The 143,658-nt window shown below is 42.6% G+C and overlaps 5 protein-coding genes across 6 annotated transcripts in view; 2 read left to right on the top strand and 3 right to left on the bottom strand.

The window, feature by feature from the left end:
* MTURN (maturin, neural progenitor differentiation regulator homolog) overlaps positions 1-24,908 on the bottom strand; it is a 26,309-nt gene extending 1,401 nt beyond the window's left edge. The window contains exons 1-2 of the mRNA XM_048510968.1: positions 24,286-24,908; positions 1,401-1,523 (exon numbers count right to left, since the gene is read on the bottom strand). Coding sequence (XP_048366925.1) covers positions 1,401-1,523; positions 24,286-24,447 — 285 coding nt within the window. The 5' untranslated portion in view covers positions 24,448-24,908. The remainder of the gene's footprint in view (positions 1-1,400; positions 1,524-24,285) is intronic.
* Positions 24,909-30,270: 5,362 nt separating this feature from the next.
* EAF1 (ELL associated factor 1) lies at positions 30,271-43,752 on the bottom strand. The gene is made up of 6 exons (XM_048510661.1): positions 43,622-43,752; positions 42,048-42,142; positions 40,666-40,802; positions 39,335-39,501; positions 35,133-35,351; positions 30,271-34,064 (listed from the first exon to the last, which is right to left on the bottom strand). Exons 1-6 carry the CDS (start codon positions 43,722-43,724, stop codon positions 34,018-34,020), a joined length of 768 nt encoding a protein of 255 aa, XP_048366618.1. The 5' UTR covers positions 43,725-43,752; the 3' UTR covers positions 30,271-34,017.
* Positions 43,753-43,928: 176 nt separating this feature from the next.
* On the top strand, positions 43,929-53,263 carry METTL6 (methyltransferase 6, methylcytidine). Its single transcript, XM_048510660.1, has 6 exons — positions 43,929-44,229; positions 44,880-45,258; positions 47,408-47,539; positions 50,214-50,384; positions 51,659-51,800; positions 52,699-53,263. The coding sequence occupies exons 2-6, from the start codon at positions 44,968-44,970 to the stop codon at positions 52,845-52,847; spliced, it is 885 nt and encodes a 294-aa protein (XP_048366617.1). The 5' UTR covers positions 43,929-44,229; positions 44,880-44,967; the 3' UTR covers positions 52,848-53,263.
* A 22,242-nt stretch (positions 53,264-75,505) lies between these two features.
* On the top strand, positions 75,506-116,367 carry SH3BP5 (SH3 domain binding protein 5). The gene is made up of 9 exons (XM_048510725.1): positions 75,506-75,910; positions 78,107-78,169; positions 91,063-91,191; positions 104,638-104,802; positions 105,633-105,763; positions 108,028-108,070; positions 109,274-109,493; positions 110,617-110,874; positions 114,723-116,367. The coding sequence occupies exons 1-9, from the start codon at positions 75,824-75,826 to the stop codon at positions 114,902-114,904; spliced, it is 1,278 nt and encodes a 425-aa protein (XP_048366682.1). The 5' UTR covers positions 75,506-75,823; the 3' UTR covers positions 114,905-116,367.
* Positions 116,368-119,443: 3,076 nt separating this feature from the next.
* On the bottom strand, positions 119,444-142,121 carry CAPN7 (calpain 7). 2 transcript variants are annotated; one of them, XM_048511557.1, is made up of 21 exons: positions 141,930-142,121; positions 138,951-139,059; positions 137,692-137,849; positions 135,577-135,644; positions 133,233-133,427; positions 132,512-132,598; positions 131,577-131,703; positions 131,138-131,223; positions 129,954-130,047; positions 129,606-129,752; positions 128,274-128,380; positions 127,803-127,923; positions 127,175-127,319; positions 126,028-126,127; positions 125,424-125,559; positions 124,158-124,233; positions 123,476-123,621; positions 122,284-122,346; positions 120,758-120,888; positions 120,081-120,173; positions 119,444-119,994 (listed from the first exon to the last, which is right to left on the bottom strand). In XM_048511557.1, the coding sequence occupies exons 1-21, from the start codon at positions 142,029-142,031 to the stop codon at positions 119,850-119,852; spliced, it is 2,436 nt and encodes an 811-aa protein (XP_048367514.1). In that variant the 5' UTR covers positions 142,032-142,121; the 3' UTR covers positions 119,444-119,849. The 2 variants fall into 2 exon arrangements, with proteins under 2 accessions (XP_048367514.1, XP_048367515.1); XM_048511558.1 differs by lacking the exons at positions 138,951-139,059; positions 141,930-142,121 and having other exon boundaries at positions 137,651-137,763.
* Between the last annotated feature and the right edge of the window lie 1,537 nt (positions 142,122-143,658).

Below are 143,658 nucleotides of genomic sequence, written 5' to 3'. Positions count from 1 at the left end.
TATAGTCCACATGGACATTAGATTCACTATTTTCAATAGGACACCTCTGAGTAAGCGTAAGAAATGACAAGCAGTTCAAGACCATCTTCTTCAGCATCAACTTGCTCACCAGTTGAAGGTATTTTCTATTGAGTCCCAGGTCTGTGTTCCGCCACCTGAGGTTAGGTGGCCAGTCAAGAAGCATCGGCACTTTGAGACTCTGATGCCTCAACTGCATATCCATTTGCTTGACTCTGACTCTTCTGAGTTTTCAGTGTCGGGTCTTAAATCCAGGGAATTGTTGTAGTAATTACTGGCTTGCAGTGGCAGAGACCAAGCTACACATTACACGGTAGTTAACCTGGTCAATTACCCACCTACCTCCTCATATTTTATGAAAGTTATGCCTATGCATTTTGAAGGAGATTTTCCTGAGTATTTCAGTTTTGTGGTTTCTCTGTATTTTAACTGTACTGTGGTATGCCTTGAAGTCCCATAAGCTGCCTTGAGTATCAGGTATCCGTTGACAGCTATAACAGTAAACATAGGTAATAATAACTATTACCTATGCTAATAATTTAACCTATGGCAGTGATTCCTAAATTTTCCAGTGCTTAAGGTGGAAATGACAGGAGCTGCTTTATTTGCCACATGTTTCTCCTTTGGCTTGTAAGGCTCCCTTGTCCTCAGGGGTGATTTCCTGGAGTCAAGACATAACTGACACACGAGCGTTTGCAGCAGTTTCTTATGGAGCAGCGTGATTTTTGCTTCTTTGTACTTGCATGCCACATTGCTCTGACCAATCCTGGGAGCAACTTACTTGGGTGGAGGGATTGACAACATCCCTTGGCACAAGAAAACCAACAAAGAAAGTAACTGCACTGTCAGCACTCCTGTACAATCGGCCTGGTTTAACATGACCAGAACCATGCAAGAGGGACAATGGGAGTCATGCTATTCCAGCAACATTGAACCTATTATAGGCCTACATCTCAAGGGCTAGGAAAAAATAACCACTTCTGTTTCACGTTCCTTCCCTCCCAGTATACCTCATCTCACTACACAGTAATATGTGAAATTCCACAACAGCCGTGCCAGGAAGTAACTCCACCACAACAGCTCCTACAGAGCCAAACTTTCTGCAGCATAAAAAAATATATATCAGCCACCACATCATTCCTCCTAAGGGTGGAGAACCATTTTGGGTTTGTCTTCTGCCCCAGCTGGGAATCTCAGTTCGGAAAAAATACAGAAACTGGGGGAGGGCAAGAAAAGTAATTTCCAAGAACTAAGCCCTTTTTACACACTTTTAAAAGATAAAATAGCCTTTCTGAGAAAGTCATACTGAAAGAATTCTGGCTGTGTGGAAAGTCAGACCCAAACTGCTCACACAGTTAAGGCAAAAGCAAACAATCACTCACAGGTCTGAATGATTTGAAGACTTTTTCCAGTATTTCGTGGAGTGTCTTTTTACCACAGGAAGAGATATAGTCCTGAGCCAACTGCAGGAAAGGAAGGCAGTCCTCGCTTTCGCTCCACACATGCTAAAAGACAAAAACGAGTCAAGACAGACAAAACTGAGGCTAAACTTAGGCAAGAGTGCTTCCAGATTCATTTTTAAAAAGGGACAAGGGAGATGCTTGTAGAATCATCTAATGAATGATTCGGACTTGTAGAATTGTGTAACGGAGCCTAACAACACCTTTACGTTTTTACATGTGTGTCTGCCACAGAGGCTTTTAATGAAGCATCAACTGCAACGATCTTCCACTGTTGGAAAACATTGATTACTAAGTGTGCAGAGTCCTAACTGGGATTGGGACTGCAATGAGAAAAGGCGTCTGCCTTCCCCTCATGCCGTATGATGAGAAATAGCATGCAAAGTGTTCCCCGGATTGTTTTGGATCAGGAAAATGCACGCCATTTGACAAGGGACTCACAGCTGTCATCTGACTAAAAGTCCTTGTGGCAGGTAAATGTGAAACTTAATATGCAGTTAAACCCTCAGGAAAGCTCAGGGAGATGAGCAAGTTCCAACTCCCAGGTCTCTAAACTCCGATAGCAAACAGGAAGGCCTTCAGAATCCATGTTGCTCCTAATGTCCAGTGGATAGCTGTGGCTGTAACCCAAATCCCATCTCTGCTGCAGACACCCAAGTGTTTACATATTACAGCAAATTCTCCAAAACCATTTTATCATTTTTTGAAGTTTGTAATGCAAAAGGGAAATTCTAGAATAATTCTCCTCTCATTCAATGCCAAGATCAGCCTTGTTCATCATGTTTTAGTTCTGTTGCATGTCCTCAGTGTGTATATAAGGTATGGCATGTATAGCATGTGCCCGGGGCGCCACTTGAAGGTGGGGACCATTCCTGTCTGCCTGGCACAACCACTCTGCCTGCTATCCGCCACTCCTATTTTCCATCCGTAAATACGTACCTACGTATGTTCCCCTCAGCTGTGGAACACTAAGCATATAAGCCAGCTGCCTTTTAAAGAGAATCAGCACCATGGGTCCATCGGAGCATGACAGTAATGCTCTAATGAGACTTCTTGTGGCTCTCAGGATCTTAGTGTAAGAGTTTTTCCCCCTCATCATCTGTTTACCAGATGCTTCTCCCTGGAGACAACCAGGGATTGAACTGGGAACCTTCATGGCCACAGCCCCTTCCCAAGGTTTGTTTTGGTACACCACACTAAGTAAGGTGGGGCGAGAGAAAACAATATTGGGACAAAAACAAGTGGGATCAGCGGCAGCAAGCCCCCCTACCCAAACATCAGCTGGTTTCCAAAGTAGGAACAAATACCTTACTTGTATATAAACATTTCCAAAATATTTTTAAGGACACAACATATGGAAAAACCCACTTTTTTAGAGGCACCATGACATTTCTAGCCCTTCAGGATGTACGTGCTTGAAATGCAACTTAACTTGCTAAGTGTAATTACCATCGAGCCATTATGCCTTCTCTTTTATTCCAAACACTCTTCTATTTTGGATATATTTCACATCCAGCGTATCTAGGACAACACGCAGCTATAGTATTGATCCAGCTGTGCCCACAGTTTTTCAGAGCAAAGAAGCAGAACGTTCCTTAATGGAGATACTTAATTAGATTACAAATAACAAGGATCCAAGGTACAAGAAACCCCCACAGAGACAGGGCAGTGTATGAAAATAGATGTTCCTTTCGGAAGCCAAAGGACATAAAATTATGTCGGTGTCTCAAACAACAATTTGCACCTCATGCAACTCTTGGGATATGCAAAATTTGATCATCATCACGTAGGCAAAAGAAGAGATTACTTTTACAAGGAAGTCTGGTCAAGAGTCAAGTGAATTCATAGCTGATGATAGTTTGTAATGGTCATCGGCCTGTGGTGTTGTACTCCTTGAACAAAGTTCTAGAGGTTGCAAAAAATTACGAAAATAAGGGCAGATCCCTATTTTTTTTTTGAGGGGGGGGAGATGCATACTTTTCATCGCACCATGTTACAGATGCAAAAGAAAATGTAGTGTACAGCGACTGTTAGTGAGAACGATGCAAAAGGCGGAAAGTGAGAGCCAATCCTGAACGTATTCCAATATTCAGGATCCCCACACAAAATAATTCTACTCTATTTGCCCCATCCCCATCAGTTAACACTGAACAAGTTTCTATGCTTTTTCAAGTTTATTGTTTATAAATATACAGCATTTCTGAGTAACAGGCAATATTATATGGCCCCTGCATATTTTGCAGAGGCACTGACTCAAGATCTGCCATCCAATCCTCTGAAGACCCCCCTACTCCTGCCTCACCAGGCTCCATCACCAGTACCCACCTGGTCTCACAAATACCCTGTGAGAGAGTCACAATTTTTTCTTTTAGGTCCCAAGCTGTATTCTGAGAAGAACCACAGGTGTAGAGATTGTGTATTGTCTTGAAATCTGCTCATGAACAAATTTGTCTTTCTTTGTGATTTTTTTTAACCCTGTTCCTTGCCCCTGGTTCTAGGTCACCTCTATGTGCAAATCTGTTAATCCTCCTCCATTAATCTCAGTAGAAAGTTGCTTCCAAAATAAGTGACAGATGAAAAGATAAGAAATTTCAGACTATCTCAAGATTGAAATATTTGCATACAAAGTGATGGCAGCCCTTTTTGGGGGACTAGTATTGCCAACCCTGGGCTGGGAAATTCCTGGAGATCTGGAGGTGGTACTTGGGAAAGGCAGGGTATACTGCCCTAAACTCTACGCTTCAAAGCAGCATTTTTTTCCATTGGAACTGATCTGTCCGGCAAGGCATTTGGGGATGGCTGACCAAGGACCAAGAAATGGTAATTCCGCTCTCCCTCCCCCCTCCCCCCACTTACTTTAGTTTAAAAGCAGCCTGGTGGGAACTACCTTAGTTTAAAAGCAGCCTTTAAAAGCAGCCTGGTGGGAACTACACTTCCCAGGAGACCTTGCAAGACCCAACTCTTGCAGGGAATGGGGCTCGCAACGTCTCCTGGGAAGTGTAGTTCCCACCAGGCTGCTTTTAAACTAAGATAAGTTGGGGGGAGTGGGGAGGGGGCAATTTTCTGCCACCACTGGTGCACACCCTGGTGCATGACGCACCTCCCCCGTCCCCTTATAGCTACGCCACTGCTCTGCAGTCTGGAGATCAAATGTCATTCTGGGAGAACTGTTAGCAACTATACTAGGAAATTATTATAGCCTAATTCATCCAAGCAGCTGTAAAACTGTTCCTGGATTGCCCCCCTTGAGATTGCAATTGTGTGAGAATAGCATGATTGCATGTGTCATCATAAAAAAGGAAGTCCTGCATAGAGAAAAAACTAGATGTCAGGCCTAGGCCGTGTTTGTCCATAGTAGCACTGAGCAAAGGCAAAGCAAAGGCACTGTGCGATGATCAAATCAGGTTCTCTGGATTAATCCCACTGGAGTCCAAGGACATTTTTCGTGCAGAACAGCAAAAGTACACTTTGGCCTTCTGCAAGCTATTTATGAATGTGCTCAAAACTTGTTAATGTGATGCATAAAAAGAACCAGCCTCCCTTAAATCAAATGGACTGTTTTACACAGATTTAGTGGGACAATGAATGAAGCCTGTTTTGTGTCACATGTGAAAACTACTCATTTCATGAGATCTAGAGAGTTTGGTGCAGAAGTATGGGAGTCTAATGGTTAATTTATCATTTTTCCAGTTTCAGGTTTTTATTATTGTAACTCCTACATACATAATACTACCTAAAGGCAGTAAATGCAATGAAAAGAAAAAAAAATAAAAGGTGTTTACAGCAATTCATAAAAAGCAATGTCATGTATTTTTATTTGCACCTTCCATTACATTACATAATAAAAATTGCCTTGAGTCCACAGTGTCAGTACACTGAATTATTTCTTTGCATTCTTTGGTAGTATGTTTATTTGGTTAATAAAGCTCTATTAACCAATTCTTTTATAGATACAATTAACCAAATCGTTTATAGAAGGGGGTTCTGGGTTTTTTTGGCAAGACACCAGAATAATTATTTTAGTAGATGTAAACAGAGTTGAGTAACTTAAGGTCTGAAGGAGCTACAATTCCTTAATATCCTAATAAAACAAAAAGTGAGGGAGAGGCAGAAATCTCATTTTGCCCATATCCCCTCCCACACTATTTTCTTTTCCCCTCTCCCCATGGCCTCCCCCTTTTCCTACTTTCTTCTTTTCTTCCCACCCAACAGCCAAACTGTCTTTACCTGCCCCCCTTCCCCAAGTCTTGCGCCTTCTTATCAACCCTTCTGCTGATCAACCCTTCCCTTCTCCCTGGGAAAAGTCTGGTCAAGATGCAAAAGTCCCTGCCACCAGTCAGGTCACCTGAGTGGTATGGTGGCCACCACTGGAGGACCTAGTTCAGTTGAACACTTGCAGAGGTGTAGCGCCAACGGGGACATCCGGGGACATTTGACCCCAGCATGAACCTGTCAAGTCATGTGGGAGGTGCAAAATTGCCTCCCACACTTCTTCCATGCTGACTGCTGGGCATGTGTGGGCTTGCCTGGGCAGACGTGTGGCCTAAGCAAGGCTCTAGTCAGCAGGCCTGGTGGGCATGCTCACTCAGGCTTCTGATGGGCGGAGGGGTAGAGAGGGTGGGTGCAGTTTGCGCAGGCGCCCCCCACCTGGAGGCCAGAAAAGACCAGCAGCAGTGCAGGAGTGAGGAGCGAGCCGCGTTTTTGCACCCACCACCCTGAGTCTGAAGCCAGCCAGCGAGTGCTACAGGAGCCCAAAGCCTGCCCTGTACCCAGGGACAAACAACGGCCCAGATAAGCATGGGGAGGCAGGTGGCTGGCCAGGCTTCCCTGCTCCTGGCTGCTCCGCCAGTTTCTTGGCCTGAAGTGATATGGCGGATTTTCCTAGGATAACTTTAAAATTCAGTTCAGTTTCTTGAGATCAGCAGTAAGATGCTAAATATTTGCCAAGATTAGCTAAGGAAGTTGAAAGACACTGCCTTGACCACACACACCAGGGTTGCAAGTCCTCCATTTTAAAAAACCCACTGAAAATTTCCTTCAAATTAAGTAGATATAAAGAGGATTAATTTCAAAATCATTTCTGAAAGGCTTGTTATATAAGCACATGTGTAATGACATTCTTAATGATTAAACCATACAATTTATAGTTAAAAATAACCACTGCTTTTGCAGAGTAGATTCAATCTCTTTGACTTCCCAATGAGTTGCCAACGTCAACTCAGAGTCCAGACAATCAGTATTTAAAAAACAAGCAAACAAGCTTTTCCTGGAGATTACCATTTCAGGCTGTTTTATGGGATCTAATTGTTTGGAAATTCTCTCTACCAAGTAACTCCCCATCTGTAGAAAAACAGCAGATCATTAAGAAAGCTAGCTTATTTTTCTATTTGCATAGAAGTTTCTTTAAAAATAACCACAGCCAAATATGTATGCATATGTAAAAATGACTGGTCCAAGGAAAAGTTTACAACTTGTTGTTTGCATATACTGAAGCAAAATCTCAAAACCTTGATTCAAAAAAATTTGAGAAATTAAATGTTATGTATCAATATCATGAGATTCCAGCACCATACAGCAGAACCCATATACTCTGGGACAAAAGGCTGCTAGGACGGAATATGGAGAAACAGAATGGCTTTTAATTGGCAAAGCTGTCAGACAGGGATGTATTTTATCTTCTTCAACCTATATGCAGAACATATCATAAGGAAAGCTGGAACAGATTTAGATGAAGGAAAAGTGAAAAAGTGAAGGAACATCAACAGTTTGAGATATACAGATGACACCACACTACTGGCAGAAAACAATCGAGACTCTAAACAGCTATTGATGAAGGTTAAAACAGAAAGTGCCAAACAGGATGACAGTATCAAGAAGACAAAAATAATGACTGCTGAGGAATACACAGCATTAAAGTTGATAATGAAAAAATGGAAATTGTTAAAGATTTTCTATTCCTTGGCTCCATCATCAACCACAAGGGAGACTGCAACCAAGAAATCAGAGGAAGACTATGACTAGGAAAGGCAGCTATGAAGGAGCTAGAAAAGATCCTTAAGAGCAATGATGTGTTGCTGACGACCAAGATCAAATTAATTCATGCCACAGTAATCCCCATTAGCCACCCTGAGTTCAGCCCTAAATGGGGAAGGGTGGGATGGACATTGAAGAAATAAGTGTGAATATTGGGTAATGAAGAAAGCTGACAGGAAAAAGATCCCTTTGAAATTGATGTTGGAAGAAAGCTTTACAGATACCATGGACTACCAAAAAGACAAATAAGCGAGTTGTAGATCAAAACAGCTGTCCCTAGAAGCTAAAATGACTAAACTGAGGCTATCGTACTTTGATCACATTAGGAGAAGATAAGAGTCACTAGAAAAGATAATAACTCTAGGAAAAACTGAAGGCTGCAGGAAAACAGGAAGATCCAACATGAGACAGATTGATTCAGTCAAGGAAGCCCTAGTCTTCACTTTGAATACCTGAGTAAGGCTATTAACAATAGGATGTTTTGGAGGTCATTCATTCATAGAGCTGTTTTAAGTTGGAAGCAACTTGACAGCACTTAAGACACCGCTTCAGAGCAAAGATACTGGCTTTCAATATTTCAAAGCAGGACGAATCATGCTACCATCTCCTCTTGTAAGTTAGCAAGAAGATTTTACTGATGTGCAGATGAAAATGCTGAATTTTTATAGAAAAAAATGGGTGTCAAAATATGCTTTGAATGTTTTATTTTAATTTGGGGTGGAGGGGGAAACAGGACAAGCAAAGCAAGTTTTACTTCTTAAGCAGATTTCAACTAGCAAGGAACAATATTATGTAAGAACAATATCACAGATTTCAATGAAATCACAATAGCCCCCTTTTGCAAGACTGTGCAAAACCATATTCAGCACCATGTGTGTTTGCAAAAGCGCCATCAAGTTGCAGCCAACTTGTGAGAAGTGAATAGTAGGTTTGCCATTGCCTTCCTTGGTGGTCTCTGTACCGATCCTGCTTAGCTTCTAAGATTGGGCTACACTATATCTCCTTCCATCCCATTCAGCACTATACTCAAAGCAATTTATCAAGCCCATTCATTCAGAATACTGGAGGAATGAAAGTCATTAAGAACTAAGGTGGGCACAATGGTAGTCCATGGTATCTGTAAAACTTTCTTCCAACATCAAAGTCCTCCCAAATGTCCTATAGTTCGTCATCTTGCTCGGGTCTTGCAGGCTGAGGACTGTGGCTTCCTTTACAGAGTCAATCCATCTCAGGCTGGGTCTTCCTCTTTTCCTGCGGCTTTCAATGTTTCCTAGCATTACTGTACTTTCTAGTGGCTCTTGTCTTCTCATAATGTGACCACTTTACAATAGGCTGAGTAGTATGCACATTTAAATTAAATGTCATCGTTTTGCTAGAAATATTTACCCATCTGATTGTGAAGAAAGAAATGTGCAGATATCCAAGATCCTTTGAAGAAGAAATGCAACAGATAGGATATTTAAAGGACTTCCACTAGCTGACCATCCGAAATTGCTTGCAGTTTTGTGGCTTTCCAAACCCCAAACATTCTGATTTCCATCTAATTAATAATCAGGTGTTCTCTAGCAAAAGAAAAATGGATTTATTTCCAAAGACATCTCTAGCCTAATTAAGTGTATGACAGCAAAGCCCTGTCATTAGCATATAATCATGCAGAGAGTTTCTTTTTTGCACATAATTGAGAGAGAGAAATATTGATTGCCTTGCGGTTCAGAGGCCGTATATTGCCTCTTCATATAATCCCTGAGTCCCTGCCCTCCCAAACAGCAAGTAATGAGATGCTTTGGGACATGCATGGAAGAGCACTGGAGTCCATACGAATAATAATGAGTTTTTAACATGGCAGTATCTTTTCCTCCCAAAATGCATGAAGCGCTTCTCATACAGTGGGTGGCATCCTACCATTCTCCTCCACTGTCATGTTTCCCAGTTACAGGCATCAAGCATGAAAAGCTCCAAAAACTCCCAGTGGTCAGTCCAAGGGGAATCCGAAGCAGCACGTCCAAAGATCCAAGCCAAGGGCAACAAAGAGCAGTCATTTCAGAGCAGGAGCAGCAATGTCGATAGTAAACAGATGCATTGCTTCCACATGGCTACGCCCTTTCTGCTGCTTATAAACTTGAAGCTACTTAGAAGGCCTATAATGCCTTGTACCTGCCTGCTGCCTCAGACGTGGTCCTGTAAGCGCGCATCCTTGCTGTCCATGTTGGGCCTGTGTGGGGCTGCCAGGTGTGCACTTTCCCTTCTGGCCGGTAGGACTCTGCATGTTCACCTTCTACACCATTCCTTAGGCTCTGGTGACAAGAAAGGTGAGAAGACTGGCAAGTGGCTTTCCACAGCTGGCTCAGAGCTGAATGCCTGAAGGGTCACTGCACTGGTCTGACCCCACAGAAGCTGATTCATCCCATGACCCTTCTGGCTGTGGATAAGAGCCAGGGCCACTGGCTGACTCTTTCCTGGAGGAGTCTTTGGCAACTACTGCACCTGGCCCATCCATGACATCCACCCCTGCAGCTTTCTCTGACTTATGGAGAACTCACTTCTGGCATCACAGGATGCACACAGAAGAACTGCAGGAAGGAGCCACAAGGGGGTGACCTTGTCCTCTCTTCTCAGTGCTGTTGAGAGTGCAGAACAGGAAGGATGAGCGATCTGAGCTCCTTGTTGCTCATCACTGTCCCCCTTTCCATGGGGCTCTTCTTCCACATGGATCTCGTGATTCTGAGACGGATCCTTCCAGGGTTTAGAAGGAACAACGGAGAGGAACACATGAGAACATCACCTCCCACTTACAGAGCGGTAGGATACTGCCCGTTGTCTCAGTATTGCTCTGGCATGTCCTGGGCCCTGCCTGAGCAATCCTGAAACCAGATTAGGTCTGCCAGATCCAGTATCATGCAAGGGTTCACAAAAGCCTTCAGTAGCTGCACAAAAATCAGAGCTCCAGAAGGCACTGGAGCTGCTCTTTCTGCTGCTGTGCTAGCTGGGAAAGTTGGGCTCCAGGGCTCTTCGCCTATGCAGAAGTTCAAAAAGCAGAATCCTTTTCCCTTCTAAGGAGGAATAGGTAGGAAACAAAGTTTACCTGCTAAGTGTTGCGCGTTATGCAGCTGCTAAGGGCACAGGGGCTCACTTGTGTTGGCAGCCTCGTTAATAAGAGATGCTCCACTTGCTGTGGTTTCCTCTTGGAGGCAAATATTAAAGACCAGGAACCCAGTTATACATCAAACTGGCTGATTCTTGGTGCATCCTGAAGCATTTTCCAGTCTCCCTGCTGTGCCATGCAGAGAAACTCTTCTCACTGTGACTGCCTCTGAGGATGCCAGTCATAGATACAGGCAAAACATTAGGAGCAAAAACTACCAAACCACAACCACACAGCCAGGAACTCACAACAACCAGTTCTCCCCCCCAAACCTCTCAAATAAGATTATGCATCTGAATCTCTGACTCAATTATTTACAAAGGGATGCAAGCAACAGATTTGGGTTCCACTCCCAGTAAAAACACAAAGATTATTACAGAGCCAGCTTCCCCCTGTGAAGTACTAGGGAGGTCATTTTGCTAAGGAACTCACTGAACCCAAGTAAAATTGCAAGAGGAAAGTCATCTGCCAGCAGACAGAAAGAAAATAGATGTGATAGGGCAGTAAGAAAAATAAAACTCTTAATACTTTGGAGCAGTATCATTTTCCTGCCTAAACCAAGCCAGCTCTGTTTACCCTGTAAGGTCACACTGTTCCATCTTTAACTTCAGACGACCTAAGGTAGAATTTGAAATAGTCAGTGATGCATGCTAGTATTCAGCTGGAAAACCTTTCTGAGAACAAGACCAAGACAATTTTCTGGTTACTGAAAGGCCCTTTTCTTTGCTGGTTCAGTGCCTGTGGCAGCGGATAGCTCCTTCCCATTAAATCTACCTGCCCAATATGTCGACACAGGCTGACATAATTGCTCTTACGTTGTCTGTGTTTATGGTAGTGGATTCTGCAGCTATAGTCAACAAACAAAATGCTATAATCGGGTTTATAAAACTGGGCATTTGAATGATTGTTCAGCATGAATGCTTTAATTCAAGCCTTCTAAATACCATTCAAAGTACTTCCTGCCTATGAAATACATCTCTCCACAAACTCAGTTGGATCCAGCCAATTTTGTCTTGAACCCATGCAATTACCCTCCCAGTCAAAACATCCTTCCCCCGTGACCCCCAGCACAGCCCTCCTTAGTGGTCATAAAGGATTGTCCCTGCCTTTTTCTCTAGAAAGAAGCTGGCTGGAGCTAACCCATAAAATCCAGGATTTTTTAATTTGTAAGACAGCATCTCTAATTCTACATAATAATTAATTTTTTTTTAAAGGAGAGACATAAGACTGTCAAGGGAGCGAGAAAAACTGATAGTGGAGGGAGATATTTTACTCAGTTTTGCCACCACTGTGTACTAAATAACATTCAGCTCTCAAGCTAGCTTGCTTAAGAACTTAGTGGGACTCCATGTATCCTATGCATAACCACTATTATTTGGATGCAGGAATGGAGATCATCAGAATAGCTGTTTCACAAGGTCCAATATATAGTGGAATAAAGACTGGCTTCTGCTTGCCACCTGTAACTTCCCATTGACTGAGCTGCTGGAAAGACAAGGAATATTCACAAATATTTAAGGGAAAGTTGTCAAAAAGGTGACAAATACTGCTGCTCCCGTGATACAAGTTTTACTGGGGGAAAACCTTGAACAGCACAGACAGCCAAAACAATGAGTTTGGCGAATGGGAACTAACAGGTAAAGGAGAAATTTGGAAGCTTGGACCTGTGGGCTGGGGATATAGAATATACAGGCTGGAAGCTCCATTAAGCTATCAAGTTCACTTGGTAGTTCTGGGCAAATCTGTATCCCTCAGCCTAAGATTTATTTACTTACTTCATTTATACCCCCCTTTTCTTAGTGGGCTGATAAAAAAAGTAGCTTATAGCATCCTCCCTTTCTTCATTTTAATGTTACCAACAGCCCTGTGGGATAGGTCCCTCTGAGCTTGTGTAACTGACCCCAGGTCACCCAGGACACTTGCATGGCCGAATGGGGATTTGAACAAGGGTCTCTGAGACCATGGTCTGACACTCCAGCCACTATACCATGCTGGCTCTCAGGGATAAAATCCTTCATAATGCTGCCCTGAAGTCTCTGGAGAAAATGCAGAGACTGGAGGGATGGAAGACGGGTTTAAGATCTGGCACACATATATGAATATGTAAAGTTTCCTTATATAGCACTGTCAGGCCACAGGTCCATCACTCAATATTATCTGACTGGCAGTGATTTTCCAAGGTCTCCAAGGACTCGTGACTTCCCCAATACCTGCTACTGGAGACCCTTTTATATAAAGGGGAAAGAACTTGTGACCATCTAAATATAATGAATGCGCTTTTGATCCCTCTCTATTTCACCAGTTTACAGATTAACCCATGAGCGCCACAGCATTTGGTTACACCTATTAAACAGTCATTGAGTCGATGACCTCAGATAAAAAGAAAGATGTCAGAGTGGAAGACTCTCTAAAATGGGAGCACAAGGCAATGCCAAATTTCACAACCATTCAAGTGCTGATTCGGAAGAAGCCTTAGCAGGGACCTACTAGTTTCAAACCGACTCATACTTAAGTAAGTTTCAAACCGACTCATACTTAAGTAAGATTAGAAAGGGAGAGTCAGCTAACAACCATATGGATGATGAATATGACCAGGTGAAAGAACAGACAATACAATAAATTAGTGGTCAGCACTGAGGAAAGGACATAAGAGTGGATTTCAGTGGCTCCGTTATATATAGACTCGAGTATATTTGCCTATAAGGACTCAATACTTTTTAATGGATAATTTTCAGGTGGACTAGGTGGATGATTGTGTTGTTTTGGTCTTCACTCCTACATTTCAAATCTGGTTATGTCTCCTTTGCTGTGAGGGAACTGTTTCATCCATATACACACTGAGGAGAGTCTACATATATCAAAAGGCAAGAAAATGGGGAGAAACAGTTGATTACTCTACTTGTACATCATGCCATTTTATCTCTGGGAGACTAGAAAGCTTTATTTCATCTGAATATTACATTTCAAGGAAGACTACTTTGCAACTACTCTGCAGCTATGTTCAAATAACTGTAGATCTTGAAACATAATGGGCTCCTGTTGTGAGGGGTTCTTTCTTCAGAAAGGACACATCCACATGGAAGGAATGGGATGTGAAAACAGACCTGGAACAAGCTGGTGAGCCTAAACCTGTTTTCAACATCACCATGACCTGACCCTACAGCACAGAGAAACCACACCTATCTCAGCTTGCTACTGGCTGCCAGTGCTCCGCCAGGGTGGCAGCCCGTCAGGAACTTTCCTAGTAAGTTAAAAAGACAGTCAGCCTTTGTGTACCAATGATGGTTTGCAACTATATTTTAATTAGCTGAACTTCCCTCAGATTCTTTACCTTGGTTACTTTCATCTGAGAGAAGGGAATGGGGAAGGCAGAGACTGGGGACAGTGACTATTCCAACACATGCAAAGCCTCTGAAAGGGGAAGAAAACAATTCTGCTCACTTGAAACATTTTTAAAAAGTGATTGTGTCAACTGGCTCTGAGACATGGGTATCAGAATTAATATTCCTAATAAATACTGCAGGAAGCAGTCTACAGATTCAAATCATTAACCAGGAGCATGAAGCTACATTTCAGATTGACCAACTAAAGTGTTAGGCAAAACAAGGGACTGCCATAATTTTCTAAAAGTTCACGGGGTTTTACATTAATTTAATAGTAGCACTACAGAGCCAAGAGACAATAACCAAAAGAACAAACCAAGACACAATAGAGCGACGATGCTAAGCTCAGCTACAATTAAATACAAACATTATCAAACAGACCTGTGATGCATCACAGCTTTATAAACCTGTGATGAGGCCTCCTACACTTCCCAGGTACCACTTTCCACATAACAGGAGTTACCACTGAGGAAACCTCACTGCCAGCATCTCAAACTGGCAGGCAGATGGCACTCCTCACATGCTCTGTTGCATGGGTAGGTGGACCCAAGCAGTTAAAGTGAAAAGATTAGTTTGCAACGGATGTCCTGGATGTGCTGCCTTGCTAGACCAGTTAACAGCCGATAGAGCAGTGATAGCGAACCTTTTCAAGACAGAGTGCCCAAACTGCAACCCAAAACCAACTTATTTATCGCATAGTGCCAACATGGCAATTTAACCTGAATACTGAGGTTTTAGTTTAGAAAAAACGGTTGGCTCCAAGACATGCATTACTCGGGAGTAAGCTTGGTGGTAGTTGGTGGCTTTGCTTTGAAGCAACCATGCAACTCTTCGAATGGCTGAATCACGACCCTAGGAGGGTTTACTCAGAAGCAAACCCCATTGCCAGCAACAGAGCTTACTCCCAGGTAAAGGATCGCGCTTTAGTTCTTCGCATGAAAATCAGTGGGGTTTAACAGCTTAAAAGGGTTACCTACACTGCTTCCCCAAAACTAGGTCTTAGGTTTAATGCTAATAATTGAGCCCAGCAGCCCAGGCCAGCCTAGATGTGTGTGTGTTTTTTTTGGGGGGGGGGGGTATTTCCCCCCACATGACGACCTCTGTTTGTGCGTGCCCACAGAGAAGGCTCTGAGTGCCACCTCTGGCACCCGTGCCATAGGTTCGCCACCACTGCGCTAGAGTCTACCTCCACAATGACTTTATCTGAACGTGATCTGAGCCCTGCTTCGGACTCCAAAGGGTTATGGCCAAATACCCTCCAACGCCCCAGAATTTTTTATTTCAGCAACTGGCAACCTCAGGTGACTGTGAAGTCAGCTCTTTTACAAATCAAATGAAGTTTGAGTTTCATTAACTAGAGCTATACTTTCAACTGCCCATTACGAAACACAACCCGTTAGAGACAACCACATTGTAATAGCATTATCAGCACAGTTAACATTTCTACCTGCTCTTGACTATTATCCTGTGAGAGCCGTGGCAAACTGCCTAGTATAATTGAAAATACTGCCCCAGGGCTTTTTAAATACAGCTATTATACTCTTTTCTATGGAAAGATTAAAGTGCAGTCTGTTGTGGTGCAGCCGGAAGAGAAAGTAGCATGGTTCCGCAGTAGAAAATAGTCCCAAAAAACTATGAGCATTATATCTCATTTATAAGCCTTTGTCAAAACCAATATTCTGTGCAGTATTACACTTTGTACTTTGATAAAAGAGCATTTATAGTGCATTGAACGACTACCAGAAAAACTTGCCTTTTTAAAATGAAGTCATGTTTTCTTTGCAAAATGGCTGATGGAGTACACATCTCTCCCCCCCCCCCTTTTATTTTAAATTAGATATCTTCAAAACTTCAGAGTTGATGTGAGAATTGCAACTGTTCAGAGGGCTGGTCTACCTCCCATCAACAGGTGATGAATCAACTTGGTCTCCACAGAGGTCTACTTATTACTTTCAATCACACATAGACCTGCTGTCTGGAACAGTTGATCTCTCCACAATTGAAAGTAATGGATAGACCTGGCCTCTGCAGAGGCCACATCTACCCAGTTTTCTTAATGAGGAACAGACCAGCCTTCTAAATGGATATGATTCTCAGATCAACTCTGTGACGTTTTAAGGATATCTCATTTTTAAAATTTTTAAAGGAAAAAATGACACGCATGCAGGATTGCCAAGAACACTACATTTTATTCATCTGCTTTTTATAGCGAAAAGGCTATTGGATGAGATGCAAGCTGAGGAGACTTCTGGGTACATTTTGCAGATGGCAGCTGCAGCATGGAGGCTCCAAAGCTAGCCACAAATAGTGGGCACTATAGAAAAAGGAAAGTAAGAGCTCTAAGGTGGAGGGGAAAGGCAGGAAAAACAAAACGTAACTTTGTGTGCCCCTCCCTAGGCTAATCTTCAGTCACTTACAAAGTCATAAGGGCTTTTTTAAATGCATTTGAACAAAGGGGGGTGGGGGTGGACAGAACGAGGTGGACACTAGGACCCAGGGAGAACATTCTACAACAAAGAAGGTCCAGCATGTGGCAGATGAATATTCGATTCTACTTTAATTTTTCTGTAGAAAACAGTGTATCTAATTCCATTTATGCGTAACTTCTTTTTGGGGGAATTATAACAAGCTTTATGAAGTAGGTTGGGATAATTAGTAAGATCTAAAATTATACTAAAATGAAGGGGAAGATGTGGAGAATCCTTGGTCATTTCTTCCTGCATTGCAGGAGATTGGACTTGATGGCCCTTGGGGTCTCTTCTGATTCTATGATTCTATGATTTCCAGCAGACATAATGATAAGAACTGCCATACTGTCTATGTATAGCATGCATTCCCTTCTGTGTTTAATGTATTATTTATCTCATGACAACATGGAAGAAGACTGATGGGCTGAGAGAATGATCCACCGGATATTCACTGTGAAGAGTCCTTCTCCACTGAAGACAGGAGGACATCTTGAAGGTGGGTGATTCCCAACCCTTCCAATAAAGAGACAGGAAAGAATGTTCCTAGAACTTCCAATTCCTGTTAGAAATTACCCCCCTCTTCAGTTCAATAAGTGAACTGTGATGCCTAGTGGAATAGTCAGATTTTGGGCTTTGTAGGTCTCCATGATGCAAGACTTTAAGGATGAACTAATCGTAGCCCTAGACATTGGTTTGCCCCTGTTGGGAGGGCTTAAGGAAATAAAAAGTGACTGCGACCTTCTGATGACTTCAGTTCTACACAGGAATACATTGACTGCTCTCCTAACATGCAAGGTTTTTCACTAGGATATTTGGGGTTAGGGCAGAGGGATAGTAAGGATATTTTCTGTGAGACATGGAACCTACTCGTTGCTTTGGGTTGAAATGTGGGGTCAATGTGTAGTATGATCTTGCCCTTGTGGATAATTCACATCTCTGAAGAGATCGACAGTGCTCCCAGTTTGAATACCCCACATGCCGAAGTTATAGCAACAAGGAACAGGGTTTTCACATGCAACCGTTTGAGGGAAATGTCCCTGACTGGTTCAAAGGAGCCCTTAGTTACAATTGTAAGGATAGTATATAGGTTCCATGTGGGAAATCTGTGAACTATGAGCAGGGGACACAATATGCCACTCCCTTGAGGAATCTCTGAATGTGAGGATGGAGAGGGAGAAATGTTCTTAAAGTGTGGGAGGACTGTTGAGTATCTCAAACCCACTGATTTTTTCCTTTCAATTTCCAAACGGTTACACGGAAACATTGTGGCCACAGGTGCAGAAACAGGTGCAGAAATGTGGCCACAGGTGTTGAACCATTGTGGCCACAGGTACAGAAATGCTCTCAGAGATCTTGGTCCTCTGGGAGAAGTACTAGCATGGCAAATGACATCACCTTCAGGGAGGAACCACGGTCTATGTGACCAATATGGGGCTTTCACAATAACCATTGCTCCCGATTCTTGAATGCATCTCACCACTCCCACTGGAAGCAGTGGGACTGCATACATGAAGCCCAGATACCAGGGAGTCAACAGCACATTTGTTCCTTCTGCTTTTGGATGGAAAAACCTGGAGTAAAATCTGCTCACCTGGCTGTCCTTGTGAGTAGCAAACTCCTTGGTTACTATTAGGAATAGTCTTCTTCAGAGACCATTCCAACTCCAACAGACACTGGCTGCTTAGTCAGCCCGCCTTATGTTGAATGTTCAGCCTGAATCAAGGCCAGATTGGCTTCTGCCCATCTCAATATATGACCGCTTGTGAGTGTAGTCTTGCCAATCTGCAGCCCCCCTGATGATTGATATATATTTTGGCAGAGACACTGATGGTTCTAATGAGTACATGCTTGTGTCTTATCTGGTTCTGATAGTGTTTATGAGCAGAAAGATGGCCCTGTTCTCTAAAAGCCTGATCAGTAATTGTGTCTTTGCCTGGGACCATGTTCCTTGAACCAGACAATACTCTAGGGCTGCCCCCCCCAACCTGTGAGGCTTGCATCTGTAAATATATGGATTTGGTCCCAAATATAGAAGGGTTTCTATTGTTGAAGGTTCTTGGTAATGTCCACCATTGGAGTGCCACTTTCACATCTGATGGAACTGTGATAGGCTTGTCACTGCTGTTCACGATGTCCACTTGGAACGCTCGTAGAAGTCGTTGTAAGGGCCAAAAGTGGAGCCAACCCACTGAATGGCAACCAAGGTAGAGACCAACGTACCCATGAGTTTTGGCCAGATTCATCAGTGAAGAACATTGCTCCTAATGATTAGGGTTGTTTGCTTCCATATCTTCCAAACCTTGTTCTTTGGGAGGAATACGCGTTGCGTCGATAATGAGTCCCAAGCGGTTGAGGCTCTGAGAAGGTATGAGAGAGCTCTTGGGAAGATTAACTAGGGATCCATGCTCTTGCAGGTACTGAATAGTCAGTTGGGTGTTGGCTATCACCTGCTCCCTGGATCTCGATTTCAATAGCAAGCCATCCAGGTAAGGGTATATGATGGGCTGAAGTATCTTCAAGAAGACACTTGGGACAGTGCAAAGCCCGAAGGGTAGGACTCGAAACTGGAAATGGTTTTCCTCTGTCGTGAACCTTAAGAAGCAGCAGTAAGCTTGAAGGATGAGAACATGAAGGTGTGCTTCCTGTAGATCTGGAGAAGTGAGGAAGTCCCCTGTCTGGATGGCTCTATAATGAACTGTCCAGAAATGGGGCTGCCTCCCAGTGCCCTGCAGCCTATTCCACCCACCCCCTTTCACAAAAGCCTACCCAGGGATCCTGGAGCACTCCACAACTGGCAGCTGTGCCCTTGGACTTACCAACAGAAGCAGGGGCCGCCAGGAAGCCAGAAGCTGGGATGAATTACAGAGAAAAGCCTACCCAGGGATCCTGGAGCACTCCACAACTGGCAGCTGTGCCCTTGGACTTACCAACAGAAGCAGGGGCCGCCAGGAAGCCAGAAGCTGGGATGAATTACAGAGAAAAGCCTACCCAGGGATCCTGGAGCACTCCACAACTGGCAGCTGTGCCCTTGGACTTACCAACAGAAGCAGGGGCCGCCAGGAAGCCAGAAGCTGGGATGAATTACAGAGAAATGGCAAGAGAGCCTGAGCAGCAAGAGCAAGCCACAGCAGTTCCAGGGAAAAGGGTAGAGGCAGCACAGCCCTAGCCAAGCTGCAATCAGCAGCTTAGGGAGTGGGGTGTGGCCAGCATAGCCCCAGCCAGGCTGCAATCAAAGAGGAGGGCCAGGAAAGCTGAGGAGCCAGTCCCAGGCTGGCAGGGTTCAACAGACAGCTTGCCAACCACTGGCAGGCTGGAGCAAGGAGTTCCCGGCGGGAGGGAACCTCCTGAGAAGGATAAACGGAAGGCAAGGAAAGAGGGAGTAGGTTGGTGTGGTGCATAGGTTCAAGATTGCAGGACTAGCCTGCTGCACTCTACCTGTCTACCTGACAGAAGAGCTTATGAGCAATAGTCAAGAGTCACATCTTGTTTGATCCAGAAAGGTAGCCGAGTGCCCTACTGGGCCAAGCTGGCCTACCTTGCAGGGGGGTCGGTAGAGGAGCACTCACAACAAGGATGTAAGTAAGGGGGTTTTCTCGGGTTCAACCCCCCCATTCATGTCCGAAGCTCCGCCCTCCCGTTTGTGGGTTTTAAAAACATTTTTAGTGTTTTTCCAGTTTTTGGCCTGCAGGGGGCGCATTGTTTAGGCTAGCAGCACCAAACTTTCAGGGATTGTTTGGGGGATGCTCCTAATGATACTGCCCAGGTTTGGTGAGGTTTGATTCAGGGGGTCCAAAGTTATGGACTCCCAAAGGGGGTGCCCCCATCCCATTGTTTCCAATGAGAGCTAATAGAAGATCAGGGCTACACCTTTGAGGGTCCATAACTTTGGACCCCCTGAAGCAAACTTCACCAAGCCTAGGTGGTATCATTAGAAGAGTCTCCTAAAGATACCCTGAAAGTTTGGTGCTTCTAGCTGAACAATTGCACCCCTGACAGCAGGCACCCCCCAAATTTTCCCAGATTCTCCTTTTAAATCCACCCCCCTTCGGCATGGATTTAAAGGGAGAATCTGAGGTCCTAAGTTCAGAAGAAGAAGAGTTTGGATTTATATCCCCCCTTTCTCTCCTGTAGGAGACTCAAAGGAGCTTACAATCTCCTTGCCCTTCCCCCCTCACAACAAACACCCTGTGAGGTAGGTGGGGCTGAGAGAGCTCCGAGAAGCTGTGACTAGCACAAGGTCACCCAGCTGGCGTGTGTGGGAGTGCACAGGCTAGTCTGAATTCCCCAGATAAGCCCCCACAGCTCAAGTGGCAGAGCAGGGAATCAAACCCGGTTCCTCCAGATTAGAATGCACCTGCTCTTAACCACTACGCCACATTGAAAGTTATGCTGTTTCAGGGTGGGGGATAATCCACCCCAAAACAGCATCACTTTCAATGTTGTTTAACTGGGGATCCCAGATTCTCCCTTTAAGGTGGATTTAAAAGGATAATTTGGGCTCTCTAGTTTAAACACCATTGAAAGTGATGCTGTTTGGGGGTGGATTCCAGCATCACAGCGGCTGCCGGGGAGTGGGGCTCAGATTTTTCACCGGGCTCCATTTTCCCTCTATGCCAAGGGACTGCCGGCTGCTGCCTGGGAGCCCAACTGGTGGGGGGCAGGGGAGGGCAGAGGAGTCTGCCATCCCCGGCCTCGGAGAGCTGCTTTTATAAGCGCTAGGCCGGGGGCGCAGCTTGGAGAGGAGTGGTCATGCCCTAGGGATGGGTGGGGGTTTGGCCCCACCCTTGAAAACCCCTCCCATAAAAATCTATACCTATGTCCCTGACTCACAAGGACCTCAACATTTCCATCCTGGATTTCCTGAGCTTGGTGAAGTCCAGTATTGCTCTCTAGTCCCCATTTTTTTTGGCCTTGTAAGAATATAGAGTAGATGCCTTGGTAACATTCCATGTTGGGGACTGGTTCTACCATTCTGTTGCAGTGGTGACCTTGTCCTCTGAATCTTTTCTGGATTCTTAGGTACTGGGGAAGATAGAAATTGATGACGAGGAATCTGGCATTTCCAGGGAGTAGCCTTGTCCACTATCTCCAGTCATCCTTGTGTTTCCCCATCCTTGTGTCCAGAAAGTGACTCACCTGCCCCCCTACTGTAATTGCTGCATAATCAGGGTTTGGAATTGTTGCCGTGATTATCCTTGCTGCTTTTATCCCCCTTTGGGTTAAACTTTGTTTTGTTGGAATTGACAAAAGAACTGATTAAACTGAGACCAGTGCGATCTCTATGCATCTCTGCAGAAGCGGGGCAAGGACTTTGAGATCAAAAAGTGAACCCGGAAGATGGTCTTCTGTCAGGTTTGCCATTGGATTTGGCATAGCTTTTTTCTTGTTATGTGACCTTCTCCAGGGCAGCTCCGAATAGGGTATGCAGCCACTACTGTCTTGGAATGAAGGTCAGCCAGCCAGGCCTTCAGCCAAAGATTCCTTCTCACCCCAGTCGAACATGCTAAAGATATGGAGGTCCCCTTTGACCACCCACTTATATGCTGGAGACCACAAGGGGTGCAGGGACAAAAGACATGGGAAGCAAGGCATGAAGTAAGCAGGACAGTTAGGCAAGATTGGGTAGAAAAGCTGGCTGGATTCACACATACAAGTGCAAGGCTTTTTGCAGTGAAACAGATAAAAGTCTAATCAAGAACAGTTCATTGTTTAAAGCTAATCATTAACCTGATATTTGCTTCTTCTCATTGGATTTAAAACTGAATGTTCTGTTCTTACAACCTCCAAAGGAAAAGGATGGATCCTAAATCTCAGCCATTTCCCCTCCTTGCTATATTTCCCATCCCATGTGGCTTTTGTACTAGCAGGCCCCGCAATTCCCAACTTAATGTTTTGTTTAGTTTTTAATAGTTGTCAAAGAGGACTCATCCTTTCTTTTTCAACAGCTGTCAAGTCTTTCTAACAACCCCCTCCCCATGAGTACTAGTTTCCACAGCAATATTCAGGTGCCCAACTTTTAAACTGTGTATGACAAATCAGATTTGTAAAAGCTCATTCTTATATTATTTCCAAGTTTCTAATTATCACCAAGCTGTTCAATCCGGAAAAGAGGGTATTCACTTGTTAGTAGCATTTCTGCTGTTATGATCAAACAGGAGGAGAAAATCTTTTTACTTTAGCAGACCAGCATGTACTGGCTGTTTCTGCTGCTAGTAAAAAAACTAAGAAACTTCCACTGTATCCAAATGGCAAAGAAGAGGTTGTTTCCCTCCTCCCCAAATAGCTTTGAAATATAATTTTCTCCTTAGTTCAAGCCCTGAACTTGTGAAAGCTGAATCGTGAAAGCTGAATGTGGATACAGGGAAGGAAACTGTTGGGGATGGGGGGGGGGGGATTATCCTTTTGACTCCATTTTATTCATACACATTCTCCATTTGCTGGGATAGAATAGAAGCCCACCTTCTATTCAGGAAAAGGGTGGGTAAGGCATAGGACACACAAGCTATTAGCTAAACTAACTGACAGGGAAGGAGCATCACCCTCGTCTTTAGTACCTGCATTTAGAAAAGCTAAAGTTGACCCCTGGAAAAGGATGAATAATAGCCTTCCCCTATCTATGGGTTTTCCTGAAGGGACAGCTCTTGATCTCAAATCATGGCATCATGAAGAACTCAGTCTGTTCCCCCCCCCCCCCCCACCCCACACACACTTCTTTACAGGCTGGTCTACCAGTGACCACAGACAAGAGACTCCATTTTGCTGATTTGGAGATATGCTAGGAACAAACGATTGCTCCCACCAATGGAGGCAGTGAGGAAAGTATTCGTTGTCCCTCCCATTCAACTGCCTCATAAAACGTCCCCTAACACATCTCTCTCACTGCTTGGCTGAAGGTAGCAGTCCTTTTCCCTCCAGCCTGCTCCAAGACCCCTTATCCTTTGGCCCTGGATGGGAATAGGAAGCCAGTGAACAATCTGGACAGACCAGTCCACCCCTCCTGCCCTGGAAAAAACCCAGGTAGTCATGACTGCCTGTGCATCAGGTCAGCCGCAGGAAAGCGTACAAAACAAGTCCCAGTGTGGGCAGGGTGGCTTCCAGCTCAACCTTTCCAAAAGGGTACAGAAGCTTCCTGTGGAGCCCTGGGGTTTGGAAGGATGGGCATGTCCAACCTACCCACTGGCCTGTACAACTTGTCCACCAAAGGCTCCTGCCTGCCTTGACCAAAGGGGGGGGGGGGGGTTGACTGCATTGAACTTGGGGGCTTCCAAGCAGCAGGTTGAAAGTTATCCATAGTATGTCCCATAATGCCTGAAATGTGAGGTGTATACCCTCCCTATTAATCAAGAGCGCTGAGGGGGTGCACTCTGCACATGCTCAGAGGCATGCTGCTTTCATTATTACTCCACAAGCCCCATTACCCCCGAGGCTGACCCCTGATACCCTGAGGAGGTATGCACCTTAAGACAGCAAACAAGCAGGATAGTGGAGGTGGGGGAAGAGAGGGAGGGAGGCTAACAAGGAACCAGCCCTGCCCTGGCAAGGGGCCATTGTGAACCTCTCCCCCAGGCCCCGGTGATGCCCAGGGCCGGAAAAGGCAGCCGGCCTCCACAAACGGCTCGGGGGCGGCTCTGCAATCCTGGAGAGAAGGGCGGCCGGGCCCTCCCGAGGGGAGAAGCGGGGCGGGGGGAGAGCCCCCCCCCCTCCGCCCCACACAATGATCCGTTTCTAGAAAGAAATCGAAAGCCGCTCTCCGCCCAGGAGGCTCCCCCAGCCCCACTTACAAAATGGTCCCCGCAGCCGTTGTCAGGACACAGGACGTAAAAGGAGACGCCCGGGTCGGCGTAGAAATCCATCCTGCGCTCGCTCTCCTCGGTGGCGATGAGCTCGAAGGGGGTGCTGGAGCACCATTTCTCCGCAGCGTCGGCCAGCTGCTGGAAAGCCATCCTCGCCGCCGCCGCCTCCTCCTCCTCCTCCTCCTCCTCCTGCTGCTGCTGCTGCTGCCCGGGCTGCCTTCAGCCTCCGCCCGCCGCCGCCGCCTCCTCCTCCTGCTGCTGCTGCTGCTCGCCCGGGCGGCTGACTGGATCCGATCCCGCTCGCTTCTCCCTCGAGGAAGCCGACGGGCACTCGGCCCTTCTGGGCAGGGGGAGGTCAGCGAGGGGCTGCTGCTCCGGGCGCCCCGCCGTCACTGGGGGGTTGCTGCTGCTGCTGCTGCTGCCTGCCTCAGCATTGCTTGCCAACTTCCATGTATTGTTTACATGCTGGGCGGCCGAGGCGGCTCTTCAGCGGCGCGACGCTGCTTCAACGCGGCTGCGTTGGCTTCTGTTGTGGGTCACTCGGCGGGTGTGGGTAAAAGCTGGATCTCGCCGGATCCTGCTGGCTTGGAGGAGATCCACCCACTTCTCCCCACAGCTCTCCCCCTGAGGCGCGGGAGCTTCATCCACCTGCTGGGAAGGGGTCCCTCCTCTCTGCAAAGGCCAAGAACGAAATCCATGCATAGAAAGCCCCCCCCCCCCCCGCGCCCCTTATTTTTTTGTGTCTGTTTTTCTCATTCGAGCATCCAATGTTTGTGTGGAAGTGCCTTTCCACCTAGATCAAATCGGGCCATTCACTAGAGGCCAAGTTGGGCCTCTCCTGCTTCACCAAACATACACATTCTGAATGTACATTCTCAATCCTGCCCAATCCAACCATTTTGGATGACGACTGGTCTCCCCAATTTCACTGTGTTAGAAGATGCATCTGAAAACTCCAGATGCAGGCATGCTCCATTGCAACACTGCAAAATACTAGGCCCAGACTGTGTTTTCTTACAACTATTGGTAGCATAAAAGTTTTTTTAAAATGCAGCCATTTTATGCATATTTATGAAATAGGAAACTCCTCTGAGTTGAAAGGGATTTATTCCCAGGCAAATGTCCCCAGAATTGCCACCCAGATTCACAAATTGTGAGAGCACAAAAACATCACAAGGGATATGGTTATGAGTGATTCATGGTAAGGGATCTTACAAAGTAAGCCGGCCCTTGGCAAAATAGTATGTACTGAATCGGTTGGGGTAGATGAACATGTGTAGAAAACCTACACAATCTACAATTGTTCCTTCAGCATTGCTGATTTTAGTGCGGCACCCCCTGTGATCTGGAAAACCCGAGTGGGGGGAGGTCAGGTTTTTCTGGGGTCCTGTGGGCAGCAACAGCTGTTCAGCTTGTCTGGATCTGCTCCCAAGGCAACAGACAGTGGCATTGGTGGAGGTGGCTCCTTGATAGCAGCAGACATGGGGGGCTATTCATCAGCTGCTCCCTTGTGGTACCAGCGCCTGTTTTGGTTGGTACTTGTGTTGGGGAGGGGTCTGGTGCCAACCTGCAATAAGCCAAAACCATAATGTGGAAAGTTGCGATGTGGAAGGGGCAACTGTATCACATTTTTATTCTGCCCTTTCTCCATGAAGCACAGGACAGTGTAGAAGGTTCTCATCTCCCTGATTTTATCCCTACAACACCCCTGGGAGCTGAGTGAATAACTTCTCGTCATTATTTACATGAGAAGAGCCATGCTGGAGCAAACCAGCGGTACATCTAGCTTAACATTTGGTTTGCACAGTGGCCTAGCTAGCTCCCATTCAGGCCACCATTTCAGAAAGATTGAAAAATGTTAGTGCTGTGAAAGTGACATGAAATTGACATGGTCTAGCGAAGTAATGCTAGACCAAAGATGGCAGGGGGGAAGGTGACAGGCAACCTCCTCAAATGGAGGTTGCACAAAAACAATGAGGAAGGGGTGGGCAAATGGTGGATCAGCTTGACTAGGGACACTTTAGAGAAGGAAAATCCTTATGTAAACAAAAAAGGGCGAGAAAACCCTAATGCAAAGTGAACAGTCTCAAGGTAGATAGTCTCAAAGTAGGTAGGCATGCATAGATGGCCTACAGTATCCTTTTTCCAGTATGGTGACTGGAAATGTACACAGTATTCCAACTGTGGTCTTGCTGTAGATTTGGATAAGGGCAGTAGGATAGCGGTAGTTTTATGCAGGAGATTTATATGGGAGTTGCTTACCGTGTCTTTCTATTTGCCAATATGTAAAGTGGTGTACAAAAAGTTGCTATCATGCAATATCAATTCAACAACATTTCAATAAGAATTATTCTTATAACAATACAAAAGAAATTCAAAATCACAAGAACAAGAATCAGGTTTAAACTGAAGAAAAAGTCATAAAGAAGAGCCTTATAAAAACCACAAAGTAAGATGATACCAGTAGGCTGAAATCTACTAGGATACCACAATTATAAAACTCAGGGCAAGCAAATAATCAACTAACAATCAACTATCTCCAATAATAGAATTTTTCATATATAATGTGAATGCACATACACTCTGCCTATATGTGTATACCAGCTGTCCGGGCCCTGCGGGATCTCTGCGATTTCCGCAGGGCCTGTAAGACTGAGTTGTTCCACCGGGCCTTTGGAGAGACCAGTTGCTGAATTGTGCCCCCTCTGTTCTCCTGTGAGGGTCTCTTTACATCTTTGGGACCCACCGTGCCTCCCCTTCCCCCGTTAGGAGGATTTTTAAGTAAGGGTTTTGCAGGATGCCAATTTAATGTAGCAATCGCTGTTTTAAATTAAATTAATATTTTAGAGTTTATGGGGCTGAGTTCTTAATGTTAGGTATTTATTGGTTGTTATTTACTCGCCCCTCTTGTTATTGTAGTTTATGTTGATGTTGTACACCACCCAGAGCCCTCCGGGGATGGGGCGGTATACCAAATTGAATTAACAATAATAAATAATAATAAAGTGTTTGTATCTGAGAGCCAACAGGTGTTCATTTTACAAACAAAACCCGGAACTAGAACATGGATAAATGTGGGGGTTGTATAACCTGTTCATCTGTCTGTGTGTTGCCTGTAACATGAGAATTACTCAACACATATGCAGAGAACAATCAAATGTAAATACATCTTTATAAAGCATACACTTGATTGTTCTTTGTGCATGTAATTCTCATGTTACAGTTAATGGATGCAGAGCTGACTCTGTGGCATCCCGTCTTAGCTGAGCTCCATCCCCTTCCCAAACCTGCCCCCCAGGTTCATCCCCCAAACTCCAGGAAGTTCTCAACCTGGAGTTGGCAACCCTATCCTATGTATCAGACCTCTTTCTAAGAGCACAGCAAGCCGCGCAGCATGCCATCCTTCCAATTTAACAAAATACAGTTAGAGCTTTAGATCGCCAATCTACTAATAACCTGATCTATATATGTTTACTTGGAAGGGCCTGCATCCAGTGCATAAGATTACAGAGTTTTATATAAATTCTGTCACTGTGATTTCAGTACAGGCAAATAAAAGTGATTTTTAGTACATTTGTTATGATTTTGGCAATTTAAAACAACTAAGTACATGTCTAATTTAATTTCTCAGTACTCTCATCCACATGCAGATTATTTATGGTTTATAATTATTTCTCAGGTGGGTTTTTCCTCTAATGTAAAATACATTTTCATAACATCACCAACTGAGTTGATTGCTTAAAATGTCAGAATAGCTAATGCATTGTTTTTAAAATATGCAAATAACTTTGTTAATTCTTTTTTCAGTGATGCAGATATTTTGAGTAAGATTCCACTTCTCCTTCTTGAGATGCAGATGAGTCCTGATGCTTAGTTCTTCATATGTAAATATGGTTCAAGTGTACTGCTTCATAGCCCTGAGTGCTCAGGAAATACTTTTTTAAATCAAAAACAAAAAATATGTATATGATAGTGTGCATGCAGCCTTCCCACTTGTACAGCAGTCTTCATCAGGTTGGATGGAGGGTGGTGTTGGGGTGAGGAATTGTTTCAGGCCTCTCTGGCTAGCGTTTGATAGGATGAATTGCAGTTAGGAAGATACGGCGGTGCTTTGTGTAACTGGTTTCAAGTTGCCCCAAAAGCCAGGGGGGCGGGCGGCGGAATGGCAGAGTCCATTTGAGAATAGAAGAACCTGCTTTGAATCTCTAGCAAAAACAAAAGACAACACACAGATGCCTTAAGAGGCCTACTGCAGTGGAATAATATGGTAGTCCTGTAGTTGGTCAGAGGTTGATTTTCACCACAGAATTAGCCAAGGATTGGCATTTGGCAGAAAAAAGGAAAAATCCAAACCACTTGTGTTTTCATTTAAGCCGGCTGCAACATAAATGAGAACGTAACTGAGAATGCTCACACATTTTCTAGACCCCTTTGCTATTACCTTCTTGAAATATAATGGTCTGAAATGGATCTGATGTTAATATGGGACTAATTGGTGCTATGGTGACTAAGGTATATGTCTGTTGTGATGATGTACAATTACAGAACACTTAACAAGGAAAATCTGGGTGTATCATGTAAATACGAAGGTGGGGGCAGGTAGAAAAAAAAGACATAAGGTTTTACCTGTAGCTGACAGGCATCTGATTTGCAGAACACCTGTCCTCAGATACTTTTATTGTGCTGGCAGCTGTAACAGGAAATATTTCACATTTCAAACTGGTGCAGCTTCATTGTGAATAATGCAAATCCGATACCATTTCTCTGTGTTGCAAATCAGCAGATATAATTGTAAAAGACTTACTCCCTCCTTGCTCCCTTGGGAGCTCTCCCTTTGCACATCAGAACTCACGCTTGACAGGAGATGGCGAACAGTGAATTAAGTAGCCCTCACATTTTGGAAATAAAAGCCAGTTGTATCACTCATAGCAACATAAGAAAAATCCCACTGTATCAGATTCAGGCATCCCATTTCTAACATTTACCACATAATTGGCAAGCTAAAATAGTTAAAACTTTTAGTTAAACTAAAATAGTTAAATTAAATATTAATATTTAATATTCAGAGGTATACTGCTTCTTTAGAAGAGAAGAGTTTGGATTGATACCCCACCTTTCTCTCCTGTAAGGAGACTCAAGGTGGCTTACAAGCTCCCTTCCCTTCCAACAGACACCTTGTGAGGTAGATGGGGCTGAGAGAGTTCCGAAGAACTGTGACTAGCCCAAGTCACCCCGCAGGAACGTAGGAGTGTGGAAACACATCTGGTTCACTCTGCCACTCAAGTGGAGGAGTGGGGAATCAAACCTGGTTCTCCAGATTAGAATCCACCTGCTCTTAACCACTATACTAGTGGTTCTCAACCTGAGGGTTGGGACCCCTTTGGGGATCGAACAACCCTTTCACAGGGGTCACCTAAGACTCTCTGCATCAGTGTTCTCCATCTGTAAAATGGATAAATGTTAGGGTTGGGGGTCACCACAACATGAGGAACTGTATTAAAGGGTCATGGCATTAGGAAGGTTGAGAACCACTGCACTACACCATGCTTGCTTTCTTTACATGAAGGTTTTCCACAGCAGCCCAGATAGCCTGGTTGAAGCTGGGCTCATCAGAGTTTGGGAGCTAAACAGAATCAGCCATGGTTAGTACTTAGAAGACCACCAAGGAAGACCCAGGTTTGCTTTGCAGAAGAAAGCATTGGCAAACAACCTCAATTCCTCTCTTGCGTGGAACATTCAGACAGGGGATGTCATGAATTGGTTGTGACTTGATGGTACACTCTTCTTTCCTTAGCCATTTTTCCTGACTAAACTAAAGGTTGAAAAAGCTACCTTGGCTAATGGCCGTCACTGGATCTTACGTGACATTCAATTCCTTGTCACGTAAAATAGCGCTCCCTTTTGTTCTGAACTGCATGACATAACATTTTGATATTCTGAGAGGAAGGAAAACATCAAATAGAAATAAAGTGCTCACTTTGTGCTGCTAATTTTTATTTAAATAAAATTTTAAAAAGAAAAACCCTATTTTTTTACGAGTAATATATATCTACATATATTTTACACAAATGTAAACATATATCTGGACTACACCAATGTTGAGGCACAATTCCTCCAAAATAGTACATTATCATCTGAATCTGTTGTTACTCCTACCTAGCATCTTTGGACTCAGTCAGGTGGTGTGTAACATATAAAAACCAGGGCATATTCCCTGCAGCAAGTCAGCCAGTACAACATCCTCTTACATTCAATTGTGAACTACAGAACACTGAGAATGTCTTTCTCCAGCCTTTTAGTATATTTAAATTTTTGAAGGCTATTGTACATATACTGCTGCAAGGCAAACCAAGATCCATGGCAATGTAGGAATTACAATGTAAATTAACGGGGGAAATGATGTATTATCTTACTTTTGTCTTCTGCCAACCATGAGGAGGGACAGAAGATTAACAGTGCAATCCAGAACAGAATTATTCCAGTCTAAACCCATTGAAGTCAATGGGCTTAGAACTGGAGCAACTCTGTTCTGGACTGCACTGTAAGATATCACAGCCCCATCTTTCAACAGTGAAAATCTAACACTCTCTAATTTGAGATTTCACCAAACAGCAGCTTTCAATCCTATCTTCACGACCTTAAGGACTAAAAACTAGCTTTTTAAAAAATCAAGGTTTTTTAGATGCTGGAACATCAACTTCCACATTTTTGCCAAATCATGAAATACACATAGTCCTGTGTACATATGTAACTAGCCTCGAAACTAACTATACCATAATACTGAAATGTATGGATGACTCATTTCTATCAACATTTCATTAAAAAGCAAACTGTGATGAGTACTCACTATATTCTCCATCCTGATGATGTACAGTTGAAAACCACCATCTTATTTCTCATTTAGGTTTCGTCTCACAAAGCATTATTTTAAAACTAGTTTTTTAAACGTAGATGTATGACAGAGCAAAACTGCATACGGATCTATTTTAAACAATTTGATCTAGAAAAATTATTTGTACTTTATTACCACTTGTAGAATTTTCCCTCTTTGTCTTAACAAAACATACATGTACCTGTTGAATTAAAAAAGCTTAGACCACCCAGATAGGACAGAGGAAGATTCCACCCCCTTTATCTACAGAATCTTGAAAATGTTTGTTTTTTACAAAATCTTTTGCAAAAAGCAAGATTTTTTAGATGCTGAACATCAAATTCCACATTTTTGCAGAATCATGGAATACACATAGTCCTGTGTATATGTATAACTAGCCTTGGAACTTACACCATAATATTGGAGCCAAATAGGAGAAACCTACCTCCTAACCTGACCAGTCACCAAAACCTGTTTTGTAGGCACTAATAATTACTGGGCAAGGTTTAATAGATTTGATTTCTTCATTAGTACTCTGCTGCTTCTTGTAACTGCTGCATGACCTAGTAGGTATTGGGTTCTGCACATTGCATGTATTTGGCACAGGGCAACTGAAAAAAAGCAGCGTGTACTGGGTTGTGTCCTTTGCTCAACAACACAAGTTACAGTTAAAATTCCACCGTGTAAACACATAACCCAGTACGCAATAAGGTAGTTTTTGTTCTGGGACCCCGTATTGTGAAATATAGTACGTTTGGAAAAATTCAGTGTTCTGTTGTCACCTTTAACAGAGTTTAAGGAAAACAAGATGAATTTCTAACACAGGTGTCGCTTGTGAGATAATTTTACACATTACACTTGTTCGGCATTGTGTGCTCACATATCTATGCAGCATGAAGCATTGACTGGCATATATGAGCAGTAGATGTGTGTGCTTCTCATATGTGAAAGCAGAGACAAGAAGAAAGCAGAATTTCCTACACAGAATAGAAGGAATGTTTATGTCTTTGATTTGAACCAGAACCATCATATGAACCTCAAATCAGCATTTTCCTGTCTTAAAATAAACTTTTTCAATAAGGGGAAAAACAGACAAGATATTGTTGGGTGATATATGATCAGATTTTTTTCTCAGATCATTACAGCTATATCGGGATTTAATTCCAACTGGGGCAACGTGGAGAGAGGGGGATTAACCCTCTAATCCCCGTATACATGAACTGGAATACCTATGCCATTGTAGCTCTTTAAAGGAAGAAAAGATGGATGCCCCTCTTTTTCTGAGAAGCAAAACTGTATGAAAGGAGGAGGGTTAAACCCACTCTCCTCTGCCTATACAGCCCCAATCCAACCCACCCTCCCTTTCTACGCATTTCCAAATCCAAATCAGGCCTCTTCATGGCTGTAACTCCCCTTTACAATATGGGTGGAGTTCCATGACCTGTCATGCCAGGTTTGATTCTAAGTCCATAAAAGTTCCAAGTTTATGAAAAGCTCCACTGGCATTTGCCCATGCAAAGTAACAGCCCATCCTGACGGCTGGTGAAGTGGGGCCAGCATAATAGAAGCAGTGGCATACATCCCTCAGCAATCTTCCTTGGTAGTGCAGGGAGAGGAGAAACTTGAAAACCTTCCCTGCCACCAGGACTCCCCCAGTAGAGCCCAATGCACTGACGCCACCCACAAGGGCAGCATAAGTGCAGGGTAGGGGCCATGGCGCAATTGGTGCCAAACCTGGTGCCAACCTGAGGAATGCCCCCACCATGCTGTTGTGAGGCTGGGTGCTGCAGCTGGCCATCGCAGAGTGCCACAATGGCCAGGTGCCAGCAGGTCTTCCCTTCCGCCAGATTAAGTGCTACAATGAGGGCACTTCCACTGGCATAGGTCCGTGCCACCTCCACAAGGGGATTTTCCCCTGGATTGGGCTGCCTGAAAAAGAAAAACACTAATTTGCTTTCAATTTTTAAAAAAGCTTTCTTGCTTGGAGGCAATTCTTACTCGTCACAGGTAACCAGGCAAGTGGCTATTCACAACTCTGTCTTAAGCTAGATGGACCCAGACACAGCAGAGGACACTAGTACTATGTCCTCTTTTCAAATTCACACTGAAGTGCCCGGTTTGTTTTAGACCTGGTCCAGAAACACATTCTACAGATAACTTCTTCATTAAATTCAAGGACATTAGATACCTTCTAAAATTAGGAAATCAGGTCTTGCTTACACATGAAGCAGAATTAGGCATTGCAATCTTTGGATGACACCACAGGCTGCACTACTTCAGAATATGTGGGGAGAGAATGTTAAAATATTATCCGACATTAAAAAAACAACTTCATGCAGTAAGAAAACAACCCCTCAGGAACAGAAAACCAGACTATCCTTCCCCATGCTATGCTTGTCTTGTATTTAGGAGGAAATCCTTGCTTTAAAAAAACACAAAGAGTTCGAAAACTGAAATAACCCCACCTTCTATATGAAGTTAACATTCTGATCTACTCTTTCATCTCAGGCCCTCAGCCTGTGGAAGATCCAGTGACATACAGGGAGTATACTATGCTACTCATCCTCAATGCTTTACAAAGGACCAACACATTAGAACACAGATTACTGTATTCGAGTAGTACTCGTATCTATTTAAAACTTTAAAAGAATATACACAACATACACAATTTATACAAATGGTAAACAGAGTATTAGCCATTGTTTCCGAAAATTCTCAAAAGGTCACGTTAGTTGAAGCTGCACTCATTTGGCTGAGTCCCAAGCCGCTTCTTCATTAGCATTATTCTTGCTTAGTAATATTTGAATCTTGACGCATCTGTGACAGGAAACTAATGGGAAAGCCTTGGTCTAATCATCACTGTCACTTCCAGATTCACTCAACTGCAAGTCATTTCCTGTTTAGGAAAAAAAAAGGAAGTTAAGTTACTTTTTGACTGAATGCTACAGTGAAGAATTTATTTCACCTCAAACTAATTGAAAGAAAGTTTGGCCATGAAGTGGGGATGGAAGGCAACCAGTCTGCAGGGGGAAACAGACAGGATGTTTTATGTTGTTCATGGATTTGTCTTTTAAAAAATGCATTTGCTCCTTTGCAGACTTTGTCTAACAACAGTGTCATGGAGACAGATCTACCTGTGTTTACTACTGGCACCAGCTAGAAAAACTTGCACTGAATCCACTCTATGTTTATACTGGGCCAAATTGTGAAACTATATCCCATAATGCAATTCATTGCTACCTGCAGAAAGGGGCCACAAAATCTGAGGTACTGATAGAGTTGACTGTGATGCTCAATGGCAATATCACCAGAACGTCTACAGTAAGACACTTTCATCACAACATCAATGTTTTCACTTTACCCAAAATTAAAAAGCAGGCTGTGCGTTCTTGACAAGGCAATTGACTGAAAATATCTGTGCTCAGATAAGGGTTAAATACACATTGCACCCAAATGCAAGTCATTGAACCCAATACTATTAAAGGAAAGCTATTTACATAGAGGTGAATTCAGAGTGGAGAAACAGCAGGTGGGTAAAAAATACTTTCGTTGCCCCCTCCCCTAAATTTTCTTCTCCCAGAGCAACATACAAGTTTTTAAAAGTCAGGTCTTGGCTCTACCTGTCTGTATACAGTGTGTGAGTCACCAACTTTTTCTTTATTGAGAGCTACTTCTGAGTAATGAAAACTATCCTCAGACACTCCCCTTTTCCCCCAGCATGTTATCAAGTTCTGCTCTGTCCTAGAAACAGAATGTGAACCAACAAAAGTACCAGAAATGAAGCTATCCGTTAAATATCACAGATCAATAAAAACCCAAAAGAGCAGATCTTTTCCTGAGTCTACTAGGGAGATAGAAGAGCTGCTCTTCAGAGGTCAGCAAGGCACCAGTGACTTGCAAGCCCCCTGTTGGAGACCCCTGTACTCAGAAAATCCCTGTCTTGTGACAAAAACCCTTCACTTACTGAGAGTGTTCATGATCTGATTGCTTCCTTGAGGCCTGCTGGTACCATTGACCACAGCATTTTTGTTATTGTGTTGCTGAGAAGGGGAAGGGTGTGCAGCCTCTTCGCCATCACTGCTGGAGGTTTCTTCATCGCTCCCAGAGGAGCTCTCTGAATCTGACGAGCTGCTGCCACTACTGCTGCTCATCTGCTCAATAATTTCGACTTCAGCTCTTAGCTCTGGAATGAAAGGACGGAGGCAGGTAAGTTAATACGCCTCCAAACAATACATACTTTTGCAGATCATGAGTACCTTCACAACTCTGGGGTAGGTTTGCAGATTCTGAAAAAATCTAGGTCACACGCTATAAATTGGTTCAATTAAGCTACCTAACATTGACTGAATGCATTATGTAGGGCAGTTATCCCTGTGATGCAAACAGATGGCCTTAGAGCTGTGTATCTGTTTACCTACTTCAGTTACAACCATTCCACTGTTACGTTGCTGCAGAATTTTCATATGCTACAAAGTCATATCAGGAAATCTGAAATGTTATATATACTTTTCCAGCATCTGCAGCTCCAATAAATGTAAACTGGATTTCATTCTTCAAGCATCTTCAACAGGATTGTTAGAAAAATCTTAACCTTTGGAATAGATAATGACCAAGATATAAACCTTCCATCATTTTATTTAATTATTTTCCTTCATTATAGTTCACCTTTCTTGTTGAAACTCAAGGTGAAATATACAATTAGAAACAATGCAAAACAAACAGTATAAGACATACCACAAACAATTACATATTTAAATACTGACTGCCAAGAAGAAAGATGGGCATGTTCATAGAAGCTCAAGTTTGCAGCAATTGAAGGTTCTTTATTGAGGCAGAAGGGTACACTGCTACTTAAAACGTCACTGGTTATTTAAAATAACTGCAAGTTAATGTATATAGTAATTTATCGTGATATCTGTAAAGAGGATATTGAGCAGAATTCTTGAAAACTGTACACTTGTGGTTTCTGCACAGTATTCTATAATTTTGCATTTTACAATAAACTTTGTATCTTATCATTTAGGTTGTTGTAGGAATGCAGCAACTTCCAAACTACATGCCAGATATCCAAGTTTTTATTTCAAAATCAACGTGTGATACAGCCTTAGACAACAATGCCCCCCAATACATTGGTCTAGGTGACGGGCCTATTTATTCCCACCCATGGAGACTTATAGATGCTACTGGTTTCCAGAATGCCTTGTGGGATCCAAAGCGTACCATTGATGTGCTGGTGGAATGTCCAGCTCTCCGAAGTCATCAAGGAATTGCTCCCCATTGTCCTCTCCACTCCTGTGCTAGCCTGATTCATTGGTATACTGAGGAACTCAGGCTGAAGAAAATGGAGCTGAGACGAATAGAGCGAGGTTGGCGGCTGCAGTAACATCTTATAGGTTGCTTATGAAAGCCTATGAGATGGCAGTGAGGGCAGCAAAAAAGAGTTTCTATGCTCCCTCCATTGCATTTGCAAGCTCTCACCCCAGCACAATTGTTCAGTGTGATCTGATCTCTGACATCCCTGTTGATGGGCTCTAAAATTAATGATTTGGACTCAGATGTGAGGCTTTTGCAAGCATTTTTTGTGGACAAAGTCTTGTTGCTCCACTGCAATTTCCAACCAACAACTGATACAGTAAGGGAACTGGAGGCTCCTTAGCCATCTTCTGGTTCTATATTGGACCACTTTGATCTGTTCTCCCTACCTGATCTTGACAGATTCCTTGCAGCTGTGAGATGTACCACTTGTCCTCTTGACCTATGCCCTTCATGGCTGGTGAAGGACAGCGATGAGGCACTACAAGGCCCCCTATTGGAAAGTATCAACTGCTCCCTATCACAGGGAGTTTTCCCAGGGAAGCTAAAAGAAGCAGTGGTCTGTCCGCTCTTGATTCACGCAACTACTGCCCAGTCTCAAACTTATTGTTTCTGGGTATAATAGTTGAGAGGCTGATGGTGGTGGAACAGCTGCAGGCATTCCTGAAGGATGCATGAGTTTTTAATCCCTTCCAGTCTGGTTTCTGGCCTGGCCATTGGAAGGAGACCATGCTTGTCACCATCACAGACAAGTTCCAGATGCAGTTGTACCAAAGGGAATCAGCGCTGCTGTTGCGGTTAGATCACACTGCAGCATTTGACAAGTTGATTACAATCTCCTGGCCTGCCACCTCGCTGATACTGGGATCTGGGGCACAGCCCTACAATGTCTAGACTCGTTTCTCCAGAAACGGAGACAGCAGGTGTCATGTGGGGGGAGATGTCTTGGAGGCATCCAATTGCTTGTGGTGAATCATAAGGGGCTATTCTCTCACCAATGTGTTCAACATCTACATGCAGTCTCCAGTGCAACTTCAGAGGTTTTGGCTGAGTTGTCAGCAGTATGCTAATGACAATCAGCTTGTTTTGCTGATGAATGGCCAGCTGCTCACCGCCCCAGATGTTTTGGCTCAGTGTCTGGAGGCCTTGGCTGGCTGCTTGGAAAAGAGCAGATTAACTCTAAGTCCATCGAAGATGGAGGTTCTGTGACTGGGTTGGGATGGTCCAGTGGAGGGATTCCAACTGCCAAGTTTTAGTGATGCAGCAATACATCTGGCTGCATTCATCAAGACCCTGGGAGTGACTCTCGAGTTCTCCCTTTCTATCGAGGCCCAGGTCACCAATTCAGTGAGGATCACCTTTTACCATCTTTGACTGGCTAGACAGCTGGTCCCCTACCAATTCCCTCCTGACTTAGCTACAGTGATCCATGTGACAGTCACCTCCAGGCTAAACTACTGTAACTTGCTCTACATGGGGCTACCCCTGAGACTGATTCAGACACTAACACTGCTTCAAAATGCAGCAGCCAGACTCCTCGCCAGTACATCGGTGAGAGAGCACATAACACCAATACTTCAACAACTGCATTGGTTGCCAGTGGAATTCTGCATCAGGTTCAAGGTTTTGGTTATAACCTTTAGTCCTGGGGCCTGGGACCCTTGTATCTATTAAGAAGAAGAAGGAGGAGGAGGAGGAGGAGGAGTTTGGATTTATATCCCCCCTTTCTCTCCTGAAGGAGACTCAAAGGGGCTTACAATTTCCTTGCCCTTCCTCCCTCACAACAAACACCCTGTGAGGTAGGTGGGGCTGAGAGAGCTCCGAAAAGCTGTGATTAGCCCAAGGCCAGCTGGCGTGTGTGGGAGTGTACAGGCTAATCTGAATTTCCAGATAAGCCTCCACAGCTCAGGTGGCAGAGCTGGGAATCAGCCGGTTCCTCCAGATTAGATACACGAGCTCTTAACCTCCTACGCCACTGTGGCATTACCCTATATTGCCCATGGAGATACTGCGGTCAGTCGACAAAAACCTCCTGGTAGGTCCTAGTGTTTGACCAAGACCAGAGCTAGGGCCTTTTCTGCCCTGGCTCTAACCTGGTAGAACTCTCTGTCTGGTGACACCAGGGCCCTGTGGGATCTATTCCGCAGGGCCTGTAAGACGAAGAAGTTCCACCAGGCCTTTGGTTGAGGCCTCTCGTGCCATCACTGGCCTCCCCACAGGGACCAATCAAATTCCAAATACAGTACCATCTTGTGTGATCCCCCTCTTAACCCATTCATGCCTGGACAATTTAATATGGGTCCATGTTCCCAAACTGGACTGGAGGAGTTTTTATGGGTTTAATTGTTTATCATTATATATTTTAACTGTCTGTCATTTTATATTTTATACTTTATTTATGAATGATTGATATTATTATAACTTCTTATGTATTAGTGTATTGTTTTAAACACTTTGCATGCTCTCCTGAGCCCAATGTTATTAGGGATATAAATCAAATAAATTAATAATAAATATTTATGTAATTGCTCTGTGGATGATCAGTGGGAGCATCACTGAATAGCAACTTCAAACTTCACTATCATCCTCTTTGCTGAGACTTCAGGTTATAAACTTTGACTCTCAATTTTTGCAGATTTCTTTTTCAGCTGAATAGGACTAAAGCAAGCATGAATGTTAATGCTGTCAACATAAATGTCACAATTTGTTCTAAACATGTGATCCAAACAGCAATTTAAAAACCACAGGATATATGGAAGAAACAGCATAAACGCTGCCACTTCAAAACCCATAAATCAAGCAATTAGATCATGAAGTCACATGGTAAATAAAAGAACAGTGTGGCTGCCATACCTCTTTTAATGTCTTCAAGTTGAGGCTCTGGTGAAGGGTTGTCTTTCAATGGGGAAGTTTTGGGACCAGCTACTGGCTTTGGAGGAGTTCTGAACTGGGTGGAAGTCTGTGAGCCTCGGGCAGATTGCTGTTCTATGCGGGCCTGGATCTTGCTGCTGCCTTCAGCTCTGAAACAAATCAGTTGGATGCAGACAATAATGCCTTCCACGCAAACGCCTTCCACACTGCCCCCTTTTCTTACTCCTTCCAAAATGTCTGTGATAGCTCACATTCTATAATTGGGCAAACCAACCATACTGGTGCACTTTTGTATAATTTATTCCGTAAGCAGAGTTTAGACAGCTGAAGATGAGACAGCTGAAGGAATTGTCAGGAAGGCTGCACCGATGATCAGCAACTGGAGCTTTCTCTAAGACAAGGTTTAAGCAGAGCCTTCCTGACTTGCTGTTCCAGCAAACTCACTTGCGCACGGTAGTACTTTCCTAAGCAGAGCTGCAACCTTTTAAGTCAGTGGGGTCAAAAAGCAGCAACTCTGCTTAGGACAAAATTGTTAGACCAGGCGTCCCCAACATGATGCCCGTGGGTGCCTGCAGACACCTTTTCTGATGCCCACCAAATGTTTTAGGAAGTGAGTGTGGCCAGGTAGGGCTTTTTGCATAGCAAAGCTCTGAATTGACTACTGGGGGTTTAACTGGCTGTGCAGATATTTTTAAACATTGCTTCCAGGGCACAAGGATCTGCTCTGTGCCACTGAAGTTAAGTGTGGCAATCGTTTTGCCCTTGGCTCCGTGTCCCGTGGCATCCATTTTGTTACTGTGTCCACCATGCTGTGTCAGAATGCCAAATGTGCCTGCAGGTTCGAGAAGGTTGGGGACCCCTGAATACAATCCAGACATGTATAAACAACTGTAAATCCAACTGATCCAGCGACATTGTAAGAGCTTAGGTGGAGATCTTCCAATGTAAATCATAGAGGACTATGCCCCAACTAATTTCAAAAAATCATCCCATCTGTGATATGACTCAATTTCCATATATGCAGAAATAGCACATGGCACACCCTTTTCCTGAATGAAACATTTCAGACTGCAGATGACACCTTGCAGACCTGACATTTCCCCTTGTTAAAAACTCCTTGCACATGGAAAGCTAGGATACCAAGGAAGAGACAAAACAAGTCTTCTGCCTGTTATCCTAGTATTTCATATGGGAGACAGTCTTTCCTTTTTTAACATGGACTTAAAGATGTGGTCTGCTACCAGAAGCAGTTTCAGAAGACCTGTTTCCCATGTTTTAACTGACCCTCATACATCCCTGTTAGCCATTTTTACCTTGTCTTTTTTACTTGAATGCTGCTGCTTAGTTTTTCAAGCACAAATTCTCCAGTATCATGATTGATGATCAGAACACAGTCCTTTTGGTATGGTCTTTTATTTCCTTTGAACACTGTCATTGGAGGAGTAGAACCCTGATGTTAGAAAAAGATGCAGATAACATAAGTCTAATTAGGTGCACATGCTTACACCAAGAAAAAAAATGATGGATGGATTCCAGTGGGGCAGCTGTGTCAGTCTACTGCAGCAAAAACAACCTTAAATAGCATTGTAAAAATTTATAAACATAGCCTACTGGCATATGCTTTTGTGAAATGGGCTCCATTTTACAACACCATTAGTCTTTAAATTGAGTGGTGGAATCTTATCTAGTGAACTGGATTTCTTTCCCCACTCCTATACATGAAGCCTGATAGGTGACCTTGGGCTAGTCACAGTTCTCTGAGAACTCTCTCAGCACCACCTACCTTACAAGATGTCTGTTGTGGGGAGAGGAAGGAAAGGGAGTTTGTAACCTGCCTTGCGTCTCCTTATAGGAGAGAAAGGTGTGGTATAAATCCAAACTCTTTTCTTCTCCTACCACAAGAAGAAGCATAAACATATATTAAATGCCTGTTAAAATCTCAAGTGGTTTTATGCTGTATGCATCAGGCTTCTCAACTCTACTTTGTAATGTAGGCACTGAACTGTAATTCAGCAGTTTACCTGCTCCATCCATTAACACTGTCCCCAACACAGTATTATATTGGATTCTGACAGCTCAGGGCAGGCTGAGAGGGAAGGAAGCACTTGAGCATTCTCTACAGAATGACAGCATTCAGATTTTGAGACAAACTATGGTATGTACAATGACTCTGTTTAGTCTAGCAGACACAAGAAACAAATCATGGTTTTCCCACTCCTTGCGCTCCCTTTGCTTCCCAGCACATGTAGAATCCTTTCTCTGTTACTGCCAGACAACTACAGGGAGTGAGTTACTCAACAGTTTATCGTTTGGAATTTAGATGCTACCCCAAATTACATTCAGGACAAACCATGATCTGCAAACCATCTATGAAGTACAATTTGGTACCAACTGTTGAACATTAATTTATTTGACAGTGCAAATTTATTTGACATTTATTCTACGGCCAGACAACTAGCTGGTGGTTGATCCACCAGTTAATTATGACATAATATAACAAATGTGCCACAGAACAGGTTAACCTGTTATCTCTGTCTCTAGACCAGCTCTACCTTTTATAAGTTGTTGCTCAGTGCTTTTGAAGCATATAACATTTTGTTTGACCATAGACTCAAAAATTAAGAGGAAAAATCATAAGAAGCTTAACTGAAATGAAGAAAAGTAGACTGTGCACTCTGATGCAGAATCAACTTACTGGGATATGGGGTAACGTAATAGTAACTTCATCGCCTTTTCCGACTTGTAGTTCCCCCTCACAGGACGTGTCTATTGACGCTGGCTTAAAATCATCTAGAGAGAATGTTAACAGGTATTGAACATGCTTATAAATTACTGACATTGATTTGGACAAACTCACCACCATTTACTATTTACTGGAGTGAATCTAAGAATGAGACAATGTGACATAGTGATTGGAATGTCAAACTAGGACCATGCAGACGTGGACCAAAATACCTCTTAACCATGAACTGCATGGGGTGGCTTGTGCGAGTCACTATCTAGCTTTGCAGGGCAGTTGTTGAGGATAAAATGAGGCTGAATCGACTATGTAAAAATAATAATAGCAGGAAAAGTATTAATTTGTTAATGATCAAGATACAAGAAATTGTTTAGCAATGATGTTGTACAGCCAGTGGATAGAAAGTAGGGCATTTAAGACTGTGAATCATTCTCTTTGATAATATTAGTTTTGTAATCTTAAGATCCAATGTGTTAAAGTTAATATTCATACAGTTTTGGGGTAGCTATCTTCTTTTTCTGTTTTCCTTTGCTGACCTTTTCTTTTTTTGTTTTATATTTCTTTTTTGCTGTTTGTTAACAATAGTGAGGAAATTAATAAAAATATTTTTAAAGATAAAATGAAGAAGGGAAGGTTTCATATACCATTTTGAGCTCTCTGGAGCAACAAGATAAAATGTGTTTGATAAAAACAACTTGAGGAACAGTTGAATTGGGAACCAGTAACTAACTACAGGAGAGAAGAGGACTGGAGCTTTTGTTTCAAGAATCCAGAAAGGCAATATGCCCCAGATAACACACTGCAAGACATAGATTCACTAACTACCCCCTGCATCTTTTACAAAACTTGACATACAGAAAATTAGCAAACAAATGTAGACTGGTCAATAAACCTTTTCATTAGGTCATACTAAACTGTCATAGCCACACTTTTCCTGGAAAATCCTCCCAATCTGAATGTCAAAGTCAAGCACTGCTTCATCTGCTGCATATGTGGGACAAGAGGGCTCTTGTCAAAAGCACAGGGCATCTTTTGCATCTCACTTGCCTTTTTATGCTGTCCTCCTTCAGCATAGATCGTTCTCTCCCACAAATATGTTTATATTTTTCAGACTATTTTTATATCACTGCATTGTTTTTACACGTCTTACATGTAAGCCGCCTCGAGTCCCTTGGGAGATTGGAGGAGTAAAAATGTAATAAGTAAATAAATAATTCTCACAACAATCCTGTGGGCTAGGCCAGACTTAAACCACCAGTGAGAGCGGCCCAAGGTCACCAAAGTGACTTTTCCCGACCCAGCGCAGCTTTCGACCCGCCTTTCCTAAACGCCGAACCCGACCGCGCTAACCACTACACGATACTACTAAGAGGTTTCGTTTAAAGCAAAACTCCAGCAACCCAGGATGGGAAGGAGTCCGGGTGTGTGTGTGTGTTCTTGACCTCCTAAGGAGGAGGCGGGACGAAGCCGCTCTCCGTCGAGGCCGGCCCGGTCGACCCCCGGCCCCCGAGCCCTTGCGGGCCACTCACAGCGGATGGTGTGGAAGGAGGCCTTGGGGTGCCGCTCGAAGCTCTCGCCCAGCTGCAGCGGGTGCTCCTCCTTGTCCAGCAAAGGGGCCGCCAAGCCGTTCATGGCTCCGGCGTCGCCCGCGAACAGCCGCCGCAGCAACAACAACACCGGGCCGCCCCCGACCCGCCTCCCCTGGCTTCTCTTCCGGCCTCGGGCCGGCGTGTAACCGTGAAAACTCTCCCCATGGAGTAGGCCTCAACCCCTCGAGCGCAGGCTTTTCTGGGCGGGGAAAGTGAGGTAAAGCTGGGATGCACGAGCGTAAGTGCTGCCCGGTGAACTAAGGGAATTAGCGAGCCGTTCGCTGCGCTCCGTCCAGGTTTCTTTGGTGTTTTCTGCTCTACGATGTCCTGTGGCTGGAGATGGTGGGGATCGAACTTGCGGTCGTCTGTGTGAGACTCATTGGAGCCCTTCGCTGAGCTCAAGAACTGCGTCTTGAGGGAGATACCAGCAGTGGTGGGATTCAAATAATTTAACAACTGATTGCTTTCAAGCACCATTTTAACAACCGGTTCTGCCGAAGTTGCGAACCTGCTGAATCCACCAGGTAACCTAAAGGAGGAGGACCCAGGTAAATTACAGAGACGCGTGGCAGGTGTCATCTACATCCTTTACAATTTATCCTTTCTGGACTTTTCTGTTTACAGATTTATTTTCCCCTGTGAACCCGTGTTCTCATTCCTCTCTTTGTATATAAATACAGGCTGTGCTAGGGCTGTCACTTCTCTGCTGCTCTGTTTTATTCTCACAACAACTTTGTGAGGAAGGTTGGGCTAAGAGTGTTTGAGTGGCACAGTCACTCAGCAAGCTTCCATGGCGGCATAGGGATTCAAACCGGGTTCTCCCAGACCCCAGTGTGACACTCTCACTATTATATCACACTGTAGGGGCACGCGAATAAAGAGTAGCAAAGATTATATGCTTTAGCAGTAATTAAATTATGCATGTGTTAAAGGGGGTTTGGGCCAGAAAATGCATGTAGGAAAGAAAACATCTCTATATTCAATCTGTGCTATAGACATTGTGTACAAATCCATCCCAGTATGGTGTCATAGTTCTTATTCCCTGTATTTTGGGACTTTATTAGACTATGTTTTGTCTATTTACAGATGGATTCATTTAAAACCTATAAAGAGGAAAGGGGGTGTGTCCCTTTTTCTATGTTGTAAAACACACCAACGATGGCACAGAACACTAACCTTTTCTTCATTGTCTCTTTAGATCTAGATCTCATCTGATGAGTGCAGTGAATAATTAAGATAAATTAGGATTAAAGCAGCTCTGGAATTGTGTACCCGTTATAGTTAATATGAATGAAGCTGGGTCTTTGGAAGACACCCCATCTGTTGCTCAGCTTGACAGAAGAATCCCCACTTACAGTACTTTGCAGCTAACTGGGCACAAGGCAAGAACACTTCACCCTGAAGAAACAGAAAAGCTGGCAAAAGAACAAATCTTAGTATCTGACTTCAAACAACTGAAGTTAGAAAAAGAAGCTCAAAAGAACTGGGATCTGTTTTACAAAAGGAATAGCACCAACTTTTTCAAGGACAGGCACTGGACGAGTAGAGAATTTGAAGAATTAAAAGCCTGCCGTGAAGTAAGTTTCATTCACTAAAGCAGCAGAGGGTGATTCAAAGCTTCTGTATAGAGAGCAGGAAACGTGCAGCCAGTCCTTGTGTTGTCCTTGGTTGCATGAATTTTTGGGTGCATGAAATGGGCTTCAAGCTATGCATTTCATTTTTTCCCTATTATGCTGTGTTTGCAGTTTTCCTAGGAAGACGTAATAAAACAACTTATTTTTGGAAATATCAGTTATCAGTTGTTTTCAAAGAAGTAGCCATTAGTCCAGGGCAGCAAAAAACAAACAAAACAGGAGTATTGGGGCACCTTACAGATGAACAGAGGTGAATTCTGCACAGCACAAATATAATTAGCTGAGGAAGGAAAATATCCTATTTTGGGGAGGAACTTCACACAGGACTCTTCCCTAAATGAGCTCAGCCTGTTATATTTATTTCAACCCAGATTTTACAAAAATCGCTAAACTAATGATCTTTGTTTGCAAAATCCCAGATTTTAAATGCTTTCTGCTTGCCAGTTTGAACAATAGCACCAGGAAGTATCCAATTTCCTCTGTTCTATTCACCATTCTAGAGAATTCTAGAGATTCTAGAGAATCCACTCAAATGGTGACTGCTGTGTTCAGATGGGAGATTCTTGGTTATGGGGGGCGGGGGGAATCTCTTGCTGCCCACCATTCAAATGTCTGAAGCATGGCAGGGAGAGATTCTCCACTAGGACCTGTGATTCAGCATTCCTAAATGACAGAGCAAAAGAGTCCAGCAGGTTGCAGGTGGTCTAACCATCTTTAAAAGGAACTGATTAACATGCAGCAACTTCAGTTTTTCTATGGAATGCCCAGGTTTGATCCAGTTCATAGCCTGGTGTTACATTTCCAGAGATTTGTGTTTCCTGTGGCAGGGGGAATGATATCTGAAAATTTCTATCTGTCTTTTCCCTCTTCTCAACTAAAACATGTTTTTATTATGAATGTTCTTAATTTTTTTAACTATCTTAGTGGCTCTGATGAAAGTAGAAGGTTGGGATATAAATGGTGTAAATAATAAATTTTTAAAAGAAAACTGTCTTCGAAGACTTGAATATAGTGCATGTTAGGATTGCAGACTGAAAATAAATAGGTGGATGTTTACCATTATTTATTTAGAATATTTCTATGCTGACTCTTCAGAGTCCTGTTCAAGGTGATGAAGAATTAAAGTGATGATATTGAAACACAGACCACCAGATATAGGCAGCTATCAGACATAAGCAGCATCAAAACCATCAATGAATAGAAGCAGGTGATAAGATAAAAACCCCTGACTAATAGCCTGGTTTAAAAGATGTGTTTTAAGCTGGCACCAAGAAGAAAGTAAAGGTGTCACCATGTGAGTTTCAAGGGGCAGTGTTGCAAAAGTGCTACCACTGAAATTCCCTGTCTGTAGTTACCACCCACCTCACCTTGGAAGGTGGGGACACAGATTTCCAGGTTTGAGAAGCAGATCTTAACTAGCAGCAGGATAGCATAGGAGGAGGCAGTGATCTGGCCCCAAGCCATTTAGGGCCTTAAAGATAAGAATCCAGCACTTTGAATTCTGCCCAGAAACTGTTGAGTAACTAGAGCAGATCTTTTTGCTCAGGGGGTATATATGATCTCTGTAACCAACCCTTGACAGTAGCCTAGCTGTTTCATTTTGGACCAACTGCAGTTTCCACACCATTTTCAAAAGCCTTAATTAAAATGGGGACCTCAGATTCTCCCTTTAAATCCCTGCCGAAGGGGGTGCCTGCTGTCAGGGGTGCAATTGTTAACTAGTAGCACCAAACTTTCAAGGTATCTTTAGGAGACTCTCCTGATGATACCACCCAGGTTTGGTGAAGTTTGGTTCAGGTGGTCCAAAGCTATGGACCCTCAAAGATGAAGCCCCCATCTCCTATTAGCTCCCATTGGAAACAGTGGGGAAAAGGGGCACCCCCTTTGAGAGTCCATAACTTTGGACCCCCTCATCAGTGATGTGAAAGACCTACGGATCCACTGCTGGTCTGAGTAGACAATATTGACCTTGATAAACAATGGTCTGATTCAGTATAAGCTTTCCGAAAACATTGATTTATGCTGTTAGTATTTATTGGCTGGGAATTTGTTTGTTTTGAATATAATCAGTTATGCCTTCTCTCCTCTCTAGTTTGACAATCAGAAACTGACGATTCTTGAAGCCGGCTGTGGTGTTGGTAACTGTTTGTTTCCACTTCTAGAAGATTCAAATATCTTTGCTTATGCATGTGATTTCTCCCCTCGAGCTGTGGAATATGTAAAGGTTGGTAAGATTAGACTTGGAAGAAAGGTAGATGTGCCCACAGTGTGATCTAAACAGAGTTATGTCCTTCTAAGTCCATTGTAGCCAGTGGGTTTATAAGGGTGCAGTTCTGCTTAGGATTGTACTGTAGGTTTCTTAAAATTATAGGGGAAGAGAGCATGATTATTTTTTTTAATGGAAGATTAAACACTCCAGGAAAGTGAGCGGGAGGGATTTATCAAGACTGGGTCATTATAATCAAACTATTCTGGTTCTGATTCTCTATTCTTGTTCACACAATCAGTGAGCCGAAAATAACCATTTCTTAAATCATTTTAGCCTCGCGTTTGATTGAAAAGTTCATTCATTAAAATCTGAGACTGAAAAAGTGAACAGTATGAAAAGGCTGCTTAGATAATCAGGACATCTTTTTGCTGCTATTTCAAAATGTAGTAACAGGAATAAAAACTGTGCTGAGGGTTGGGGTTTTTTTTGCTGAATTGCATTGTTTATATAGTGTGTAAACAAACTAAGCATGGCACAGTGAACAGCTGTAGGAGATAAACTTCCTGATTCTACACATGTTTACTTGGCAAGAAGTCTTTGCTTAATGGGTCTTGCTCCAAGGAAATGTACATGGCCTTGTAGCTCAATCCAAAACATACATTTTAACCAAAATCAGTTATCCTATTTACAGACTAAGTAAATAAAAGCAAACCAGACTTAACTTAGTATTTGTTTTAAATTCCCAGGTAAGCCAAAAACAGGCTGAAAACCAATCATCTAAGGGTGAAAGTATTATTCAAAAGTAGAGCGTTAAAACATTTCTAAACAGTAAAACCAAGCTCTCCTTATACATTTTGATTAAAACTGATGTGATCATGTTTTCTTTTAATATAGAAAAACAGCACTAATTGAAGAATAATAGTAAATTGATTAGGAACTGTACTGAAGTCTGTAGAAGTGGCTCAGATCCACTGAAAATAAAATGTTCTGTTGCTTTTTAAAAGCACATTTGCAGACTGGGTAACCTTCATTTAGTATGTATTTTTTTAAATTGTAAGGATTACTAACATGTGGAAAGAGATTCTGATTAAATTGCATTCTCTGGGATGGGTACAAGTGCCTCCAAACACTCATAGGAAAAAATGCTGTAGATCTTAAATAGTATTTTCTATACTCTTTTCCACTGAAAGATTAAAGTGCAGTCAGTTGTGGTGCAGCAGAAGAGAAAACAGTATGCTTCCACATTAGAAAATAGTCCCAAATGAATATGAGAATTAACATTTCTTTTTAAGCACTGCCTTTGTCAAAACCATTATTCTGTACATTATTAAACATTATTCTGTACATTATTAAACATGTATTAAACAAAGTCATGAGGGCGAGTTTTTTTATTTTTGCATTTGAACAGAGGAGAGGGAACAGAACTAAGTAGGCACTAGGACCCAAGGGGAGCATTCTACAACAAAGAAGGTCCAGCAAGTGGCGGTTGAATATACAATTCTACTTTAATCTTTCAGTGGAAAAGACTGTAGTGTTTGGGTGATTTTGAAGAATGGTGTTTAATTCTTGGCCAGAATCTTTCATATGAGCTGTCCTGGCATAATTGAGGAAAGAATTTTCAATTATGAAAACTGATTGAGAGCGGTGCACTTCTCAGTCATATGCCACCATTTAAAGAGTCTATTTATGCAGGCAGCAAGAAAGCCAGATAGATAATAGGGATGCAATTTGCTTTCGTTGCTGCAAACGCACTGGTGGCTGATGCTTTTTTTCAACTATGTTGAAAAAATAGTTTGTCTTGTCATTTGGCAGATCTGTTGGTGCCAAAGCTGTAAAGCAAGCTCCGGCGACAGTTTGACTGTCTTCCAAGTTGGTAAATAGTTATTTGGAATGAAATTGTATTTCTAATTGGTATGTAAAAATCTTTGGCAGTTCCTTCTAATACAGCATCAAGAAATACAATGAAAACTTTGTCATCTGGACTCGATTGTCCAGAACACTCAGTTAACCAGCAGTGCCCAGAGGGCAGGCTCCCCGCCCTCCAAGCCACCATGTCCATGGAGATCTCTGGCTGCACAAACTCCCTTCTCTTGTCTCTCCAGCTAGTCTGTTTGATGCCCTCAGCCTTTGCTGGCCTTAGAACAGCTAGTGCTGCCAGCTGAAATCATCCTCAAGTGCCTCCTTCCCTTTCAGCCTGCCCTGAGTTGTCAGGATCCAGCTGTGCTGGGGGCTGGCCTACTGGTCTGTCTATAACATAGGTTGGAAGAGGAACGGTCCCACCAGGCGTGTGGGCACTCCTAACAGGGCAGGGTCTTGTCACTGGATTCCTTGGGGTGGGAGAAAGTGCAGACCAATAAACTCAGCTGACCAGCACATTAGATTAATTGTCATTTCCATTTTCTATGAGTGCTGGATAACAAAGCTTTTACTGAACTTATGAAGTCTACGTTGCCCAAAAATCCTTGGGAGCAAGCTGTTGTTTATGGCACGTGTGCACCTCAGCTGACAGAACAAAAAGTAAATGTGTTGTTCAGAACACAGAGGCTTTTGAGTAAATTAGGAGCTTGCTAGAGACAGTTATATTATTTCTGAGATGTTTTCTTCACAGTTCAGATTATTTACTTCAGAAAGCAAATGTCAGAGCCTTTGGTTGCCAATGTCTAAGGAAAAAAATATTTTCATTTCATAGCAAAACCCTTTGTACAACATCCAGAGATGCAAAGTGTTCCAGTGTGACCTTACCAAAGATGACATTCTGGAAAACGTGCCACCCGAATCTGTGGATGTTGCGATGTTAATATTTGTACTTTCTGCTATTCATCCAGAGAAGATGCACTTAGTTTTGAGCAACATTTACAAGGTGCGTAATTATATTGAATAATGGTTGAGTTTTTTCATGGAGTTGCCTTTTCTGATCTCAACAACCGCTGTTCATATAGTACATTTCTTGCCTGTGTGGCAGCCCTGGCTTTCCCCATTATATAGTAAATAGAATATATGATGAAGAAAGGTATTTGACATGGAGCTGCTAGTAACTTCTGTGGTCATGGATGTTGGCAAAAGATCACTGAAATGATTGTGGGAGGTCATGGCCACACTGCCCAGATCTCACATACTTCATCTGTGTGTGAGTGTAGGAAAAGCCAAGGCTACTTGTGGGATTAAAAAAAAGAGAGTACAAAACAAAAAATCTATCCTCTTATAATTTGAATTATTTGCTAAGTAAATCTGGAATCCCTGGCCTATTTAAAGTATGTATATTTGAGCATATATGCATAATTTTCCTTACTTTGCATAATTCTTCCATTTTCATTGGTGAGAGGCAATGAATCAAAGGCCATTACTGAAGCCATTTCCCCAACTACACACATTTGCTGATTACCAGTGCAATCCAGAGCTGCAGCAGACAGGGACGGTGCTGCCTGAATGCCGCTCTGTCTGCTTCAGAGGGCTTTCCCACAGCACAGGAAGCCCGAAAAAGGTGTTTTTTTAAAAAATCCTCCAACTCCTCATAGGGGAGAATAGAGATATGCCGTGAAAATGGCTGAGAGGGGTCTGGAGGCCAACTATGGTCGGCACGGCCCCCTGAAATGGCCCTGGAATGCTGGCATAGTTGGCGGCGACATGCAAGCACTGGTGCAAGGCCAGGTGTCATGGGGCACCGCAATGGTCAGGCGCTGGCAGATTAGCCCCTCTGCCAGCAAAAGTGTTCCAGAGAGGGCATTTATGCCAGCAGAAGCCCATGCAGCATCCAGAGGGTGAGTTGGTCCCCTCCCTCTGGATTGCACTGCATTTGCTGGACATTTTTTTGATGTAATTGATCTCATCTTTCGGGATCTAGAAAATGTAATACACATGGACTATTTTTCCTGAAATTTAAAGTGGCCTACTTACGTTTTATCGACCCTTGATCAATACAAAAAAATAATTAGAGAATAATACAATGCCCTAGTAAGAAACAGTTGATAGACATCTCTCCATGATACAGCATCCAAATAATCTCAGAGGTAAAATAATTAGTATTTTTATTAAAATATGTGAAAGAACTGAGCCATAATGATTCAAAGTCTTCCATTTTTTATTCTGTACTATGCTTCTGTTTTAAAACATCAATTTCATGTTCCTGTCTGTCAGGTGTTAAAGCCGGGCAAGTGTGTGCTGTTCAGAGATTATGGCCTCCATGATCATGCAATGCTGAGGTTTAAGTCTGCAAACAAACTTGGTGAAAATTTCTATGTTAGACAAGATGGAACAAGATCGTACTTCTTCACAGATAGTAAGACATTGAATGAAAACTGCTTTATTTGCACTTGGCTTCCTTGAATTCCCATGTGCCTTGTAGGTTTTGTACTAAATGTGAATCATGAAATTTAGTAATCTGTCATTTATCTAAGGGACTGTCACTTATGCTCCCATGCATCAATTGTAGTATTATAAGACAAAAATATTCCTTTTATATATGAAAAAGGCCTTCAATCAAAGCCTATTGAGGTTAAGACAATACTTAAAGGCCCTATCTGAGCCAGGCACTATGCGATAGCAGAAGAGCCAGCGTGTTGTAGTGGTTAAGAGCAGGTGGATTCTAATCTGGAGAACTGGGTTTGATTCCCTACTCCACCTGAGTGGAAGAGGCTTATCTGGTGAACCAGATGTGTTTCCACACTCCTATATTCCTGCTGGGTGACCTTGAACTAGTCACAGTTCTTTGGAACTCTCTCAACCTCACCTACTTCACAAGGTGTCTGTTGTGGGGAGAGGAAGGGAAAGGAGCTTGTAAGCCACCTTGAGTCTCCTTACAGGAGAGAAAGGTGGGATATAAATCCGAACTTCTCTTCTTCCTCTTCTTGTCACATGTGGCTCTTTACCAATACTGTTTGCACAGGGGAGGGAAGGGCAGATATCAAATTTAAGAGGAGTTTGATACTGTAAGCGGTTTCATGGAATTCTTACATAGACACAGCTGAAAAACACTACCACACAAATACAGACATTCAGATTCAAATACCATTCAAATTCTTTTTAGATTAAGTGTGTGCCAAAGCCCTCCAGTATGGCTGCTCCAGTCAAGCAATCTGTTGTACGGAGAAGAGCTGTCTGTGTTGTTAAGACCTCTGCCTTCTTGTGTTTACATTTTCATTTAAACTTGTTCTGTATTTTCCCCTTCCTCTGTTCAGAGTTCTTGGCTCAACTGTTCCTGTCTGTGGGATATGAGAAAGTGATCAATGAATATGTGCTGCGAGAAACTGTGAATAAGAAGGAAGGTTTGTGTGTGCCAAGGGTATTTCTCCAAAGCAAGTTTCGAAAACCTCAAAGTGAAACCTGAGTTTTCCTTCCAACAGTCCAGCAAATGCAAATTTTCTGTGGAAGCAGCTTTTCATCTGTTGTCGAGGTGTCTGGGTTGCCAAAATGATGGAGCTTTTGGAAGTGGCTTTGAAAAGTGAATGATCATGGAAATAAAAAGAATGGGTAGCTGTCTTGTCTGGGCCACTGATAGAATGTTTCACTTGGACTATGGAAACTCCATTTCAAGTTATTTAGTGGCCTCTCGGGTGACTTTACACAAAAGCCTACCATGTGGCTTTTTGAAAATCAACTGTACCATTTTTAAGGACCTCTTTGGGAATAGAAGTCAGAATTTGTAGAAAATTCATAAATGCCTTTTTGGTAATTTAACTGCTTTTGTAACTGGATCTTGTGAACCACAGTTATCTATGTTTCTATTTAAAATGTTTTTAATTACTTTTGGACCATTCTTATTCAAAATCTTTCAGCAAGCTGTCCTGGCAGGTTAAATTAACCAACATTTGTCTGCAGATGTCCAGGGCTTTGGGGGAGGGGCTACATGTACTTGCCACATTCCCTCTGTTGTCATACACCAATCCAAGGGCCAGCTGTTAGACCTGATCGGGAGGAGGAAAATTGCTTTGTGAAAGTATGGACTGTAGGAAGTGTCCCCGGCCCCTTTCAGGCTTCAGCAGGAATTTCTGTATCCTTCTAAAAAAACTAGGTTTGTGTGGTATAGCAAGAGCCAATATTTGACTGAGACCAAGCAATTCTCTGTTCAGTTCCATACTTAGCTAAGGAAGTCACCAATGGCCCCATCCAAAGGTGTGGGTGGAATCTGCCCATGGGAGCAGTGTGCGGCCGTTCTGGTGGATTTGCTGTCCCCGGGTCACTTACCTTGGTGCAGGGGCAAAATCGCTGGTGTGCAGCCACCACTGCCTTCCCTGTCAGTGGGATACTGTGTAGGGTGCTGCAGCGGTGTCGCTGAGCCTTTGCCACCAGTGCAACAGGGATGGTCTGGGGGCATGGCTGGGGAAGAAGCTGACTTTAGTCTGCTCCTTCCTGGCTGTTTGGTTCCTTATGCCAGCAGCAGTTAATTTAGACAAGCCACTGAAAAAGTGGTGTGAGTCTGTAGAACCCCAGAGGCTTCTCAGCAGCGGGGAGGCTTTTTCTGGGAGCGGCAGGGTGGTACGGTCACTTGTTGCAGCTGGCCAGAATTTAAAACTAGTGGTTTCCCTCTTTGCCATATTGGTATTCTTTCCACTAGGTGGCACCGTGCACCAGTCTTCTGCCTCATCAGGAATTGTCCATGCTATTTCTCAAATTATTAAAATTGCCTCTTTCTCTAAATTCTGGCACTTAAAATAGATTAAAATTAGGAGCTACTGCAGAAGAGTGTCGATTAAGAGGGAATAAATGGCATATCTGTTCCTAATTGCTAGCTTCAGCTTGTGAAGCAGTAATCCTATCTGATGGAGAACCCAAAGCTTAATTTGATTTGTGAGAGATTTTTGCCTGAAAAATAGTTTCAACTATAAGGGAAACTGTGTAGTCTCTGGTCTGTACAGTGTATAGTGGTGCAGTCTGCATATAATGTCAAACCATGATTTGCAGCTGCATGAACAAATCTTGGTGGTCTTCTGATTGATTGATTTTTTAATTTACTTCATTTGTACCCCACATAGACTGAGCTTATGTGATTGGCCTTTAAGATGAGAAAAAGAACAAGTAGATAAAATCCACTGAAACAAGATTACACAGAAAGCCAGACAATAGATAAAAGCATTAAAAAATTGTCAGTAACATCAAAAAGCACAGACAAGCTGTTCGTGAATCTTCATTGCAGCTAACAGATATCCGACGACTTGCTGGGAAATAAAAATAATTATTTGTGACAGAAGGTATACTATCAATTGTTGATCTGAAAAACTCTGAGCATTATACTATAAAGGTCTGATAAATACATTCCTTGGCTTCAGGTAAAACTTACAATACAATCACTCATAAATTAAATGTTCATGCACCGCAGCCTTACATGGGTCGTACAGAGACAGAATGTCTTATATCTACTATGTAAAATGCCTGAGGGAAGAATATTGGATAGAGCAATCATCAATACTCTCAGAACATGAGATAATTCTAGGTGAAATAGGTAAGCAGCTACAGTGCCATAATCTAGTATGACACCACAAGACAAGGGAGAGCAGGGTCTGTCTGCTACCGAAAATAGAGTTTGCCTTTCTACATCTAGCAGGCTGTGACACAACAATCTAAAGGACTGCTCCCTCCCAAACATCAAAAGAGAGTCAAAAGGGACACCAATATAATTTCCCTCTAAATTAGCTTTCATATCTGACTTGTATAGGAGTCTGAGAGAAAGGCAGTGATACGACAATATTCATTGAGAAAGTGTGATTCTCAACTTGTGGGTTGGGACCCCTTTGGGGGGTCCACTGGCGTAATGCCCATTGGGCAAGGTGGGCAGCTGCCCAGAGCATCACCTTGTGGGGGGCATCAAAATGCTGGGTTCGTTTTTGGGTATTTTAGTGGTTTTCCATTTTTGGCCTGCAGGGGGCGCAGTTTTTAGGCTAGCGGCACCAAAATTTTAGCGTATCGTCAGGATAATGTCCTTATGCTCCCCCCCAAGTTTGGTGAGGTTTGGTTTAGGGAGTCCAAAGTTATGGACTCCCAAAGGGGGTGCCCCTATCCCCCATTGTTTCCAATGGGAACTAATAGGAGATGGGGCTACAGTTTTGAGGGTCCATAACTTTGGCCCCCCTGAACCAAACTGCACCAAACCTGGGGGGTATCATTACGGCAGTCTTCTGATGAGACCCTGAAAGTTTTGAGACTGTGCCTTTAGAAATGTGCCCCCCACAGCCTGCAACCCCCATTGACAGCAATGCAGAAAACTCAATGCAGAACAAAGATTCTTGGGCAAATTTCTAGGATGTTCCTGCAGGGGGTGCATTTTTGGATGTATCGGCACCAAAATTTCAGGGTATCATCTGGAGATGATGCCACCCCCCACCCCCCAAGTTTGGTGCAGTTTGGTTCAGGGGGGCCAAAGTTATGGACCCTCAAAACTGTAGCCCCCATCTCCTATTAGCTCCCATTGGAAACAATGGGGGATGGGGCACCCCCTTTGGGAGTCCATAACTTTGGACTCCTTAAATCAAACCTCACCAAACTTGGGGAGTAGCATAAGGACAGTCTCCTGATGATATGCTGAAATTTTGGTGCTGATATGTCTAAAAATGCACCCCCTTCAGGCACCAATGTCCTGGTGCAAAAAGAAATTTGGTCGTGGTAGAGCTGCATACTGACACAGCAACACTTAGGGCAGGGGTAGGGAACCTGCAGCTCTCCAGATGTTCAGGAACTACAATTCCCATCAGCCTCTGGTAGGGGCTGATGGGAATTGTAGTTCCTGAACATCTGGAGAGCCGCAGGTTCCCTACCCCTGACTTAGGGTGTGGTGCAAAAAGGAAGACTGGACTCTTTCAATATCCTGCTTAAAGGCACTTATCCATATGGGACTTTATTTATTTATTGTTTGGATTTGTAGACCGCCCCATCCCCGAAAGGCTCTGGATTTGGCCTTGAACTTATGAAGAGCAGCAGGGGCAATTTGGCCACTAGCACTAAGCTACACTGGTTGGTTTTCATGATATCTCTCGTCCAGAGGTGGGATCTCACCAGTTCCTGAGAGTGGGTTACTAATTATTTGTGTGTGCCGAGAGGGGGTTACTAATTGGGTCCGCTTTTCCATCTCCATGCCCTCGCCTCCCCGAGAGGCATACTGCCTTTGAACGTGAAGGTTCCATATAGCAATCGTGACTAATAATGTAACTCCCTGAACTGGGTTAATCCCTTTCAGGTACTGCAATTCATTGATTCTCAGCCTTTCATACCTTTTATCTCACCAGTCTCTATCAAAGAACCGGTGTGTTTCACCATTACTGTGTTCAGATTTGTGAGTTGGGGCATTTTCTATAATCCGATGATGATTTAGAAATGACCTGGTGCAAAATTGGGGGGGGGGGGTCATGGTGGGGTGGCTGCCCATAGGGGGGCATCCAACTCAGGTTTTGCCCAGGGCTCAGGTTTGCCTAGGTATGCCTCTGCCCCCTTTGCTAAGGGGGGGCTGGCGAGGGAACCTGTTACTAAAATTTTTGATCCCACCACTGGTCTCATCTCTTTGTGAACAACCAGCCAATGACTAAGTTCTGCCATAAACTCTCACTGTGCCAAATGTAACACAATTATGTGTGCTGTAATGTTGCCAGAAGCTATGCAATATGGGTTTCTGCTCAGAATTTGGAAGACCTCTCAACTCTCTCTGGGTTTTGGGTAGGCCCCACCTATATATCCCCATTCTTTCTTCCCAGCTCTCATGAAAAAACTCCCAAGATTCAATAAAGAACCTCCAGACTCCTAGTATCAACTGGTTTTTTTCTGCACAATTTAGGTAAAATTCTGTGGCTGTCTATGACCAACATTCCATCCCAAAAGGGCTGTTGATTTCTTGAAAGGGTTGCATTCACAATGTTATTTTCCTAAACGGTTATGGGACAACATATGTCCCCACTCACAGCAATTAGAGCAAAGCATAATTATAGTCATTTGAAAAACTTTTTTTTTCCGGGCTGATCTCTGCAGTATCTAATCTTACCAGGGCAGAAAACTCTATTAATGCTTGATGAACAGCTGAGCCAGCTGTGCACACCTGGGTACTGGTTATGGGTGACTCTTCAGTGTGAAAGCAAATGAATGGTGGGGGACAGACGGACAGTCACGTAGTCCTGCATTAAGTTGTGCCGAGAGAAGCACTATGGCAGTTTTTTGGGATAAGTGGAGATTTGGAGCTGTACAATGTCAGGAAAAAAATAGAGGTATCCCTGGGGAGGATTGTGGAGGTGGAAATGCACATACAGGTGCTTTCACTTCTGAAGGAAACAGCAAATCTGATCCCCCTGTATTCTGGCTGCTGCTTGTTTTTTAACAGTGGTCCCTAACAATGAACTTTGAGGGATGGAAAATTGCAGACCTGTTGATTCTGCTGCCTGAAGTGAACATTCCATGGTCAAGTTGGTTCTGGGCATTATTTGAAAACAAAAGGTGGTGGTAGGGTTGGCAAGTCTGGCTTGGGAAATCCCAGGAGTTTGGGTAGCAGTGCCAGGGATGGGTGGAATTTAGGGAGGGACCTCGGCAAGGAATGTGATACCATAGACCAGGGGTGTCCAACTCTGGCACTTCAGATATTCATGGCAAGGATGTAGGTAAGGGTTTTTTTCCCTGGGTTCACCCCCCCCCCTTACATGTTTGAAGCTCCATCCCCCGTTTGTGTTTTTTTTATTTTTCAGTGTTTTTTCAGTTTGTAGCCTGTAGGGGGTGCAGCTTTTAGGCTAGCAGCACCAAAATTTTAGGGATTTGTTGGGAGACTCTCCTGATGATAGCACCCAGGTTTAGTAAGGTTTGCTTCAGAAGGTCCAAACTTATGGACTCCCAAAGGGGGTGCCCCATCCCCCATTGTTTCCAATGGGAGCTAATAGAAGAAAGGGGCTACACCTTTGAGGGTCCATAAATTTGGACCTGCTAAACCAAACTTCACCAAACCTGGGTGATATCATCAGGAGAGTCTCCTAAAGATACCCTGAAAGTTTGGTGCTGCTAGCTTAACAATTTCACCCCTGATAGCAGACACCCCCCAAATTCCCCCAGATTCTCCTTTTAAATCCACTCCCTTCGGCATGGATTTAAAGGGAGAATCTGAGGTCCCCAGCATAAAAATTGAAAGTGATGCTGTTTCAGGGTGGGGGAGAATCCACCGCAAAACAGCATCACTTTCAATGTTGTTTTAACTGGGGACCCCAGATTCTTCCTTTAAGGTGGATTTAAAAGGAGAATCTGGGCTCCCTAGTTTAAACACCATTGAAAGTGATGCTGTTTGGGGGTGGCTTCCAGCATCACAGCGGCTGCTCATGGGGTGGGGGCGCAAAACTCAGATTTTTATTTATTTATTTGTTTGTTTGTTTGTTTGTTTGACTTTTATACCACACCCCCCCGGAGGGCTCTGGGCTCCATTTTTCCTAGCTACGTCTCTGCCCAGAGGGAGCCCAGCCGGTGGGTGGGGGGAAGGTTGGGCGGGGTAGGGGAGTCTGCCGTTTCCGGCCTCAGAAAGCTGCTTTCATAAGCACTGAGACTGGGGGAGGGGTTGGGGGAGGGGTTGGGGGAGGTGTGGCCATGCCCCCACGGGAGGGTGGGGTGTGGCCCGACCCCCAAAAGACTCCATAAAAAGTCTATATCTACGTCACTGATTCAGGGACTACAATTCCCATCAGCCAATTGGCCGTGCCAGCAGGGGCTGATGGGAACTGTAGTCCAAGAACATCTGAAGCACCAGAGTTGGACACCTCTGCCGTAGAGTTTACCCTCTGAAGCTGCCATTTTCTCCAGGGGAACTGATCTCTGTAGCATGGAGATCATTTGTAATTTCAGGAAAACTTCAGGTTCGACCTGGAGTTTGGTGACTATGGTCGCTTGGTGACCTACGCTAGGAATTACCATAGGGTTCCCAGCAATTTCCAGAGAGGCATGACAGAACTGACGTGATACCAACACCAACAGTTACTCTTAAGCTCCCCGCGTCTCCCAGTGGCAATCTGGCAATCCCAGATTAGCATGGTGTTCATATTAATGTGGTGGGATGAAAACAAAGCAATGAATTCCTGGTAATGCTTCTCAGAGTATAATTTAAGAATATTTGGAAGTTGATGCAGTACCCATTAGTCATCTGCATGTAGCTTGCATTGCAAGTTACAGTTCATCTTCCCTTTGTTGCCAATTTGGTTCTGACTTTAGTGAGCGTGCTCACAGTTCAATTCCAGGCAGTTGACTGATGTACAACTAAAATAAAAGTCTGTCTGTTGCCTGCCCTTTCTTCCTGTGACCATAACCTTGGCCCTCAACCTTTCCGTTCTCAAATGTGACATAATTATAGAGCGGCTACTGAGAAATAACACAGTAACTGTTGTCAAAAGAGAAGATAATTACACAGTGACTCCCATTCCTGCAGTGAAGATCTCTCTTAATAACACTGTAATGGGTGCCTTTCACCTCTTACCGTTGCCTTGATGAAGTGGGGGCATTTATTTCTTCAACGTTTAATGCACGTCCCGGCTGTATTCTATTTCACACAATCACTAACAGATGCTTACACAACACTGGTATGGCCTGCTGGCCCTGAGCCAAAGTTTTATAATGCTTTAGGCTTGTTCTCTTAGGAACTGGGCCCTCAAACAATTCCCTCATCCTCAATACAGAGGAAATTATCTCCCTCCTCTGAAAGATTAGTTCTCATTACTGTTTTCTCTGTAAAAATGAGCTCATGGATAGGCATCCCTATTTTCTCTGGATTCATCATTGAAAATATAAACATATATATTGGTTTTCAAGTTATTTTGGGCTGGCTTTTATGTGCTGGCTTTTATGTCTGCCTGGCAACCATTCCTGCAAATACCATTATTTTATTCAGTGCGAGAGAAATGCGCTCTGCGTGAGGTCAAGCAAAACCTTCGCATATTCCAGAGATTAAACTGGATGATTAAGACAGGTCATGGGCCAAGAACCCTGTTGAGTCCAGGCTCAAGTTAAGTTCTAGACTTAAGGTAAAGTAAACCCCTAAGAAAGCACCAGGTAATTGCTGACCCATGGGGTGACATCACATCACGAAGTTTACTAGGCAGAGTTTGACAACATTTACTAGACAAGACTATGTTTAAATGATGATTTGCTATTTCCTTCCCCAATCATCTACACATTACCCCCAAGTACTCATTTACCAACCTCAGAAGGATGGAAAGCTGAGTCTACCTTAGGCCAGCCAACCTGAGACTGACTCCTGTTGGGATCCAACTCCTGTTAGGTACACAACTTTGAATGCAGTACTGCAGCTTACCACCCTGCACCATGGAGCTTCCTCTGTGCCAATTGCCCCATTCTGTTTTTTCTTCCAGGAAGGCAAAACTAGAGGATCACAGGTTAGTTTGGTAGGAATGTGTTATTTAGGCAAAAGGTAGGGTAGTCAAACTATAGTGAGTAGAGTTAAGAGGTTTACACAAATGCTTCAATATATTGAATCACTCTCATGAGGTTTCTAAAGTCACATGGTCTGGAGGGGGCTCCTTCATACATCCATATGTGGATTAAGCACGGTATTCCTTTGACTGATGCCCCCATTCCTCCGTTACATGCTTGCCTTAGGGTTGCCAGTCTTCAGGTTCAGTCTGAGAGCTCCCAGAATTACATCTGATTTCCAGATTACGGTAATTACTCATATTAGTGCCCCTGGAGAAAATGGCTGCTTTGGAGGGTGAGCTGCAAGGTACTATATCCTGCTAAGGTCACTCCCCTCCCCAAGCTTCACTTTTCCCAGGCTCCATCCCAAATCTCCAGAAATTTCCCAACTTGGAGTTGGCAGCCCTAAGGAGACAGAGACAGCCACAGGATAGACATAGGTTGAGTAGCCAATATTAATGCCTGTGACGTCTGGAACGTCCCTATTTGGTGTTAAACAGAAGGAATTCCTATTTTGCTGAATTCTTGTGCTGTAGTGTTGGCTGCATATGACACAGTTTTTAGAGAGCTGTGGGAACATTATCATTCAGCTGCAGCAGGGGAAGCAAACCCCAGCTGGCGCTGAAAGAAATGAAACCAAATGGAGACGTTAAAAGAAAACCCAAAAAAGAACACCATTTGTTTAGGGGAAACACACAGTATTATATTAGACATAGGTTTTCCCCTTGCATTTGCATCTTTCTTGGTGATGGAGATAAGTAATAACCCCCTACTAAGTAAGGGAATTATGAAACTTGAGGCTGAAAGCAAAAAATGTAGGTTGCTAAAATAGCTATAACCCAAGATCTTCTCTACCATGCCTACCTGGTTAGTGTATTTGAGAACAACTTGGAACTTTCTGTCAAAATGGCAAGAGAGGACATATGAATTGCTACTGTTTTCACTCCTCATGTTTGTCCAATGCATGTTGTCTTCCACACTGGTTGGCTGTGCATATCCCTTTGTCCCTCCAGCATGTCCTGTATAAGGTGGGTACAATATGGAATCTAAGCACCTCCAAACCTCAGAAAAGAAGGAAGAAGACTGGTGCATCATTCAATCCTTTATTTCCTTCTGTTTCATAGGTTGTAATTTTCCCCTTTGGTTTTTGGTTCCCCTTGAACTGGTGACCTGTTTTATGATCACTTTTCCCTGTAATCTCCCCTCATCATTTAGATATCTTGAGATTTCTGAGTTATCACCTGCTAATCTCATAATATCACCAACTGACTTTGATCATATCTTCTGCCAACAGATTCCTTCAACAAAGGAAGACTTTTCTTCATCAGAAAAAGTAATTATCTGTTGAGGAAGTCTTTCTATCTTAAAGGAAGACTTGGTAGAACAAAGTCATGAGATCCAGCTTAGTGGAAGGGTGTTGGAATCCTATCTAATGTTACTGCTGTTTGCAACTTCCACTTTCATTGTTAGAAACAAATAAAAGCTTGTTGTTATCAGCCAAGAACTAGAACAAACACAGTATTTGTTAAATGGCTATTATCAGTACAGGCCATTTTAGAAAAAGAAATAGTGATCAGTACAGGCCATTTTAGAAAAAGAAATAGGGTTTCAAAAGTAGGGGTGGGTAGCGTGGTGGCCAAGTTTGCAGATGATACCAAATTATGTAGGGTGGTGAGAACCACAAAGGATTGTGAAGAGCTCAAAGCGGACCTTGATAAATTAGGTGAGTGGGTGAAGAAATGGCAAATGCAATGTAGCAAAATGCAAAGTGATGCACATAGGGGCAAAAAATCAAAACTTCACATACATGCTAAAAGGGTCAGTGCTATCAGTCACAGACCAGGAAAGGGATTTGGGCATCTTAGTTGATAGTTCCATGGGAATGTCAACTCAATGCATGGCAGCTGTGAAAAAGGCAAACTTTATGCTGGGGATAATTAGGAAAGGAGTTGATAATAAAACTGCAAGGATTGTCATGCCCTTATATAAAGCCGTGGTGCGACTGCACTTGGAGTACTGTGTTCAGTTCTGGTCGCCACATCTCAAAAAGGATATCGAAGAGATAGAAAAAGTGCAGAGAAGGGCAACGAGGATGATTGAAGGATTGGAGCACCTTCCTTATGAGGAGAGGCTGCAGCGTTTGGGGCTCTTTAGTTTGGAGAGGAGACGTCTGAGGGGGGATATGATTGAAGTCTATAAAATTATGCATGGGGTAGAAAATGTTGACAGAGAGAAATTTTTCTCTCTTTCTCACAATTCTAGAACCAGGGGGCATACATTGAAAATGCTGGGGGGAAGAATTAGGACTAATAAAAGGAAACACTTCTTCATGCAATGTGTGATTGGTGTTTGGAATATGCTGCCACAGGAGGTGGTGATGGCCACTAACCTGGATAGCTTTAAAAGGGGCTTGGACAGATTTATGGAGGAGAAGTCGATCTATGGCTACCAATCTTGATCCTCCTTGATCTCAGATTGCAAATGCCTTAGCAGACCAGGTGCTCGGGAGCAGCAGCAACAGAAGGCCATTGCTTTCACATCCTGATCCTGCATGTGAGCTCTCAAAGGTATCTGGTGGGCCACTGTGAGTAGCAGAGAGCTGGACTAGATGGACTCTGGTCTGATCCAGCAGGCTAGTTATTATGTTCTTATGCGTTCAAGCAGACTTAAAAGTCAATTTGTTCTTGAAACTTTGTTAAGGGACACAAAATTGGTATGTAACAAGCGTCCAAACCAAGCAGATCTAAGCCCAGTAAAAATAATGTAATGCAGACTGTCAGGGTGTACAGGAACCACCTGCTTCTAAAGTCCCAGCGTAGACTGGCAGTCAATGAGGAAGCAGCTGGTTGAGGAAGTGGGCAATTGAGAAGCCCCAGCTAAACCTGTTACACTGGAGCAAGAGATGCACATTTTTTGGTTAGAAGCCTTACAGAACTTTGTGATAGGTTTCTGGGGATAGACACCAACTTAAAGGATTCCCATTACTGTCTTATTTTCCTCACAGAACCAGGAAATTCCAATATGAATAAACATTTGATGATAGCCCCCAAACTTTGGTGTAAACCCACTCAAACCTAACTCAAGAACTGAGGAAGGAAGTGGACTAACAGGATGTCTGAATTCTTAAACTTGAATGGAATTTATTTTGAAAAAAAATATTTTTAAAAGAAAGTGAGGCATATATAAATACTGAACCTATAGAAGTAGGTTAAAGGGAAAGCTAAGTCCCCTGTACAAGCACTTGGTCATTACTGATCCATGGAGTAATGTCACATCATAACATTTACTAGGCAGACTACCCCTGTATGATGTGTCATTGCCCTCCCCAGTTGTCTAAACTTTACCCCTAGCAAGCTGGATATTCATTTTACTGATTTTGGGAGGATGGAAGGCTGAATTAAATAGTTAAGTAGCACATGCAGGGGTGGCGGGGCAGGCGGGGAGGGGGAGACTCCTTTCCTGGTGGATTTTAAATGAAGTTAAATTCACAAGTATACACAACACCATGCTGTAATTCCACAATCCTCTGCCAATTCTAGGTTGCTCTCCTCAACTCTTGTTATACTAACGCTTCCACCTAGCTCTCCTCAGCTCCCAGCCTTCCACTGCCTCAAGCTCAGCTGTCTAATCCAAATGTCTGCTGCTTCCCAACTCCCAGCTGTGTTTGGTTGTTTCATAGCTCCCCTTTAAATGGCTTCTATACTGCTAGGGTAATTTTCACTGCTTTACCTGCCACAAATTTCTCCATCCTTTTCATCATGAGGCCAGAGTGCCAGGTGTTGGAAAGGTTCCTCATAAGGATTTTTGCTTTCATCCAGAGAGAGAACCAAGAACACGAATGCTCGGATTACAAAAAAAAAGTGTGGGATTTTCTTTGTAATCTAGAAGTTGGGATCCAGATGATTTGTCATTTCAGCGATTCCCGTTAGACCTTCAAGATACCACCATCACTTTACCAAATATACATATCTTCAAATAGGTAAGAGATTGGGTTGCCCTGTCCCAGGCTAGCTCAATCTCATCAGATCTCAGAACCTAAGCAGGGTCAGTCCTGGTTAGTACTTGGATGGAAAACCACCAAGGAAGGGCAGGGTTGCTATGCAGAGGCATATACAGGCCTCTGGTCAAGTTGGCACTGGCTAGCTATCATGGAGAGATGATAGGTGATTTTTTTTTGCCGTATCTTGTTTAAAATGCCTGTAAAATTTGATTTGTTGCTCAATAATGCTATCTTTTATAAATACGAAAAATGAAAAAGTAAAAAATAAACCTGTCCAATGTTTTATGTTTATTTCACAGAAAAATATATGGAATTATTTTGTAAACAGGTCCCTGAAAATAGTTCAGAAGTGGATCTAGCTTCAAAAGATTTAAGAAACTGGCCCCAACTCTACTGCCTCCCCTTTATTAAAAGCAAGCAGGAAGCAGCTAAAGTTAGGAATTCTTAAGTCCCATTGACTTAATCCGTTCACTGAGATTAATGGGATGAATTTTCACTTTGCAGGGTCATGCATTTTATCTATTTTAAACTAGTAGGTGAAATGTTGTCAAATGACTAAAAATATCACCTATTTCATGCGTTGGGAACACTTAAAATGGGAAGATGCTCCAAGGAAGGCTGCTGGACCGGATGGTATTCCCGGTCGGGTGTTAAAGGAATGCGCTAACCAACTGGCTGGTGTTTTTACTGGGATCTTTAATCGATCTTTATCCCAGTCCACCATTCCATCTTGTTTGAAAGCTTCCACCATTGTTCCACTACCAAAGAGATTTCCTGCTGACAATCTTCAGGATTATAGACCAGTGGCACTCACCCCCATCATCATGAAGTGTTTTGAAAAACTGGTCCATAGGCATATTAGTTCTTGCCTTCCAGATACATTTGATAAACATCCAGTTCGCATAATTTGGACTAATAGATCTACGGAGGACGCCATTAAGCCGGTAGCCTCCACACAGCTTTGTACGCATCTGGAACAGCAGGGAATTATGTGTAATGAATGCTCTAACTGCGGACTTTAGTTCCGCATTTAATACAATCTGCGCCACAAAGAACTATGGTGAAGCAAAACTTGTGGATCTTGGACTCCTCACATTCAATCTGGTTTGTGGATTAGGGACCTTCTTGGTCCTGGACGTTCCTAGAGGGTTAGACTGGGAAATCGGGTTTCCTCAGTTCTTACTCTAAATAATATGGGAACACCACAGGGCTGTGTGTTGAAGCCCTTGAGTGTTCACCCTTTATACATATGACTGTGCGCCTGGCTATCATAGTGAGACCAGTATCAGATTTGGGGATGACACAACGGTGGTGGGGCGCATCTCTGGAGGGGGTGAGTCTGCCTTTCGGAACGCAGTGGACCGACTGATCTCATGGTGCAGGGAAAATAACCTGGTTCTTAACACGCTAACAAGACAAAGGAGCTCATAGTGTGGGACTATAGGAAGGAATAGCTCAGAAATTCCAGCCCTTGACTATAAATGGAGATCCAAGTGGAATGGTGCTTTAGTTTCTAAATTCCAAGAGTTATGATTAAAAGAGGATTTGACCTGGGGAGTACAGACTACCATGGTGGTATAAGAAAGCCCAGCAAAGACTGTACTTTCTGAGACTTTTAAAGAAGCTTAACAATCTAGATGGAAAACTTCTTTGGTGTCCTTTTACTACTGTGTGCTATAGAGAGTGTCCTAACCTACTGTGACATCTGTGTATGGTCTCCTCCAGTTGCACAGTGGCGAATAGGAAGCTACGCTCCAAAGGGTGATCAATAATGTGCACGAAGTAGATTTCATTCGGCTGCCCTCCCTCCCCTCCCTTGGAAAGAAATCTATAATGTCCGAAGCTCTAAATAAAGCCCAAAATATTCTAAGGGACCCGTCTCATCCAGCACACTCTCTTTTTAAACTGCTACCATCTGGCAGACGATACAGGGACCTCAGAACTAGGACAAAGAGGCTTAGAGACAGCTTCTACTCTAGAGCTGTGGCTATGCTAAACTCCGCTGCTTCATATTGATGTATTTGGGGCTATGTAGGGATGGGTGGAGGATGATGATGTATGAGTCTGAAATTGCATGAGTCTGAAATTGTATGAGTCTGAAATTGTGTGCATCGAGGAATGCTGCTGTAAATTTCGTTGTGCGTGCACAATGACAATAAAATGCTTATGCAAAGGAGATTGTAGTTGTTCTTACATTCTGTCTGAAGTTTAGAAAGATAGATACTATTTTGTTATTTACTGTCTCTATACTCCATTTTTCTCCCCACTGGGGAGGTCTCAGCTAAGAGATATCCAAACAGGTGCCTGGACCATCAATGGGGTGTGGCCCAATTGCCAATGGCCACACCTCCCACAGAGGGGGCAAGAAGCTGCTGTTTGTATACATACACCTGTCCCTCATGAGCTTGGGCAGTGCCCAGCTAGTGAGTGTGGCCACGTGCCCATTCAAAGGCTTTGATAATTGCTGGCCAGCTTGGCAACTGCCTACCCCCAAACCTTGGGTAGTGGTTGTCTGCTATGCACATTCTCCAACCAACCCCCTTAGGCCAGGACTTAGACAGCAGTTAGCTTTGCCTGCCTGCCCACCAGCTTTACTTGAGCTGGCGGGGGCGGGGGGGGGAGGTTGTGGGGAGTGATTCTGGGCGTTTATCTGGAACTTTTGCCCTGGGCCCCAGAATCACTCTTTTGTCCCTGCTCACAGCATTCTCCCCTTCTCTATTGTATCATCACGGCAACCCTGTGAAACTGGTTGGGCTAAATGTGTGTGACTGGACCGAGGTCACCCAACAAGTGTGGGACTGAGTCACCTAGATCCTAGAGTCTAGACCAATACTCCGCCATGTGGGCTGTCCTTCAACAGAAGCTTACTTCTATTCACTGACCCAAAAGAAGAATACAGAAAAGATCTCTTCACTTGATCTTGTCCAAAAGGCCTTTTGATCTCCTAATTTTTGTAAGGCACACTTCTTGCCTCAGCACTGGTTTTTCATCTCTAGCTAAGTAACCATACTATTTTTCCTCTTTATTTGCTCATTGCTGTCTCTTGCATTTTAATAGTGGCCTTGAATAAACCCTTCTCTCCATATGAAATTCTGATTCAGGATACAAAATCTCATAACAGCTTAACATTTCATGAAGATTCATCTACAGATTAGATAGCATTGGTCAGAGACTCAACAAGTGACAATTTTCTCAGTCTCTGTAGGTGTAAAATTGCCCATTACAGTCTGTGCAAACATCAGTTACAATGGTTGTGAATAATCACAGTGTACTTTTCAGTTCCATAAAGATGTCACAAGCCAAACATTTCAACCTATTGTTCATATCTCTCCCACCCCCCCCCCCCCCACACACACACTCTTTTCTTTTCCATGTATAAAAATCTTCCTGCCTGAAGATCCACTGTTACATCTGGGACTGAGCTCAAGTCAATGAAAACGTATATTACAATGAATTGTTAGGCTTTAAGGTATCATAGGGATCAGTATATAAAAACCCAGGCAAAGCTGTCAGGAGAAATGGGGTGAGGTGTTATCAGTTGCTGAAGAGACCTGGTTCTGCTTCGCTATGTCTTGAGACTTGGAGGAAGAGGTGAGGTCCTGGAATGGATGCCTGGCCTGGTGAGAGTATATAAACTGAAGGTTAATCTAGTTATCATGCTTACTCACTAGACTTGCTTGCTGGGGAAAATATCTCTGATAAAGTATTGCATATATGTCTAGAGACCATTAGAGGGATCCATACTTCTCTGAATCTGGACTTAGCAATTATGTAACTAGGATGGGATCTGGTTTAATTTAAACATATTTGTTTGTAAAGGAAGTAGACCCAACAACCTCTCTTGGAAGTTGATAGACGTTAAGATTAACCAAATTTTGAAATTAAATTTAACACTTGATCCCAAAGCGATTTTGTTAAATGGATTTACAGAGGAAAACAGAAAATTGACAGAAAGAGGCAGACGAAGGCAGAAAGAGGAAGAGCCAGCATAAGATGGATAGACTCTATGAAGGAAGTCACAGACTTCACCCCACAAGACCTGACCAATGCTGTTAATGAAAGGACATTTCCAAGGACATTAATTCCTAGAGTCACCACAAGTCGGAAGTAACTTGATAACTCACACACACAGACAGAGCAAAAAAGCCACCTAATTCTTTTGGTTGTTAAGAACTCAGGTCTTGTTTGTTTCAAGTCAGTCTTGTAAAAACATTACTTGGGGTGAAAGGAAGTGAAGCAAAGGTGTCTGTACAACTGATTTAAAAATAAACACTTCCAGTTGATAATACTTAGTTTGAATTAGCAAAATGAGATACTGTTCATTACTCATATGGGCGTTGGGGGCAGCTCACCCATGAAATGAAATAGTATAAATCGTATGTTTGCCATATGTAAATACAGTTTGTGCAAGATAGCATTGTCTTCTACCCAGTAAATGTTTTCTTTGACTTTTAAACCCATTTTACCAATCTGAACTTCATGTGTAAAAACATCCATAGCTGTAGGACCATGAGGCAGTTCAACAAACAGCAGCTCTCTCAAAGTAGCACTGGCAGATTGCTTTCTCAAATAATTGTATTTACACAGTTTCTCCCCCTCTTTCCCAGCTACAGGAGGATAAAACTGTCTAAAAATAGGCCAGGAACAGTCCTAGATAAATCACAACACATCCAATGATAAGACAGTTTACAGTCCCATCTTAAGCAGAACTCCACCCTGCAAAGCCAATTTGACTTCAAAGGATTTAGAAGGATATGTCTCTATTTGGGACTGCACTGACAACAGCCCTGTAAAATAGGTTAGCTAAGAAAGAGACTGACTGGTTTAAGAAAACACAATCAGTTAGTGGGAACTTGAAGCCAGGTCTCTCTGGTGCTCCTCTGACACTAACCATTATCCCACACTGTATTAGCTATGATCACTATTTTACAAACATGTCCTCTTTTCAGGGATCATGATAGGAGAGGCATATGGATGCCACCTTTTCTTGGCTCTGCAACCATTACCTTCAGTTGCTTCCAGTTCTTTTTTCTAAATCTGATTTTTAGCTCATGTGGACTTTTAGCTTCTTCATTGTGGAGGCAAGTTGCCTCTGAAATTGTCACCTTGTTTGAACCTCACTGCTTTTGGTCTGAGCCATTCATGACTTAATGGATGAAAGGCTCTATGTTCACAGCATGTGTAAAATGGAACGGCTCAGGATGGCAATTTTTAAAGGGAACCGCGATGTGATAAAACAGAATTGTGCAGGAGGATACTTATTTAATTTTAATTGTCTGTGAAATCATTATAGGCAATTCCCCTCCCCTGTATTTAATTGTTCAGTGGATATTCTTTCATTGTTCTCAATTGTATCCTACAGTTTTATTGCATGGTTGTATGAGCTATACTTGCCTTTATTCCATTTTTACTATTTTGTGATTCAATTTAGGTCCCTACCAGAAAGTCAGATGACAAATGAAGTAAAATAAATAAAGTAAATGCTAGGATTATATTGTCTGGAATGTGATGATAATCTGGATCCAGACTTCTCTAGCACACTTTTGGTGCTAGGAAGGAGGCCTTAGGCAAAACCTGCAGCCTTTTATATACTGTCCATGAACATTTAATTATTCCTTCCCAGGCCTTCGTATGTTCTCTGTGTATGCAATAGGGATTCTCTGTCACTGTAATGCCTAACAAAGATTTGTAGTAAAGCAGTGGCATTCTAGAGTCACTCTTGAATATTCTATTTACGTTTGAATTGCAACCTTTGAATTCTTTCCACAGACACTGAAAGCTGCTCAGTCTGACCTCCAGATTGAATTTAGAGTCCTTTTCAGTGAATTTACAATGCCATCTTAAGAATCCCTAAGCAATGGGTTATACCCATTGACACAGAAAGATGTAACTTGACTTAGGAAACAATCTTCAGGAAGGTTACTCAGAAATAAGTCCCATTTTAGTTCTTGGCTTAATCTTGGCTTAAAATATTTTTTTAGGATTGCAGCCTTGGTTCTCAGTTTCAGTGCCATGATAATCAGAGTGACACTGAGGTGAAGGATATAGCTTGGTTTGGGATTGCCCAGCTGGTCAGTGGAATCAAATCAGCTTGAATGCAGATAGTTAGGGCACACTTTGAGCTCTGGTTTACTAGGGAACAATACAACTTGATTTCAGTGATGGAAGTTTAGCCACGGACCATATGAAGTAATAAAAGTGAACAGTATATCATTAAACATGGTCTCTTAATCTACCACGTACGGTACATGGGTTAATGAATTAGGGCTTCCTAGCAGGATTCATCATTTGCCATTCTCTCTGGAAGCAAATCACAGCAGATATGCTAGTGAAACTAGCTTTAAATTGTAGATATTCACTTGTGTGTTAGAGATGAGTTCTGCTCACCCCACCCTGCTGCAGACAATAGCTCAACTCATCCAGGTGTTCATCTCTGAAATCATCAGGTGTGGACATGATTTGACAAATGGGTTATGTGTATGTGTTTTTTAAATGATCCTATCAAAGATTTCAGAACCAGCCATTGTTATAAATAACTGCTCAGTGTCCTTTTTCATATTGTTGATGTGCAGATTAGAGGATTAAGGAGGAGCCAATGAAATAGCAAGGCCTATGATTGCTATATTAGATAGTAGCTTTATTTATTTCTATACGTTCCTGATGATTTACAGGTACCTTTTTTTAAAAAAAAGCACCCCCTTTTAAGTGATACAGAGCAAAGCACATGAACCAAATGTGCCCCCCCTCAAACTTTAAGCTGCAATCAAACAGGCCACATTGTTCAAGGTGCTTTTAGCACAATCATTTCTGCCACTGTGCAAACATCTCGTTATTTTTTTTTCAATCCACAATCATACTCATGGCATTATGATCAAAATGTATATAACTGGGATGCTTTCAAAGTAGAGATGAGTTTATGACTTTAATTTTTAGAGAAGTCGTGAACAAAGAAAGAGGAACATATAAACCACAGGTTTGCAAAAGGCTTGCCAGATGACTTAAAAAAATAATTCCCAAACTGCCAAGATTGCTGGGGTAGTGTGAGTTTCATGAAAGCAGCAGCAAGTGCAGCTTTTTAGAGCATAGAGGCATAAAAGATGATTATCTGCTAAGTGTTGCTGAAGATGCAAACTAGAAGTTAGGACTTTTTAAAAGTTGAATTTGGGTATCCCACATTTCACTTGTGTTTCCCACAGTCATCCAGAAGCTGTGGGGAACCATCTTTTAAAATGCTGCAGGGGCCCTGATTCTTCTTGGGATTGTGGTACTGGGGTGATTTCCACACAGTTGGAAAAAAACGTCCTGCAGACGTTTAAAAAGATCAGTTTCGGCTTTTTAAGTTTGCTCACAACAGCTCACTAAAACAAGCAGCCAAAATTGATCTTTTTTCCCCCAGCACAGAGCTCTTGTCAGTTTCATAATTGTGCACATCATTTTATGTGCTGCTACAGAGATTCTCTGTGCCTCTACCATTTGGTAAAGTTTTTCCATGGAGGTTTCCTCCACTTGCAGCTTATCTGTATGCAGTTTCATTGTAAAAAGTAGATGGCTAAAGTTTGTTTTGTTTAGTGATCCTATGCACATGTAATTTTTCCTTTTTTTGTTTTGAGGGGGATGTCTACGAAGCTATAGCGACAAAAATATGCACAAATTGCATCTTCTCTAATTGTGTCGCTGTAGTTTCATAAACATTCCCCTCTAAAAAAAAGAAAAATGACACATGCGCAGGATTTCTAGGCAAAACAAACTTTATTCATCAACTTTTTATACAGAAATTGCACACAAATAAGCTGCAAGCAGAGGAAACCTCCATGGGGAACATTCAGAGAATCTCTTGCAGCGCACAAAATGGTGAGGGTGAATGGCAAAAATGAAAGTAAGACATTTGGGTGGAAAAAATAAAGCATTTCTTGCCTGCTTTTGTTCACTCAGTAGGCAGGAAACATCTTCATCTCCAGTAGGGGGGAAAGATTGCTAATTTAGCAATTGTCAAAACGCCCAGATTGAGAGAAAAAAATGTTTTGATGACATTTTGGGGAAGAGAACTGTGCGAAGTTCTTTAAAATGCTTTTTAAAATGTCCCCAAGATGTTTTATTTCTGCTGTGCGGATCACCTGCAAGTAGGAAGGGCTCCTGTCCCCCATGGCCAAAATGACTGAAGGAAGCCAAAATGACTGAAGGAAGCCAAAATGACTGAAGAAATTTCAGTGACGAAGGGAGGGGGAACTGTGCCTGGGGCATGAGCTGCCCGTGCGTTCCCTCCTGCCCCCAACACATCCCCACCCCTGCCCCCGACACATGACGGCAATGGCAGTGCCTGGAACAAGCCGTCCCGAATGACCCATTGCCGCTACGCGTCTGAGGTATTTGTCCCATTTTGGAGCTACGCACCCAAGGCAGTTCCAGGGTCAATTTCAAAGTGGTAAACAGGCCTGGTTTTATCAGAAGGTTTAGGGAATATCTTGCTCCCGACCGCAGTTGGTAGAAAAAGACTGACAATTCCTGCAATATAGTCTGTGCAGCTTTGCAGCACTCAGACTGATTTTTCTGTTTCGTAAGATAGGAATATTTATTTATCTTTCTCTTGACAAAATGGGCAACAACTCAAACCAATATACATTAAGTGCATATCAAATGACATTAACTGCATCAAATAGAACAGTTAGGTTCAAGTCATGCGGCACCTTAGAGACCAGCAAGAATTTCGAGGTATACATTTTCAAAAGTCAAAGCTCCCTTCGTCAGATACAAGTAGGAATGGAGATCTCAATCTTTATATCCCAATCAGAAGGTGAGAGGAGTGTTGTAAAGAATGCTTGTAAACAATGAAGGGTAAAAGTCATATTGTAATCAGCTTGATTAGAACAGAGGGAACTGCATGGGGCCAGAAAATTGTCTGTAGCCTAGCCTGGTAAGTACTGCATGTGCCTATTCAGTCCGGGGTGGGGGGTGGGGTTACAATGTTCTGAATTTGTGAATGGCTTCAAGTTCAGCAATCTCATGCTATACTTTCCTGTTGATGCTTCTTTGAGGACTGCCACTCTTAAGTCAGCAGTGGACTGAACTGGAACACTAAAATGTTCTCCTTACTGTTGTAGATTTACAACAGACATTCTTGAAATTACAATACCCACCTGATATAGTATGGAAACAAATCAACAAAGCAGAATAACACCAAGGGATAACAGAACACAATTGGTGGTCAAATACAACTTTCAGCTCAGACTGGTTCAATGCAACACTAATGACCTACAACCTATGATTGGCCATGATACCCTCCTCCCACAGGCATTGGGAGGAAAACCTTTTCTTGGCTCGCAGACAGCTCTCTAACCTTAGACAACTTCTCACCCACAGCAACACCATTCTTAACATGGACATGGACTCGGGGCCTGGAGCCTTCATGAAAACAAAATACCAACACTACCTCATATCCACTCTGACCTTACAACACCAGCCACAGCATCGCGGGTTCATGCACTTGTTCATCTTCCAACATTCTGTACACTATCAAATGTCAGCTGTGCCCTTCTACTCACTACATTGGACAAGAAGGTCAGTTCCTATGTAAAAGAATAAAAATAAACATTAAAAACCACAACACTCAAAAACCAGCAGGATAACATTTCAGTCTTCCAGGTCGTTCCACTGTTGACCTAAGAGTGGCAGTCCTCAAATACACAAGCTACAAGGGGAAATTACAGCACTGGAACTGCTGAACTTGAGTTCATTCACAAGTTCAGAACAATGCCCCTCTGCCCTGCTGAATAGGAACATAGGATTCTTATCTTACTACACATGCTAATTTTCTGCCCCTCTGAGGGCCAATGCACCTTGGCATGTTCCTTTTATTACTGGGGCTTAGCCTTCAAGCCTGTTCAATTTGCCCAAACACAAATCTGGAATATAGTGAAGGGCATTAAGATCTGGGGTGCTGTGTGGTTTCCGGGCTGTATGGCTGTGTTCTAGCAGCATTCTCTCCTGAAGATGCCAGCCACAGATGCAGGCGAAACGTCAGGAGAGAATACTGCTAGAACACGGCCATGCAGCCGGGAAACCACACAGCACCCCAGTGATTCTGGCCGTGAAAGCCTTCGATAAGGCATTAAGATCATTTCTATATCTCGTGTGAAGCAATCGAATGTTATTATATTATAATGGTTATTTTGTGTTACTTTGGGAGGGTAATAATTGAGATGACATCTCCTAGATATATTGAAATAACAGACTTGTGTACTTTTGTCACACAAGACGAACTCTGTATTTGTGTGTATTTGTGTTTGTGTAGGGGGGGCTATTCTCGGACGCTTACACAGAAGCCTCCTAGGGAGGAAATCCATATGAAATAACCACAACTACCCCTCCTAATCTGAAGGAACAATTGGGGAGACCTTCCACAGGTACAGGATGAGGCCCCTACCAACCCAGCACAATATATTCCGTCCTTTGCTCTGAGAGTCCCAGGGGGACTGTTCAGGCGCCTTCCCAACAGGCCTAATAAGCAAAGACAAATACTTTTGAGTCTTGACTGATCTGTCCCCGCCTCCCCATGTGGCGGTGATGAGGTCTTTGGAGAAAGGGGAGCAAAGGAAAGAGGCGGGGGGCGGTCTGCAAAGACGAGTGAATTGCTTTGAAAAAACCGAGGCCTGTGATTTGGCCGCCTCCCAGGCAGGCAGTGGGCGGAACATGCTTGCGAGGCTGAGGCACGAAGCTCCGGTTTCAGCAAGGAGGCGAAGCGCAGCGCTGTGCCCGTTCTCCCCTCCCTTGTAACGGAGAAGCGGCTCCTTTGCCTTCCCGCCACAGCGCTGCAACCAGGCTTGGGAAAGGCTCGCCTCAGTCGGAGCGACCGGGGAACCCACCGACAGGCAGGCTCGGCCCGGGGAGCCGCAGCGCGCGTGCCAGCAGCCTCTGGCCGGAGAGCCTCCGCTTCGCCCGGCATGGATCCGACCCCGAGGAGGACCTGGGGCGAGGACGGCGAGGGCCAGCCGCAGGAAGAAGAGGAAGAAGTGGATCCCCGAATCCAGGTCGGCTTGCAAAGCGCAGCCCGCACTCACGCCCCTGGTCTCGGCGGGCGGCGCAGCCTCTCCGCAAAGGGGGATGGGGGCGCGGCGCGGGGTGGCGGCGCTGCTGGGTGCCATTTCTGGGGAAGGGGCGGCCTGGTGCAGACCCCCGTCTTGCAATCCCGACGGAGGGACTGGGAGGGAACCCTCATTAGGTTTCTGCGGCGGTGCCTTTGCAGCTCGCCCGGGACACGTTGCGCGTGTCAGGTGCGCTCCTTGGCGAGGGGCGCGTTGGAGGCGCGCCCTTGCAAGCGGCTCTGTCCTTTCTCTGCGGCTTCGGTCGCTGTCAGCGGATCGGGCGCTTGCTCGGGAGCCTTCCGGGATGGCGTCGTCAGTCAGGCTAGCCTGTCTCTATCAGTGAGGACGCCGGCAAGGGCAGCTCGGCTTCTGTCGGTACCGATATGGTTGGGCGACGAGGCCCGAGGCCTGGGGGCGTCATAAAAAATAGGCTTTCGGGATCGCCGGCTGGGAAGTCCCCACCAGCTGCGGGGAAGGCGTTTCACCCCCGTTCACAACTTTGTAGTTATCTGTACCAGGTTTTCATTTTCCTCCCCTCCCCTTTTAAATCTGGCCCCAACCTAGAGAGAGTGGCTGGCTCAAGGTCACCTAGCAACCTTGGGGACTATGTTAGGATTTGCACCCAAAGCCAGTACTGTAAGCACAAGGGCGCGCTGTCCCCTCCTCTCAACATGCCGCCTCCATCCCAGCTAGATTGGAAGGAGACACTCTCTCCCACAGCACTCCCTTTGATTACACCAGATGGTGATCCACGGCTGCTCTGCAGTTATCAGCCCCAATCCCATCTGAAGTGGAGGTTGTCAGTCTGAAATCCTTTAATTCCTATTTGTCAGTCTCCCTCCCGCGTTCTCATTCCCTGTCTTCGATTCTGGTGAAGCAGACAAGGTTGCTGTCGGCAAAACCTTGTCAATTTGACCAGCATGGATTTTCTCCTCCATGCCAGTGATCGCCAGTGCTTCTGCACATGGTGATGGTTTTATTACAAGAAAACATCAACTTCAGGCAGCTGGGGAGTGAAGAACCCTGTAACCTCTTGCGGGTGGAGGATGGTAGAGGAAGGAGAAGTTCATGCACAAAAAAGTGGATCTCATAAAACTAACCTTTAGATGACACAAAGATACAGGAAGGTAGAAATGCAAATGTAAATGCACCTTTCTGCTTGGGTATCAGTTCCCTTCAAAAATGTGGTACTATCTTATTTTAAAATGCACTTCTGTTTCCACCCATGTGGACTGGAGGGAGCGTCTCAGCAGGTGACTTGGATGAGATCTTCTGGAGCGTAAGCCTGGAAGCATCTGGTTCAAGTGTCATCTCAGTGATCTTGGGCAGCTCCCCACCTCCCGCCCCAGCATCTGACTCTATAAAGATGATAATACTGGCCTGCCTTTAATGGTTCTTGTATGGGTTACTGAGATCATGTATATGTTTGGAAGTACAAAAGTGCTTTGTAAATTCTCAATGTTATTGTGTACCTGCATGACTTTCTCCAAGCAACGCTGCAGTTATATATATGCATGTTCAGATATATGTAGTTATACACACACATACCACACATCCAATATTGGAACTGGAATTGGAAACAGCAAGAAGAAAATCTATTGTGCTCTCTTGAATACTGGTTTTCTTGCATCTGACATGGCCTCTTTTCTTAGGCCCCTTCCGCACATGCAGAATAATGCATTTTCTAACCACTTTCACAACTGTTTTCAAGTGGATTTTGCTATTCCGCACAGCTTCAAAGAGCATTGAAAGCAGTTTGAAAGTGCATTATTCTGCATGTGCGGAATGAGCCTTTGTTTTTTGTTGGGCCTTTGAGGCTTATATGGTGAAGGCCCCAAATCAAAACAGGAACACCACATCAGCGATAAACAGGAATAACTCGAATCTGTAAAGACAACAATTTAAATCTTTAGAACATCTCTCAACCTCTGCCCTTGCCCCTAGATAGTCTTACCACAGATGTCTTAAGGCAGCTGAGTTCTGCTTTGCTCTTTAAATGCTTTCTATCTTTCTGTTTCCATTTAACATTCCAGCTGGGGCCCCTGTGCAAAATGCCAGATGACACTTAATAACCTTCCCTCCTTCCCCGTTGTGTCAGTTTCTTGCTGCTTGATGTGAGTTTGTTTCTTGGCTTTCTTCCAGGGGGAGCTCGAAAAGTTGAATCAATCTACAGATGATATTAATCGGAGGGAAACTGAGCTTGAGGTACAATATTTGTTTTTCTTATGTAAACACATTCCCTTGAGAGATTTATTTTATTTCTAATATTACTTTTAAAAGACAACTGCATCTGGCTTTTTTGCACTGATGGCCAGATCCCCCAAAGAAATGGTGAAATTTTAAAAAAAGAAAATGTGTTTGTGATCTAAGCTGCAGAATAAAGCAAAAGTAGGTCAGACATCATTTGCTCAGACACTGGAATGGAGTGACATTACTATGTATAGCATTGTGGCTTTCAGTAATCCTCTGATATCCTACACCGAGGGATCAAATATAGCCGTCAGAATGGTAATTAATCCTGTGCTTAGGTATGCAAACACTGCTTTGGGATTTGATAAGTTGACTGTGTTCCTGCTGTACTGATCTTCGGCTAAACACTGCGTGAATGGTGCTTCCAAATGAAAGAAATTTACAGTGCCTTCTTTAGCAGAATTACACCCTTCTTAGCCCGTTGAGACCAGTGGGTTTAGAAAATTATACGTCCACTTAAGGTTGCACTGTTAGGAACATGCATGTCTAGCAAAGTGAAGAGACTTTCAAAGAGGTGAAATACATAGTTCAGGGCACCCTGCTGTTGACAAATGTCAAAACATGGCACGTTTGCTCCCCTGATACCTGGGGTATGAAATTTTGTTCATAACTGCAGTAGTTTCTCCAGCAAACAGGAAGTAGAAGCACAGATGAGATGGGCTTTTGGGCTATGGGAGAGGAGGGATTGCAGTGACGACCAGGAATTTTAATCTGAAAATGGGATGAACTATCCATGTAACAGAAAGAAATAGACTTGGGATTTTTCCTTTTGTGCAGTTTAACGATCCTTGTACAGCTAGCCTTGCAAAGGGAAAATTGTCTTTGCTTGTGTCTGTCTGGCTGATCTAGTAGTTTGCAGAAAATCTCTTGGGACTTTTCAAAATAACTTTCAGCATCTAGCAGGGTATATTTCTGGATAACCAGGCTCCTGCTGACAACAGGCATAGAATAATAATTCATTTGGGTAAGACTAAACCATCATAAAAATCATACACATATTTTGTCTTTGAACAGTAGAAGTATCTTCGGCCCCTAGATCCTTTTGCCTACCTCCATGTAGTTCTCTATCTACGTCAGTGTTACTGGCTCCTCTTGGTTTAAGTTTGTTCTTGTTTCCCTGTACACTTTGCAAGATGAGGATATATGGTGCTTACAGTAATGCTTATTTCCTGTCACTTGATTTTTAAACTTCTGTTCCCCATCTCCAGCGAACTGTAACCAGCATTGGCTGGGCAGAGGAGTTGTGGTAATTTCAGATAAGAGACTTCTGCTACATCCTCTGGGCCAGTGATCTGAAACACACTCTTTTTCAATCAAGGCTATATATGTTTATAATTTAGAATTGCTGAGATTTTGTTTGGAGCCCTGAGACAGCTATGTGGAAGCAACGATCTACTATCTGTCATTAAATATTTGCCAGTAGCTTGCTCTCAGAAATAGTGAGAGGTAAATGTTGCTTATGAGGCATGCCCAGAAATGTTTCTCTCTCACGCTTTTCCATGGTTCTAGAGATGGGGAAAGAGGATGACCAGTTTTTCCCATAACCTAGTTCTAGCAGATCTGTTCGTTACAATTTCAGACCTTCACAACTTGTAAACCGCCAAGCTAACAAGAGTCCGCTAGAGACTGATGTCTCTCCTGGCTGTGTAGCCAGTTTGCATCTGAAGCAAAGTTGATTGGGAAGAAACTGATGGACCACAGGGTATGGTGGTGTGGGTACGGTGGCTCAGGAATTGTTCAGGCTTGCTTATTCTCTAGCCACTAATGTCCCTTTCAGCTGCTGAAGGGGCAAAAGAGCCCACTGTGTGTTGATTTTTAGCTGTTCCCATCGCAATTCTGAGCAATCATGGACATGTGCTAAATTTGGCTTCTGGCATTCCAAGGCAGATACATTAAGGTGGTTAGAGTTTTGTGACAGCATTTGAATTCAGTGTGAGGTAACATGTGACTATTCAGCAGTCACAGTTGTCATAAATTGATACATGAACTGTTCACATTTTTGTTCGCTGTAAGCCCTCCTGGGGTTTTACCCGACGTCATCCACCCAATTTATTAATTATGGAAAGTAATTGCTGCTACTGGTTTCATTGTATTTATTGTTTTAATTGGGATTATTCGATTGTTTTAGTTGCAATGTATTGTGTCTGGTTGCCTGTAAACCCATCTGAGTCTCTGGGGTAGGCGGCTCTAATAAATTAGTGTAATAATAATAATAATAATAATATGAAAAATTACTGGCTAATAATAATAATACAATAATAATAATAATAATAATAATAATAATAATAATAATAATAATAATAATAATAATAATAATAATAATAATAATAATCCATTTCCATAACGAAAAACAGACAAAAAAGGATGTCTTAAAGGTTGGTGACTGGGTTGCAGTGTCCTTTCTGCGGCTTTCAAAGATGATGAATAGCATCCCTTGTTTATTCCTACAACTCTCATGTTGTGCTGTGGAGCAATACTTCTGGCTGTTCAAGTGGATGGCTGAGACCCTGCTGTGTGGATTGTTATGGATGGTCTCCTTTGCATTAGAGAGAGAGAATGGCTGGGTTGTGAAAGGCACGCAGGCTGGTTAAGTTAGAAGCGTATAAATTTAATCTATTGCTTCTTAATGAGCCTTTGATTGGGCTTTCTGGTCAAAACGTCATATAATTCTGTTGGCACACAGAGAACAGAGCTGAGTTTTCACTAATGCTACAACAAAGGATTTCATGGGAGATCCTCAGGAGTGGAGTTTTAATGCTTAGCTTCTCTAATGTGCCTGTTTATGACTAAAACATTTATGCAGGAATCTCTTGTAAATACCATTTCACTCCATGAGGGGCTGCTTTACTGCTTCCAGCAGTCCTTTATTTGTTGTGTATGGAGAGTACACATGCGATACTGCTTTTAAATATGAGAGACGGACATTACCAGTAATTCAAGTCCCTGTAGTAATGTTTGAACGTGTTCCATTGTGTCTGCATTGATTGGCTGGTCCATTTCTGCAATTAATATTAATATTTATGTAGTCCCAAGCTGGGATCTGACTAATGCTTGTAGGTCCATATAACTTCAATAGTGCAGCTTGGAAACTTACCTACCAGATTCCTGAAAGAAAAGGCATCTTGGATTGTTGAAAGGTTAGCTTTTTGGGCATAGGATGGTAGTTCTTCCAAGGAGCACTACTGCCACACTGAGAGGAGTCTGCTTGAGCACAGCTGGAGGGGGGGTTATGTTTCGGCCCTAATCTCATCTAACAGGGAGACAGGGTAAGCCTTGAATATGTTGGTGGCAGCTAGGTTAGGTGTTTGGAGTTCCATTCAAGTAGAAGAGGTGAAGTGAGTATGTGGTCTCCTAGGGGAGGGTTAAGGAAACGCCACCTACAGCAGTTCTGCTTTTCAGTGATCCTTCCTCACATGGTAGGTGGGGAACTCCTGCAGTGATGTCATGGGCATCAGGCTGAATAGCATAGCCTTTATTGGCATAACAAAAAAACACACAACTAGCATAAATAATATTCAAACAGGTGTTAAAACTCAGGTAAAATATAAATAAACTACAAACTGTGAATTATTTCCATGAGAAAAATTTGCTACTACCTCTTCATATGAGGGGGATCTGCTGATGTTTGTGTAACTAGAGCAGTTTGACATTCCAAGCTCTTTTGTGTGTGTGTGCATGTATTTATTATTTGCTCTTATTTTTTTAAAATGGAGGTAATACCTGAACCCTAGTTGAATTTGTTCTGGGCAAGAATGTGATTTTCAGAACTTTTATTCCATGGTGATCCAGTGAACAAACGCCATCTCCAGGCTAGAGTACTGTAACTTTCGTTCTACATATGGCTACCCTTAAGACTCCTCTGGAAACTTAGCCGGATTTAGGAATACAACTGCACTGGATGCTTTACAGGAGGGATATCAGCGGAGGGGCAGCGTGTCCAACTGGTGCTCCATTAGCTACACTGGCTCCCAAGATGGAATAACATATAAAGTTCAAGGCTTTTGGTATTAACTTTTAAAGCTTCTAAACAGTCTGGGAATCTTTGAATCTGTGGGGCTGCCTCTCTCAATCCCATCCCCTTCTGGAAGAGTATTTTGCACTCAACAGGTAACAATCTCTACCTGATGGTCCCTGGCCTGAAAAAATGTCTTGACTGTCCTCCGTCAGAGCTTTTTTGCAGCTCTGGCTCTAGGATGGAACCCTCTATCAAAATGAGACCTCAGGGCTTACAGGTGATCTCTATTTCACAGTTCCTGCTGCGGACTCCTTGAAAGATGGATATATCTCTTCCATGCACCACCTATGGTTAAAAGGCAGCAACAGTGTCCATCTTAGCTGACACCCTCCCTTCTGTCCCTTTATTTTTCCTGCTTAGAAAATCCCTGTGACCCCTTTTCCTTGATTTTGCGTCCTTCCCTCTGATTGGCTTCTCTCTCTCACATTATACATTTCTGATTTCAAAGGGCACTGGAGAGTTGAAGAATTTCTATGTCAGTTGGGTTTTAATTGGTGCAGTTTGATTTACTTATTGTAGTAAATTGGTTGTTATGAGCCGTCTTGAACCTGTCTTCATGGAAAAGGTGGAGCTAAAAAATCCAATAAATACAAACAAATACCTACTCTAGTTCCAGGTTTTCAAGGTGATTAAAAATCAAATGATTAATGAGACAATCCAAATAAAGCTACCTAAACTTAGTTCAAACCCTATAGTCCAGTGATAATGAGTGGTTTGTGTTGGCTGAACAACCCTATAATTTTGTGGGTTGGATTTATACAAAGAAAAGAACTGATAACTTGAAGGGTACGCCGTTCCTTATCTTAAAAGTCATTTTGAGGCACTGAAGAAGAGTTGTGGAAAAACCCTCAGGCCGTTTCCTTACGTGGCAAAATATGACGATGCATTCGCCTTGAATCGAAAAAGAAGCGTCAGAGCGAGAGCGTTATACACGCGCAGCGGCGGAGGAGTGCGCGAGTCGCGCTCGTCAGCTGGAAACGCTAAACAGTAGCGAAGACGGTGTATTCAGGAAAAGCGCTTGAAAACCACTCTTTTTTTCCCCATGTGACGCGATCGGACGCCGTGACTTCGCGCGAACAGCCGCCACGGAGCTGTGCGGCCACAAATGGCGTCGGGCCTGCACGGCTTCGCAAAGTGCGCCAGAAGCATAGCGCTTCGCCAGAGATTGCCGCTTCGCGCAGCGCTTCCGATGCGAACCGTCACATTTCTGCGCGGGCTGCGGGATCTCCGCAGCTCCGCCTGATCTGTGTGAACGCTTTTTTTACGGATGCGTGCGCGAATTCCATCGCGACGTCATCGCCAGTCATACTTTTTGGCCGTGCGGAAACGGCCTCAGTGAAGAGTGCTTAGATTGTTTGAGCCCACGGGGGTGTAAGAGCTCATCTTTTCAGAGTGCAGTGTTCTTGCCAAGGTCTCTGTCAAGCATGTAATGACGCACTGAGCATGAGTTGTGACACATGTTTGTGTATACTTTTGCTCTTAGCTTCATGAGGTTCCTGGACAGTACTGTAAATTACTATCTTGGAGAACTAGCATTGAAGCTGTGTGTGGCTTTCTATCTCATGTTTACAGAATCAGTATGAGTAGGGAAAGGTGTGTGGATGCTTGCCCACAAATGTGCTAATGGTCCAAAATGCATTTGAGGTTGTTTGACCTCCGAACATTGACCAGTCTCTTCAGCCTTGCTGATTTTGTTCATCTTAGTCAAGAACTTTATGTCTGGTTCAGGTTGCAATTAAGCAGAGTTGTTTTAAAATACCTCTGTCATTGAAAAAGTACAGTCTGGTCCCTTCCGCACACGCAAAATAATGTGTTTTCAAACCACTTTCACAACTGTTTGCAAGTGAATTTTGCTATTCCGCACTAGCTTCAAAGAGCACTGAAAGCAGTTTGAAAGTGCATTATTTTGCATGTGCGGAATGAGCCTCTGACAGTTTATGCTGGAATTTGTTAGTGTTAAAAGAGCCATTTGATTTCTTTTTTTCATTTTGCTGCAACAGACTAACTCTTTGGAGTTGATTCTATCATTGTAAGATACCAGGATGTGGGTGTGTTTACACAGATGCTCCATTGAATGCTGAACTTAGACAGGAGAAACCAAAACTAACGATGTACTGATTGGGTGAAGGAAAAGTTTCGGCCATCAGATTTCAATAGACTGAACTGGTTTCCAGTTGAGCTCTGGTCTTCTGAAATACCTGCACAATGTAGATTGGGTCCATGGTTTAAGCTCCATCCATTCCTCATTTCAGACTTACTGAGCTTCGAAGTAACTGTAGACCTCACTTTCGAAACCTGCATATTACCGTGTGATGCAATAGAACGGTGTTTCCTGGCACCAGTGTATACCAGTGTCCAGGCCTCAGCACTGTGGCCAACAGTCATCACAAGCCCACCCTGCCACTTCAATAAAGAAAATTTGGGGGGGAAAGGGGGGGGTGTCTCCGTGTGTTCAAAACATTTAAGTGGCTTAGCATCCTGGTTTATAAGCAAAGAGCAAATCTACAGTTCATTTGTTTGAATATAACCTTTTAGTAGATGTGTGAAAACAGCTGGAGGCAGTGTGTTCAAGAAACCGTGGCTATGAGGCACAGATAAACAAGGCTGTGCTATATGTCGAGATGGTGAGTTTCTTGCTTCAGCTCAAGTGGCCTTTCGCTGGACACATTTTAGAGTTGCCACTTCTAGATTGGAAATACCTGGAGATTTGAGGGGGGTGGGGGGTGGGGCGCCTGAGGAGGGCAAGGGGAGGGGAGGAACTTCAATGGGATGTAATGCCAAAGAGTCTACCTTCCAAAGCAGCCATTTTCTCCAGATGAACTTGATCTTTGTTGCCTGGAGGCCCGTTGTAGTCCCAGGAAATCTCCTGCCACCACTTGGAAACTGGCAACCCTACATTAAGTGGATTTGAAACATAAACCGATTGCTTCATTATACTTTCTTTTCTTTCAGCCCCTTTTCTTATGTTTTTTTTTTCTCCCTGCTTTTCCCTTCTACTTCCTGAAATCCAGCATGGTGTAGTGGTTAAGAGTTGGTGGACTGTAATCTGGAGAACTGATTCCCTACTCCTCCACATAAGTGACGAACTTTTATTTGGTGAATTGGATTTGTTTCTCCACTCTTACATTCCTGCTGGGTGACATTGTGCTAGTCACAGTTCTCTCAGAACTCACCTACCTCGCAAGGTGTCTATTGTGGGAAGAGGAAGGGAAAGGAGCTTGTAAGCTCCTTTGAGTCTCTTTACAGGAAAGAAAGGGGATGGGGATCAAATCCAAACTGTTCGTCTTCTTCCTGCAGCCTATGAGGGTCAAACTACAGAAACACTAAAAGCACAAATTTCTGAATGTAAATGGAAGAATATAAAGTTATAAGGATACAACAGGCTATATGCTAATGAGAACTTTTTGAAATACTGGGAACACTGACTTGGCTCACCTTCTGCTTGCGAGGCCTGGCCTGAGTTCAGGCGGCCCTTGTCCTCAGCCAGTCTGCTTTGCTGAAGGAGACATTAGCAGAGCCTGCCCAGATTCCAATATCTTCTTGTCACAGTGAAATGTTGCCAAGTTGTCCTGTGTTTTTTTTTTCCTAGGAAATTCCATCAGACATCTGGTTTATCTCTAAAGATAACATTCTGTGGCAAGAATGCTGGCTGGAATGGGTCGTAGGGACCATATCACTCTAGTGGCCTCTCAGTTTGTTTCCAGGCCCAATTCAGGTTGTTGGTATTGATCTGTAAACCCTGTATGGTTTGAGGCAAAATACATTTAAGGACAGAGGCATAGCTCCAAGGGGGTGGGCGTGACACACTGGGCACACAGTCCTGTGGGGGCATGGCGAGGGCATTCCGGGAGCGTTCCGGGGCAGGGGCGGAGGATGCACCTGTGCACTGGCTGCTTTCCCCCCTTGCTACGCCTCTGTTTAAGGACCACCTTCTTCTGTTTACCTGTTTATTGCAATTGTCTTTGGCGGCTCTGCTTCAGGCCTCCCTGCCAAATGAGACACTGTGGAAATCCAAGGAATCTCCTTAAAACTTTGGAACACACTTCCCAGGGAGGCTTATTTGTTTGCCTCTATTGTTGTCTTTCACTATCGGCTATCTTATTTTGTTTGGCATGCCCCCATAACTCTTATTGGCCCTTCTCCCTGTTTTTGTTGTGTTTGTGTGTTTGTATGTTTTAATTAAACTGTGTAAATATGGTATGGAATTGTGTAAATATTTAATGTTTTGATATTTGTTGGCTTGAAGGCCCTCTTTGGGTGGAAATGCTGCAGAGAAATGTTTTAGATAAATACAGGTGAAGGTGGGGACATTCTTATTTAGTGCCCTGGGATGTTGTCAAATGGAGTGCTTTTAAAAACCACGTTAAACTTCTCAGTTATACTGTTTTAAGGTGTTCTAGTCCCACTTAATAGTTTTATGATTAGGATAATTCATGGATAACATCATGGATAAGGGAACAAAAGCATTTAAACAGAAACGTCCTGTCAGGAAGTGCCATGTGGAAACAAACAGGAACAGAATTAGGTCATTAGGCTTGGTTTTAAGAAGCGGAATGCTGCAGAGGATGCTTGTGAAGAATAAAAGGAAATATCTAGATGTACATAGATGCGGAACAGCTGGTCTAGGGGGTACAGCAAGGGCTGTTGCAATTGTGCAAAAAGACTGTACAGCATTGCCTATTGATTATAAGAAGGTTCTTCGCTCAGAATTTACCAAAGTCTTTTGGGCTGTGAAATATGTCACTTTTTTCTAGCAATGCAACCTGAAACTGAACTTTGGAATATATATATATATATCCCGCCCTTCCCAATAGAACTCAGGGCAGCAAACATCAGTATAAAATCAATTTAAAACAATACAGTATAAAATATCCTTTAAAACTACAACAGCAAAGCAACATGAGATGGCGAAAAAACCCATAATAGGCACCCAAGGGAGGTCACGATGTTCCGATCAGGCCGGCTTATCCTTGTAGAGCCTGGATAAGTTCTTACCATGATTTAGAAAAAATAAATGTCATGAATAAGGTATGATCTGGCTGGGTTGTGCCTTGCAGACAGTGTGTTGTATTAAGTGCCATCAAGCTGCTTCTAACTTATGGCGACCCTATGAATCAATGTCCTCCAAAACGTCTTGTCATTAACAGCTTTGCTCAGGTCTTGCAAACTGAGGCTTGTGGCTTCCTTTATAGAGTCAGTCCATCTCATGTTGGGTCTTCTGCTTTTGCTGCTGCCTTTAGATTTTCCTAGCATTATTGCCTTTTCCAATGACTCCTATCTTCTCATTTTGTGACCAAAGTATGACAGCCTCAGTTTAGTCATTTTAGCTTCTAGGGACAGCTCAGGCTTCTAGAACCCTGTCCATGGGAATCTGTAACACTCTCTTCCATTACCACAATTCTAAGGAACGTACTTTCTTCCTGTCAGCTTTTTTCATTGCCCAGCTTTCACACCTATACATAGTAATAAGGAATATTAACTTGATCTTGGTCACCAGTTACACATCCTTACACTCAAGAATCTTTTCTAGCTCCTTCATGGCTGCTTCCCTAGTCGCAGTCTCCTGATTTCTTGGCTTCAGTGCAGGGATGGAGCGAGGGGAAAAAGCACTTGGTGCACTGGTGCATCCTCTGCCACTGCCACGCCCCCGTCCACCCCGGAACGCCCTTCCACTTCCCTGGAATGCCCTCTTCACACCCCCGCAGGGGCACGTGCCTGGTGTGTCGCGCCCCCTCTGTTCCCTTGGAGCTACACCTCTGCTGCAGTCTTCCTTTTGGTTGATGATGGCGCCAAGGAATAGAAACTTTTCAGCAATTTCAGTTTCCTTATTGTGCACCCTAAAGCTGAGTCGTTCTTTCATAGTCATTACTTTTGTCGTCTTTTAATTTTTTAAAAAAAATATTATTATTTTTGAAATAAATTTTAACACAAACATTTCATTACAATAACTTTTGTCTTCTTGATGTTCAGCTATAGTCCTGCTTGGACATTTCCGTCTAACTTTCAACAGTAGTCATTTTAAGTTTTTGCTATTTTCTTGCCAGTATTGTAGTATCATCAATGTATTTCAAACTGTTAATATTCCTCCCTCCAATTTTCACTCTGCCTTCATCTAAATCTAAACCCTGCTTAGGTCTTATCATTTCCCACCCCTTAAGGATGTTAATTTGTAAAAATATGCTATCTCTCTACTTTCCTCTGAGATGTAATTTTATGTTTATTCTGCTGTGCCTGTCTATTTTGAATGGACTGATTATACTGTTTAGTGGGTCTTGTTTTAAACTGGCCTCTCTGGATTCCTGTTTTATTTTGCTGATGCAGATTTGTGTGGCTGCTCATCTGGAGTTGTCCACCTTTAGAGGTTTGTGTGCTTTTCATCTTGCTTTGCAAGTTTATCACCAGTTGGGAGTGAGTCATGCCCACACTGGCCTTTTCCATTATCATTTGGTGGCAAGATGCATTGTAAATCACTCGTGGGGAAAAGGCCACTGATTGGATCTGTATTATTTGGCCTGGATCTTGATTTTGTTTGTTTTTCTGGGTAGCAGTGACATATTTCATGACATTTTGACCTCATTTTATAGACTTCCCCCTCTCTTATCTGCCCGCCGAGGTTACTACTTATGCATCTGGCAAAACAGGTTCACAAAATGCTACCAGTTGTTAATTGGTACTCACAACCCTAAGACTTTTTGTTCTCAAGTGTGAATTCACTGTATTTACAACAGCTTCAGAGCCTTTGTAGTAAACGTATTATATGAATGGATTCTACCCTAATGTCTCTCTCTCCCCCTCCCCCCCCTCAAAAATATGTAACCTTGAAACTCTGGAATATTGGCCTTACTCTGAACAGTTAATTGTTAATGTTGGATTAATAAAACTGATGGCAATTTAAAATCCACACAGAATCTATTCTGCAAGTCAGTAATTTATTCTTTTCCAGTTAGTAATGAGCTGCCAAAAGAATAACAATTCTGTCATAGTGACTTGACAAGAAGATAATGCCACCTCCCCAGTACATGAAGCTGGGGGTAAATAGCTGTTTCCTTGACTTACATTTAATACTTTGGCTGTAACCAGTTCATCTGAAGAGTGGCAAGATCAGCCTTCTTAGGGATGCTGAGAATCGTGTGTGTGTGTGTGTGTGTGTGTGTGTGGAGGGGGAGGAACTGGGACAACAAGTCACAGATCCTTGAGCCCCCAGAATTTTTCTTTCATACAACATTTGTGTTGGATGTGAGCGATACAAAGGATCTCGAGGGAATTTTTTATTGAAGGAGGACATGGAGGCCTTCAGCAGACGTATTCAGGATTTAAATGCCAAGTTTGCATGATGATATTTGAGTCTCTGGCTACATTATGACGCTTTGATTATCAATGGTTAATTGAACCAACCATGATTAGTGGTGCAGACAGTTGATCAGAGTCTGGTTTGTTTGTTTCCAGTGAAACTCAACAGCTGTGGGAGAGGTTATTTGGCCATGCTATGGCTGTACCCTGCACCAAACAAACAAACTGGGGTTAAACTGCAATTCCTGCATTTGTGCATAATGACTAACCAGAGTTACTGGAAAGCTGAAATGTAACAGTGATAAAATGTGAACTCTGGTCCAGTTTGTAGCTTTCCTGATAACCAGAATGAATGGATTTGTGATCATTCTGACATCACGCTGCGCTGGAGTTTAATTAACCACAACTTAGTGTCTATATGTAGGCCTAATGTCTGATTCCTGAAACTATAGTCTTCTTACTGTGTACTAGATCACTTGAATAGTTTCCACTCCACTCTTGTCAATCACACAAAAAGGGAAGTATTTTATTTTTTCACATCAGGGCCTAGTATTTTTGAATGTCCAGATTGCTTGTTTGATCACTTGCTTTTGTCAGGAATTGAAGACTAGATCTGGTTTTGTTGGAAAATTATACCACTTTAGAATGCACTCAAGTCTTTAATTTCATACATGTGTTGCCTTTATTTTACTTAGATAAGGATCTTCAAGTTGCTTACCACAGCATGATATTCTCCAGTTCCCAGCCCAAGACTCGTTACGATTATAAGCCCAGTACTCATTAAAATTACGTTCTGTTTTGTATCCCTGACTTATATTTGTATAAGCAGTTACATTATAAAAACTGATGTCATCTGTACACAGTTCTTAAACTGAATAACATCATCTTAAGAGAGAGCAGTTACACAAAGAAATACAAAATAACAGAACTTTTGCAGCTTAGGAACTCAGGATATTAAAGAGCAAACTGATTACTGCCTTTATTTTGGGATTCAAGGCTGAACTGAACTAGATTTCAGAAACAATGATTGCTCAGAAACAACTAATATTGGGAGTTTTGAAAATGCTGTAGTAATTAAATGAACCTTAAATCTGGATTGCAGCGATGAAGATGTTAATTTAAAGATCATTGAATCCATAGTTGTTTTTTTTTAATGATGTGCTATTTTTGGCCTCTGAAACATTCAGGCCCCTTCCGCACACGCAAAATAATGCATTTTCAAACCACTTTCACAACTGTTTGCAAGTGGATTTTGCCATTCCGCACAGCTTCAAAGAGCACTGAAAACAGTTTGAAAGTGCATTATTCTGCATGTGCGGAATGAGCCTCAGAAAAAGTTGTGAGACAGGTAGTGTTGGTAAGCCTGATACAGTCTTTGACTGTTTGTAGGGTTTTTATTAGTGTGATGATCTTTCAGACTTCAGAACTATTCCATTATTTACCCCAAAAATATTGTTCTGAAGAGTTCCTCTGGCGGGCAGGTTGAGTTCATCACTAGCGACCAAGACTTTTCTTTTAGTAACACCTTCTCTTTCCTTTGCAGGATGCCCGCCAGAAGTTTCGGTCTGTCTTGGTTGAAGCAACAATAAAGCTAGATGAACTTGTGAAGAAGATTGGTAAAGCCGTAGAAGACTCTAAGCCATATTGGGAAGCAAGGAGAGTGGCCAGGCAGGTAAGAGCATCACTAAAAACGCCGCTTGAGGCCTGGTTAAACCAAGCATTGCCAAGGGCTGTGCGAGCAACTTTCTCCATGATACACTATTTTTTTTAATGTCCAGGGAACTTTTACATGAAGGGACAAGAAAAATGACTCCGCCTTCTATCGCAGCCATTTTCTGGTTAATGCTTTGAATTTCAAAGGGGCCCACAACCTGAAAAATGTTGGGGAACCTGGTATAGTACATTGTATCTCGTCAGAGTTCTGCCACCTCACTCTGCTGTATGTGTAGACCAGACCCACATCTAATTGAATAAGGGTGACACTCTGCTTACCAATCATACACAAACTAGCAGTAAAGCCCATTGTACGAATAAATACAGTGGGCTTTAGAAAACTGTTGGTTAGTTTACAGCTCCCACCAAAGAGGCTAACGCCTTCTGCTTTTCCTCCCTTCTTGGCCTTGCAATTTACCATAGGCTCATTCCGCACACGCAGAATAATGCACTTTCAAGCTGCTTTCAGGGCTCTTTGAAGCTGTGCGGAATGGCAAAAACAGTTGTGAAAGCAGCTTGAAAGTGCATTATTTTGCGTGTGCGGAATGAGCCATAGATAATGAAAACCTAGCCTAATTATTCAATGGGAAAAAAAAGCATACTTATGGATTCCACCCCCACCCCATGTTCTTCAGAGTTCATCACAGGAATCTAGTTCTGGTAAAAAGAAGCACACCATGGGGGAAGGAGAGGAGTATGGCTTCCTGTAGCAAGGGCTGCTTGGAAGTGCAATCCTTGCCTCTCCAGGAGAAGCTGGAATCTAGGCCCTCCCCAATGACCAAAAACTACACTTCCCAGCAGCCCTTGCCTTTTCTGGTTTGTTATTGGGAACACGCTGCTCAATTATATAACAAGATGTGTCTTTTAATTTTTTGTCACTATTTCTTTTGTGCCTCCTCCACTAATCTTCACTCATGATCTAATTTGTAATCTTGTAATCTAACCATTTTCTTTCAAGGACTGTGTTAATAATTATGAAAAGTAAAGTGTTAATAAACTTCAACTTTTAAAAAGTGAATGTGCTAAAATAGTATCAATATTCAACTGGTACTGTGATGCTATAGTGGGCAACTCAACTGAGGACTGCCCACCAAGGACTGATGACACAAATTTCCCCTGCATGTACCACTCACACAGTATATGTATGAAAGGACTTGTCTCCTTTCCGATCCCTACTAATTTTGCTCTTTCAAGAAGTACTTTGTTTTCAACAACCTACTCAGGATTTCTAGCAACCACAGTGACATTGGAACAGAAACAGTTATAGGTCTTAGAATGTCAATTGTTTCAGTTTAACACCACCCATGATATGAAGAAACTAAGCTACCAAATAGAAAAGACACAAAGCTACTAAATATGAAAATGTTTGAACCTTGCTGTCTCACAAGAGACACTGGAGTCCATAAAGTCTTCTGTAATTCATGGACAATTATAATACCGTGTGCTCAAAGTCCTCTGCTCTTTGTCTTTCAAGTTTTCCCTTCCACAAAAAAAGAAAGCGATGGTGTCACAGGCTGGAGTATGATCCAGTTGACCTTAACCATTCATCCTCTGTGTTTTTGCCATTTTGACCTGTGCTTTTAACTTCCTTTTTAAATACAAAATGTATTTTTTTTCACAGAACTTTATAACAGCAAAAAAGAAAGAAGAAAAGAAAAAGAAAAAAAATTATGCCCAAATATAGAATAAAGAAAAAAATAAAACACCCAGAAAAACTAAAAAGGAAAAACTGCAAGAAGGGTGGGGTTGGGTTTAAGAAAACAGATAGGCAGCTTCTAAAATCTGAACAGCTGATGCACAGTTACTGATCCTAGATTTCATCAAAACTAATGGGTCAAAAAAGAATCCAGATTAGTCCACCTGTCAAATTAAAAGTCCCCAAAGCTTCCTGTGGAGGCTAGAGTCAGACCCTGTCTGCTTTTTGCTGGCAATTGCCTTTTTCATAATGTGTGGCAGAGAGCTCTTATTTGAAGCGCCACCTTCCGCAGAAGTCCCTGCTTTTAACTTTCTGATAGTGGTGCAGATGACCCATTGAGCTGTATTTCTGGTGGGTGACTGGGGCAACTCCTTTCTTCCTCGTACCATTAGCTAACAAGACTAGATAGCACAAACAATACAAGCCCTCATAATGGTCTTGTTACTGGCTTATAGATTGTTGTGAACACCCATTTGTAGATGAAGTTTCGAAAGATCAATATCAACTAGCAACTCACTGACTTGCTGCCAGTCAAAAGATGTCTTGTCAATTGTTTGCTATGGTTGCACTTGAAGCTTTTTCTACTGACCGTGGTTGCTTTAGAAAAATTAGCACGGCTTGCGCAGAAGCAAGGGGCTGTTCCAAGGTTTTCCATGGTGAAACATCAACTCCATGTTTCCTACTCCCTCGCTAAACACAGAATTGTTTTTGTTTTTTATGTTTTGTATTGGTTGAATCAAGGCTTGATATGGGTTTTTTAGGTTTTCTTTCACAGGAACCCTTTCAACTGTCTAAAATCTGTCTAAAATCTGTATAGGAAAAATCCACAGTTTAAAAACCAGCCCAGTGTTAATTTGATCACATTGAGAAATCAAGCAATCTTCCATGTCATTTGAGCATCCTTTTGTTGAATTTTTGACTATCCAAGTAGTAACAGCTTTGTGCTGTCTTGCAAAATATTTTTTGGCAAGAACTTGGCTGGAATATGGGTTTGAGAAACAAAAGTTGCTTGTCAATAAAAATGCAACCAGAGCCCTGTTCATATTTGGCAATCTGCCACTAGGCAGATGGAGCAGCAAAACAGTTGGCCTTGTTTCAAGGGAATGACTGGCTGACCTCTCCTAGCTGTAGCAGTGCTTGTTTAACTGTTGGAACCCCAAGGAGCTGCCCACAGGAGTATGCCCTTAAAACTACCACAAAATAGAAGAAATGTGGGGGTACAGAAAATATTCACAGATTTCCGTATGAGGAGAGGTATGAGGAGAAAAAAAAACTTTCACATCCTCTGTTTGGCAGCAGAGGATTGGATGGAGGAAGGTGATTTGTTGTAGAATCATATTCAGAAATCCCCTGCCCCCTCCCTCTGCTTGACTTCTCAGAGTCGTTCAGGGACAGCTAGAGAAGTTCCAGGGAAATAAAAGACTGGAAACATCATGCATGTGTGTGCGCGCGCGCATGTGTGCGAGAGAGATTTATTTATTTTTCCAGATATCTTTTTTCCCCTTCACATTTTCCAATGGAAAAATAGAAATTTGGGGAATCTTTGACAGTATCAACTCCTATGAAATATTTTCCCTTTTGGAATGAGTGAAATGCTTTTGAAAATGAAACCGTGTTCTGGAAGTGGCAGTCAAGAATTTCTTATTCCTAGCAGCAGCCAACTGATAGTGGTATCTGAAGCAAGGGATGTAGGCATAATAAATGAAATAGGTTCTGAGCTACATGCTATAGTTTTTTGACGATACAGCACTAGAGCTTCGCATTTTACTGGTGTGTAGCATTGTTGTGCTTCTTCTAGTTCAGTCTGCTGCAAACAAAGGCATCCTTACAATCACATCTTATGACAATGCGTTGCTAAGGGTGTGCTGCTACCGCTTTTGCCAGTGTGAGAGAGATTTGTGTTTGTTTCTTGGCTCTGACAATGTTCTTGGTGTAGGCAGTGACTGATGGTACCATACGCTATAAGCTTTGACTTCCTCAGCTCCCATGCTCTTTCATGATTTATCATGCCCTGAGGGCCTGCTCTTTGTAGCAGCCCTTCTCTTCGTTTTTGTTATGAAACCTCATTAAATCCTTTCTTGGGTAAATTGTGGTCATATGACGTCAGGCACAAAAGGCCTAGTCAAACAAGGTCTCTTTCCTTGGTTGCACTGTACGCACTTGGGTAGCCTGTATGGCTGACTGAAAATATATTCAATTTGAGTGCAGAGTTGCATTTTAGTAAGAGTGAAAACATGACCTGAACAGAAAATGCTGAAGGGAGTAAAATTGCTTCCTGCTCCTCAACTCTGGAATCTAGTAACTGGAGATGTGGGATTATTTTTCTAAAGCCGGATGTTTGGGAAGGGAAGTCTTTCATGCCACTTGAGTTGTTTGGAGAGTCGTCTCTGGTGACTGTACCCTCTGTATTTCATTCTGACATCTGTATGGTATTTCTCATACTGTTTCAACTCCAGCAGGTTGAATTTCATAGGTTTTGAGCTTTTGCTGTTAATTAAATAATCAAGCCTTTGCTCTCTGTTTTCAAGTATTATCATTCCAGTTAGCTTAATCTACCTTGTGGCATATCCAAGCGCTTACATTTGTGCAGCCCAGTCTTAAATGGGTCTCTGTTCAGGAGTCCTTGTCTTACCAGCACAAGTTCACAAGTGTTTAGAGCAGCAGTCTTTGTAGCAACTTGGGTGGCCAGACAGAAATGACCCCCCAGAAAGGATGAAATATGGATATGCTGATTTACATTCATAAATGCGCAATTAGTAAAATTTAAATAGCTCCGACTTGGGTGGCAGGCAGAGCTCAGCTCCTTGAGTGACAGTCTGTCATTCAAAGTTTTACCAAAATCTTCCTCAGCAAAAGCAATCCCTCCCCACAGTGCTTTAGGACAGAAGCAGAACCTGAGTCTAGTTGGAGGAGTTTATGTGTCAGTGTATACAAACATCTGAGTAAATTTAGGATTGTAGGAGCTAGTCCCTCCAAAAACTTTATTCCCCCAGAGACCTCAATAGCAAACTGGGATATCACCCTGAGTCTCCCAAGCCAAGCCTATAAAAAATCATGACTCTTGAAAAGTCTTCCTATTGAATTTGTGTCTGACAATAAGGCAGCTTGATGCTGTGTTTCATGATGCTATTAGTCTTGCTTTCCATATGTATCTTCAGCCCTTTCCCCAAATTCTCAATATTATTCTTTGGTGAGAGATCACGCCAGAGAACAGTTTGCTTTTCTTTTTACTCAGTTGGGTGTCTGTATATGAATGAGTTAGGGAGAGGATGCCTTGGGGTACTTTTTCTAAAGTATGACATTCTGAACGGGAATATCTGCTAGTACTAACAAACACATATTGTACTCCCTCTTTGTTCAGCCTGTATAAAGTTCATTGTCAAGGATGAATGTTCATTTGCGTTTGTGTGTGTGGGAGAGTCTGAAAGCCTACTTTTGCTGATGCAGTCATGTTGAGAAATAATGTTTACCACAGAAGTGACAAGTGGTCATTTTAAGGGTAGCTGGTTCTTCCCTGTTTGCTCCTAGCTTAAAATGGATAGCCTCTGCCTGCTGTCCATTGCGGTAAGATTTATGTAAGTAACCTATGAACTCTGTCATTTTGAGTTTGTGAGAAAGGTTCTCTTAGGAAAGGAGTTGCTCCAAGGGCAGCCCCAAGATATTTTCACATTAATGTTCAGCTGGGATTCTGAGCAAAACATCCTTTGTTTCTGCAGAGCCTCTCTCATGAGCTATCTTTGTATTGATCCAGACCAACGATCTTTCTTTCCCAATGCTGATGCTACTTATGGACAGGAGCAGAAATTAAAATCCTGCTAGAGACAGAGGTCTTTCTAAGCCCTTCTACCAGTAGTCTTAGTTGCTGAAAATTATACCGTTATATGAGCAGTAGGGATCTGCTCATACCTTTTTATTATTTTTTAAGTGATATCTAGGTTTTTTTAAATTAAAACGTTTGATTTTTGTTAATCAGTGTGTTTTTCATTTCAACAGAAAACTTGTACGCTACATCAAAGAAATTCCATTCTGTCCCATTCCCCAAGAAATTTCAGACAGGCAGGAGAAATGGTCCTTGTTTTTTCAGGCAAACAAAATTGTTGTACACAGAACAATCATAAAGAGATCTCTGGCAACCCCAAAGGTTGAGTGGGCGGAGGCAGGCACAGAGGATTGTGTTTAGCAACCATGATCGCAGGCATATGGAGGTAGGCACTGGCAGTCCTTTGGTGCCAAGGATGTTTCAGAGTATTGCTGAACATCATTATGTCCCTGTTTGTAATCTGTACAGCAACATCAATAAAAAGATGTCCCTTTTAATTTTATGTAATAATATCTGAATATACATCCCTAATCAGAAGAAAACAAAAGCCAAAAATTATTAAAATGGAGCTTGACGAGTCCTAGGACAGTGGTGGCGAACCTATGGCACGGGTGCCAGAGGTGGCACTCAGAGCCCTTTCTGTGGGCACACGTGAACAGAGTTCGTCGGGGGGGGGGGGGGGGTTGGAAAATCACACACACACCACACACATATCTAGGCTGGCCTGGGCACATCTAGGCTGACCTGGGCCTAGGAGTAAGCTCGGTTGTTGGCAATGGGGCTTGCTTCTGAGTAGACCCTCCTAGGGTCGTGATTCACCCATTTGAAGTGTTGCACGGTTGCTTCATCAAGCTTACTCCCGAGTAACACATACCTCAACGCCAAGTTAAATTGCCGTGTTGGTACTTTGTGATAAATAAGTGGGTTTTGGGTTGCAATTTGGGCACTCAGTCTCGAAAAGGTTTGCCATCACTGTCCTAGGATTATTCATTGCAAAGAGTGTCGAGTTCCCTGTAAGAAATAGAGAAAACACTCTCTTGCCTATTGTTTTGTATCGAGATGACCAAAGTGCTGTAACCTTGGCTATGGGAGTTTCCTGTGCCTGTAGGATTCATGCTGAGTTTTGGAAAGTGTCCTTATTCTATCTTGCCATGCAAGCAAGAATTCTGCTATTCTTAATAGCATTTGGACCTGCTGGCCTTCTGTAGGCTCAGATTTATAAACCATGTTCTCTCAGCTGCTTTGGGTTGATTGTCACTCTATAATTTGAGGTGCTTATTTGATGTTCTTTCTTTCATCAGTGATCTCTCTAAGGATGAATACTGATGCACTGGCATATTGTTGGGATTCTGTTTCACTGTACATTGTTTGTTTTTCCGAATGTGTATGTATTTCCTTTGTTAGTGTATTTGTGTTGGGGAAGAGTTTATTGATAGACCCCAGATGGGTTCATTTTTCCTTCAGGGATGTAGGAAAGAAAGTGTGTGTGTGTGTGTGTGTGTGTGTGTGTGTGTGTGTGTGTGTGTGTGTGGTTTGTCGTTTTCATGTGTGAAGTCAGTCTGAGATTCTGGAAATGTACGCTCAGGTGCTTTGAGTGTGAGAGCTGTTTCTTGATTATCTGAACACAGGTAATTATAGGTGATGTAAACTTAACAGTGTATAACATCTTTGTTCTGATAGGCTTTTAACTTCAGCTGAAGAGGGTGATGACTGCCTTGCTGATTGCAAAATACAAATTACACTTGCTTTGTGAAATGCAGTAGCTTTATGTTCAAGACTTTGTAATTTTGATTGCTGTTATGACATTTAATCCTGACACATTCTGTGCAACTATTTGGCGGGAGAGCCAGTTTTTGTCAGGTTACTGCATCCCCCCACCGCCATTGAGAGAGAGACAGAGAGAGAGAGAGAGAGAGAGAGAGAGAGAGAGAGAGAGAGAGAGCGCACTATAATCTGAGGATTTTCTTGGCTACCCCACTAGCAGATGGTGTTGGTTATCAAGGCAACTTACTGTGTGGTTTAATGAGTCTTCTGTGTCACGTTCGTGTACCATAGATGCACTTGGGGGCGGGGGGGGGGGGGGTTGAACTTGGATTTTACTACCTTGGGTGACTCCTTTTACAGAACAAATGGGCCAAGCAATGTTGATATATCTTCTGTGGATGGAAAATCCCATAAGGCATTTTCACCAGCCAGCAGCATCATCTGTTCTCAGGACAAGAAGATGAGCTTTGACAGTCTCTATTTATACCGACTTTAGAATGATGGAGGGAATTGAGTGAAAGGGACTGGCTGAAATGGCTTTAATTCCCAGTGCTCTTGAGCATTTATAGCTTTGCTAAATGAACTATATTTGGAGGGGTTCCAGTAATATGACTGCTAGAGCTGCAAGAGACTTTCCTCCTTGTATGGGCTGTTGCTGGTGGTCTACCTGTGTATGTGATTTATTATTATTATTTATTATTTATTTATTTAATTTGTATACCGCCCGCTCCCCGAAGTGAATTCTTCAGTAAAACAATTTTAGGTCATATTTGGGGTATTTTGTGGAAAGGATAAACAATAGTACAGGTCAATTGGGGTGGGGGGGATGTCTAAAAGCCTTATTTGGAATGAAATTGTATTGGCTCCCAAGCTGTTCGTGCAGTGTTGTTGCTTCAACACTTTTAAAATGTTATTGATCATTTTGTACCAACGGACCATGCAAGTTGAATTATGTTCAGTGTATTATCTAGGAAAACATGTGACCATTTTTTTTCATTTTGAATGGCATTTCTGTTTGCAGAAGAAGGGGGTGGTCTCCACTTTGCTCCCTGTGGTCTTGTTAAAGTCCACTGATCCCAAGAAACAACGTTTGGGTGGGTTTAGTGGACTGCAGTGTGTGTGTGTGTGTGTGTGTGAGAGAGAGAGACAGAGACAGAGACAGAGACAGAGAGACAGAGAGAGAGAGTGAAATCCCAGTGATGGCTGCCTGATTGTGGAATGCCCTCCCCCCGGCCCCTATTAGCTTGTCTGACCTTATTGGGTTGTAAATGCCAGGGGGAAAACATGAGCTGGAAAGGTAGTAGACACATTTTCTAAACATCTCTCCATACAGGTTTTAAGATTTTTTAAAGTGACTTCTTAAATTTTAGCTCCCTCTATGGCTTGCCCTTTATTTGTAGACTTTTATGCTGCTACGATTACTGATTGTTTTGCTGCTCAGAATTTGGACGGTAAACTGGCAGTGGCATGTGCTTCCTGCTGAAACAAACGGTGTTAGTTCATTTATTTGTTATTAGTTCCAAACAAGTTATATCCATTTTGAAATGACTGTGCATCCCAGATTTGACACTCTCTTCACACTGTCATATGTTTAGTGTGAGGTCTGTCTTCTACTCCACATTCTCCTACACTGCTTAATAAAGGCAAGAATAAAAAACTATGGCATTCTCAGTTTCTTGAACAATATCATCACCAGAATTTGAAACAAACATGCTGTAATGTACTAGGACATCAGAACTGTGTATGCTCTGGGTATTTCATATGTTTGCTATAGGGAAAATAACAGTTCATCCTGAACATGGTGGAAGTTCAGTCAGACAGTCACAAGTTCCGTATCTTGAAAAAGTGTTTAAAGTGATTGCTTCATGTAACATTTGTTTGAAAGGTAAATCTTGGAAAGCTGATACGATGTTGATTGGATCCTGTGATTCTTGTAATAATTGTGGTGGCCATAAGAATATTCTTGTGGACTGCCTTATCTAGGATGCATCTGAAAGCAGAAGTTTGCATTCCTTTCTGTGAGTTTGTATCCCAAGGGCTTGTTGTGGGTTACAGGTATAGTTCTACTATTATATATGACTGATTTCAAACTCATGAGGCGGGTGGTTCAAAACTTTGGGCTGGATACACTCAACTATTCCTTCTTGGTTTCAGCTTTGCCACTAGTTTACTTGGTTAGCCTTGGACATGCTATTGTCTTGTTGTCTCCTCCTTGTCTGAATGTTCTTTGTGAAAGGGTAGGAAGATTGTATGCACCATGTACTGCTTTATGAGTCCACACAGAGTACTCTCTGCTGTCACAGACTCTAGTTCCAGACTGTATCGAGTCATACATGCATACACAAAGTTCTGTGAGTGATGGTTCTGTGCTTGGTTTGCCAGTTCAGCTCTTGCAACCAGCAGGAGAGCCCTGGGGAACAAGGAGAATGTATTCCAACACTGGGAGGTGGATTACTATTTTTTTCAGTGAAATGCCAGAGTGTTGCCCTAATATGTTACTGTCACTTCTGTGTTTGCACCAGAAGAGCATAGGTGCTGATTTTTCCTTTGTTTTCTCCTGCTTCCCTACCAACTGGCAGTGATGGTGGTGGGGAGGGGGTTGGGGAGCTGCCTGCTTATAGCTTGATTCTGTGCAGATTTCCAAAGGCAATGTGAGGTTATGAATAGTAACAATAATTTGTTATTCATGTAATAACACAAAGAGGAAGAGGAAGAAGAGGAGGAGGAGTTTGGATTTATATCCCCCCTTTCTCTCCTGTAGGAGACTCAAAGGGGCTTACAATCTCCTTGCCCTTCCCCCCTCACAACAAACACCCTGTGAGGTGGGTGGGGCCGAGAGAGCTCCGAGAAGCTGTGACTAGCCCAAGGTCACCCAGCTGGCGTGTGTGGGAGTGTACAGGCTAATCTGAATTCCCCAGATAAGCCTCCACAGCTCGAGTGCAACGTGGGAGGCGCTGGGGAATCAAACCCGGTTCCTCCAGATTAGATACACGAGCTCTTAACCTCCTATGCCACTGCTGCTCCTTAGCAGTTCTTTTCTGCTTAAGTGACCATTAATGCTACTTTACCTGCAGCCTCTGTGTAATCCCTAGAAAAGAGGTGTCATCTTCAGTGAATTAGAGTCATACCTAACACCTAGCACAGTGGTGGTGAACCTATGGCACGGGTGCCAGAGGTGACACTCAGAGCCCTCTTTGTGGGCACGCGAGTTGTTGCCCCAGTTTGGGCACTCGGCAGTGGCATAGCACCAAGGGGGCGAGGGGTGCATGACGCACTGGGTACGCGCCCCTGCGGGGGTGTGGCAAGAGTGTTCTGGGGCGGGACAGGGGTGTTTTGGGATATTCCAGGGGCATTCCATGGCAGGGCGGGGACGTGGCAGGGGCACAGGGCGCACGCGTGCCCCAGGTGCAGCTTCCCCTTGCTCCGCCCTGGCACTCAGTCTCTAAAAGGTTGGTCATCACTGACCTAGCATATACCCAGGGGGAAGGCTATCCCCATAATTCCCCAAAACAACCAGTTGTAGACCAGTCCTCTTCCTCTTGTCCTCCTTTGTATATCTAAAGGTCTGGAAGAGGAACCAGAATGCATGGAGCCAGAATTTCAAGGAACCAACTTTAATAAAAGATTTCTGAGTGGTCTCTGGAACAGCTCTTAAACCAGAATAGTAAAATGCTTCAGAATACAGAAACAGCAACTAGAAACAAAGTAGAACCAACCAAAACACTCAGATGTGTAACAGTGCCATTCGCTGGTAGGGATGTTTATATAGCCCTTCCAGAACCCATAAAAGTACGAGCTTCTGAAAGTAATACTTTTAGCTATTTTATTTTATACAATTTTTTTTTGAAACTTGGAAGTGAAGTCTCGCTGCTTGTAAAATGTCAGATGGGGCTCAAGGCTGGCAAAGCCCTTTTGTTCAGTTGCCTACGTATTATTCCGGCACGCTTGCCCAAATATGTCAATGGTGACATCAGAGCTATTGAAAGTGATGTTTCCAGGGGGATACGAATGGAAAGGAGAAAACAGAATTAATAAGGGTCATAAGATGGTGAGTGTTCCAGCTCCCTCATGTAGCTATCTGTAATATGAGAATAGTATTTGCCTTCCTGGTAGCTGGTGTAAAGTAAGGCTGTCAGACATAAAACCCAGGGGTTATATTGGGTCATTTTAGGTCCTGTGAGTTGCATGACAGCACTACCATACCTCTTCTATTAATGAACCATCTTTAGGGCTAGGAACCCAGTGTCCTTAGACTGTGTTAAGGAAAGCAGTATCAGTTGTTAACCTTTTCATCCGTTCCATATAAGCTAGCAGCACAAGTGCCATAGAAAGTGTCGATTTACAGTTGGCTTTCTCTAGCAGCTTTGAGGAAAGTGTGGAATAAGTAGCAATGGCCTTTGATTGGTAGAAGAAAATCACTGTGATCACGGGGATATTTAGGCAGCTGCTTCAACGTGAGGAAGGATATTTGGGGACCAGGCGTAGCAAATCAGAAAGTAGTTGAAATGGTAGACAACTGGAAACTGAAGCTGGTGATCATGCTAGATGAGAAGAGGAAGGATGATATACTGGGTTGAATGGTTAGAAGTATACGTAAAGGCCAGCCACCAGTTCTGCATCTAAAATTGGACAGCTTTACCTATCAAAACTAGTGATGTTATGTGGAATTACGGTGCCAGTCCCTCAGTATCTGCTGGCTTATGATTTAACTTATTTAAGGTTGACGTCTCAGTTCTCTAGATTACTTAAAAATGCAGAACCAGGAACAGCTTAAATTGGGAAGAGATAAAAGAATGGTGGGAAGCTCAATATTCAGAAGAGTGGATGAAATAATATTGTCTACAAATGTAACATCTCAAAAGTTGCTTTGGGACATCAAAACTGCATAATGATTCGCTGTGAAGAAATCCAGTCTTAATATGTAATTGGATCTTCCTATTCATTTGCTTTTATGTAGGTTAGACCTCAGTGACACAAGCGAGCTGTGAAATAAGCTCTGATGGATTGGTGTATCCTTTTCAAATACTTAAGATCTACCTCATTGACTTTATTTTATCTCATCCCCTTTCATCCATGCTTGACTTGACTTCATCCATGCTTGACTTGACTCTTGGTAATGGAGAAAGAAAAAGACTCGATATTTGTAGCTACGAGCAATATGGCTGCCTAGCAACCATCTAGTAATGACTCGCTTCCAATTCATGTACAAATATCCTGTAAGGAGGTTTCCCATTTTCAAATGCATAGTATGGGAGGCTGCATTCAAAAGGAGACTGGTCAAGAATGTTATGTACACAGTCTAATCAATAGTAGTTTGAGGCAGTACCATGACAATGGTGATGAATGTCTGCAATTTAGTTCTTGATCAAGACTTCAAAAAAATGTTCTCATGTTCCAACAATTTAATGCCAATGCAGGGACCCTCGTGCATATATAGCTCTTCCCACAAGGGATTATGGCCGTAAAATTGATACCTTGTTTTGTTCTCTAGAGTAAAACACTTTGAGGCTGTAACTCTTTAAAATGATAATTCTAATTTTTTTTTGTGGTAAGTAATCATATGTTGTAATACTTCCTTCTGAAACAGAATTCTTCAAAGATCAGTAAGATCTAAGCTGCCTACTGGATAATTGGTTTCACTAGACTTTGCTATGTCACATGTTCCAAAACTTTAAGTAGAAACTGCTTTATTTTCTTTTTTAAATGCATCCTGCCCCATCTTCTCTACTCCACTCAATTAATTTCTTCAGCCTGTCATCTAGAGTGTCTGGCTTCCATGTGGAAGGGACCAGAAAGGCTTCAATGCGTCGGTCCAGCATCTTCATGTGATGCCTGTAAGCCATAGAATAATTGCTATGCCTCAGCCTAACTTACCTTACAGAGTTTTTGGGAGACCGAATGAAGAAACTATTCACTGTCAAATGATAAATGAGACAATTTCTTGCTTGTATATTGTATTGAGTGTAAATGCAAACAAAAATAAAGTTGCTGTTTGATAACATGTTGGATAACATCATAACTCCTTTGGGAGGAGGCTAGAACTAGACACAACTCCTCAACCTAGATTTGCCGTCGTAAGTGGGATGTCCTCCATTCGCGTTAAATTACCACCTCTCTCCCCTTAGGCGCAACTGGAGGCTCAGAAGGCCACTCAGGATTTTCAGAGGGCCACGGAGGTGCTGCGGGCTGCTAAAGAAACCATTTCCCTTGCAGAACAGCGGCTGCTGGAGGATGACAAGCGTCAATTTGATTCTGCCTGGCAAGAGATGCTCAACCATGCTACTCAGAGGGTAAGAGCTCCGTTCTGGGCCATCTTGTGGAAAAGTGTTTGTTTCTTTCCTGCCTGTATTTCCTTCACTTGAAATACTTGGTTGTCAGGGCTGAAGGACAGAGCTGATCATCTTGCAGGATATGGGATCCTTATGCATGCTCCTTCAGAGTCAGCTGGCTCTTACTAGTGTGTGTGTGTGGGCCTGAACTTATTTGCATGAGTTATTTCCCCACTTCTACTGTAACATGTAACTTACAGATTTCACGGTGAATATAGTATAGAAGTTCTCCAAGTCCTGCTGTTAAAATTCCGCAGAGAAGTTTCTTTCTTCCCTTTTGAAGCCTATGTCTTTTGTTAAATTTTAAGCTTCCCATCAGGATTATATTGCTAATGGGGGTTGGAGAGGTAGAACGGGGTGTGTGTGTGTAAGGGGACATCAGCAGGTTCTTGGTGAATTCAGTCAAAAGGACACTAACCCAGAGTCCCCCAGATGTAGTGTGTTGTTTATATTAATGCAAGCATATATGTACGAGATCTCAGGTGCCACTTCAAACTTGCACTAATTTCAGTAGTGTTTAATCTACATTTTAAGCTTGCAGGCAGCTAGGGATTAACATCCCCCTCTCTGCTGATAACCAGTGCTCCCTCACTTTTAAATCTGATAGGAGACAATGTTCTCCCCCTTCCCCCTGGTTGATAGGACTGGTCCTAAACGTCTGGGCTCCTAAGTCTGCTGTCCATCTGTATTGTAGGAATCTGTACAGTTCTCTTCCATTTTTCTTGCTTGCTTGTGGTTAATATTACCACTGCTTGAACTCAAAACCATCTTTGTTACCTTTTGTTGTACAGGTCATGGAGGCAGAACAGACGAAAACCAGAAGTGAACTGGTGCACAAGGAGACAGCAGCCAAATACAACGCCGCCATGGGTAGAATGAAACAGCTGGAGAAGAAACTGAAAAGAGCTATAAATAAATCCAAGTAAGTGTGGCTGTTTGTGGCATATTTTATGGGAGCCAATTCATACCTTATGTGATGGGCTGTAATATAAATATGATTTTAAAAGTGCAGTTCTGTTTTTAAAAAGTACTATTTACATTTGGAGTGGAACAGGAGAGGCCTGGGAACAGAGGAGCCACCTAATTGTCTGTGGCCTCCTGCACTCTGATTGGGCAAGTAACAGTGTGATGCAGAGGAAGGAAGAGGATATCTCCCTTGTTAGAACATTCTGAGAGGGTTTTGGTTTGAATTGTTCGTGCTGTCTGTTTAAACTGAGAAAACTAAATTCTGAGGGGAGTAGCTCAGCCAGAGTGACTGATTCTACTCGTTATCAGCCTGAGTACTGTGTGAAACCAGTCTTACACAGGCACTGTATACTGGTGAGGTTAGATTTATTGGAGAGCCAAGTTGAAGGCTGTATAAACCAGAATTAGAACTGCTTCCAGAGAGAGGAGAGTTCTAGTCTGGAGTATTAGCATTTGCTTTAGGTTTAGCTTGAGGGTTTTACCCAACAGGGAGGGTTGTGTGAGGTTACTGAGTGAATATACCTAGCCTATGTTAAGACTCTGTATGTGAATAAGCCAGAACATCTAAGCCAAGGCACTGTACAATTGTTTGCCTTGTGGGGTGTGATAACAGGGCTGAGAGAAAGTGCTGAAACCTAATGTTACCATTATTAGAGGCACCTCAGTCCCTGAAGTGAAAAGGTGGTTTCCCTGCCTTGGCAATATAGGAGGTTGAAGGGGGTGTCCATCTCACCTGCATTCATACTTGCAACTGATTGTGTGAATAGTCTAGGTCAGGGGTCTGCAACCTGCAGCTCTCCAGATGTTCATGGACTACAAATCCCATCAGCCCCTGCCAGCATAGCCAATTGGTCTATGTGCAATGTTTGATATGTAATGGAACTTGATACATGTAGCTCATCAGCTGGTGGTGCAGTTATCAAGGAGAGAAATTGATAATGGAACTGAAGGATGAAACAGCTGTGAGAGGGGAAATAAAGTGCCATGTAGTGCAAACCTTTACTGTCAGACAGGACTCTGCAAACCATAACATCCAATTTCATTCGCTGCATTCTCTGTAAGGCAGAAATGCTGCAGATACTAAGGGATTTGCTCAGGCAGCTGGCTGCATGTTCTCTTTGCAGTTCTATACCCCTGGGATGTCAAAATTTGGCATGGGTGTGAAAACACTAACATTATTGCCACAAACTCCAAATATGTAATGCTGGGTTTTTCTGTGTTTATATATTTCTTTCTCCAGTTTCTCAGAATCCATTGTCCAAGCAGTAAAATAATAAATTAATATAATACTTTGGAGAATAGAACTAATATGCCTTTTTAAAAAGTAAAAAAAAAAGAACAGTCATGTAAAGAACAGATTGTTGAAGCCTGCCTGGTTGTACTCTGACATTTCTAGACTCAAGGCCTTTTATTGCAGAGCGTAGGGAATGTCTTGTGTGTCTTTTTTTTCTTTTATATGGTGGTGTGAACTGCAGCTTAAACCCATGCATTTTCAGGGATTTAAGTGTGCTTAACTGGGTTGTACAGGATGCATTTATCCATGATGATCCATCTGTGTAACTCCGCCCCCTCCGCCTCACCACCGAGAGAGACATGGACACTTTTAAAGGAAGTCTTGTTCTCTCTGTGTGTTCTAGTGCAGGCACTAGGTTTCCGCTATGATCCCGCAGAACTTAATGTTGGCTCTTTAACTTTTAAACCTATTTTTAAAGTGTAGAGCTAGTCCGAGAGTCTCTTGGATGAATCATCATACTGCGTCAGTAATGTAAGCCAGGCCTTGTGAGCTCACCACGCCTGGATGAGCAGACTTCTGTCTTCCACCCAAGGAACTGATATCCTTTGTTATGATGTGTGTGTGTGTCCCACCCATCTCCAAGGAGCCTTGGCTAATGCACGTGGTTCTCCCTGCTATTTTGTTCTCTGAATAACTTTAGGAGGTAGGCTAGGTTAAGAGAGAGCAAGTGGCTAAAAATCACTCCCATGCACAAGCTTCATAGCTAAATTGGGATCTGAGCCCCATCTCTAACCACTACTGCATCATATGGCAATCGATAATGCTGGTTTTGCTACAGTAGCAGAACTGTGAGCGGGAGGAGGGGAAGTTGAAAAGGGTGGCCTGTGAATTGGCCATTTGCAAGAAGGACTTTTTGAGGACTGCCCAAATCCTTCCATAGCTTGGCTAATTAAAAGGGAACTTTTTCTGTTTTGCTTTCCCTGCAGGCCTTATTTTGAACTGAAGGCAAAATATTATGTACAGTTGGAGGTATGTATCGAATACATTTTCTAGAAGTGTTAGTGTCTCCATCAACTCTCCCTCCCCTCACAATGAGGACTCATTTTCCAGCAAATGGTTAGCTTCTGTTGTTGCAATGCATGCTGTGGCTAGGAGGCAGAGCACCTGCTTTACCTTCTGAGGGCCCCAGATTCAGTCCTCATCATCTGACCCTGGTCGAAGGAGAAAACGTGGACCTTGATAGACCAGTTGTCTGACTTGGCAAAAGGGCTTATTAGGTTTGTATGTGCATTCACAGTTAACTGGGTTTTCTGGCAATGATACATTCCCATCCTCTATCCCTGGTTAAGAAAAAAATTACTTACATTCACATGCATATGCATTTCTTTTTTGTGTGGCTGCATTTTACTCCAGATCTATCAGTGTCTTTGTGCTAAAAGATGCCCGATAAAAGTAGTATTTTCAAGTTCAGTTGCTTTTAGGGGCAGAATGCTTTGTGTTCTTAGCATTCCATGAGTGAAACTGACAAAAAGGAGTTTGGATTTATACCCCGCCTTTCGAGGCGGCTTGCAAACTCCTTTACCTTCTTCTCCTCACAACAGACATCTTGTGACGTAGGTGGAGCTGAGAGAGTTCTGAACAAACTATGATTAGCCCGAGATCACCCAGCAGGAATGTAGGAGAAACAAATCCTGTTCACCAGATAAGATTCTGCTTCTCATGTTGAGGAGTGGGGAATCAAACTCAGTTCACCAGATTAGAGTCCACCTGCTCTTAACTACCACACCACACTTAACCATTACACCATGCTTGGTTGGACTTTGAATCAAGCACCTTGAGCTCTTATTTATTATTGTATTTTTATCCTGCCTTTTCTCCAAGGCATTCAGGGCATCTCAAATCATTTGCTTTATTTTATCCTCACAACAACCCTGTGAGATAGTTTAGGCTAAGAGAGTGTCATGGGCCTGAAGTCACCCTGTGAGCTTCATGGGTGGGATGGGATTTGAGTTCCGGTCTCCCTATTCTTAGTCCAACACTCCAGTGATGCTAACGCACTATACTGACTTCAGTTTCTGTATATCGGACAACTGAAAAACAAATGTCCCTATAGCTTTGATCACTGTAAATTTTGCTGCAACCTTTTTTGTGATAACAATGAAATATTATTGTGATAACGATGAAATATTCATGTGCCATTTGGGTGTTTTGTCTTCTGATTCCTCCATTTAGCAATTAAAGAAGACTGTAGATGATCTTCAGGCAAAACTATCCTTGGCAAAGGGTGAATATAAAACAGCCTTGAAGAATCTGGAGATGATCTCGGATGAGATCCACGAGAGAAGACGGGCCTCTTCTATGGGTCCTAGAGGATGTGGGGTGGGTGCAGAAGGCAACAACCTATCAACGGAAGACCTTGTGGTGTGCAAACTGGAATCCGATAATATTTCCAGTAAGTATGCCTGTGACTCGGGTTATACCAGGGGAAAAAATGTTCCACAGTGATACTGGGATATGGGAAACTTGAACAAAATGGGGACTGTTCTTTGGGGACCTTTCTGTGTTGAACTGCTATGGAAAGTCATGTCCAGTTATGAGTTTTTAACAACATGATAAAAAAATGTAAGTGTGCTTTTTATGCCTTTCCCGTCATCTGAAACTGGTCCATTTCATAAAAGGTTCTACAGACCTTGGAAATGGTAGATATTTACACAGCCATTCATGTGCCATTCATATTCATAAGTGATTTTGATTCCATCACTGATTTTTGTCCAGAGAAATGAATCAAATATGTGGAAGCATATAGTTGTTCTTATTGCTTTGCATTCCGTATTTAGTTCTGAGCTCCTTTTTTGGCTTATGTTGAAACTCTGATAGGGACCAGAGAAAAGTCACCTGATTGGAGCTGGAGTAGAGGTTTTGCTATTCTTTTCTACAGTTGTAGCTTCTACAGTCAGAGCTAGCTAGAGGCATGGTCTGAAGGGCAAGGGCCAAAGGACTCTTGGAGTCTGCTTTTAGCCAGAGGTTTACAGTCTGATCCCACAGACTCAGACAGCTACAGAACAGCCAAGGTATTGAACAGGCAATATCCAATGTACTTTATAAATCATATATTTACGAAATGTCTGTTACCAAACTGGAATTTTTATTCTCGGATTAAAAATGGTGGCATGTCACTTTCCTCTTTTTCCCCTATACAAATTACTTACTGTTTTTGTTCATATTCTTCCTCCTATCTTGTTAAGTCCATAACACAGAGAAATTTCCACATGGAAACATTCCGCTAACTACATGTTGCTGTCTATAACACACAAGACTGTCCTTAATTTTCACTGTGCCCTATGTATCCCAGTTTCTTTCTCTTTTCCAACAGCTGGCCTCATGTCATAGGAACAATATTGTCATATTGAATGGGAGTCACCATTCATATACTCTCATAAGAGTTTTAATGTACCATTTTGTAACTTCACCCTTTAAGGATAGGTGGGTGGGATAGTGCAAGTCCAATCAGAGACGTAGGTCCTGAGGGGAAACTTTTTATTACTAATTAACATTTCCTTTGAATGTCCACACAGTGGCTTCAGAAGTATTTGAAGATGATAACTGCAACAGTTTTGTGTCCGAAGAAGACTCTGAAACCAAATCCGTATCCAGTTTTAGTTCGGGTCCAACCAGCCCTTTGGACATGCCGGCTCAGTTTCTCCCAGTGGTACGGCCTAGAAGCCTGGATCTCTCCAGCCCCATTTCACTATCTGAATTTGGGATATTTCCTCTACTAGGACCTCGAAGTGAATGCAGCGGGGCTTCCTCTCCTGAATGTGAAATTGAAAGAGGTAAATTCAATGAGCATATGTGCATGTTTTGGCCTAGAGTGTTGGCCCTTGCCCATTTACAGTATTGCTAATGGAAAATCCCATTGTCCCTTTCCTAATTGCACTTGAACGAACCTCCTCTCGTATGTGTTCTCTCCCTATGGGACCTCTACCCTCAGTCTTAAAGTTTTCATGCTTTGAGTTTGTATCATTGATAGTGGTAAGATGGACAATGGTAAGCTAGATTTCTGGCAGTGCCTCCTTTGTAGAACAGCCTGTCATGAGAGCACCCCCCTCCCTAGATGGCTTTGTGCTTTCAATAGGTTGAGAGAATAATTTCTAAGTAGTAATCTAAATATACCTTTTAGAGATGATGTGGATTGGTTTGCTATTCAGGTACATAAAATACAACTTGTTTTTATGGGCTTTCAAATGCTTTACAATATCACTAGTTATTGTGACATCCATTTCATACTAATTTTTATAATAAGGAGAAACCAGGCCAGTTCTGAAAAGCTCGGAAAACTAGGATTACCCAGCCTGTTTGTAGTCCCATTGCACTTCATCAGGTGCCTCTGGGTACTTCATACATGGTCTTCATAAAAATCATCCCCTTCACCCACTCTGTTCTGTGTCTTTGCCATCCTGCTTTGTTCTCCATGCAAGTTGTGTTGCAGTCATGCTTCAGGCCCAATGTGCACATGATGCAGTTGGTCTTGGTTGAGAAAGAACGTACTAATGGAAGTATTCTGTGCCCACCTTTGCCCCCATTATGTTTATGTACTTGGAATACCTGCTGGCACATATTCTATATAAGCATCAGCTTGCCAGCAGAACATCCATCTGCATATGAGTGGGTGCACAATACATTGACAGTGCAATCCTAAGGAAAATTACTCCAGTCTAAGCCTGTTAACTTCAATGGGCCTGGATTGGAGTAACTCTGCATAGGATTGCACTGTTCAATATGTGATAGAGGCATATATAGAAAACCCACAAAGCTGAGTGATTTTCCTTTTGGCCTGCATCAAGCAAAAATTATTCTCTCCTTTCCTCATCCTGATCCCCCCCCCCCCCATCTTGATGCTGGAAAATATTTCTTTTTTAACCAAATAATTTTTATTTTATCAACAATGCTATGGAAAAAAGGAAAGTTAAAAAAATAAACATGAGCAAACATAACAGTTATAACACTAATAATACATTTTAGAACTGAGAAAATGAACTAAAATAGAAAAGGAAGAAGAGTTTTTTAAAAAAAAAAGAGGAGAAGGGGGGCAGGTTTCTTCTGGAAACTCATGGCTCACACAGACTTGCTGACCCTAGGTTTTCTCAGAACTTGTGGGTCTCTGTAAGGCTCTTCCTAATTCACCCGACTAATTTAAGGTCCCCAGTACCTGAGGGGTGAGAGTTGAGGAAAAACGTGCTTTCAAGCCAGCAAAATTGCTCCTTTCAGCAAGAATGGTGCGGAGCACTCAGAGGCTTTGCTGGAGTGAAGTGCCGTTTCCCTGGAAGTCCACACTGGGGAATATTTCGGGGAGATGGTCTCATATTAACTGGTAATTGTAAGCTTCCCTTTTTCACATCTTTCCCTTTTCAAAGCTTCCCTTTTTCACATGAATCATTCTATGACTGGAGCAATCTGTTAATGTAGAACAGTAGAAAATCCTAAAGTATTTTTGCCTATCAACTAAAGTTAAAGGAGAGGTTTTGGACTTGTGCAGCAAAAGATTTCCAGAAGCAGGGGATTTATTTAATGCTTCTGGTCCAGCAAAGAGATCATGGAAATTTTTATCTAAAAATAAGTTACCAATTTGGCAGTGAGAGGCTGTAACTAATAGCTCAAACAATGTTTGAGGAACATGGGAAGATGCTGCATGAAATAACGAAAGTAATATTGAGAGCATAGCTGTCACCATTAATCATAGCAGTACGAAAATTAATCGGAAGGTAAACTGTTAGCTGAAATGCCGTTTGTGTTTAAATGTGCATTTATAGTGTAGTAGTAAAAACCTGTGTCACCGCTGAAGAAAGCCTACAGTTGCATTTGTTTCTGAATTCAGGCTCAAAAGCCAATTTCCTGTGTTTAGACAGAACCAGTTACAGTATCATCTTAGGGCAGTTTTGGATATGTGAAGAGAGCAGAAAGAGTGGATACAGAACAGCTTGTGCATTTTGCCTTCTGTGCATTCAGCAAGGACAGCTGGAAAGTATTTTTTCTGCAGAAATGCATGAGTCATATCCATAACTGAGGCCTGTCCATATCACTACATGCGAGATTCTTAACATTCCTCTTCAAATGTTAAGTTGGAAGTACAAAAACACATTTGCTATCACTCTTCCAAGTGCATTTGCTGCTTTCTTGAAGTAGCAGAATGGTGCATGGGATTTGTCTAAAGCAGCGGTCTCCAACCTACAGGCTTCCAGATGGCCATGGAGTGTGATTCCCGTAAGCTTTGCCAATTGGCTATGCTGGCAGGGCCTGAAGGGAATCGTAGTCCATGAATATCTGGAGGGCCATAGGTTGGAGACTCCTTGTCTAAAGGCTTATCTTCCTGGGAGCATCATGTATTATTTTTAGGCTGAAGCACGAAACAAAAAACAGCTGACATCATGCAGCACAGAACTTGGTTGGGTACACATATACCCTATCTCTCATACAAATAGTACCTTTAAAATTCTCACCATCTATGGATGGTACCATTATGGCATCATGTAGTTTGCAAGGCTGATACCGTGAATATGTGGAGATGAAAAGAGGGTTCACACTGCTAGAAACCCTCAAATACCTATGCCAATATGACTGTAGCCTCTGTGATGATCTGGCTGTCTCATAAGCCTTAACCTTATGACAGCTAAAAAGATGCCATCCATTCCAAGGCTGGATCTTGATAAGGCAGAAGGGCTTTTCATGAAGTGAGCAGAAGAGGAGATTTGATACTGATCGGTGAGGCAACGTAGCTTAGATGAAACCTTAGATGAAACACTGGGAGCCAGAATGCCACTAGATAAATCTATAGCGTGTCCATGTATGCACAGTTCTAGTCACCCATTGCAAAATGGATGCCTCAGTACAGGAAAAGGTTTAGAAAATGAACACAGAATTGGAAGGTCCCACTTTGAAGACTTATGATGAGTTTGAGTGTGTAGCAATACATTTTCTCAAAACACTGAAATAGGGTTCAGCAAATGAAATTTGTTGCCAGTTCTGGACAGAGTGTTTTGTTATGTAATGCTTAGTTAAGCTGTATGATTCATTGGGACACAATGCTTTTATTTCTTTGTTCGGTTTTCGCTTTAAACAAGGATGAGACAAATTCATGGGGCACAGGTCTAACAGCAATTTTTGGCCATGATAGATAGAAACGAAACCTCAACATTTATAGGCAACATACCTCAGGTTACTATGTACTGGAGGTAACTCAGGATAGCTGTCACCATTATTCTGGTTTATGAATTTCCAAGTAACAGTTGACTGGTAAGCATTGGAGACAGTATGGTGAACTAGAGGGACATTTGTTCAGACCTAATTAGAGCCAGGACTCTTTCTCTTAACTTATTGGTAGATGGATCAGATTATTAGTATAGCTGGTATTTCTAAATTGAGGAGCAATCAGCTACATTTCCCAAGATGGGTGTTAAAAACACAGTCATACAATTGGGATGTCTGTAAAGAAATTATTCAGTTATGTCCCAGATTATCTGAGAGGAATGGTTGGAGGAGGGAACACCACTGTATTCTTTAGATTTTGAACTGGTAACCATGATTGTGAAGTTTGTTTACATTTCAAAAGATGTGGCCAAGTTAGTCAGCAGTAGCAAGATGACTCAGCTTTAAGCTGCATATTTTGTCCATTTTGACTTCACAGGAGACAGGGCAGAAGGGGCAGAGAACAAGACTCTTGACAAAGTGAACAAGAACAAGAGTAATAACACCAGCTCTTCTTCTAGTGGACCCACGTTGGATAACCGGGTGAAGCAACTCTCCCTACAGTGTCTGAAAGTCAAAGATGGGATTTGTGCGGACAGAAAAACAGTACAGATTGGTTGAGCGCCTACCTGTTTGGGGCTTGAGAGAAATCCTAAATTATTTATACACAAACCTCTTCTGAATGGCAGAAGAACCTTGTGCCAATAACTATTTAATAAATGCCAAATCTTTTAAGCGTTTACTCCTTAAACTGCACTAAACGTTACATCAGTGTTGAGGGCTCAAGTTGTATGGTTTTTTTTAAAAAAGAAAGTCATGACAGAAATCTGCTACACATTATTAGCTGTGCTTGTTTTACACACAGCCTTTGTAACACGTTTTATAGCAGTTTGGCAGAAGCAATAACTGGGATTGTCCCTCGTACGGAGTTCTGTGTCACTTGAGAGGCGAAAGACAAGCTATATGTTTGGGAGTTGCTGGCATCTGTTTTTTTGGCAGGTATCTGTTTTGTGAACTGGGCTGCAGTCTAGACACAGTTGAATTCTAAGGTGCTCACGGAATATCTTTTTTGAAGACTCTGTATTTTAATGTTTGCATTATGATCAAATTGTAGAACTGGTATACTGTGGATTTTGACAGGAAGCAGTTGCATGAGGCAAATCCAGAAATCTCTGTTCTGCTTCCCACGGCTCACAAGTAATGCTGGGGATGGGGGAGAGGGGGAGACATACTTTGAAAATAACTTTTAAAACACAACATTACACACATACCCTTATAGCATTTTAGATTTGGATTGGAGGAGCAGGTGGGTAAAATTCTGAATCCAGTTTTCAAAATGAAACGTATGTGTGGGACTGTTTTTATCATTGTATGACACTTTACCACAACTGCAGTAGTGTGAATTTGACACCTCATTTAGGCATGGATAGGAAAATATTATTTAAAAACTTGGCTTACCAAGTAAAAAAAGAAGGAGATATGCATGAAAGGATAGCATCTTTGCAAGTTAGAATATTTCTGTCAGTTGTCATGTATAGGGCTTTTAGACTATTTAAAGGGACTTGTAATAATAGCATCCCTTCAGCACAACAGCTGAATAAGACTGGAAAGAGCTTGGGCATGCTTTAGAAATAGGTGTTAGAGAAGTGGGGTAGTCTTGCTAATAAGAGGTAGTTTAAAAAGTAGGACTTCTAAATAGTGATTTTTTAAATTGCCATCTTCCATCTCTCATAGATCTAACTTATTATTTAGTTTAAATATTTAGCATCCCCCTAAATGATTCTTGGCTTACAATCTTGTTGTATTTTGTTCCTAATATAGCTTGTATATCTATTGTGAAAACAAATGTAAAACCCTCTACACTACAGTAAACTCTTCCTCCAGTCTTAATTTTGTTTTCATGTGTAGTATGGTCATATTAAGTGTTTTTTTAAAAAATGCTTTTAAACTTGTTCCCCAAGTAAGTGGTTGTTCTAAGATATACTCCTGCCTTTCAGTTGTGTTTTTGGCATCTACTTCAGTCAAGGAAATGAAATTTGCAAGTGCCAAATGGAATAAGAAATAAAATGAAAACTAAAGGCTGACTGTGTTTTTTTGTGGAATATTCAGAGACATTTACAGAAAGTTGCTTAGAATACAGTGATACTTGAAATGATTTGTGTGTCCTGCACAAAGTCTGGCTTCAACCACTGGTGGATTATTGGGTGGGGCACCTTGTTATCTAGCAGAGCATCGAAGTCTGTTGTACACCTTTAGATGGCAAGCAATCCTAGTGGTGAAGGCTGTGGTCAGCTTTGTGAAGCACCTTCATGGTTCCAATATTTCTCTGGCTTGACTGAAAATGTAATGGAATTTGGTGGATTCTGGCCATGTAGCTCCTTTGAGAAGCTGTGCGCTCTCTCTCTCTCTCTCTCTCTGTGTGTGTGTGTGTGTGTGTGTGTGTGTGTGTGTGTGTGTGTGTGGGAGGGTTTGTAGCACCAACAGTTTGTGTGACTTGAGGGCTCTCTTAGAAGGCTTTCACCATACAATGACTACTTTCTCTTCCCTTCTCCATCTTTTGGAAATGTGCTTCAATAAGATTGCTAGGATTGCTGTGTGTGAATGGGTCTTAAAACTGTGTGATACCTGAAGGCAGTTGCAAGTAGTAACTTGTGTTTCAGTGTTTGTACCAGATCACAGCATTGGAAAAGTCTTTAATTGCCCAACTTCCTGCTGGCTTCTGAGCCCCTACTCAAAAGCCTCCAAGGCAAGGTCACCCCCTTCTCCTTGGCTGTGATGTTTTTTTTGCCGCTCAACTGAAGTCTACTGTCCTTAATTTACACCCTCTAGCCCTACTGGTGTCCCCTGCAGCAACCATGACCTTTCCCTGTTCTGACAACTCTTCAGGTACCTGACCAGTGCAGCTGTTTCCCTCTGTGTCTTTTTCAGGCTAGTTTTAGAATGACACAATGGAGGCTCCAGGATTCTGTAACACATTTTGATTTGACTGCTAGTATTTGCATTTCATAGAAGAAGGGCATGCTTCAGTGAGGTTCCTCACTTGACATGTAGCATAAAACAAGATGCTAGAAGAAAGCCTTGACAGCTAGGTGTGCACTGTTGACATCAAACATTCTTTGGTAATTTGATAGGCATTAACATTTGAGGATACTTCATTGGGCCCACCTTCTGCTTTTGAAGTGAACATTAGCCAAGAATACCTTGCTGTGCTCCTCCTGCGGTCTCCTGGAGAAAGTTCAAGCCAAATTTCTAAGGTCACTCTTGCAACTGTCCAAGTGTGTATCTAATGCCTGGATAAGATTAGAAGCTGGAATGGTCAAAACATATGCCATAATCAAAACAACTTCAATAAATAGATGGCCCACAGTTCTTCTCAATCCACATGGTCTGTTCCCTGCAATACTGCAGGATAATTTCCAATCAAGTTGGCATAGTGCATTTTTAAGAACCGTCCAGCAAATGGGACTTTCCCCCAATACCCTTTTAAATCTGGGGCTAGAGAGATTTAGCTTGGAAGACTGTCAGACAAAGAGTTTGATACAGAGAGCCAATCTGATTTAAGCCTTACTCCAGAATATCTGGCTACTGAATCCCTTAGATTCCAGGTGAAACCAACCTTTTATCTATTTTCCTAGAAAATAAAAATCATAGGAGGATGTTTTCATTGGCTTGTAGTAACACCCTGCCTTCTGTTGTCTTAGAGCAGTGGTTCTCAACCTTCCTAATGCCGCGACCCTTTAATACAGTTCCTCACGTTGTCGTGACCTCAACCCTAACATTTATCCATTTTACAGATGGAGAACACTGATGCAGAGAGTCTTAGGCAACCCCTGTGAAAGGGTCGTTAGACCCCCAAAAGGGGTCCCGACCCCCAGGTTGAGAACCACTGTCTTAGAGGGCAGATTCAAGAAAATCCCCTGTAAACAGGGGGTCTGTGGTTGCTCCCTGGAAGAAGTGGATTTGCTTGAACACAAGTTGCTTAAGGGAAGGGTTAGTTAGGCACAACATACACACTAGAATGCCAGGACTGATTAGGAATTTCTACTACTATTTCTCCTAAGTGTAAATGAACCATATCTGTAAAACTGCATATTGGACTTATCTTACAGGGAATGCATTCTACAATCATGAAGATTCTCAGACATATTAAAGCAGCTGTTGCCGTCAAGTCTTTGTACTGTTGACTTATTTGCTGTCAAGGCTCCAGCTGCAGTGTTCGTCTTACTAATTACCCTGCAAAGCAGATAAGCTGCAAATTACTGGCAAGCTCTCAGCAGGCTCCAATTCCCACTAGCCCATATGGCCCATCACAGCACAGCAATTACAAAGCACACGATTTATTATTTCCTTTCAAAGGCAGCTATCACTCGAGATTATACTAAAAAGCAATCTTTTACTGTCAGGTTGTGCAGTACCATCACAGGAACAAAGCTGTACATGTGCATAGTTATGGGCCAAAACAACAGTTTTCCTAAACACAATGTGAGGAAAAGATGCTGGGTTTGTCTGAAACAAGCTCCTGAAACAGTTTATGAAATAAGCGATACCCTGGCCTAGAAAAGTTTGGATTTATATCCCTTCTTTCTCTCCTGTAAGGAGACTCAAAGGACCTTACAATCTCCTTTCCCTCCCCCCACGCAACAAACTCCCTGTGAGGTGGGTGGGGCTGAGAGAATTCCGAAGAACTGTGACTAGCCCAAGGTCACCCAGCTGGCATGTGTTGGAGTGCACAAGCTAATCTGGTTCACCAGATAAGCCTCCAAAGCTCAAGTGGCAGAACGGGGAATCAAACCCAGTTCTCCAGATTAGAGTGCACCTGCTCTTAATCAGTTCACCATGCTGGCTCTCTAGAAGAGTCTATGCAGGAGGTTCATCTCTGCCCCACCTCCACCCCACTCTCCTCAGATTGCTTGGGACAGATAAGAATATAACTTGTAGTGACTCAATAAGGAGGCAGGGTGCCACAAATCAAGTCTTGACCTGCCCATTGAATTGCATATGCAGTTATGGATTCCGACCCTGAAAAGCACAGATAGCAACTCATCACCCTCCTTGTCTCTGCCTGGGTGGTATCACTCGATTGCTGCGGGCACCAGAGGTTTTGTGAACCTATGTTGTACGGGACAGGAAACGTTTCCATTCTCAGACAAAGACAAATGATCAGAGCAATGCCATCATGTATTTGAGAAGACGGGTTAAAGAAGGTTGTTGGCAGAACAGGAGGTAGACTAAGACACCTTAAATACCAAACATTGATGATAAAAATATAAAGTGCTATGCTTGTATAAATTAATTACACCAAGAAGAATAAGATGAAGCATCCTCCTTGCTTACTCTTTGCCACCTTTTGCCACAATTTCGAAGTCAACCCTTCTCATGCTTTCTCGCCGCTTTGAGAGAGCACCATGGATCACCACACTGAGCCATGGCTTCATTTGAAACACAAAAAACAAACCCAGTTCTTTTTTGTGCATTTTCAGCTAAGCCTTTTTGTCTTTGTTGACTCTCCTGCGAAGCAATCCACTAGGCAGCTCTGCCATTCTGAGAAGACATGCACCAGGCTGCCTTATTGCAATTGTGTTGTCTTAAGTGTAGAACTGCTATTGAAGTCCAAGAAGAAGGGCCCTTCCTGCTGCGGGAGGAAGGTACTTGGAATAATATTGTAAACACCAGCAGGTACCACCTCAATTTCCAAGTAACAAAATCCACACCTGGGAAGGGAATCGTAGGCATTAATATTAGATCCAATGTAATCCAAATCATGAAAACATACAAGATCGAATGAGACAGTTCTTACCTGTAGTCACCACTATTTTTCTTCTGGAAGCCTGAAGGGCCCGGATCTCCGCAGGTGGACACTGTCACAACTTCAAAGCCCACACTGTACTGCCTGCAAATAAGATCAGCCATTCTCATTACCTTTTGGTCCAACACACCAACATGTAATGGATACCAACCTTATGCTATTCATCTTATGGAGTTGTGTGTGTTGGGAGAGGCTGTGACTCAATAGTGGGGCATCTGCTTGACATGCTGGATGTCCCAGGTTCAATTCCTGGCATCTCTAGTTAAGGAACAGGTAGCAGGCAATGGGAAAGACTTTTTCCTGAGACCCTGGAGAGCGGCTGCCAGTCTGAGTACACAAGACAGATGAACTGCCTTATTCAGAATAGGGCAGTTTCATGTGTATTTCACGAGACAAGCTACATACATGCTGTGGAAGTACAAACTTTTCTACTACTGAATAGTGGTTTTTTTTAGTCCTAGCCCTTATTGTCATGAATATGGACAATAGCTGGTGATCTCTTAGAAGCTATGGAAGGGCAGAACTTTACTGTCCTGCTCTTTGCCACTTCTCACAGAATGAATGGAGGGTGGGTAACATTAGAAACAGCGGAGCAAGTTACCCACCAAGCTACCTCAACATATGAACAAGCTGCACATTCTATTGTGCTGGTTTAGATCTGTGCAAACCTTGGTCCTCTTAGTTCAATCAGGAGCGGCCCAGTCTTGTCCAGCTGGAACTGGTACACAGGATTGTTCTTGTAGCTGTCTCTGAAATTCCCACATCCACCAGCACTGTGACCTTTCCATTGCCCATTCACCTGTGGAAGCGCAAGCCAGAGAGGTTTTTAGAATATGTACTATGTTCTACTTCTGAAATCCCTAGTTATTTTTTAACACTACCCCCTTTCATCACTAACATAAATGCCAAGTTTATTTCATGGAATGTCAACAATTCTGGTCCAGTTCTTGATACATCTATAGTATGTATTCTCTTGGGAAATGAGTGGATGCATAAAATAAAGGTGCATCTAGTGCAGGGAAGCCATGTTAGTCTACTGCAGCAAAACAAAACATGTCCAGCAGCATCTTAAAGACTTAACAGTTTGATATTTCTCCTCTTGTAGCTAAAGAAATGAGTTCTGATTCTCAAAACCTCATAATGGAATAAATATTAGGGTTCAAGGTGCCACTGGACTTTTGTTTGGTCCAGACTAAATTGTCAGGTCCTTTTCAGACACACAATTGTATCAAAATCTCAAAACTCCTTCTGTTTAGTCTAGCTAGCTATGCCCTGTTCTCTCAGTTTATACTTCCTTTGCAGTTTAAAAAATTATCAAAATATAATCAGCAGAAAAATCTTTTAAGTCATAAGCACGTTTAGCAGCTTTAGATACACAATAAAATAGTTCATTTTAAAACAGGCAGAACAAAATGTAGCAGAAGCCTATATTTCTGAAAATTCAAAATGCATGGTACTGGTTGTGAGTAGATCATTGTGAAACCAGGGCCCTAAAACCTGTCACCCATGGTACTTCGGAAGACTGGAGAAAATGGAGCAGAGACTCTGGAGATTTCAGTTGTAGGGCAGGCCCAAATAGGTTCTATAGATACCTTTGCCATCACTTTGAATTGGGCCTATGGAAAAAAAATGGCAGCCTATGCAGTCTTTTTAAAAGGAACAAACAAGATATGTTTTCTTTAGCTAATGCCATTCAGTATTAACTGGAGCTTCCACACCGTTTTCATGTATTCGTTGACAGAGGGGCTGCCAAAGATTCTCCGGACTCTGGCAGCAGAAAGAAAGCTATGGTGGGGGGAAAAGCTATAGTGTGGAAAGGACATTTTAAATATGCTTTAAGGGAAACATTGCACCAGAACCATCTGAGTTGTTTGGATCACAAGAGTCTTTCAACAACAAAAAATGTTCAGCTGGAGTGTTATCTTGCAAGCCTTCTTGCCTTCACAAACTGGATAGACCCAAACAATGCTGGCCATTAAAATAAATGTTATGGAGGCAAAAAAATTATTCTGAATCCCCTGAGTAATCTCAGGATGAATGGAGCTAAAATTCCCCCACCATAAGCACAGCTAGGATTTAATGCTTCACAGAGATTCTTAAAAAACAGTGAGAAACTTGCATTCTAGTGTATAGGTGCACCTGTGGGTAAATTGCATTCATCAGTGACATGATGATGTATTTAACTATTGCTTACCCGTTTGGATATAGTAAATGGAGTTGGGATCTTTGAAAAGTTAAACTTGCACACTGAATATACCTGAAGAAATAAAAAAGAGCATTACACAGTGTATCAGCAGGGAAAGGGTTCAGCTATTCACAATTCTCAATTAGTAGGAAAATACAAAGTGCCTGAATGGAGATGAAACTAATAATTTTGCTTGTTATTTATTGTAGAAAAGTGCTTCCCATGTCTATGAAACTTTTGCAAGGGCATACATTAAGTTCTGCACACAAACATATATATATGGAATAACTTATGTAAAGAGAAGCCCTAAAAATATCTTCTCAAATGCTTCAGGAAAAGAAGGGAACAGAAGGCTCGCCTTCTGCCTAAGAAAGGGAATATCTGCTGATCTCAAGACCTCAGAGAAAAGACACTCAAGTAATCAATCGCCATATTTAGTAAACAGCGCCTAGAGAATGGCCAGTTTTGCCCACAGTGCCATCTCCTTTTGCTCCTGCAGGCAATGGGGCCTTTTAAAAATACCCACCAAAAGCTTATGCTTATCCAAGGGAAGCAGTCGATCTTGCCAAATTAAGAACCTCAGGCCTATGGACTAGATTTGTTGGTACAGGCACAGAATGAACAGTCCCTGCACTTAAAGATGGTGGGGTAATAAGCAGCTTGCTCTCATTTAAGTGCCATCTCTAACCTTGTCCCCAAAAAGCAGCAAAGGGGGCAAACAAATGGATTCTGAGACATGTGAAAATTCCCCTACAATGTTCCACCGTTTTTACTGAAACTTCTGGTTTTTGCCAAAATGCAACACTTGAAGGCAGACTGAAAGCCAATATGCATATCAAAGCACTGAATGGAAGGGACTTTACATTCTTCCATATAAGAGCATAAGTATGATTGTCTTCATGCTACCAGAGCACACCCCCACCCCAGCCAATGGACGAAGACATTTTATGCTGGTCATTGACTGTGATAATAAATACTGAGACTAAGACATTTAATATTTTCACGTTAAAGCAAATCTATTTGTAATATTACAAAGCTTCTCATACCAAAACAGAAAACTAAACATCTTGATAATACAGCTTCTATAAGAAAGGATGCAGATAATCACTTGCCCAGCTATCTCTGCCAAGGAAGAACTGCCCTCCCATCCAGAAGTGTTCATCACCTAACCTTTGATAGCAAGGCTGCCTGCCATACTTACCCTCAGGGTATAGTGAATGGTGTTCTGTTTCTCATACTGGGAAACCACCAAGGTAAATGTGTGGGTTCCGGGGGAGGTCAGCTTTATCTTAGTCAGATAGTGGGGACTATTGATTCGAATCCCATCAATGAAAGGTGGGGGATCAGCTGAAAGAGATTTACAGAGCTAGGTTTGAAAAATTCATAGAAGTAGGTGAGATCTATCGCACAGCAGCACACAGACCCCCGACAGCTTCTTAAAATAACTTCACAGAAACAGAAGTGTCTGTTTCTATGAGCCTGATTCAATAGCTGAAGCTTATCTAGTATGCGTGGAAACAAACCTTCCCACTTCTTTCCACCCAACAGATTCTGCTGTGCTTACAGAAATCATGCCGGGGGCGGAGGGGGAGGATGACCCCCAAGAACAATGTTAGAAGTGAAGGACTTCGCAAAAGTGCACCCCCCATTTTTTCTGATGAGAGTGTCTTTGCCAGCAGAAAACACGGCTAGGATTTATTGCACAGTTTGAGGGCACCACCACAGAGCAAATTTCTTAATGCTTTTCAAAGTTGTGAAATAAAAAATAACCACAGAATCCAGGTATCAGGAAAGGGTTTAATTCATTCCATTCAGCAATTAGTTTTCATATTTTGAAAACTTTCACTAATACAAGGAGAATGTTGGGGAGTTGACATACGAACCAGGATAGTAGACTTTTTTCCCATCTGTTTTGTACACAACCATTGTGATGAACTCCCGGTTGCGTGCAAAGTCATCCTGTGGAAGTGAAATTACAAAAATAAGTTCACCCCAATTAATTTGATTAAAATTTTTTGTCTTTGTTACTATTCCTTTACTATTCCAGTCATGTACAACTAGCATTGTACATGACTGTTTTCAGCTATTTACAAAAAGCTCAAAGGATGCAAATAACCAAACTTTTTCTGGTGCCCATATTTTTTCAGGAAGTAGGTGGGGCTAAGTAAGGCTTTTGCCCAATAAGTATTCTGATTATCTACTGGAGATTTGATTGGCTACGCAGATTTGGCAGCAGCTGCCAAACAGAACAAGGGTCTGCACGATGTTATTTTATTTGTTGCATTTAATATACCGCCCACCCCCGAATGGCTCTGGGTGGTGTTACTGAAGTTAAGCTGTGGCAATCATTTTATGGCTGGCTCTGTCTCCTGTAAGCAGCCATTCTGTGGGAGCCATTTCATCAATGTGTCTACCACAATTCCAAATGTGCCTGCAGGCTCAAAAAGTATGGGGACCTGTGCCCTACATTTTGATATGACTTAATGTTTCCCAAACTATTGATAGGTGTACTTCAATCTCACACTTGAACAGTTTTGTTTTTAGTGTGTGAGAGAGAATGATCTGCTTTCAGGGGCAAATAACTTCACAGAAATTGTGTAGTCTTTGGAGACTGCCATCAAGTTGCAGCTGAGTTATGGTGATCCTGCAGAGTTTTCAAAGCTGGAGAAAAATCGAGGAGATCTGCCATTGGCTGCCTCTGCATAGCAACCCTGGATTTCCTTGGTGATAATCCACCCAAGTACTAACCGCAATTAACTCTGATTAGCTTCTGAGATCAGACAAGCTGGGCTAGTCTGGGCTATCCAGACTGCTTGTGATCTTTACAGCAGCTCTAAAGGGGTCACTATTATCACTCCCATTACAAGACTGTGTGTTTGTGTGAGTCTGAGCAGAGTGCCTAAGGCATGACAGAGGAGAAATTGAATGAACAGCCTCCCAGATCACAGACCATTCTCTCGGTCTCTACGGCATGTCAGCTCAGGAACAGGGCTGAATGCTAAAGGAAATGTCACAGTCGTGGGGAGTGGGGGTTGGGACTCTAGCACACTGCTCTGTGCAAAACAGAGACAGATGCTGTCCGCTTTAAATAATGCAAGTCATAATGAAGAAACACTGGGCTTTCTGTTCCTTAGGGAAGCAAGGCATACCTTGTCGACAATGTGCCTGCTCAGGAGAACCCATACTGCAGCACCACCTTGTGGGCACTGGACTTCCAGCTTGTACTGCGGATTATTAGCGAGGCTGTAAGCATCTTTCACAGGGCCCTGCTTTGCATCCCAAGTACTAGAGAAAGAAAGAGAGAAGGGGAGGGACAACTTAGGCACCTACATTTTACTCCTGCATGCAATCACAAGAATACTGCAATTAAATGTACACTTTTTCTATTGAGGACCCCTGTAATTCTGGCAATAACTACGAATTTTTTTTTGGCGGGGTGGGGGGGAAACTATCCATTATGTGAAAACAAAGCAATCAGGTACAGAATCAGATGCCTAAAACTTATTAATGTTCAAAGGAAGGTATCAATATGTGGTTTAGTTTGTAGAACATTGACAGCAAACATTTAAACTACAATCAAGATATTTATTCTAGGCAAGAGGGTCTCAAAACTCAGAAATCACATGGAGTGTGAAAACAGCGAGTGAAAGAAAAGCCATGTAGTTGCTAAGCAAACTTGCCACTGACTAAGAATTAGTAGCAAAATAACATTTCAGAAGCTCAAGGGTTCACAGCTTTTTCTTTTGGACAAACCTGTGAATACACGTTGATTCTTTAAAGAGACTTGGATTCCAGCTCAAATAAATCACATCATAATACTGGCAGAGATCTTCCCAGGCAATCCAGAAAATCCCTACAAGAAAGAACATCTGGAGGTAAAACTCTTGTTCAATGGTTTCAATGAGTTATTTAACATTTTACAAGCTATTTAATATTCGTTTAATTCCTTGTCATCTTATAGGAAGAATGGGCCCACGATAACAAAAGCTACAAAACTAAAGACAGCTTATGCCTTAGAAAGTTTGGTGTATTAGGAGCTGCATACATCCACGAAGATGACTTTGTGCAGACATGTGGTATGAACAAATATTTTGGAAGCCACATGTGGACGCTGGTTCAATGAGTTAAGATCAGGAAGAAAAGCATGGAGACAGTAAGACTTTGTGATCTTGTTTATATACAGTTCACAGAGCCACGAATATAGAAGTGCTAGAGTTCAATGGCGTTCAGCTCAGGAAGCCAAGGCACACTTTAGTACATGGTCTGATTTTCAGACTGACTACATGGTGGCCCACGTGATACTGCCCACTAGCAAGCAGCAGTAGATTTCTTCTCATTATTTTTTGCTCATTATTTTGAAAAGTGCTGGGTTGTCATCGAAGACTCCCTCCTAAGTGAAAATTATCCTCCAACAGCAGGAAGAAAGATTCGCACTTAGCAGAAGAAATTATCTGGCCCTGACCCTAAAAAACCTAATTCTAGAAAAATCCAATGATTTTTTCACAAATGCATAACATCTACATTTACGGTTTCATTTCCATGTTTAATGAATTAGAGTTTAATTTTATAGAGGTTTCTCTTAGGCTGCTCCATAAAAATTCGAACATGCAGGCAGTGACCTCACCTGCACAACCTACAACTCAGCTCAAAACAAAGCATTAAGTGATCAGATTTAATCAACTTTCATGTATACAGATTTTCTCATTGCCATTTGTAAGGCACAAGCTCTGCTCACACAAGGCTTCAAGCTTGCAAATAACTGGTATGCAAAGATCCTGCAAAGGGCTTTGGTACATTCTGTTTGCCAAGATGGGATATATCCTTTTCTTTCAAAGCTCATTTCCATTAAGGGAACTTAGATAAGGATGGAGAGCCATTGCTTATCTAATTGCTCTTGTACCATTGTCTATTTTCTGGGCTGTTCTGGGATCGAAGTTTAAATATTTCTGAAGGTCAGGAGTCCAGTTTTTCAGATCATTTTCACTATATCTTCCTTTCCAACGCAGATGGCTCCAGGGATTTTTCAACTGGAGGAATCGATGCCCCTAGAGAAACAAAACATATAGGATAAGTTACCTGGATTATTTTATCATTAAATTGCTTTCCAAGAATCCAGAGAACAATATTCTGGGTTGGATCCTTTCCGACTAATAAAATTCTATTGTATTGTCTTTTAGATGTTGCACTCTGTTGATTGTATTGATTTATTCTATGTAATCCACCTTGAGACCCAGAAGGTGGGATTAAAAATAATATTGATTGATTGATTGATTAAGATCACCCTATTTGCTATAAGCCCTGTCCCACCATGGCTTTTTTGAGTGGTCTTTTTTCACTATAAGAAAAACTGGTTGGCTCCAACCCACCATAAACATTTTAAAGAACCTGGATACATCTCACTTGGCAAAGGTACTTCAAAGATATACACTTTACTCTCCCCACCCCCCAATTTTGAGCACAGCGTAACTTGATTTTTTTAAAGAAACTTCCAAAAGTTCCAAGAGAAAAGTACATATTCTATAGGATACCTTATATTCTCTAATATCCAAAACGGCATAGGCGTGGGTTGGCACTAAGCCCCATTTTTCTCCTTCTTCTTCCGTCATTACTCCTGTAGCTGTAGTTATAAGAACATCCCCTTTGTGAAACCTGGCCACCAAAAACAAGAATTTTTTTTTCAGAATTAGCTTCCAGTCAGAGCAATGTGCATCAGTCAGGACAAATGGCTTTCTCAGAAGTTTAGCAAATTAATGACATAATTAGTGAATTGGACTGGAAGAAAGATCTAAAATCATAAAGAACAACCGTCAAGAACTGTAATAAGTGCATCTAACTATTATAATTGCATATTTTAATTCAAACAAAAGTAACAGTTCAAAAGTCTCCTTTACCACTCTATTAAAACAAAAACTGCTTTCAAGAAGGAGGTCTAATAAAAATTAAGCTGTTCCAGTTCTAGTACAATGCCTGAAACATGTCTGAAACAAGCTGAAAACTACCTCTGGTAAAGCATTCTGAACGAACTGTCTTTGTTAAAAGCCTGATTGTCCGAGTGCATAGCAATCCTTTCTGGTATCCAACCAGTCAATGCATGAAGATCAATATTCTGAAAAACAAACAGATCTCATCAGCAAAAAAAATAAAATCATTATATTAATAGCTACATTAAAGTCCACTATTTTTGAAGGCAGAAATTTTAACAACAATGGCTTCAAGTTCTCACAGTTCCAGACTTCGCTTCTTGTAAAAGCAGGTATGAATAAAATCCTCTTCTACAGGAATTCCATTTTATGTTTCTTGATTCTGGGCCCACACGAACAGCTGGAAGCTTATTTCAATGTTAGCAGCTATGCACCAGCTCACTCAGTAGTATCACTTTTGTGCTTCAAGTAGAGGCTTCAGAAGCTTTTGAACACATAGACTTTAATTACAGTTGCACTGCAACACAGGTTTTGTGGCCTTCGGTATGCAACAATATTAGCTCGCTCATGTGTATTGCGTATGCAAGAATGAAAATGGTCTTGCTACCCTAGTAGGCAGTGTTCACTTTAGTTGGGGGAATAAGCTGAAGATAAAGAACGAGAGTGGGTAACTGGGACTGACAACCTATCTATCCCAGGATATCTCTGGGCAAAAACTCTCAAATGAGCAGGTGGTCGTACAGTTGAAAGAAGTTTTATTAAAGAATTAATTAAAAACAAGAAGTATATCTCAAGCAATGAGTACACTCACAAAAAACATAAGAGAAAAGGGAAGAAATTGGGCAGTTTCAGGGATGGGTGATGGTCACCAGTCTTGAAGGGGTATCCAGGGAAAGCAGCACTGCAGAGGAAAATGTCCAGTGTTTCCATGAGCAAAAGGAAGACCACACAGGCAAGTGGGGGTGTATACACAGATCCAAGACATACGCACGCACGCACACGCACACACACAATGAATGGCCAAAGGACCAATATTTATACCCCAAAATGAGTCCTGGGGTAGTATGAGGTAAGTTGGTAGGAAAACCAGAGACAAAGAATTGGTTGCTCTGAAACTAGAAAGCAAAATGCCAAAACTGAACACCTTCCCAAAATTTCAATATTACAGCTCAACCAAGGTGTCCCATCTTTCCAAAACACACTTCCAATGTCAGTTAATCTAAGGGAAATTTGCCATGCCGGAAAAAGTACGTATTCCACTAAGAACAAGCAATATAGAAAGCATCTTTTAAAAATCTTTTTTGCTGGTCTCAAACAATCCATTTCAATTGCTTCTAGAAGTTGCGCTATTCACCAAGGAATCTGGTCAACACAAACATTACTTCTTGCTAGAATAAACTGGTTACTCACAGAATTTGATCCTGGAAAATCATAACCTCCCATGACCTTCATGTAAGCTTTTTCTATCAGCGATACCCAGAGTTCATTTTTGTTGTTTGAGTAAGAGCAAAGAAGTTCTCCGCTGTGATCTACTGGTAAGAAGTCGTCAATGATCACCTAGAAAAAATGTGGTGGAGGGAGAGTGAGTGCCCAACAACACTAGAAACAAGGAGGCAACTCCAATTTGCCTCAAGGTCGCAAGAAGTCTACACAGAAAGTTATTGGGACTAAATGGATAAATTTCACATTTGCTGCAATGCAAGTCAGATTTATATCACAATAGAGCAATTCTTAGACCAAACATCATTTCTTTTTTACCTTCCGAGGAACTCCATTAATGTGCAGCTTGACCATGTACTTTCCACATGGATTATATTCTGGCTGTCCTTTTTTATTCTGAGGGTAAATGATACTATTTTGAAGAAAAGCAAAAAAGAAGGTCAGCATTGGCAACCTGGCAGCGGAACCGAAGAATGGTATTGGGAGGGGTTTATGGTTAATGGCTTGGTGGAAGAGGGCGAACTTTAAGAAGCAGCGGCAGTCAAACGAAACAAGTAATGCATTAAGAACAGCAGCCAGGTTCTGTGGCATTAACATTAAAATGGTTCAAAATGGTTACAATTTAAGCAGTATCATTTTTATGTTTCAAGGTTTTTAAAAATCTAGTCGAAGGCCCCTTCCACACAGGCAAAATAATGCATTTTCAAACCACTTTCACAACTGTTTGCAAGTGGATTTTGCTATTCCGCACAGCTTCAAAGAGCACTGAAAGCAGTTTGAAAGTGCATTATTCTGCATGTGCGGAATGAGCCTTAGATTAGAAGGTTTTTTTTTCATTTATTGCAGCACTTCATTACCTTTATGGACATAAAAAAGTTAAATACCAAACTGTAAAATCAGCTAAACTAACACTATTGTTCTCTCAATCTTATAGCTAAGGCAAGAAATTTAGCTACTGTATTAGTAACCACTGGGTTAAAATCAACTAATAAATAGATCACAATTCTCTCATCAGATGAGGTGCTATATGAGTTTATCAGAGGATGAATTATAGTTTTCCAAATGTTTGCATAAAAGCAGCAGCACAAAAGTACACACTTATGTAATTATTTCACTTTAAGGCCTCTTGCTTAAGGATCCACAAAAGAAGGGAGAAAAGAAAGACACTTCTTCCAGGCGCTGCAAGCCAAGTACACATCATGTCTCAGTTAAATTTAAGAACATGTACTCAAAAACCATACTTGCCTGTAGAGACAGAAGTCTCTATTTGATTTCCTGTGGTGAAAAGTCAAATAGACAAGCGAGCTTGGAGGATGGGGCCCAATGGTAGACCAAAATAAAAAAGGGGTGGTGGAGCTGAATTTCATATTTTGATTTGAAAATACCAGCCAAAGCTCTTGTGAAAGGTCCTAGAACAAGTTACCCCCACTAGCTGTACATTACTACCAACACTAGACCATGTACAACAAAGTTTGTATGACATTTGACCAAAAAGAGCATACCTGGTAATCAATTTTTTGTTAAATCGTCTTTCATACGCTGCGCTGATGGCAAGAGAGGCCACAAAGGAACAATCAGATACAATTGTCTGAGAACAAAAGATATGTTTTCTGGTCACCCAGTGCAAAATACAGCAAGGAAAGCATATAATACTGCTGTCTCCCAAAATCATATTATACATAGATTAAAGAAATAGGGATCAAGTGCCAATCTTTACAAAGTATTTGACTATGAGTTTTCTCTCCGGAAACATATTTCCCCAAGCACGGCTCAGCCAGTTCGAGTTCAGCAGGATTTAGTTTTATGTGAACAGGTTTAAAAGCTGCTTGAAAAATTAAGAAAACACAGAAAGGAAAAAAAACCACAGCCAAGTTTTAAAAAATACATCTTAATTTAAAGCCTTCAACTTCTTCAGAGATATCAGGTCCAAAAGACGCTTACCTGTTTGATGCTGAAACTTGAAACGGTATAGATCATTGTGGGATTATTTGATATATCATCTGGCCGCACCCATCGAGAGAATATTGCCTTTTGTTTTGGGGATAATGGCAGTTTTCCACATTTATCTCTGAAATCAAAACCACCACCCCACCAATAGATTAAAATCAAATGTTTGTATGCATATATAAACTCATTAATCCTTTTAAAGGGCAAAATAAAAAATGATAAGGTTTTCTGTATACTTATTCAGTTGTTCAAACAAGTTGATCCTCATCTCACACATTTTGATTTTCCCAAGATTCTTGCGGCTAGCAGCTAACCCAGCCAAGTTCTCCAGCCTTCAGTTGTTGCCTGTCCTTACCGGGACACAGGTTACACCCTTCACCGCTTTGATTCCGTCTCTTAATAACTATGTTGACCAACAACTGAACCTGTGGTTACTGCACCCCTTAAGATCATGGCTTTTGACCTGAGTATCTGTGTATATGGAACTGACCTGCTCAGGCTATAGCAAGCCACAGGAAATTAATATTCCCTCCTTGTAACACTGCTAAATAACAGAAGGCATTTATTTTATATCCAGTGAACTGATGTGAACTTCGTTTCATTGTCACCCACTATCTAAACATATTTCAATGACTGTTTGTTTTAAAAAGTTGATAAGTTGCTTACAGCAGCCCATGGATACCTTCAATTTCTTGCTTAATGAATGCTAGCTAATCACTGTCTGATTATGTGATACTCCACTAATCATCACACCATGTTATTGTAATTTACTCATGGTTTAGCATGACATCTGAACTAAACCATCCACATAAGGCATAAAGTTAGCCTGTTGCCATTCTTTTTCACTTGGTTCAAAAATCTCTTTCAGAACTACGAGAGATTCAAGTAGCATTCAGAGAATACAAAACTAGGAGCTTATATTCACTTACGAGAAAGGCACTGGAAAAGCAAAGCGCTCTCTCAGGTCCACACTCATGAAAGGCACATATTCAATACCATTTATCTTTGATGTCTTCCTGTGTATCACAATATCAAAACACAATGCAATATGTCAGACATACAACACTTCAAAATCTACTTGTTCCCTTTATTTCACCCACAATATACTAGATTTCTTTTATAAAGGTCTATCCTTCAGGCTGCAAAGAAAAGGTAGAAATACAATAGAACAGCTGACATACATTATTATTTGCTTAGGAATGCTTCTGTTCCATATAGGTGACCTTTTACTGGCAACAGAAACATAAATGTTGCTTATAAGTGGTGCATAGAAGGAAATCCAGATCTCTATGCTGTAACTGCTGTTAACTCACAATTCACTGGACTCAAATTGTGATAGGGCTAGTGCTTGGAAAAATGAAGTATTCCTGTCCATCGAAACAAACTTAATCACTGCATTTAATGAGACTACGAATGTCAGGCACCTAAGGAAACACCCTCAGATCTATAGGCCTGTTATATTAGGTGAAAAACATGGCTGCAGTATGCATTGCTGGATCATCTTAAATTAAAAAGCACAGGTGTTCCCTTCAAGAGTCGCATGAGACATGCTGCAGCACAGTAAGTCACATGGTTACTTTTTTTGAGCTAGGTACCCCATGCAAGCTTAACACAAACAATAAAGACTGAAAATGTGTTTCCCTTTCTTACCTGAGCACCTCAATCTCCTCTGTGGTGTAACGCTGGCCTTGAGGTTCGCTAGCATGCACGGCCCGGACTATCTGTGGCTTATCGCTCAAAGAAAAGTCAGGGCCCAAAGGGAAGAAAGTCCTCACGGGCTGGTTTGGTTTCACTGCAGCCGGCTTGTCTTTCTGAGGTGGATTTGAAGATCTCAGATCCTCAGCTCTAAAATAAAGGGCTCAGAGTTTAATTTCAGGAAAAGTGACAGCATTAATGTCTCTCATTTATGTTCTTCCAACTGAAAAACTATTCCAAGTAAAAATGTGCTAGCCAGGAATCTAACTGAAACAAGCCTCTCAACACTATGCCAAGATACTAAAAGGACAACACAGATAATTAGAGCATTCTCCAGATTTTCATAACTACCTCCTCACTTCCCTGTTAAAAACCATAAAAACTCTTATACCACCAATGCAATGCACTCAAACATGGAAAAGAATCCCACAGAAGTACTAGCCCTCAAAGTTATATTTGAACATTTCAGCATAATAACATATGTAAATCTTGTGTAACTTTTTAAAAAAAGCAGTAGCATTTGTAAAACTTCACTGCTGAGTCACCAGGAAGCAATTCCAAAGAGATCTATGCTTGAACCTGAACAATGTTACTAACACAGCTACAGACTGATACAGCTTGTCCAAAATGTTCAGGATGTCACTAACAAATTTGGGTGGCTTCAATTAAAAAAAAAATGATTGGGAACACAGTGTCAGATTGTGATTTTTCAAAAAAGCTTCAGTGTATTCCCGTTACACTTTTAAAATACCTTAAATCCTGGTTAGTGGATTAATAAGCTCAAAAATAATTTTTGTGACAATCTTGACAGATACCTGAGCACCTATGCTAGAGAACAGGAAATAACAGATAGGCCCATCAGATACCACCTGCTTATAGATACAAGGTTTCCAGGTTTAGCTTCACAACTGCTCAATCACTCTCTGTATTCTGGAAACAGTCAAGCCCTCCTGCCTTTATAAAGTCTAGCTAAGGGCATCCCTAAAGCAGTTTAGAGAGGCATTTGGGGGCACCTGAGTTGTTTTTGCCTTAAGCTTTTAGTTAGATTGGCACGCAATTTACGTTGTAGTTTTTACAATTATTTCTTTCCCATTCCTCTGTGTTCTTTACTCTAAACAACATCACTCCTGTGGAGCGGAAACAGCTGACTTGATTTCCCACCTACTTTTTGATCATCAGCTTTACAATGACCTGTGAGATAAATTAATCACCCCAGCAATACAACCCAAAAATCTTTAAGTAAAAAGAAGCAACTATCTTGTCTTCTGTCGGACAAAAACTCAGTACTTACTGGCTCTGTTGCTAAATTTCTCTCACAGATACTAAAAATGAATGCCTGTTAAGAACCTGAAATTAGCTGAATACCGTATATACTCACATATAAGCCGAGTTTTTCAGCCCTGTTTAAAGGCTGAGAAAAGCCCCCTTGGCTTATACGCAAGTCACCATTTTCTATTACTCACAAGGAGGCTGGGGGAGGGGCGGGACAACCTCCCCGCCCCCTGGAAGCCCTGTTGCTGCCCTCGAAAGGGGAACACCAAGGCACCCTAGCTGGATGGGCTTCGTCAAACCCCGGGAGGCAGAGGGAGCTCCTTATTTGGGCAGTGACATCAGGGGGAGTCACTGCCCAAATAAGGAGCTCCCTCTGTCTGCCGGCTGGGTTTGACAACGCCCAGCTAGCCGGCAGGCAGAGGGAGCTCCTTATTTGGGCAGTGAATCTCCTTGATGTCACTGCCCAAATAAGGAGCTCCCTCTGCCTGCAGCTGGCTGGGCTTTGTCAAACCCAGCCGGCAGACAGAGGGAGCTCCTTATTTGGGCAGTGACTCCCCCTGATGTCACTGCCCAAATAAGGAGCTCCCTCTGCCTCCCACCCTGTCTTATACCCGAGTCAATAAGTTTCCCAGGTTTGGGCAGTAAAATTAGGTGCCTCGGCTTATACACAGGTCGGCTTATACACGAATATATACAGTAGTTCATTTATTGAACTTCTTTTTTAAAACTTTGAATCTTAATGTATATTGATCTTAACTTATTCTGTGCATGACAATAAAGATATTTGATTTGATCTTTCTGAGGATTATGAAGATAGCAGAAAATTGGATTTCTGGGTAGATACTATATTAAGGGGTAAAATGCAATGAAGGAGCATATCAAGCTGCCAACATTTAACTGCCTTTACTAGCTGCTGAACAGACAGGAAAGCCCAGCCTAAAGATAAATGATTGGATAAATGTTTATGATTTAGTCTGCATGCTCAGGATTACAACCTTTGCATTGTACACAATTCCAAGAAACTCACCTGTCCAGTGCTTGCCGGGCCAGCTGCTTCAGTTTTGTTTGGAGAACCGAATCTGAAGTCTCGTTAGCCTTGAACGTTAAATAATAAAAAAGAGCAAAAAGCCTAACTGTCAACCTAAGTCTGCACACCTGAACACCCCAAGGTCAGCCGTTACTAAAATCCAGCTTCAGCCAGTTACAGCACACACACTATCACAACAAACTGTTTCTGGCCAACACACACCTGCAATTCTTTCCTAATGCTTTTATGCTTTCACAGGTGTACATTAAGTAGACAGGCATAAAGTAGTCCTCAACAGAGTCAGGAAGGAGATGCCCAGAGTCTCTTCCACAGGTAGTGGAGAGGCTTAGGAAGGGAGGATGAATGGATGACGAGAAACCTCTCCTCTCTCTGATCTAAGGCCACTGGAACCTGGAAGTCAGGATTCCAGAAGACTGGAAGATGCGTCAGCCCAGAAGTCCCATCCGGTGAGTCCTGACCCTAACGACTTATCAGGATTACAAGGATTGCCCCCTTAGATAATGCTAAAAGGGAAGACAAGGGACTGAATCCCTTGAACTGTTCCACCTCCCAAATAACCAACTGATCAAACTTCAGCTTTCTTTCACAGTCTAGGCATGCACCTTTCCAATGGCTGAACAGGAAGCAGAAAAACACAAGTAACTTCAAGTTATGTTCTTAATTCTCTACCTGTATGCATAAACCTGAGCGTGTGTGTGATGGTATATTTGCTTAACAGTTATATGAAGCCCCCCCCCAACCCCCGGGGTATCATAATGGGGCTGTAATCACAGTGTTCCAACATACACATAGCAGAATCTTTTAGAAGCCAATGACCAAAGCAGAATTTATGGTTAACATTGTTACTAATAAATTTCAGTGCATGGAAGGAAACACGGCTCTCCATAGATATCAAGCAAAAGGAAGATTAAAAAAAAGAACCGCACTTGGTGGAGTTACATCATGATGGTGAGCTCTTCCGTTGATTAGTTTTGATGACTGGCCTTACAGAAAAAAGTGGTACCTGTAATATTTTCTATGTGACAGCAAGCAATTTTTGCTGTTTATCACAACAGAAACTCTGCAGACTTGCTATGCAAAACGCCATAAGCACTGGAAGCATTGCTCTATTGTTTGCTACTCCGGTGCTTTCAGGTGGGTTGATATGACACGCACATGCTTGTTGTGATTTGCTCCATATGGTTGTACATTTGCAGAAATGTAATGTTTTAAACAATCTGCCCCCTTTTTACTAGGAGTGCAAAATGAAGTGTGGATCGGTCAGTCCAAACATGTTTCGAAGATGGTTTGAGACAGAGAAACCCTGAGCTGTTCTCCCTCATCTTCCAGCACTTTAGGGTGCCTGAGAGTTTGTGGTCAAGGCAAACGGCAGAATTTTAGCAATACAGTAGGGATATCTAGGTTAACTGTCCTTGTGCACAGGAGTACCATCAAGCAGAGAACATTCCTGATGGGACACAGTAATCCCTACTACTTATCCTGGTTAGTCCTGCATACTGTGCATGGTGTGTTACATGAATAGGAATGCCTCTTCAGTGGTCAGGACCAGTAACTACGGAGGATGGGGAGGAGATCTGAATTAAAAAGCCCTGCTGGGGTATGCTGCAGAGAATGGGGGAAATGCATTCTCATGGGGAGATCTCATAATATTTCAAAATGTTCCAGGGAGCACATTAGAATGGTTCCTCTCCAACATAACTTGGGAGTTCCTGCAGTAGATGTCTTACAGTGAAGCCTTCCAGAAAGAAAACACAGCCAATTTTTAAGAGATTTTCCAAGAAATACAGGTACTACTTTTTAAGCCAGTGTCAAAGAGTGTGCATCCACATCTTGTTTTCACATTATGCCACAGGAATGACATAGAACTATACAAATAAAGATCCCAAAGAGTTACTTCTCACTCTTACAAAAGAGGAGCCTCTCCATTCCTTTTCTGTTAGATTCAGCCAAACATAGCTCATTCAGGCTTACGGGAAGACGACAAAAGCAAAAACCTTGATGTGTACACACACTCTGCATCTCAGTCATTTGCATAAATGGAAGAATTTCTTACCATAACGTAATTCCACCAAGTTAAGTGGTAGCGTAACATACTGTTTGCAAACACAGTTCCACTGCTTCCGTGTACAGCTCAACTGCTTCTGCCCGGTTGCCCTTCTCATCTTCATCAAATGCCTGAGTCACCAGGAAATGGGCACGCTCCAAATCCAGCTGCTGCTTTGACTTCAAGGGATCGACTTTCTGTGATGGAGCTAGATGAAGCAAAAAAAAATTAGCTTTCTCTTTTGAAATACTGACCAATTTTTATTGCAGGAATTGATACACAAAGCTACATGTTGCATTACTTCTAATGTTCATCAAAATAATCCTTCATAATGAATTATAGCCTGAGATTTGAAATGAATTGCTATACATTCTGAACTATGACAAGATTCTAACTCTGAAAGGGTAACTGCATTAGTCTACTGAGCAAAACAAAACAGGAGGAATAAAGACCAATAAAATTTATTCCAGCATAAACTTTGAGCTGTTTTCAGATCAGTTTCCTTTAGTCACCATGGTTAATAGCCATGTATACTTAAAGTCACAAGCAACAGGAGTGCTCTATCTTGTGAGGAACCTGCATTCAGCACTTTCGCATTGGATTCCCCCTTTGAAGGTTTTTTTGGGGTGGGTGGGAGGAGATAGGAGAACAGTATCTGCAAAACTGAAAAATTAAAATATCCCCCCCTCTCCTTTCTGAATACTGTTGATTTTAACATCATATTTATGTTCATGCATTCTTTTGAATATAAACAGTCATGCTTGCAATATGTAGAGAAGGGCAGGGCATTGTTGACCCATGACAGCACACATTACATTGGATGATGAGCAAGTGGATGAGTCCAAGGTGATACAGCTGATGTTATTAGGCCTCGTGATAGTACTGCCCAAATGTATATGGGAACAATGTTGGCATCCTGACTTGCTGCATGGTTGGCATCCTGCATTTGTATCCCTGTAGGATGAATCACTGATGTTAGAGAGAAGCTGTTTTAGGTTGGGGAGCTGTCTGTGGGTGAGCCAAAGCCTGCCTCACAAAGCCTATGAAAGAAAAATATCATTACCCAGGATGGGTTGCAAATCACTGATGATGTGCTGGACTAGCCTGTGTAATTCCACACCTTACAAATCTCTTACACCTTCACATGAGATATACCACATCACCTGTATGCAGATTTCTTGCATAGTGATTGAAATGTAAGTTTTCTCATGGAGTGAACTTTGATTTCTCTGGTCAAGAAGAGTGGATTTGGATTGTACAGAGACAGAACACAAGGTGTGCTTGGAAAAATGGAATGCTTTGTACTTACCTGCCGAGTACAAGGCTTGAACTCTGTCCAAATATTCACTTATTTTTCCTGGAATATTTTCCAAAGTTGATCCTGCCATTGCAGCATAAATCAAAGCTTGTGCAGCTTCCTGAGGAGAGAAAATGTAAATAGTCTTTAAAAAAAAGTTCACTCAGTAGTGAAATAACTATAGACATATATAGCCAAACAGCATAAGGCTTCCAAATATTGAAATTACATGACAGCTTCTTTCATCTTGTGTGACTTGTGACAACACAGAACAAACTTGGACAGACAATTCTTAAAATGTTCAGGGGAGATGCAAACCCTTGTGGCACTGAGTAGTGCTTGCAGAAAACCCCAGAAACAACAACATCATCTCCAGTAAAAGGTACCAAGATTGGATTTCCAGAGAGCCATTAGCACTCAAAATAGACAGAACTGAGTAACTTCCATGTTTACACAGCTACCCTTAATAGTCAGGCCACAAAAGCAAAGCTTTCCTGGCTTTTTCACTGATGAGAAAGCAAACAGTTCACTAACAAATGGGACAGGAAACACCTAGGCACAAGACAAGTAGAGGGGAAGCACTAGTTATGCGATGATAGTGCATTATCCATAAAGGCAAGTCATGCACGACTTTTAGAGTTACAACCACACCCTAGATATCTACTTGACTGCAGGTTTAACCACATTTTGAAATACTCATCCCAAGTTGCACTATAAGTATAACCAAAGTAAGTAGTGTTTTTGAGCCTGAAGTTGTGGGTGTCATATACTGGCATCCAAGTTTAGAGGAGTTCCTGCTTTTGTTAGCCTCTAGGTTAGCCTCAAGCAAATGCTAGTTATTAAGCAGACAAGTATAAAGGCAGTAAAATAACAAAATTCATGCCAAATATATTAACTTCAACATGATTAATCTGTATCTCAACGCATCACGTTCCAGATCACATTACTCAATAAATGCCCACAGCTAAACAAGCTCCCAGACCTGTTGTTCCTCCCCCTCTCTGAACTGTCTAGCCTTTTTGATGTGAAAAGGATTGCTGAAAGTGGCCTCCAGAACATATTTTGCCATTAATAGATCACACAATATTTGGATCTTTGGGCAAACCAGTTGAACTTTTACTGTTCCAGGAAGATAACCAATAGTCACCATCTAATGAACATTTTGTAGCCTAGTAACTTTGTTAGACTTATCTGCAAAACTGTCTCCTATTTGCTTGATTTTGGCCTCCTGACAACATCCAACACAAACTGGGTTATTATCGATCCACTGCCTCAAAGCCGCTTAGAGTGTTTGTGCTCTTTCCTTCAAGATTGGGGACAAAGGGTAGCAATTGAAGAGAGGACCTCAGCATGGCACTCATTGGTGTGTGGAGTCCCTCAAGGGGTGATCCTCTCTCCAATGTTACATCTACATGGGCCCTCTTACCAAGCTGATCTGGAGCTTTGGGCTGGGTTGCTATTAGTACATTGAAGACAATCAGCTATAGCTGTTGATAGAAGGCAGGTTGCTGATATTTTGGCCAGCAGCCTGGGGGCTGTGATAAAATGGTTGAAGCACAGCCAGCAGATGTTAAATCCATCAGAGGTCCTATGGCTGGGTGTGGGAATTGGGGGTAGAGTTGATTGGCTTTCAACTCTGGACAGGGTACAGTTAACATCCATTGCCGACTGTCAAGAGTCTAGATATGGTTTTGGTTACCTCCTTATCTATTGAGGCACAGGTGACAAGTGTAGCCTGCTTGGCATTCCACCATCTTCATCAGGCTAGGCTGCTGGCACTTTGTCCCACCACAGAGATCCATAGAACAGTCATCTCCAGGATGGACTACTGCAACTTGCACCACACAAGGCTGCCCTTGGGTCTGCTATGGAAACTCCAGCCTGGGTCCTTATGGAGATTTACGGCAAGCACACATCCAGCTAGTGTTCCGTCAGCTGCGCTGGCTCCACGTGAAGCATGGAATCAGATTCAAGGTTCTAGTACTCACCTTCAAAGTCTGAAAGAGTCTGGGGCTGTCAAACCAGAGAGACTGCCTCTTCCAATACATTCCCCAAAGAGCTTGCACTCAGTCAATGCCAGCTTATTGATGGTTCCTGGCCTGAAAGCTGTCTGGCTGTCTTCAACCAGGGCCAGGGCCTTCTTGGCTGTGGCCCCAATCTAGTGGAAAGCTCTGTCGAATGAAACCTGGGCCCTACAGGATTTAGTACAATTTTACACGGCCTGTAAGATGGAGCTGTTCCACCAGACCTACGGTTGAGGCAGCAACAGTGTCCACGTAGCGGGCCTCCCTCTCCCCCTCCCTTTCTAATGAGTTTATGATGAGTATGATGAGATTATGGGATACAAATTATTAGCCACTTGGAATTGACTGCACCATTAAAAATGTTTATGGAGTTTATTGAATTTTTACTGTTGGAAGCCTCCCTGAACCCACAAGGGAATTATGGGTGACCCACAAATTGAACACAATAATTAAATAAAAATCCAAACTCAAAGCTTCCTCACGACCTTTCATCATATTCCACAGATGACTGAATTGTGTTTACTCCTTCCTCAAAAGTAACAGCACTTATGATCCCTTAAACTATCAAAACGCTATGCCACAAGACATGTAGGCTCGAGCTTCAGCGAGCCTCCAGGGTAGGAGAAAACGAAAGTTAACAGGCCGCACCTCAAGCACTAAAGCAGAGGTGTCCAACTGTGGTCCTCCAGATGTTCCCGGACTACGAGTCCCATCAGTTCGACATCCCTGCACTAAAGCAAAAGTAAAACAAGACCCTTGCAGTACCTTAAAGTTACCACCCAATCGAGGGGCTGCTACGCATTACCATTCAAAGACGCACAGCATCACACCAGTGTGCCACCCTACACCCAACCTTTCAACCAACATCAAATAGGATTTCCAAAAGTACAATAATCCTCTGCCGGGTCCCATTGAAAACGCGTGCCCAGCAGGTTTAAGGGGAATAGGAAAAGGCTCTGATCCAGACCTTGTAATAAAAGACCGCTTCCTGGTAACGACCTGCCTGGTCACGACGGACCGCCAGCTGAGCGAACTTCACCGCATCCTGCTCCAGCGTCGCGGCGTCCATGGCCAAAGGAAAGCCCACCGACCGGGGCTTCCAGCGGCCACTTCCTTTTCCACGGCGACACCGCGGCGCTCTAGCCCCGCCTCGCTCCTCCGACAGGGACTTCCCGAGGGGGCCTCCCAGAAATACTGACGTCATGGCTCCCATGAAAAGCCATAGGCGGTCGAGAGAGACGGAGTCACCGCCCATCTCTTTTGCGCATGCCTATTGAGACTCTCCAGCGACCCATGTTGGGGCGCGTAGGTGATGGGTCGTGATGGGTGCCTCGCTCCTCCAACAGGGACTTCCTAAGGGGGACCTCCCAGAAACACTGACGTCACGGCTGCCATGTACAGCAATAGACTCTCGAGCGCGGCGGAGTCATCGCCCATATCTTGAGCGCATGCGAGTTGCGACTCTCCAGCGACACAGCTTTTAGGTGTTTGTTTAAGGGCAGTGATGCCTTCCTTGCTTATGTTTGCAGGCTTTGCATTTGGTGGTATGTTCATAGTGTCAAGAAATGGCGTAGACTTTGAGGGGAGAAAAAGGATAGGTTTTTTTAAAACTGTGTTTTATATTTTACACGCTTTTTATTTCCGTTGTATTGTAAACTGCACTGTGGACTTATTGTTTGAGCGATAGCATATAAACTAGCTGACTAAAGTAGATGCTGGACTTTAGTCATGCTTTGCCACTGGGGTAGTATTGGATACGGTGTGTCATATAGAGGAAAACAAATAGAAATCTGCAAAGATTTGCGAGGGGTTTCTCATTTCCCCTGGGATGCCAGCTTCCAGGTGGGATCTGGGGATCCCCTGGAATTACAATTTATCTCCAAACTGCAGAGATCAGTTGCCCCGAAGAAAATAGATGCTTTGGAGGGTGGGCACTATGGCATTGTTTCCCGCTGAGGTCACTGTCCTTCCCAGGCCCCATCCCCAACTAGGATCTGACAATCAACCATCTGGCCAGGGAGGACCTGGCAACCCTAACCTTTCTTTCCTTGCCTTCCCTGTCAGCCCACGCAGGCTTTCCCCTTTCCCCAGGCTGCTGCTTTTCCTTTAAAACTCACTAGTCCCCACATGGCAAGGACAGAAGGACAACACTCTTTACCCATCAGCTGACCCAAAAATTCTTGCCCTCACCACCTCACAATTCTTTGCTACTGCCTCCCCCCCACTGCCCCAAAATTTCTCACTGCCCTTTGATGATTCCACCACCCCTTTGGGAATCCCTGAGTTAAGAGATCAGTCCTTCCGATCTAGATGCTAGTTAGAGCAGTATTCTAACTTGCCACTAGCTGGTGCTATTGCTTTATTGTAGAAACTATAGTAATAACATGAATACATCTAAAATAGTAGTTGGTGCTATTGCTTTATTGTAGAAACTATAGTAATAACATGAATACATCTAAAATAGTAGTTGGTGCTATTGCTTTATTGTAGAAACTATTGTAATAACATGAATACATCTTAAATCATCAGCATGTTTTGGAAAGTGTTGGTTAAAACACCCCTGCTTGGACTGTGTGATAATCCTTGCTTTGATTTCTGAAAGACTGATCTATAGGTTTATTTGCCCTGTTCAGTCTCAGTGATACAGTGGCTGCATCACTGAGACTGAACAGGGCAAATAAAGCAATTAAATAAAA

The sequence above is a fragment of the Sphaerodactylus townsendi genome, linkage group LG11 (genome assembly GCF_021028975.2).
Source record: "Sphaerodactylus townsendi isolate TG3544 linkage group LG11, MPM_Stown_v2.3, whole genome shotgun sequence".
Taxonomy (NCBI): Eukaryota; Metazoa; Chordata; class Lepidosauria; order Squamata; family Sphaerodactylidae; genus Sphaerodactylus; species Sphaerodactylus townsendi.
This window is presented reverse-complemented; position numbering and strand designations above follow the sequence as displayed.

What these genes read in the sequence shown, in the direction of transcription:
- EAF1 (XM_048510661.1), bottom strand. Translation starts at nt 43,724, where the DNA reads ATGAACGGCTTGGCGGCCCCTTTGCTGGACAAGGAGGAGCACCCGCTG. An exon ending in TTACGTTACCCCATATCCCA is followed by an intron (nt 40,803 to 42,047) that starts GTAAGTTGATTC and finishes TTCTAACATCAG; the next exon opens with GGTTCTACTCCTCCAATGAC. An exon ending in TCAGATCATGAACACTCTCA is followed by an intron (nt 34,065 to 35,132) that starts GTAAGTGAAGGG and finishes TTTCCTAAACAG; the next exon opens with GAAATGACTTGCAGTTGAGT.
- METTL6 (XM_048510660.1), top strand. Translation starts at nt 44,968, where the DNA reads ATGAATGAAGCTGGGTCTTTGGAAGACACCCCATCTGTTGCTCAGCTT. An exon ending in GAGCTGTGGAATATGTAAAG is followed by an intron (nt 47,540 to 50,213) that starts GTTGGTAAGATT and finishes TTCATTTCATAG; the next exon opens with CAAAACCCTTTGTACAACAT. An exon ending in TTTTGAGCAACATTTACAAG is followed by an intron (nt 50,385 to 51,658) that starts GTGCGTAATTAT and finishes CCTGTCTGTCAG; the next exon opens with GTGTTAAAGCCGGGCAAGTG.
- SH3BP5 (XM_048510725.1), top strand. Translation starts at nt 75,824, where the DNA reads ATGGATCCGACCCCGAGGAGGACCTGGGGCGAGGACGGCGAGGGCCAG. An exon ending in TCAACCATGCTACTCAGAGG is followed by an intron (nt 104,803 to 105,632) that starts GTAAGAGCTCCG and finishes TTTGTTGTACAG; the next exon opens with GTCATGGAGGCAGAACAGAC. An exon ending in AATATTATGTACAGTTGGAG is followed by an intron (nt 108,071 to 109,273) that starts GTATGTATCGAA and finishes TCCTCCATTTAG; the next exon opens with CAATTAAAGAAGACTGTAGA.
- CAPN7 (XM_048511557.1), bottom strand. Translation starts at nt 142,031, where the DNA reads ATGGACGCCGCGACGCTGGAGCAGGATGCGGTGAAGTTCGCTCAGCTG. An exon ending in GAAAAAAGTCTACTATCCTG is followed by an intron (nt 123,622 to 124,157) that starts GTTCGTATGTCA and finishes AATCTCTTTCAG; the next exon opens with CTGATCCCCCACCTTTCATT. An exon ending in ATTGAACTAAGAGGACCAAG is followed by an intron (nt 120,174 to 120,757) that starts GTTTGCACAGAT and finishes TCTTATTTGCAG; the next exon opens with GCAGTACAGTGTGGGCTTTG.